This window comes from Camponotus floridanus, unplaced genomic scaffold (genome assembly GCF_003227725.1).
Source record: "Camponotus floridanus strain SB8 unplaced genomic scaffold, Cflo_v7.5 scaffold8, whole genome shotgun sequence".
NCBI classification, from domain to species: Eukaryota; Metazoa; Arthropoda; class Insecta; order Hymenoptera; family Formicidae; genus Camponotus; species Camponotus floridanus.
Genome location: NW_020229849.1, coordinates 3660203 through 3804381, shown reverse-complemented (window position 1 = coordinate 3804381; position 144179 = coordinate 3660203). Strand labels below are relative to the sequence as shown.

Genomic DNA, 144179 nt, shown 5'->3' with positions numbered 1-144179 from the left:
CATACTCATGTGCGCGATGTATATATGTGTTAAAATTATTTAAAATAACATATATTATTTCTTGTTAAATATATAAAATGTGGATAAAAAATTGCGAGGAATACGACGGTAAAAAATAACAACTTCAAAAATATTTTCTTTGGTTTAATCATATTTTTAAATAATCATTGGGACACGTCGAAATTCTTTTCTGTCATTTGAAGGTGGGAGAAGATGAAATTCGCTGTTACATTATTGGCGAGGATCTTGATACGATGTTTCTTATAGTTGGCGATGAGAATATATAGGATCTTAGAAGAACCGCGGGTGGAATGATATATCCACTCACCCTCGTCCGAGAGAGAACTGTCATGGCAACAACGATCCATCCGCCTGCCTATCCGCGCCTCTTCTCACTATCCCCGACTCTCGCACATTTCCCGTCCACTCTGTCTCGTTTCCATTCGTTTCTCCCTCTTTTTTCGTTCTCTTTCTCTCTCTCTCCCCCCCTTCCCTTCCCGCCTGTCCATCTACCTGCCAGGAAATTAAAGTGCTTCGTCCGATTTCTGAGAGTACTCCAGATTGGTATCGTTCGTTACGCAAAAGTGCGTGTTTCAGAAATAATACAAGTATGACGTGACGAGAGAAAGGACGCCGGATTACCTTTAATTCCGTAAACGTGAAACTCTGATATTTTTATTATAACAGGCGACTCTAAAAAATTGAATCTCTCACTCGTTTATTTTCAATATTAATTTTTCAATGTAATGTTATATTTAAAATTCGCCGGGATTAAAATATTATGTCGAATCGAATCGCAAGATTTCTGTATCCTTGACGAATTTTTGAAAGACCAATAAACAATTTAAATTTTTTTTAATAATTAAATTATATATATATGTGTGTGCGTGTGTTTGTAATTCTTGTATCTCTATTATTATATGCGTATAATAATGTTACATCAGCAATTTTTCTTATGATCTTGTTTATTAATAATTATATTATTTCAATTATCCAAGATTCAACATGACAAATATACTTCCGTAAATACTACCGCATCAACTTATCGCCTGACAATTAGGTTCTGCACAGCAGGACAGCCCCCTTGATTGAATTACTTAATGAAACGTCCAATTACCTCTTTTTTTTTTCGGACGGGAGTTAAAAAGACTTCCTTGCGTAATTTTCCACATCCATTAGCAGTGTACAATTTCAGATGTACTGTCATTGTTAACATCGTCGAAATGCGTTTTGAGAATGCAATCGCATCCTCTCTCCCGAGACGTAATGTAAATTTATGAGCCCGATATTGAGTTACACCGCGATTGCGAGAAATCACGTACGTTGTATTAATATTGCCGCGAAGAGCATTCTTACAAAAGAATTCGCGAACGATGCACCGACCTTTCGCTCTGGCTGTCTGTCTGAAATTCCTTTTTACTCGCAAAACTCACGTTTCTTCGTTCGGCGATGAGCGATGGCGCAAGAATGACTAAGGATGACACGGCCGATAAATCCGTTTGAAATGTGAATAAACGACTTGTTCGATTTATGTATTAAGGCCACGCCTCAACTCGTAATCGCACGACTTTGCCATGAACAAGTGAACCCAGTCATATACTTATAACGTTGCTTCAATCAAATGTTTTCAATGTGTAAAGTTACACATATTTTCCAAGTTATTTAATTTATATACCACACATGTTTATAATAATTTCACACTGTATACATCTTAATACAATTTTTCAATGCGTTCTAGGACGGTGTTTTAAGTTACTTTTGTAGTCACACATGAAACTTGAGTTTTAACTATAATTTAAATAATACTTGATCTTGATAAATGATCGTTTTCTCGGGTGGTGTAAAAAAATATTCGACAAAATTGAATAGGAAAATTAACTAATCTTTTCCAACTCCGATTAACAGCTCGATTTTGCGCACCAAAATTCCCAGCTTTATTTAGGTGCATCTCGCGTTCTACTCTGTGTGTTTCATAAGACTCGAGTACTCTTGAGCATTTATTAAACTGAAATATACACACTAGATCTGTCGATTCATTCGTTTCTGCTAGATTTATGTCGCGCAGATAGAGCACGCCGTGTTCGGGAAAAGTTTGCAGATAAATGTCGTTGCGCAGTACGCGATGTATCCGATTCTGCAGTCGGTCATCGCGGCATCGCGATAATCGAGTTGAAAACGATAATGTTCGTACACTTCGCCGGCATCGTTCATGAGAATTGTAAAACGAAACGAAAATGCAATCAGGCCGCTCGATAGTTTTGATGGTTTCGCCGTCGTAAAGCAACTTTTACGACAGTCTAATATTGATGTGTTTAAATTTGAGAACGGATTTTAATCTCCCGCAATTCTCCCCCTTCCTTTCTCTTCGATACATTTTACACACCTGCAATCGATCCTCATTACATGTTTAGGCTGCCCAAAGTCGACTGATATTAAATTATTGTAAGGTAAAAAATTCAATCGTTAAAATATCCCAAATGAAATTTTCGAGGAAAACACATTCTTATTTCATGCTATTGAAATGGATCTCTGCGTGAGAAGTAAAGCAAAGTTAAATTTTATAACTCCTTAACAAAGTTCAATTTTGCACTCGGAATATTCTTCAAGAGTAATTGTTTGCCATCTCGTTAAAGTAATCTGAAAAGATAGCTCTCTCTCTCTTTCCCTCTCCGTCTCGCTGCTCGGTAAAAATGTATCCTTTCTTGAACAAGTAGCCGGTATTTGTGAAATCTTAATCAGCCAGTCTAATTACCCGCTCGATGACACTCAGGCAATAGCTTTTCTAACGATATTTTTCAAATTTGACTGATACACAAACTTTCTTTAATCAGTCTAATCATCCTCTATCCTCGCGCGAAACGTAAAATTGCAGCCGATTCTATAAACGTCATGTCGTACGAATTCATCCGTCGAGACGAAAAAGGACTATCCACTTCTGAAGGCGCTTACTCTCAGCGGGTCACGAGGTTAAAGTTCAGAGGAATCCTTCCGAAGGCGCAGACGCTCGCAGACGCTAATTATGAGTAATAGATCGGTAGTAAAGATCGGGAGGGTCGGACACCGGGGATTGAATCGGATTCGGGAGAAATAAAGGATCGTCCTGACGTCGTCCCGTAACACGTAGATAGGCTCGCGACCGGATTCAGGAGGCTAGGGGGGTGGAACGGTGGCGGCGCGACGACGGCGCGAGGACTAAAACTGTCAGCCTTGACAAATCTACGAGCGACGCCCTGATAAATTCAATTAAACAATTATACCCCCACACCCCGCCCGTGCTCGAGCGAGGTCGGAGGGAGGAGAGCCATTTCTGAAGTTTATAGCCGGTCTCAGATCAAGCGTGGCGCGCGGCCCGGGGGATGTCTTGGAGGGCGGTTCGTCTTAATATAAAGCGAGTTGGTAAGTTTGGTACTACCAGAGAGCCAGCAAGAGGCTAACTTATAATGCGATTTGTTTAATCGGCGCCAACTACTTTGTTCCGCCCGGCGTTTTCCGTCGTCGTCCTTTAAGAAGGACGCGTAGGAAGAAGCCATCTCTCCTCTCTCCCTCCTGTCCCTCTCGGCGAGGCCCGACTCGCGCTGACTCTTCGTAACGACATGTAGTATCGAACCACCCCCTCTTTTTCGTGTAAGCCGGAATTTCGGAGATGGATGTTAACGACTTGATCATTGTAATCCCTAATCTTAGTTCTTAGTGTAGGGACCTATTGTTTTCTATTAAGACTGTTCGCGTACAAGTGAAATTTTTCATATTAATCAAGTTGAATATTTTTTGTGTTTACCGAATCTTGATTTCCAGCAAGTTTGAATAAATTGATTTTTATATTATTAATATAAATATGCCATACAAAAAATTTCATAATAAATATAGAGGCATATGTTTTATAATAATATTTTACATGACGAATATTTTTGTTCTCTTTCTTTTTGTACGAAATATAAGACATCATTACATATTTACTGTAAGAAGATTTTAGTGCACATGTAATAATAACACGAAGAAATAAATTTCTCTTTGTCATATTCGTTGATTTCTGGAAAACAGAATAATCAACGTCATTTTATGCCTCGGACACGAGATGGAAGTAAGATATCATACATTCAAATATAGATAATCTACTATTCTGCTTTCAAATTACGAAATGACGTTAATTAGGCAATTTACTCGAAAAGTGATGTGCATCAAATTTTAGAGATCTTACTAAAATATCATACTAAAATAACTATGTAGCATTAATTTGTACCTGCATCTCTTTGAATATATTGTGACTCGAAATAAATTAATTAAGTGACTTACTTTGAAAAAAAAAAAATATATATATATGTATACGTTAACACATTTTATGTTGTTTACTCTATTTAAATTACATCTTTCAATTGATGTCTTTCCTTTAAAGAATTTTTCAAAATTATTAGAATTTACTACAATTATTAAAATTATTTAATGGGATATTATTTTATTTATTCAACTTTTTTAGAAAATTCTAAGTGAAATCTCTAAAATAGATTTGAACATCAAGATGGAGAAGAGATTTGAATAATTTAATAATCGCGTATCAAAAAGAGTACTTGGCGTGTTATCAAGAGCGACATTTCTATAATTTTTGAGAAACGCAAATAAAAAAATCGTTAAGAACTTTTTATATATAGTAGATTCGTTGAATTGTTCACGTGTGTTCTACAGAGTCCTCAAATATAAATTTTGTCTATCCTAATATTCTTAGCACGTCACACCCCATCCCCTCCCGTACACGAGGATATAAATGCGCGAAGAAATTCATGTGAAAAGATGGATTCGCTTAGAAATCTCGTCGATCAGCTATAATAAAACGTATGTTTTCGCCGCGTCTAGCATCTCGCATCATTCACATTTCACGCTCATTATTCACATTTCATCGCGTGTCAGTCGCGTCACTCAATTCTCTCAAATTCACGTGAAACGCGTACATTCTCGGCTAAATATCCCGGGAACGCTCCTTCGCGATTCTTCGCGACGTTTTTCCCTCCCCCGCGATTCTCTTCCTCGTCGTCTCTCGCGTCGAACCGGAAAGGAGCTCCGATAGCTCTCTCCCCTCCCCCCTTCGGGGCAGCTTCGTCCTCGTTACGCGGATTAATAGACACTTTACGTCCCTTTGGGACAATCTGGGAAATTAGCGCCGGCCGAGCGTAACTCATTCATGGGTAGTTAACGGCGGATAGCCAGGGTTTCGGCGGACTTAATACGCGAGTCATAAGTCGTGGTGTTCTTGCGCGAGGACAGGCGCCCGGCTACCGAAAAGAAGACGTCAGAAATGGAGGAGGAGGAGGGGTGAGGGTGAGAGGAAAGGAGGATGGAAGGAGGTTAGACAGCGGAGGAAGAAGAGGTCGGGGACGGGAAAGAAGGAAACCGGGAAGAAAAAGAAGGTCGCGGGAGATGGTGGATGACAGGGACGGGGGAGGCAGGGGGAGGGGGGAGGGGTGGAAAGTGGCGGCGGCACCGGGATCGTGGTGCTCGGGAGGTGGAGGAAGAATATGCGGCTGCAAGAAAGAGCCGTCCAATATTTCAGCGCGGGACGATCGCGCGACTGAGCGACCACTTGAAATATCTTGTCGCCGGGCGAAAACTTTCGGGCACCGGCAGCCGCTGAAACATGCTGACGCAAACGTATATATATATATATATATATATATATATATATATATATATATACATATATATACGTAAGATCGTAGGGGAGGCGGGGAGGAGGGGAAAGGTGGGGGGGGTAGCGCGCGAGGGGAGAACTCGAAGCCGTCGAGTCGCGTTGAATCGAGTCGAGTCGAATCGAATCGAAGTGAGCGTCGTCTGACTTGCCTGACTCGCGACTGACTCGTTCTACTTCGCGAATGCAAGGATGCTATCGCGGTGCGATCGTCCTTGCGGTCGAAAGTTAGATAGCTGACCTGGGGTAGCTCGCAGAGCGCGGAAATTGACGTTAGTTAACCCTCTGTAAATGTCGCGAAGCGATCAGACGCGATGGTATACATTTACGAGTAGCGCTCATAAATACACATTTATATAAGTTGCACACTTTTCGTATTCTCTCCGACCAAGAGAGACCTTTTTTTTAATAGACGCTGCTTTGATTTGGTCACGAGTTGTTAAGCTCAGCAAAGTATTTATGCACAATGCAAAGTTCCAGGTAGCGATTGTGCGTTTTTGCGGTAATCAAATGGAGTATGAAAGATCATGTCGCGTGCTAACGACGTTATAACGAACCAATTTACTACAAAACCGATTTAGACCGTCTCGAATGAAATATTCATGGGTTAATTAAGAGTAACTGTTCCCGTATATGTCGACAATAATAGGCTAGCGAATCAGACGTTTAAATATATGGCGAGTGCTCCGCTTTGATGCCAAATTACATCGCGAATTATACAGTTACCGTTATAAGGATAATTAAATGCCAAGATATAATAAAATACGACGAAAAATAATTAAATTAAGAAATTGATTAAATAAACTCGAACGCACACTTTTACGTATCTCATAATGTGCAAAATGTTTCGTATCTTTATAACGCAAAATATTCCATGTGTTTGTTGAATTTTTTATTAATAGATTAAGCAAGTTACACATAAATATAATCACGGATTAACAGCAAGTACAGCTTATACGATAAGCATCTGATACGATTATATAGAAACGAGGCGAAATTACACTTCGTAGTATGCTATGTAGCGTGTGCAAAACATTCGTATCGCATAGCACGCAAATCTCAAGTTAAGAGTGCACGATTAAAACGCTAACGACGTGGAAAAATTGCATATTAATCGGGCAGCATTTTCAATTTCTACTGACGCGAAAAAATCTGAATTTTCTACGTTCTTTTTCCCCAATAAAACTCTAGAATCGATCTTTTCCACGAATAAGGAAGATGTAGTTGAAAATTATTAATCTCTGTGATATTTTATAACATATTACCTATATATCTCTTGTATAAAGTTTCATCTAATTTTTTATTTAACTCCTCTCTTATGAAATCGCTTGAAAAATATTCTATAAATATTCTAATATTTGTACTTTATATACAAATCTGGAAATTCAATTCCATATAATTTAAATTAAAATGATAAAATTTAGATAGAGATAATTAAGTAACGATAAAATTTTCTTGCACAATAGAAAAATTGATTATAAATTTGAAATTTTTTTAATATTAGCCATTTTTGTATTTATGCCATTTCTTTAGCGTGTTTCTTCTACAATATATATCTTCGAGACACATACTTGCAAGGGGCAAGCAACCGAAATTCCTCTCCGGCCATGCTAAGATCGATAATCGGCGTGAAACAGCGCCGTTCATCGTGAACAAGCGCGTTGAGGTCGCAACGATACTTTCAGAGAGTGTCTAATTTAATTTTACGATGCTACGCCAATGGACATATGAACCTTAACTATCTCCGAATTGTGAACATAGGTCGAAGGTCATACGAAACAGAGTTAAATGTCGCTTTTTCATCTGACAATGAGCAAGGTCGAGATACAATGTGTTTTGCTAATCGCGTATTTTTCCTCCCATTTCTCTTAAATAGCCGAGTATAAAATTAAAAAGAACATCATCATTTCACATTCAAGATATATACATATATCGAAATTATATTACGTGCCAGCGAAAATAAATATATTTATCGTGAATTAGATTTGAAGTTTCACTTTTCATTTTAGTAGATATTTTGCCTTTCATTTAACTTCAAGTGAAATTTTACTCATCAATTTTATTAGTCGAATGAATTTTTCATCTCCATAGAAGCTCCATTTGAATTCTGTTGAAAGAATAATTGGAATAAATGACATCCATTCTCGACCTAAGGAGCTTTATAAATCGACTCATTCAAAAATCGATACTAACTTTTTTATCATAATTTATCTTTCCTCGTTAAAAAAACGTCAACTTGGAGGAACTTGCTCGAAAGCTACCCTAAGATCGTTGGAAATTAACTCTTTCGTTTCTCGATCCATCGAGATCGAAAGATCGTACTTTCGGAGCACCCGACATGTAGCCTCGACTCGAGGCTGCACTCCGATAACGCGATCGAGTAGTCCCGTTCGTCTCGCAGGAGACGAAGAGAGTCAGCCAGTCAGCCAGTCAGCCAGCCAGCCAGCCAGCCAGCCAGCCAACCAACCGGTTCGGCCGTTGAGTAGAGCCGGGGGTTGAAGTGGAACTGAGCCGCACACACGGGGTGTGCGGGACGTCGGCGCCGGAACGGCGCGCCGCGGCGCCACGTGGCCAACCCCTCCCACCCGCTGCTATCTTGCCGCGTACCCTCCTTCGGCGCACCGACACGCGTCTTTCGCCCCCTTGCACCAACGAGCCCGTCGCCGCCGTTTCTCCTCCGCCGCTACTCGACAGGCTAACCCTCCTCGTTCTTCTTCCACCCTCTCCTTTCCCCCCTCTTCGTCCGCTTCATCCCCTTCGGTAGCCGACCGGCACCATCTCTATCTGGATTCGAATTGCCGTATCTCTAGGAGTAAGTACGATACCCTGAGCTGGGGCGGCTGAATATAACCCTTCGATAATGGTCGAATCTGCCTCGAGATAGTTGTACTTTACCGCGATATCTCGGGTTTTTTGCTAAATTTTTACGAAAATTTGTCCTCGACGTGGAAGCTTATCGGCGCAAGTTGGATAACGCTCGAGTTGTATTTATATTTCTCGAACGGCTCGTGATTGAATAAATGAGTGAGTCACAAACGCAGGGTATTTTATTCTTGTAAAATTTGAGTTGTACTACTACCTCGTAATAACATATCACGCTGATTCGTCATTACTCTACGAGATGATTCTTAACGATGGAGATTACGAGCGCCATTCAAATTTCCTTGATTAATTTTAAACAATAAATGGCACGATTGAAAAAAGCCGAGCATGTCAGATTCGCGCGACGAAAAGCACATCGTCTTTTATCTGATATCTCTGATATCTATAGTATTTAGCGGTGCTGCGCTTAATTCGTAATTTCAGGATGCATAACGATAAATGTCGCGCGAATATTATACGGCGTCATTTCCTCTGATCGTATATTTCTTCAGAAAAGCGGCGGCAGCGGATTCAAAGAGAAAGAGAGAGAGAGAGAGCAAGAGAAAGCGAGAGAGAGAGAGAGCACGCGCGAAAGAGAAAGAGAGAGAGAGAGAGGGAGGGAGGGAAAGAAGGAGGGAGAGAGAGAGCAAAGCGGAGAACACGTGAGACAAATAAATATGGTCGACGCGCACGTGCCAAAACGTACGCGCGTGGGTGGGCTCGTAATTTTTGGCGGTGACGATTTTTCAAAATCAAATGTAACCAAAAGGTCGTACTATAAATTCCATTCCTCCGCACCTCCGCCCCCGCCTCCCGCCGCGTCGCATTCTCCTCGCCCGCTTCCTAGATACATTGCGTAACGACACGTAACTCAATGTAATTCAATCGGCCCCGCATTTTTGCTCACGTTACTGCCATATATCAGCAGGCAGATCATACATCGGCATGGTACGCCACCACTATCCTCCCCTCCTCTCTCCCTCCCTCCCTCCCTCCATCCACGGGCTCTCTCTCGGTGTCAGTGACAGATAGAAATGGCGCTGTCCCGGGATGGAAATTAAAAATATAAAAAACTGTGCTCTATGCAAAGCTAACGCAACCTATTTTTTCAAATTGAATCCGCCCATCCGCTCTCTTCGTATATTGAAACGCGTTTCCGAGTCGTAGTAATGGATGGTCGAAATGGAAGGTTGATTCGATGTGTAACCGTGTAATTGATACAAGAGCTCTAAGTATTGCTAATGCTCACTCTTTTAAATACTGAGAAAGGTCGCGTCCGTGTTTTCCAAGTTTCTATTTAACAACGCATTCGAGATACGATGTAAATTTACAAAAAAAAAGGTTTTTTTTTTCCAGTAAATGCCGGGATCAAAATTATTGCACAGCATTGTAGTTAAATTTACATGTTCCGTAAACGGTATGTCATATCGGACAAATATATCGTTAAAACATGAAACGATATCTATTTCATGCTTCTTTTTAATCATTTTTGTATTTATATAGATACCACTATTTGAAGGAAAAAAATATCGTGGGTATGAAATTAAAATATACACACACACATCCCCCTATATTATATCTGCACAAATAGCTGATTATTCCGAAAGAATTTTGAATGTAACTTTGTATCTCAGAAGTTTTTAAATGTCTTTCTTTAAACGAAATATCGGATATTTATTATCGCTTGTTTAAACAAAGAAAAATTGACACAATTGTGAATTTCTTATTTGAAAAACTGAATATATAAAAGGGAATATTCTCGCGCGATGCTGTTTACTTTGAAATATCAGTACCATTATAATTAATGTCGCTATTAAGTGTAATTATACGCGTTCTATATGTGCTTAATTCGTAATTAATGACGTTTGACCTAGAATGAAACATGCTAGCGTACACATACGCGCGTTGCATTATTCGCGTAAATATTTACTTCGCTCGCAAGTTATAGACATATAATATTTTGTAAAACGCGCGAAAAATCCCTTCTCTCTCTTTACGAACCGTTAGGAAATTTCAGTTATTAATAATAAACTATTATTTAACGAACGTTTAATTACAGGACTAAAAATACATAAACATTATAATTAACAATCACGAAAATTCTTTACTGTCACGAAGTAATTTTCGTGTCAAGATACTTTTTGCGCTGAAAAATCCTTCCGCGCGAATCAACATTGGAATATTTGTTACGCGTTACAAGTGCTGTATGAAAAACGATTCGCGTCAGTAATGGTAATTCACCAAATCGCGCGGAATAAAATCTCACGATTCGCGAGATAAAATCCAGAAATTCACCATCGGATGTTTGCAGCGCGACGGTTAATTATCGCCTGGAAGAAAAATCTACTACCGGTTTCATCGGGACGGAAATACCGCTGTTTCCGCACCATCGACATAATTTCGGTTAATTGTACTCTTTAACCATCAATAACGTAATCGACAATATCCATTGAATTATCGCGATTATGCGATCAAACAGAGGGAAGGATAAATGCCCGATAGACTCTTGAGAATCGAAAAATAAAATCGCGAGCGGTAAGTCTTAAGCTTCTTTCGAAATTGTCAAACTTCATCGCGAATTGCGATAAAAACATAAATTCACGAGAGAGAAAAATCTCTCTGCTTCTTCAAGATCCATGGTTATCCGCACTCGAATCTTTCTTCTTCCATCTTAAGTATTTAAGCGCCGTCCATTAAATACTTGGATCTACTCGAACGTAGCGCTGATACTTCCGGTATCTTATCTAGTGCAATAATGAATGCGTAAAATGTTGTGGAACTTTCTTTCCGTTGGACGAGAGGAATCGATTCGCCCAATTATACGTTATGTTCTGCGAAAAACGCGAAACGCAAGCACCTGGAGCCGAGACGAGGCAGAAAGCGGAAAGTATATGGGTTCGAGCTGAGCTGGTGAAAAAAAAAGAAAGATGACATCGGAGAGTGCAGAATCCATTAGCAGGCTCCGGACGAGAAGGGAGGCGCGCTTTAGCATCGACGCCCGATCTTTCATCCCGCTACGAGAGCTTTTGTACGTGCGCGAATGAATGAGCGACCGGCTCCCATTCTTCCCTCCATCCTCCACGTCGCTGTCTAAATCCACCGGAACCGGATTTCCACGCGAGACACGTGTCAGGAAAATCGCGCGTCGAATCTTCGAGGAATTTTGCTAGATTTCCAAATTTTCAGTTTTAGCTTTGGTTCTCGGTCGCCAGTTCTTAAGAAAATGTATGCATTTCGAAAGAGAGAGGAGAGAGAAGAAATTATCTAATTATATATCTATTAATTTATGCCTGTTATATCTGTCATAAAAGATTTATTTATCATCTGTCATACAAGATTTGTTTATCATCTTTATACGAGTTAATTACGTATCATTTCTCAAGTACCGAGTATGCAATTTAGATGCAATCACTGGCAATTATACGCAACATGGTTCATCTCGTAATAACGTGCGTAATATTATTATATATCACGATAGTTAAGGTGCAATTCGCTTGTAGATTTACGTCCTTTAACGTAAAATGTGCAGAGCGCTCACTCCAAGATATATAATTCCTTCCCTCTTCACTTTCTCTCCTTCCGTTAACTCTTGCCCTTTCCTATTACTTAGGTTGAGTACTCATTGTCAGTGTACATTTCCTGTGTTCTCGCTCGAATCGACATCTTCGACAACGTTTTGCTTAAGATCGCACTGGGAATAGGAATAATTCTTTTCATGAATTCCGCTGAATATAGCAAGAATTCATGAAAAAGATATGACAGAGTAAGCTTAAATAAAATGAGTTTAGATGAAAAAATATGTGTAAGGAAATATTAGTGACGGATCCAATTTTGACATCGATCAATGTTATTTTCTAAATTTGAAAGTAAATTAAAAATTCATTTCTAAATTATTTCTAAATTAAAAAAATGATTTCTGAAAAAATCTATGAAAACAATTATTTCTGGAATAATAATTTCACTCTTTGAGCTTTATTTATTTAGCAGATTATTATTCCTTATTCCGTACAGAGTAAAGAATAATAATGCTAAATAAATAAAGCACAAAGGGAGTATACGAGAATCATTTTTTACATCACCAATGTTCTCATAACAATGCACTTTGAGCTTTATGTTTGCAATAAAAATATATTAAAAAATATATTAAAGCAAATTAATTTGCAAACTCTCATTTTTCTAGCCTTATTTAGAATGATGAGAAAAGACGTACAAACTTTTTTATATTTGTTGAATATTTTTACTCTTTAATAATCATATCGGACAAAAAAACCTCTCCCCCACTCCTGTACACTTTGAAGATGCCAAAAATAACAATGCAATATAAGGATTAAATAATGATTAGAATAACATATTAATTATTGCGTGTTATTTTAATTATTTAAATCAGAATTTTTCAGAATTTCTCAATATTTCTTTTTTTTCGGAGATAAAAGAATTTAGATAAAAAATTTCTCAATACTTCATCCCATTCCTTTTACCTAATTCCTCACGTATCTCGATTTTTCTCCTACATTCCGCTTTGAAACTACCTTTGCATTATCCTCTCTCGCGAATCTATCCTTTCTCTCTGATAGAAAGACAGGACGAAACGAAAGTGACAAAAGGGAAAAAATACACCAGCGAACGAAGTACATACATCGGCCGAACGAACAAGCGGAAATCGGTTTGGTATTGGTATGCTGCCAATACGCGGGCAACGGTGAGGGTGAGGTGAGCTGGGGAGGGGGAGGCGGCGATTGGTCGTCGCTCACAAAGTGGATCAGCCGCATGCATAAAGCTGGGGGAAAAAATCGGGATGAAACGCTACGCTCGCGCTACCATCCGTCCGGTAAATATTAGCCCGTCCGGATCTACCCGTACGGGACACTTTTTCTTCGCTGTCTCAGCGCGTTCCCGTTCTCATAAACAAAGTAATGACGCCGCCCCGCCGACGCGAAACCCAATTCCCGGATTTCGGCGTTAGCTAGCCGCCGACAGTGGTCGCAGCCTGTATGCACACGCGCATTCACACACACACACACACACACACACACACACACACGCATACATATGCAAATATTCGCACACGTATCCGCGATCAACGCGTCGTCGTACGTATTACGAACACATTCGCAGGCGGCGCGCGCGGTAAAAGCCACCTCGACATGTAAATCACGTCGACGACGTCGACGACGACGATGGCGACGACGAGGATTCTGCTCGTCCCCCTAAATCCCCGTCGAGCAGGTTCGCGTGCATCTCTGCATCACGACAGTATCGGCTATCAACTTCTAAACAACAATGCCTAGATCGCAAATGCAAACTCTCTCTCTCTCTCTCTCTCTCTCTCTCTCTCTCTCTCTCTCTCTCTCTCTTTCTCTCTCTCGCTCTCGCTCTGAACTTCGTCCCATGTAGTCGCTTCTTATTTATTTTTTGTCTTCGACTTCTAACTTGATATCCTGGTTACTACCTGGTTCATCCTTGCGTCCCTTCGATTCTTCTTCTTTTTTCCTCGCATCCTGATTGGAGAGTATTCTGGTATCTATTACCCCAGGTTGTTGTCCTTGTCCCTAACTTCGTTCTGGAGTTCTCCTTTTTCGAATCCCTATCTTGATCCTGCTTCGTCGACCTTGTTAGCTTCGCTCGTTTATGCATTATTCTTCGACTTCGGCTTCGATCTTGATCCTGCTATCCTCGGTCCTTTGCGTCCTTCGAACTGAGAGAAGTTCCTCACTTCGTGTTTTTCTGTCTCCCGATATTTATTATCACGCTACACCGTTCTTGCTCTCTTTACCGCAGTCCTTTTTTGTACAATCCTCGCTCCTTTTACCTTCCCCATCTTTCTCGATATTTATTCGATATCTCATCACAACGTTCTTACTACTTTGTTTCTTTCTCATCCACACACACGTACATACGCAAAGTAGTACATCCTTCCGCGTGTATCATCCTTCTTCATTCACTCTTTATCTTAATCCTACCCTGTCGTCCTTGTTCTTCTCCTCCTTTGAAGGAAACGACTACTCGACTTCTCGCCTTTGTTTCTCACTCCTGTCATTCTCGATATTTATTATCTATCTGCATCATCCTTACTATTTCAAGTTTTCTTTCCTTTCACCATGCTATCCTCGGCCTCTTCGTTTTTTCACTATCCTTTTACTTTTCTCTTTGACTTAAATTCAATAATATCTACTATAATTTTATCTAATTTTCTATGTTTCATATTCTTCTCGTACAAAATATCTTTTTTGCAACAGTTTTGATTATTATAAATATACACCATATTGTTTAAGTGATACGCATCATGGATAGTTATCAATTACTCGTTCCTATTCCACTACACGAATTCGCGCTTCATCGCTCGTCATCTGCAATTTCTTGTCGGGATCTTTCTGAAAACTGTGTTACCAAAGTTTCTCGCGCTTTTGTGAGAAGAGTTACTCTCGCAGAAATCGACGTGATTTTTGTAACAACCTAATATAACGATGCGACGTTACGTCATCTTCACCTAACTCCTTACTTTCTTTCCGAACGATCGCTCCTTATCTCGCTCGTGTCGCCCTCCTTCGTCCTTCCTATCGCCGATCCACGATCTTTTCTCTTCGCCCTTTAACCAATCTGCAAAACTGTCGCTTCCGGTCGCCCCCGTCGTCGACCATTCCAACAAACGTCGAAAGATCGCGTCGGGAGAGAAGGATTTTGATCTCGCTGGCTGCCGCGGCCGAAGGAAAACTTTTCAATATCAGGAATGAAAAAGTTGGCTGCCACGGTCGACTTCTTCGGGGTCGGATTGTTCGTCGCGAAGCTGGACCAATTTAGGGCAATGGATCAAGCGCGTGGAAAATAGCAGAAGCGACCCTTTAGCAGTCGAATAGTCTCGGAAGTTTTCGTCTTTCGGGAGATCGCGTTGAAACAGCCTCTGCTGACTGAGTTCAGTTGCGAGTGCATTAATCGAGCGCACGTTATCGAATATCTTTTTGCTAAACGCGTCAATTATATCTAAGATTCTACCTAATTAAAAAAAGATCCCTATACTTTAGAATGTTGCATTTAAGAACAGATTGACGAAAGAGTCAAATTGAGAAAATTAAAGTTGAAATATGTATATTTGTAGCATATTTTTAACATGAAAAGAGAAAATATTTTAAACATCAACTGTGTTTATTTTCCTGTCGAGATTCCTTCTCTCTATTATATTATTAATATTCAATTCACTTTGTTATTTGAGGTGTTCTGTTTAATTATGAAAAAATGCTGATCTGTAGATAGATATTAGTGCAAAATTAAATATCATTTTTCATAATTCCATTTGGTTGCATAATGATGCAGTGATAATGATCTATCTTTTTATTCGCTAATTATTAAACCAGTGTATATATATATATATATATATATATATATATATATATTTTATGATACGTCTGCACTCTGAAATATTATTGTCTGAAAGCTTTACTTTTTCCAAGACAATTGATTTGACAGTAATTTGAAAATTATATATTTATTCAAAAGTTGCGCTCTTCTTTCGGTCGAAGATATTTATATCTAATTTTAAATCGCAGCTCATCTTTCAAAAGAAAAAAATATTCTTTGAGTATGTATGGATAAATTTGCTGGCAAAAAATCTACATTTCGACATTCAATACTTTTTTTTAGATATCTTATACTTAATAAATAAATAATATAATCATAAATACTTTTAAATATTAATATTCTAAAGAATTTTTTATAACAAATGTTATAGTTTGAATTGAATCAAATATTTATATATAATTTTTACTTCCATTTAATCACTTATAACAAAATATAAATATAATAATAATATTTCAGACGGCAAACAATCACTTGTATAATTTATATTTCGCGGAAAAATTCCCCGACTTTTGCAAAAAATGTTTCGATAACGACATGGTTCGTTTTCTCTGTTGCAGATGTTCGGCATGCCGAGGACGAAAGGGTGAATCGACGATTTGTGATAAGATATAGACATAATGATACCAGATCACGACGAAATACGTACTTCAAAAATGCCAATTTACGCTAGTGCAATTGTGGTGCAAGAAACTAAAACGCTGCGTGCGCGATCAACGTCGGCGAGGGCTTCATCATCGCTTCGACTTCTTCCACAGCGAGCTGCTACTCAAAATAAATCGAAGACGATTTATTTTGCTGGCGACAACTTGCTCTCGCGAATTATGAGCTCTCGCGAATTTGCAAATATTTTCACAATAGATTATTCGACTAGATCTGATACCAAAAACTTACTTGTGCTTACTTTTGTTGCGAAAATTATCTCGCAACGATATAATTAATATAACTTTTAAATTTTCCGGAGACAGCAACTTTTTTTTCTTAAGAAACCCAACGTTAAAGATCAAAAGATTATGTTCATTTTTAATTGATAAGTTATGGGATGTGGATCCGAAGTTATTTTGTTTTTTCATAATTTATTTTAACATGAAATATTTGTAAATTTTTTTGCAATACACAACCCGGATTTTTGAAGGATTAATTCATATTTGAATATTATTCATCATTAATTGTTCTGTGAATGAGATTGTCATGCTTAACAACAAGACATCCAAATAACGTGTTGCTCAAAGAAATTCTGCCGATCCATTTCGATGATATTACAACTGCAATTTAGTTGTTAACGACAACTGTACAAATGCAAAAGCATTACGGACCATCGAAGAGGGATCTTCAGAGCCGTAACTTCGCGTGCATCTCGATTCACGAAGCGTCTCCAACCTTTAAAAAATAATCGAGGGCTCGAACCGCCAAGACATCAAACCGCCAAAAAAAAAAAAAAACGAATAATTTAAGCGCGCGCTTGGAGCTTCGGTAGATTAAAATTTGCTGGTAAAAGAAAAAAATGGGCGCCATCGGGTTTAAGTTCTTCTCCGCGTGATTTCTCTTTTCATGCGATTTCCTCAAGGACCTCCCCTCAAGGAGTCTTTTCGATCCCGCGATCGGGCGGCATCCAAGTCAATTTTTAAAGTGTAAGACGCGTCGGTCTCTGGGTTTAACTTAGATTTTAACGCGGCGTCTCGCGATCCCGGGGCACGCCGTGCAGTTGCTATAATCGAATAATTGCGTACGTATATATATATACATAAATATATATATGATATATATATATATATATATATATTATTTGTAAGGACACGGCGGTGTGAAGTGCGAGTGGAGGGCAAGGCGGAAAAGGGACGATGAAGAGCTTAAGGCTCGCCGACGTACAAGGCCGTGCGTACAACGATCTCTGTTGTCTGTAAAAGTAAAACCTCATAACGCTCTAAGGTGCACGCTATCGTTGCACACAATGCGCCCTTTTTCAATTCGGTACCACATGCGCTATTATTACTACATTTACTTGTCTCGTCGCTCTTAAACGTCGGTTGTTTGTTCCAAATAAAAGCGCGAATTTGGCGAAAGCCGTGCCTCTTTTTGTTTCTTTTCTTTTTCAATGCGAGATCTGTCTCGGTAGATCGTTTCTTTTGCTCCAAATTTACCTGTCTACCTCCGAGACTTTGTTTTACCTCGAATGTGCACTGATTTATTTACGATTAGAAGCAGTCAGGTTTATTAAGCGGGATGGCAAGAATTTTATATTTTTGTGTTTACGAGGGCGAGGGGAGTTTAAAGGAAGGATCGTGCGAGCTCGATGCTTTATTAGAGGGATTTGAAATTTTGAAGCTGCGCTTCGAAAAGGTAAACAAAAAGCTCTAATCGCGCGTGCACTCCTGAAAGGACGCATTGTGTGTGCAAAGAAATATAAATATATTACATATATATATATATAGATATATATATAAATAAATAAATATAAAAGAAAGATATACATTATATTATTGTACATGTAATTAAGGTAACACGAAGGTGAATATGAGAAAAAACAGTCGCTAGCAGCATTATATATATAAATATATATATAAATATATATATATATATATATATATGATATTAAATATAGAAAAAATATGGAATATACTCTATACAGTAAATATTGTACGTTTGCTAGTGTTACACGTTATACATATATATAGTACGTACACACACGATATATATGTATATACATATATATATATATTATATATTATATATAATATATTTAGCTTATATTTTTAGGTTACGTTTAAGATAAGCATTAGGTACAATTATAATATGTAAGTAAACCGCTATTACCAGTAGATAATGTAAAAGTAAGTGTAAGTTTAGTCATCGATCAATGGACGAATCCGCGACACGATTCGCGGTACTTGAAATCTTGTGTATCGACTTTAGAAAAAAACGGAAAGCAGAGAAATGGAGGGAGAGAAAGAAAGAGAGAGAGAGAGAGAGAGAAAAGTACATTCAGCTGAGAGCTGTACGTTCACGACTCATTGGTGCTTTTCCCTAGGTAAATATATATTACTTTGTATCTTTCTCGTCGGCGGAATAATAATCGTTAATCGATGTCGCTGCTAAGTAAATGGGCCGAGAGCGTCGGAATTCGTCGTCGTGATAAAAATCGCGAGTCGCCGCAAACGTTTTTCGAGATTTTCCTCTCTCGCCGGGGAGAAAATTCCCAGCTGACGCTTTCAGCGTTCAATTAAAAATAGCCATCGGAAAGATTTTTTTTCTCCTCAATCTCTATTCGAATTATTAATAAGGTTTAATTTTAATTCGAATAATATTGATAAAATTTAATATATATATAAATATATATATATATATATGAAGAGAAAAATAGTTAAGCTCTTTCGCGTATTCGCGAATATTGATCGAGAGAAAACATTAAGCGCGACCCGCGAAGTACATCCGAAAAGTTCTAGACCTGGATGTACAAATGCTTATTTTTGCTATCTTAGAGCGACCGAGGACTCTAGAGCTCGTGTTTACAAAATGTTTGTGATGAATCGAAAAGATTAGTATATATATTGCGTGATATTCGATCGCGATGTCGCATCGTCGATTATTTAACCTAGTGATGATCGCACGAACGGAAACTTTTTGGAGTCATCCCGCGAATTTGGATGACGAGTCAAAACCGCGGAATCATCTTTCTGCGATCGATAGAGCTCGATAGCGACGTTCTCGGGTCTCGGACCGGTGTTATAGGAGAAACTAGAGCGAGAATACACGTCGCGGGTCAAAGTCTGTCTCGCAAGATCGAAGCGGATCGAAGAGAGATTAGACGAATTTGTTAAATATATTAATATTCGTACTGCTATTGTCCCAACCTAACGAAGCGACAGTCCACGGGGAAATGATACTCTGTATAGCATCTGGTTATCTGGATATTATCTTAGATTCTTCCCGGGTGTCCTAGCGGATTTCTCCCGAAATCGAGTAATTTGCGAGGCGTATGCTCTAGGTGCTTAAGACGAACAAGTCGACCGAGAGTCGACTTTTAGCAACGGTAAATTCGAGCTTACAGGTGACTCTAGTTGATAGCGCGGGGAAGTTTTTACGATTTTTAGAGATAAATCGCGTTGTGCATTGACAAATTAGTTGGTGTCCTATAGCTACGAAAATAGTTTCTACGATAATTCGATTGAGATTTTAACTCTTAACCGCGTTTTTCCGCCGATTCCTTTCATTCGCAACACACTACGCAATGATGTAAATTACTTAGCACGATAGATTATTAAACAAAAATTATCCGGGAAAATAGATCGTTGTCATTTTCTGCAGAAGAACGCGTGCATTTAAGAGCAAAATCCATCTGTCTAGATCCACTGTGCTTCGTACTTTAGATAAATTCGTCTGCTCTAAAATTGTTGACACTTTAAAACCGATCAAGGTATTAATATAAAAATGTAATCCTCGAGAACTTATTGAAATATACTGACAGAATAGTGTCGTTAAAAGTATAATCAATGTGAAGCATAGTGGATTCGAAAAAAAAAAAAAACACGGATATCAAAGTAAACACTTAATAGATTGTCGATCTTTTGCAAGATGCCCGATATTTGACATCGTGAGAAATTTTTCGGCGCATCTATTACGTGCGAACAGGACAGAATCGAAGTATCATAATTAACCGCAACAAGCGAAATGAGAGGTCAATTCTATCGACATAAATATGATTAAGTTTAGAGTACCTATGTGCGTACGTCGATACCTATAACGGATCCCGTTCGACTGATACTTACCGCCTATGCGATAAGCATGCACGCCGATCACCTGAACGACTAACAGTGGCCAATGATATATGAAATATAAAAAAGAGAATTACAGGATTTCATTTACAATTGCAATCTTGATTTAATTCTTTCACAAGTATAACGTCGTGCGAAAATGTCGCAGATTTTTCTATTTATTTCGAATAATTCGATAATTCTTCAAGTAATAATAGAATAAAGGAACGTGATATAATTTTAGATAATCTTAATTTAAAAGAAAACTATTAAACTATTAAACTATTAATTATTAAATCATTTATGTAATTTATATTTATTAGAATTAATTAATGATACTTCAAAATATATATTATTTCGTATCAATGTTAGTCGAGTTCAGACGCTTCGGCTATCCTTAAGAGTTTACCAGCGTTTTATTAAGGCGAACAGAAACATGAAATACGAGCTTTCCGTTTTGGTGCAAGTGTACGAAGTTATATTCGTAAGTGTTCATAACGTAATTACCGTAATTAGCACTTAGGGACGGAGCTGATTTACATACTAAACACACGTGTAACACTGGAGACAGGTGGTTTTTTTTTCACGATGTGAAACATGAAGCAAAGTAAATGACGGACAGTTTCAGGAGGAACATTTTGAATGATGAAAATGCACAATTATTGCGAAAAATTGGCATTATTGTAGACGCATGGCTAATAAGTTTAAAAAGTTTTCTAAAGAGAATGTGTTTTGAATTTTTCTTTCTATTTCCTAATAATGTTTTCGGGGATCCTTTCGATTTTTGTATAAGAAAAATCCTATTTTTCGTTAAGTTAAGTGAAAAAGGTTCTGTGCATGCATATATAAATATATATATATATATATATTTATTTTATATATATATATATATATATTTATTTATTTATGTTTATATTTATATGCTTGCAAATCAATGAATTTCTGTAAAGAGCGCGAAATCTAATGAAGTTTAAAAAATATGTATGCGCGCTGAAATCAAATAAATGATTTTTTTCTTCCGAAATCGACTCAATTATTGAAAAGGGAAACGCGCTACATTGCGATCACTGAATCGACGTTGAAAAAAAAAAAAAAAAAAAAAAAACGTCACTCTGTCACACGAGCGTGCTTGATTTTCGATCGAAATGGATTTTAAAACGTCATTAAAATGCATTAGTTCTGTATGTACCGAGCATGATTTCGTCACTGAAGACGAAAATGCGGAGAAGTGGGACTTTTTTTTAGAAAAAAATTACACTCGCGTCTCGCACGTACTTCGAAAATCAACGCACGAGGAATGAACTTTTTAGGCAAAATTTATTATAGCTCGTGTATCCGTCCACTGAATATAGAGTGCGTAAAAAGAAGTTTGCGACATTGTTACACATATACAACGTGGCTTTAAGCGACAATTTAGCGTGTGATAGTGTCGATGATACAATCCTGAAAAGAGTCAATCTTTTCGACGTAATCCGCAACGTTTTAATCCTAGCTAGCAAGTCTAGCTTCACAATTGTTTGCCGATATTCGTTAAATAGCTACGGTAATGTGTACAAATTTAGTGACTTTTTAACATGTATCATTCTAATTTTCTTTCTTCCGATCTATCGAAAAGTGCACGATAATAGTCTGATTTAATTTTTTCTAAGCACGACGTTTAAAAAAGAAAAATTGAAAAAATGTCTTTCCCTTTAAGATTTGCATTTTTTTTTGCGATAATTCTTGCCGCGAGATAATTGTGAAACTGGTGCTTGTTATGTATATCTTCGATACCTGAGTTCCTTCATGATGTTCAAGATTGCGAAAGGAGTCGTTCGGTGATTTTTTTCGACGACGTAATCTCTCGCGATGTGTAAATTACATGCTGCTGTCAGCGACTTCCGCCTCAAACATTGGCGCGATTTTTTTTCATCGGACAAACGCGCGTCTGTGAGACCAAGACGAAGATCGCGACTTAGCACGATAATTATAAACGACGAGCTTCTTCTGCGAGATGATGTCGAAATGACGAATCATCTGATTTACATCGCGTTTCTTAACGAAATACTTTAGAGACAAATCGATCAATCATATAAAAGAACGGACAAGTGCGAAGAGATTTAATAAAATTTTCGCATTGGGTAGGTCAATTGTTGAAAAATAACTGTTTCCAAAATGAGGGAAAAACTGACTATCGAATTGGCTCCTCGATCGAAGATGAAAGTTCCAAACGAAATCTCTCTCGAACTTGTCCTCTCTTGCGTATGCGCGATGCAAGTATAATATTACTTAGCGATACATAAAGTAGTGTTTATGGAAACGCGAGAGCGCATCTCGGCTGATAATTATATAGTCAATATTAATAGCACAAGAAAGAGAGAAGGAGAGAGAAAGAGAGGACGAAAAATGGAGAAAGCGAGCATCGCTTTCGGATCGAAAAATGACGATTCGTATCGACCGGCGATCCTGAAGCAATCAATTGCAATCGCGTCGAGCGATCCAATTCCAGTCCAGAGAAATATGTATGAAGCGTGTCTTGCGGACGCCGGATATTCGTTTTCTCGCGCAAGGAATGTCTCTCGCTATGTTTTTCTTTCGTTTCCCATTATTTTCTTTTCAGTAAATTTTACACACCTTGCCGCGAAGCGGCAGAGAGCGATGATACATTGACGCGATTTAATCATTACTTCTTCTTGTAGCCCTATTATAGCATATTATTATTTTTCTTTCCAGATATACGCGCATATAAGCACATATGTTTGATGATATGTATAAGATGTGTAAAGGTATATTTAAAACTTGAGTTATATATTTATAACATAAATATTATTTAATATATAATTCAAGCTTATAATAAAAACGGGTTGTATAGAATTCTGTCTTATTGCTTCTCCAAAATTCCCCCAACTTTGCGATTTTCCCATTGAAAAAAAAAACTCGTAGACGCGTTTACATTTTTATAATATATTTAATAAATATGAAAAATTTTTTATATATTTCGTAAAAATTTAAGCGAAAAATATAAAAATTTTAATAAATATTAAAAACCCTTGTAATATATGAGAGAATTGATATGTACATTTATATTTGAAAATTATATATTTTTATTTTTATTTCATTACCTTAAACAAAAAAAAATATTCGTATATATTTTATTATCTTTATAAAATGTAACAAATATCGGGAAAAGTTTGAAATTTTAATTTGTTTAGGTATTTTGTGTTTAATATTTTCTCTCAACTTACGAAATGCAATAAAAAATTTTAACGCGATGCGAGAAATTTCATCGTTTTCGAAGATAATCATTTTAACGTAACGATACTTGTTATAATAATGTTTCAAAGCTTCGGGTGGGCTTTTTTTCTGAGAATTGGGTTCAAGAATCGAGTACGGAGGTATTATGCGAGGAAGGAAATAGATACCACTTTTTACGCATGGCTATATATATTTTACCAAAGAATCGTTAATCAACGTCAAGGAAAAGAATGGCGTATTGTAGTATCATCCGAGAGGAGAAAGGTAAGAGAGGCACGATAGTGACAGAAAGAAGGACAGAAAGGAGAGAACTTAAAATGGAACTCCTAAATGCCTCCAGTATATTCTCCCATCCCGTAATTTTCATCTAGTGTTTCTAAACAAGTTTGATAAAATACGAATATTAATCGTCCACGTATATTAAAATGCGAATATGAATAAAAAAAATGCGAGAAATTTACACAGTGCTTTTTAAGCATTAAAAGCATGAAATAAAGACATTAAATACAGCAAAGATGTTAATTAATATAATTAATTACATAATTTGTGTTGCAATTGTTAAATTATGTAATATAAATATTCCCCGATTTTTAATTCCGGGAAAAAAGAAAAACACGAACAGTATTTCATGCAAAAAAATAATTAAAATATAGAAAATGTGATACCGTGTGTTGTATCATATCGGAAATGATCGCGTATTACTCAGAGGCATGTCGCTGATTTTGTCACCGGTTAACAGTAATTGTTGTTTAGTTAACCACGATTCGAAACTCCAATACCTCTCCATTAAAATTTACTTACAGCACCCAATATAGCGGATTGAGCCATTATTGAATCTCGGCGGAATTTCAAATATTGCAATAAAGGCATTACGGATTCTCTTCTGGAATCTATTATTGAGCAGAGTCAAAGAATGTCACTTTATCACGAAAGTTATTCTTGATATTGCACAATCGACGCGAACATGAACGAAAATAATCACGCTAATCCTATTTTGCATGTATAATCATCGTAATATAATCGCATTTAACCTGGCATTACATTAAAACGTAAATATAACTTTTTGTTATGCAATAAGATTAATACAGACATCAACGACATGCAACGCTGCTGTTAATAATAATCGATAAGTGCACTTATTTTCGAGAAATCTTCATAGTTGAGATTCCAGCGACAAAATTAATAATATATAGAATAAAATCTCATAGTATATTAACTATGTTTTATTCTATACATCTATCAAACGTTTTCCAATCCAGTGGAACGCGAAACATATTTGAGATGTTTTTACCGAGATTTTTTTATCAGGAAGCAATTTTTTTTAAAAGTTTTTATTACATTCCTCAATTAATAAATATAATTAAATGTATAAATAAAAGCATAACGTAAATTTTACATATATATATATATATATATATATATATATATATTTATATGTTTATTATTGTTCAGTTAGTTTTTTTTACTAAATATTTGTCACTCAAAGAAAAAAGATTGGAAAACACTATGATATATATATCATAACCATTTTTTATAACCATTGGCCCCGAGGATATATAATAATAAGTAATTAAAAAATATCAACGAATTAACGAGAAATAATATATTCTTACGATAAAAACATAATAATTTATATCAATAATATAATGTCATAACAAGAGAAAATATTGTTTATGAATATTGCACATATAAATCATCTGTATCATTAGTCAAAATTTTTCGAAAAATTTTGAAAATCACATAAAAATTAACAGAATTAAAAAAAAAAGTAAGTGAAAAATTCAAAGATATAATTTTATGAAACTTTTCGAACATAATATACCCATGTATTAATAAAAAAATGCCTCACAAAAATGGTACAGTGAAATAAATCCTCGGAGCCACGAAGGTTAAAATGTAAATTCCCTTCTTCCTGCGAACCTTTCCGCAGGCGAAATCATCGAATTGGCACCGAAGCAATACCGGTATTGGAAGAGAGAGATCGAGAACCAGAACTAAAAGGGGATGAACTTGGAGAAATAGAGAGAAAAAGTACATCGAATGGGAAAAGAAGAGAATGGCAGAGAGTGTGAGATTTCTTTCGATTTAATTAGGGGTGGCTACAGAGGGAGAGGGAGAGAGCAAGAGAGAGAAAGTCGCGTGATTCGCGACCGGGTGACCCGTATGAATGTATGTGTATGTGCGTGCGTGTGTGTGTGTGTGTGTGTGTGTGTGTGTGTGTGTGTGTGTGTGTGTGTGTGTGTGTGTGTGTGTGTGTGTGTGTGTGTGTGTGTGTGTGTGTGTGTGTGTGTGTGTGTGTGTGTGTGTGTGTGTGTGTGTGTGTGTGTGTGTGTGTGTCACGGCAATATGGCGCCCTGGCCGTCCGCGGAAATTCTTAATTAAATTCTCGCTGCTTCCTCGGGGCAGATCTGACCGAGGAGGCCGCGTTGAAACTCCATCGGAGTTTTTTCATCCGTGTGGGTCCGGTGACTCAAGCGGAGACCGGCAAGCCAATTCTCCCTCCCCCTCCCAGCAGCACTTGGCAACTTCAGATTACGTTTGGTCCTCTCGAGGCGAAGTCTTCTCGCCGCAAAGTGAGCTTTATTCTAATCTGCCGCAACCGCCGCGCGAGCAACGCAAAATAATTAAGCTCGACCATAGGCGTTGGTCCTGGGGATATATATCTCGATCTCTCTATTCCTTTTTCCCTTCTTTGCTTTATTTAGAGCCGGCGCCGTCTCGTTTCCACGAAATGTAGTTCGTTCCGCCGGTTTTACGCCAGGAATTTGCTTAACCCTGTATTGCCTCGCGTTGTTTTGAGACGAACAGTCGCATAAATATAAACAAGTGCTTATTGGAAGATATGTAGCAAAGTATGTGTGTTCTTTTCGATAAATTTAAATTTTTTTCAAAATTTTCCTCAGCAGATACATAAGTTACAATTTGATATTAAAAAATAATAATTAATTATTGTTAATTTAAATTAGTGGAATAAAAAAAAATTCTAAAAAAAATTTATCTACACAAAAAATATAGATAAATAAAATTAATTTATATCATAAAATAAATTTATATCATATCTCTTTATGTCTATATATTTGCAAACAACATTAAAAAACCGCGCAATAAAGGATTAAATTTGCCTGTCAAAGCTCAGCAATTACGATTTGATATATAACCAAAGATAATTTTTCCTAACGATTAAATAATTACAATAATGTAAAATTTTCAGTAAAATAAATTAAGTAAATAATATTAAAAAATTGTAAAAAATATTTATAATTTTAGTGTACAAAATAAACGAAAGGTAATTAAAATAAATGAATGGTTTAATAAAAGTAAATGAATGTATTAACAAAAAATTAATATCATTGTGTTGTACAATTACTACGTGTTATAACGTATATGGAATACAAAAGCAAATGTCTTCGTTATATTTTCGAGTGACGTATTCATGTTTCCGCGTTGCGAGAATCAAATAAAACTTCGAAATATTCCGCTCGCGATATCATCTCGTATGCATATATCTATATATCATCGTAGTTGACTGCTGAGCTTTGGCAAGGCTCAGCCATCGGAAATAGTGGCTGCCTCCTGGCAAAACCAGCAATGTAAAACGCCCGGTTTGCGCGAAAAATTGCAACGTTTCTCAAAATATTTCACTATAAGATGTCGAATATACAGAGAACTTGCGCGACTAACTTTCTATCGATTTGCAATAATTTTATATTAATTCATAAAACAAGTATTGTTTAAATATCAACAAACATTGTACTTTATTTTTATTCAAACCTGAAATATTTCACGATGGATACCAAACATAAAATAGTATTTTTTATAGTTTTCACTAGATACTTCAAATAATTTTATAGTAAATTGCAAACTTGTGTTCTTATTAAAATATTAAATTACTTTTTTTATAAATATTTTTATAAATATTATCAATTTTTTTATAAATATTATTTTCTTAATTTATGATTTTCTCAAAAATTTAGGAGAATATATATTCCGAATATTTTTTAAATTTAATTATTAACATTTTTATTTAAATTATAACATTATATAAATATTTTTAATTTTATCTTTTCAAATCTGTATATAATTTTGTTGGTACAAAACTTCCCACATGAATATAGAATTTAATTTTTTATTGTCAGACAATTTAGCATGCGTATGTAATATATGTGTGTATCTATGTGATAATTCTTAAATAAATATTTAAAAAATAACCATCGTGAAATAATTGTTATTGCAAATAAATAGTTGCGCAAATATAATATGAAATAGTTTACTCACCAATTTATATTTGTCATGCGCATTCTCCTCTCTCCTATAATAAAAACAAATATATCAATATTTGTATACTCAATAATTTTCATAAATACAAATCAAAATCTAATTTCTCTGTAAACAAGAAATCATTAATATTATCAGTAATATTTTACACAATGTAATGTTTTCAAATAATATAAGTTTTAATATACATAATATCAATAAATGAATAAACTTAATCATTTACGTTTCTTGCTTATTGAGTAATATCTAGAAAATATTTTTAAATATTGGGAAATGTATAATATTACTAATTAGATAATATTTTAAAAATATTTATAAAATATTATATGAAGAAAAATATTAAATTCCATTTTAAATTATTATATAAATTTACAATATATTACAAAATAATTTTATTTAATAAATTAATTTTACGTTTTCTACTTACTGAGTTAGCTTTCATGCATAAATTAATATTAATATTAATATTAATATTAATATTAATATTAATATTAATATTAATTTTTACTAAGTTATCAAAATTTATTTTTTTCCATCTAATAATTTTAAACTCTGATATGAATTTAAAAAAATATTCAAATCATTATAAATAAATAAAATCGAAATGCACAATTATAATTTTATTTAATTGGATTCTATCTTGGATATGAAATTTATTTGTATATACGTAATATGAAATTATATGTAATAAAAAATAAGATCAAATGATACAAATATAGAAAAATAATAAACGTAATTAAAGAAACGGAAAATTAAATTGTATAAATATAGAAAAATAATCGGACAAATTAACTCACCGAGCAGCTGTAATCAAATCATTGTTTGCTTCTGCGAGACATCGCGACACGCACACGCACCATTATTTATACACAATAAATAAGTTTATTCCGGTACTCCCGACACTTACACGAAAGACAGAATCATTTTACAATCGCGCGATATATATGCCATTCCCACACGTATATTCGCACGCAATACACGATTTTGACGAGTGAAAAAGGCGCGAAAAACACGGAGCTCTTCGTTTCGACTCGCACCCTTGATCGCCGCCGCCAAAAATCCATCATGGCGTCCACTCGTCTATCGATTCGACGGTGCGAGAATCGCAATTTCACTGGCATCGATAACGAGATTCATGCCGTACCGTTCAGACCGAGTGAATAGTTAACCGTCACGATCGCTCGATATACATAATTCGGCGCATCCGATATACACGCCCCATGCGCGCTATTTTCACTTTTAACAGGTGTAAAACTCGAAAGCGAGACTCTCCCACCGACACTTCCGACGATGAACGCGACACTCGGGCGACTGGGCGACCTTTGTCTGACGCGCTATTAAGATGCCCCCGGGCGTTTGTTTACATCCGCGAGGTGTTTTTGCGAGACGCGCGAAAGGTGAGGTGTACCGTGCGTATTTGCTTCTCTGTCACCGAAAGCAACACACCATCAGTTACGAATGAGCGACGATGACTGACGCAAATTTGGCGGTAATCACAACTTCGAATACTCCTGTAGGTCTGTATTAGGATTACGCTGATTGAGATTGAAGATCGAATTAATTGATCGGAAGAAAGAAATTTTACCTTTTTTGTTCCAATTAATTAAATCCTAATTTTTAATAATCAATCTATATTCGTTGATGTGTAATTTAATACGGACTTTATAATCGCGCGATTCGTGTAATATCATCGATACCATAGATTTGAAATTGTTATAGATGGCGTACTGTCAAGATTAAAGAATTATAAGTCGCGTTCAAAAATTTAACGTCTGTAAAAAAAATCTATATGTAATGTATCCCAGGTAGAACATGAAACTCATAATGACATTATTATGACGTCATCATGATTTTATTTATCACTTAAAAATTATCTAAACAAAAATGAGTTAAAGATGACAAAAAGAATAATAAATTTTTAAGTTCAATAATCGCATTATATAATTTTAAAAAGTGTATGTTGCTTAAATATAATTAAAATATACATGAATAATTAAATAAACAAGTAATTGCGTAATATATATAAAAAATGATATTATTATGATTGATTTTTAAGATTTCACGCGAAGTATATATATTTCTCCAACAGAGTTTGCTAGAATTGTTTAATATCAAAAATAAGTCACCAAAACATTGCCAAAAGTATATCAAATGAAATCATTATGATTTTTCTAAAATGACTTTTAGGTGACGTCATAATGATGTCATTATGAGTTTCATGTTCTACCTGGGATATTATAGATTTTTAATACTGAATTTTACGCAGTCACAGTAAGAAGACAAAAGAATCTATTCTCTAATCAGAGAGCTTGCCATTTTCTTCAAAATTCTGCAAAAGACAAAGAAACAACAACTCTGTTACTTTTTTTCTATGTCATAAATCGGAGTAAAAATGCTTTACGCGCTTTTTCGTTAGAGATGCTTTAATTAGAATCATATCATAAGACGGCGACTTGTGATTGGTCTGTCTTTTTTTTATTAATCCGCTCTGATTTTTTTAATTGAAATTGTCTCTTTTTTTATTGATCAATCGGCGCAAAGATTTCTTTGTTCTGATTGGTTAATCAAGCACTTCAGTAAATCACATGAAATTACTAGCCTAGGACCATATGGACCAATGAGCATCGAATATTATGTAAGTCAATATGGCGACTTAATACTCGATGCTCATTGGTCTATGCAGTTATGCAATTTCATGTGCGATGGCCCTCTAAATCAGAACATTTTTATCTGTTTGAAATCATCTGTGCGTTTGTGCAGGTTCAAATTTCAATCTTAAATCCAATTTCCGATGCACAGTCTAAACGAGCATTGCATAAATTACAAGTAAATCACCTTTTAGTATCAATTATTGGTTTTCATTTACGTGTGTCATGTAAATTGCAAGTAAATCGTCTTATAGCATCAGTTATTGGTTATGTGATCGTGTACTCGGACAAGCGCGCGTTTAAATGTCCCATCTGTGTCCGATGTTTTGTAAATCTCATTGTTAAGTGTCGAATTACGCGAATATATCGGATTATGATGATTGTCCGCTCGCCCGAGCGTATCGCGTGGCTCGTAAGAAACGTCAAAGTATCGAAGCGTGTTCGTGTTCGCGTTGCTCGGTGATCATCATCCGAGTTTGCGTCGCTCATCACTGGATCGCGGTTACATTCACATATCGTGTACTTTTTACCGCGTTATTACTTTGTGTTTCTTGTGGAATAAACATTGTGCGAAAATAAGTATCTCGCGTATGTAAACAAGGGCCGAGAATGTCGCAAGAATCGTCCGATGTTTGTCGTGTAAGTATCAGTTGCGCGTTCGAATTTCACGTCGGCATCTCTCTCTTATTACATGAAGTAAAATATGTTGTTTCATTATATTACTGAATTAGAATCTCAATTTCATTGTATATAAAAAGGACAAGTAAAAATGGGCTTTATTTAATTGGAATTTCTTTTATTTTCACTTATTTATTCATTAAAATTATTAACAATAATTAATCCCTAATTTTGGTTGTTATTAATGGAATTAATTAATAAAGAGATGCCAGAGAGAGAGAGGGGGGAGGGAGGGAGGGAGAGAGAGAGAGAGATTTGTAAAAGCTTATAATAAAACATGATGGAAAGGATTATTATATATTGGATCTTTTTGATTATATAAATAATAAATTTTCAAGTCAAAATTAAATGTAGTTATTTCATTTCAAAAGAAAAATTAATTTTATGGCCGAGAATTTTAGTACGTATATAGATGTCGTTATATTATTTATATCAGTATGTTCGTAATAATTAATTATTCATTTATTTAAATACTTGGCTCATTAGAATCTTTAAATAAGTCAGAGAAAAAACTTCATATTCTTGCCTTCTATTTTACAAAGGTGAATGTGATATACAAATGTGTATCAGAATTATTAGGGGGAGGGGAGAGGGTTTCAACAAGCGATACAAAGGACATAGTGTAACAAGGATGTAATGATTCACTGTGTACTCTGTGTCGTTTGCTGAAAAACGCTCATTGTATTGTATATCGCGTGATTGTTAATAGTAATAAACATATAATATAATAACATTATATTATGCTTTGAACGATCGTGTCTGTTATTGATTTTTAAATCTCATTTTATAATTCGTGTATTTGTCGACAGTGCAACGAGGATGATCGACAAAAAGCTAAAGTGCCCATCCGGAATAAAATCGGCTCGGCGAGTTTCGCATTTTATGGCAAGTCAGTCTCTGCTAAATCATCGTCGAGGAAAGAGGAAGAAGGTAAGATAACACAAAACAAAGTAAAATATTTATTGGTGAGGTTAACATTTCAAAGGAGGGAGTTTGAAGGGATACCATCGCGAGTTGCGCAAACATTTCCCGGGGGCACGCGAATGAACATCCGGATATTTAAATACGCGTTGAGTAGAATTATGAATAGAATTATGTGCAAACATGTCTCGATAGCATTGATGTCTAAATATTTGAGAAAAAGGGGTTAGCGCTCTCTCTTTCTCTCTCTTGCTCTTTCCCTCTCTCTCTCGCTCTCTTTCTCTACACCAAAGTATCAATATGTATAGTGGCCTGGAGCTGTGTCGAGTCACCCTGTAGATAGACGTAACGGATCATGAATTATGAATTGCGTTCGCTAGAGGACAGTGTGTATTCTTATTTTCCGATCCTGCCGGCGAAAGGACGAAAGTAAGCTCGATATCGAGAATTAATGAATATTTTGTCGCGATTACTTTTTGCAAATATTTCTCTATGAACAATGATTAAAGATTTCTTTGATTCAAGTTCTTTCTCGAGTTTGAACTTTGAAGATTTAATTGCCAACTATTTTATGCATATATCTCTCTTTCACTGTGATTTTCTCAGATATGATACAATAATAAAAACAGATAGAATCACAATTTTAGTGCGTTGTAAAAAATATGCGAGTAAAAAATTGATGAATATTTTTTTCAATCCTCCAGGTTTAAACACTTATTTAGACATCTGTGACGTTATAATGTGATGTTATATATATTCATGTACTGTAACGAAGTCATCATCAGATTTTAATATTTTAATTGTAAATTTTAGAGACGGATGCGATGTAACATTTTTATTGGATTTTTATTTATTTTTATTTGATTTTATTCGATCAGTATATAAATAATTCCCTCCCTTGAAAATTCCATTAACATATTTTCTCTTCTTAATAAATATTAAAATAAGAAATAAGAAAAATTAAAACTTGAAAATAAATATAACTGTTAAGTTAAATATGAATTAAAATTATTAAATTAAATTAATATAAAATAAGATTATTAAATTAAATATAGAGATTAAGAAATAATAATTATATTAAATTAGTTTTATATTATAATTATGTGTGTTACTCTTTGTAAAATTATAAAATGTTAACAATATTGTGATCATCTTTTCTCAAATTCTTTATAAATTATAATACTTTTTAAAATTATTTTTTAATAAACTGATATATATATATATATATATATATATATATATATATATATATTATAATAATATTACTAAATGTTACAAAATTATTATTTCTATTTATTATTAATAATTATTATTACTAAATTAATTATATTAATATTACTAAATGTGTTAAAATTATTTTTCGTATAAACTGCTATATATACATTATAATAATGTTACTAAATGCTACAATAATATCACAATAATCTAAATGTATTTTTAAAAGTTACGTTAATTTTATCGTTATTTGTTGTCGATAAATTAGTAATGTAACAAAATTTATTTCTGCAGCTATTTGCTACAGATATTTGCTGTTGATATATGATTTTTCTCAAACATTAACTCTTATCAATATTTTTCAATCTTTCTATCATTTAATCTAATTTAATTTATCCAATTTATCAACTGATGTCATTTATTAACTTGCGAGTGCACTCCTCTCTGTTTTAACATTTACTTTATCGATAAGCTTTGAAGATTGTATCAATAGCTAGTAAAATAGAAATTTATTGAGAAAACAATTTTAGTAAATATAAAATTCTGGAATTTCTGATAAATCCAATTTATATTATTGTGATATGTATATGCAATTTATTTATCTTTTAAATGATTTAATTTAAAAATGTAACAAAATTCTCAGTTTTATTTCAAAGGTAATAGATAATTCAATCAATTTTAATTAATTGCAATTAATTAAGAATTAATTAAATTAAGTTTATAATTATTAATGCTGCATTTATTAAATTTTTCATATATTATATGGTGTTATGAATGTTACCAATAATTTCATATGTTGTTTTTTGATCTATTCTAATACATATTATTTTTTTATTTATCAATAAATAAATAAATAAATAAATAAAAAAATTATATATATATATATATTTGTTTATTTATTTATTTATTGATAAATAGAAAGTAATATATATCGGAATAGATCAAAAAGCAACATATAAAATTATTGATAAAATTAAAAATAACACCATATAATATTTGGCAAAAATTTAGTAAATGCAGTATTAATAATTATAAACTTAATTTAATTAATTGTTGGTTAATTGCAATTAATTAAAATTGATTGAATTATCTATTAAAATTATACATCTCAAGCAAAATTACAATGTAAAATAAAAGGCAATTTTATTAAATATAAGAGTTATTTGACGTTGGTAGAATTATATCGACAGAATTCTATGTTATCTGTCGCTTCTGCGATCCATTTTAAAGTATCGATCGCGAGAGGGCACTCAATGTCGCGTCCCTCGTCCACGATAGCGGGCGCAGGAGCACGATGGTCGTCTTCCGGGTTGCCGTTTGGCAGGAGTTCAGTCGGTGCCGGTCGGTCCCGAGAACCGTTCACGTCTGGACATCCTGCGGGGCGCAAAATCTAAGATGGCAACAGATATGTACATTTGATAGGACGGTCCATTCGATCAGGAAGAAAGCCGATTCAGTCTTAACGTAACGCGCGATAATGAGCGAGTGAAAATAGAAAGAAAAAAAAGAGAGAAAGAAAGAAAGAGAAAGAGAGAGAGAGAGAGAGGATCGCGATGAACGAATAAGTACAGGTGCAACATCATCAATCGCGCATTATCCGAGTGGGAGGGAGGGGGGGAGGTGCGATATTACCCTCTTTTTGGCACGCATAATCGTCGAGAAGAGACCGGATCGAGAGTGGACTGCTAGTCGTGCTGCTACGGAAGTTAGGAGCTCTAGACGACATGCCCGTGACGAATCGCAACGGAAGATAAAAGGTGAGCGGTGTTAATTTCGGTTGCTGCTTATCAGAGGACAATTTTATTAAGAATTTTTGGAAAATCTTAATTAATTTCGTGAGAATTATTTTAGTTGCGAGCGTTGCCAAAGAAAATTTGTCGATTACGCTTGTGATGCTAATATAAGATTATTTAGGCTACAAAAAAAGGGATACGAGAATAAGAAAACGGAGAGATAAATTAAGAGATAAGAAGCTTATTGATATTAAATCTTAATGATATTATTCGCGGAATGATTATTTCTTGTTTGAGTGACAATATTAATTTTAAAGTGTTCGTTTTAATTGTCTTGAAATCAATGTAAAGCATTTCACATTGACGTTTGGAAATATTGAGACAAATGTGAAATCTGTAGAAACTTTTATAATTAACAGCTCGAATCTAGTAATCAATCGGTAATGGGAAAAATTTGATTTAATAAAAAAATGTAATTATAATAATTATAATTAATAAAATAATTTGTAAACTGAAAATTAGATTAATCAAATAATAAAAATATAATAAGGAATGAAAGAAATCATAGAAATATTAAAGACAATTGCCAGGATAGAAAAAAAAGTTTGTATCGAATAAAGAAACAATGAAGGAGAGAAAAGGACAAAAGTTTCAAGAATTGCTTTTAGTTAATTTTAACTTTTGGTATGAATAGAGAAACGAAAGGAATATTTTCCTTGGTAAGCTTGAGGCAGAATAAGTTCTTGGAATTGAAAATAGTTGTTTCCCGCGATTCGCGTTAATAGAAGACAAGATTTTTATTCGGGTTGAAATTAATATTTCTTGGAAATATAATACATGTGCGAACAGTTACATATTCGCACAATTATATATTTTAGAATTTATTATATAATAATTTATATTATTATATAATGTATCCTAAATACAATACCATTTCACTTAAAAAAACTTATTATTTAATATTAATATTAATATAAAATTATATAATAATAGGCGAGAATGAAAATTATTATTACATATTAATGAAAAAAAGAGATTATAACGATAATTAATATATATCTTTGTTTCGTGCGATTTTAATCAATGCTTATTTATGAAAGTTGAAAATAGTCGAGAATTTATACATAGTGGTTTTAAAACTTTCGTGAAAAGAAAGTTACACGCACATATATGTTAGAAAAATAATTAAAATAATATAACATATGACATGTTTCATAATTATATTTGTATATATAATATATGCAAATATGTATTTATATATAATGCATACAATGTTTGCGAAATAATAAAAAAAAGTTTAGTTCAGTTTAATTACAATTTTTTTACGACGCGTTTTTTTTCGTCATAAATACGTGACGACGCATCGCAAAAATGCATGGAATTTATAGTGAAAGATATAGAAATTGCATAGTTGTATACATATATATCTCATATATATATATTTATAACATCATATTTGACAATAAGCAATTTGCTTTGAGATGGAATGATTCTGCTACATTTTGTAATTTATGTGAAGGAGCATAACGCGATGCTGTAGCAGGACAATGGTAGGTATTTTGCATAAGAATAGCCCATATCGCGAAAGATCGTTTATTACGAGCTTGCCGAAATGGCGGCACGGAATTCTGGCGAGTTCTGTTTACAACCCCTAACGTTTAAGTCGAGCCTTCCATAGTTCTACATATCAGGCCGAGAGTTTCCGCGCTGAAGAGGAAAGGGTTGAAGGGGATCAGCATAAATTTCACGATTTATTGATCCTCGCAAGGTGCCTAGTATTATCAAGTTTGGCTCAGCGACGCGCTCGGGGCTCAGTCTTGCCTGATTTATCAGCATGGTCGTTAAGTAAAATCGAATCCGCGTTATCCCACGAATGTGCAAGATTCTCAATAATGCCGCAAAAATTATTTTAAAAAATCCAATTAATTTTCCAATGATAAAATATCGGCATTCGTCCTCCGCTCGGACAATATTAATCTCTCCTTTCCACGATAACTATCTCGCTCGTAGCAATTACGCATAAATGAATTTAACTCGCGGAGCAAATATTAATAAGAAGGCAAAAAAATATCTCGTTCTTATGAAATTCGAGTTTGGTCTATGTAGAGATTTAATTAATAATTATTTTATCTATTGTGTATTGCACAATTCGTTCGTCGAACAATATTAATCCCTCACTTCCACGATAACTATCTCGCTCGTAGCATTTACGTATAAATAAATTTAATTCGTGATGCAAATATTAATAATAAGAAAACAAAAACTTCTCGTTTTTATAAAAATTAAATTTGATCGAGTAGAGATTTAATTAATAATTATTCTTTTTTTGCGGAGACTTAATAATTGTTTTGCCTATGTATTGTAATTAATAATTATTTTATTTCTTACAATATATTTTAAAATATTATTATATATACATATCGGATGTTTCACACTGATTACTATACGTATTAATTAATTCATATATTTTTCCTATAGAAATTTAGAAAAAAAAACGATTAAGACAAAAAATAAATCGAGAAAAGTGCGATGATTATCGACAAATCGGTAATCTTACAATCAATAACTCCAAAGTATGAATATTATACTTCATCGATCCTTGGGTGCTTCTCCTTAGTTCGTTTCGTCTTCGGGATTTGGCTGTTCAATTCTAGTTCGCGATCGTAACATAAATTAGACTGTTCGATCGATCGTGCGAAAACTTTCACGCTGCGTGCGACGAGAGGAAATTGTCGGATTCAGCCGGAAATTGCGAAATTCCCGATAGCAACGATCTCCATCTTCTCGATCGCGGTTCTCGTGCGCTGTTCCTAGCCCTACCTTTTCTAGGATGTACGCATCGTAGGATCTCTGTAGCGAGGATTTCATCTCGCGATTACGTCGTCTCGTTTCTCGATCGGTCGACCAGTTTAATGAAGGCCCCCGTTGATACCTTTCACCGAGGTATCGAACCTTCACAGAGCAGTCTCCGTCTCCGATTCCTTATCGGTGCGCCACGAACACGGCAGTAAGATCGTGGCAAGTAGGATTGGAAAATCCTCTTCGCGAAGATAAGTCGAGAAGGAAGAAGAACTTGGGTCGCGTTATAGCCATATAGCCATATAGCTGCTTTTTGATAAGCTTGCTGAGGTCGGGATATTTTTACGACACATTCGAGTGCGAAGGATTCAGTTTCTTTCACGCTTTTCTCACTCTTTGTTAATATATTAAAGATTTACAGCAGCCGTAAGTGAATTAATAAATGAAATATTTCTTTTCACCTCATTTTCTTGTCAATAAAATGAATGATTTTTTACGAACATTCAGAAAATTGCAAATAGACAATTAATTAAATACATTTTTCTACGTTTGCAACATGTATCTACAATCGATTTGTACTATTGTACTCGATGCAAATATATTGGTTTTAATTTCGGTTTAGTGTTTACTGATCTCATCGTGATAGCTAGTATAGCGATCGATCTCTTCACATAAAAAAGTTTTTAAAAAAAATAGTTACTGCAGCAAACAGAAAAAATATGCGCTTCTATACATCACTGAAACCACTGATCATAAAAATAAGTTGTTTGCATGCCTTCTTTTTATTATACCTATGTTCAGCGATCGTTAAATCCCTCTCATATATGACATCAGACTGAGTGTGCTTACTCGTGACTGTTGAAAAGGTCAATATTTCGAATAAGAGCTCCCAGATACCCATATTCCTTTTTTTCTGCGAATAATACAGGCGTACGTAAAAAGAAATATATCTTACTCTTTGAAAGATATATAAGAAAATTAAAATTTAATAAGAAATATATTCTTCAGCTTCTTATAGAAATTGAATTTGATAAAAAATTAATAGCATTATATGTGTGTGAGCACAAATATAACTTAAAGATAAATGGATTTTTTCTTTATTTTCGTAAAATATGAAGAAAAACTGCCTTTTAGCTTTATGGAGGACATCGAAATATAAAAACGTACCATAATTTTCTTTCATATTTAAATTAGTCAAGGGCTTTCAAGCAGAAAAGATGATCAAGATATAAAATACAAATTTAAAAAATTTGTAGAGTCTTTCAGAGTGCATTATAAAGGCATTTTGAATTTAATTATATTGATAAGTAAGTGAAGTGTGCTTCTGCTTTTTCTTTAATAATAAAAAAAAAATAATAAAAATATATAAAAAAATTTTTTAGAAAATAATTTATTAGAAAAAGTTTTTCCTTTTCGCGCGCTCTCTTTTTCCTTTCAAATATTATTTCATGCATTCTGTTATCATGATTATTCATCGCATGTAATACGCAGTCAACTTTTGGTTCAATGCAGTTCGTTACGAGCGAGGGCGGAGATGGTATACCAATAAGTTTTCGACACGAAATTGAAATCCCGCGACCTGCGAGCGTAAACTCGTTACTTATTCGTTCCGAAGCCGTAATAGCGTTGCGAAACTTTCAATCCGAATGGCATGCTATATCCTCGATCGTTTAGCGTGCAAGCGCGCTGGGCCCTATCAGTGTTCGTTTCCCCAGTGGCCTGAAACTTAGGATCGTCGCATCGCTATATCGCAATAGAATTTCTATCCTTTAATTTGCATTCTAATTATATTATTATGGAAATCACATAAAGAAAAATAAACAAGCCTGCACAATTAACTGTAATTTTACGCATATTTTTCTTTAATCTCTAAAATTTCCTATCTCTTTCTCTTTCTTGTATCTTTTACAATATTTTTATATTATGAAATATATATATTTCTGGACAAAATTAACGCATAATTTTTTTCACTTTTTCTTTAAAAACTGATATTTAAATTTTAACGAAAAATTTTAAAGAAAAAGTGAAAAAAATTATACTTATTTATAAATAAGTTATTTATAAATAAGATAATAATTATAGTTATTTTTGTGTATATAGATATATTAAATATTTTATTAGAATGAAAATTTAACACTAAATTATAATATATATTCACGCACAAAAGAATATATAACTATGTTTATATAAATATGTTTATATAAATATAATAATTATATTTATATAAATATAATTTTTACAATTAAGAGATTAATAAGACTTTATGAAAACAAAAATTTGAATTTCGCAGCTGTTAAAAGCCAAATGCAAGATATGTGTCAGTTTCATAAAAAATTAATTTTTCCCTGAAACTAATTAATGTGCGTAGAGCAGAAATTTTTCTCGGTCCACATATTAGATATAAATAAGAAATTTTTAATAAACCCCTTTTTTCTATTTTTCTCGCTTACGCTTCAGGGGAGTTTATTAAAGAGGAATTTAATAAAAATTTCGAATTTTTTTTTTGAGAGAGATTTATTTATAATTAAATTAAATTTTCTGGGATTCTATTAAATTCTATAAATTGTTGTTTTCATTTGTAGATAAAGAATTATATTCTGTCTATATATATATACGTAACATATGAATATAATCAATGATAAAGGAAGCACAATCACGGAATGTTTAACCATCATTTAATGATTTATGATATATTATTATTTAGACATGATTTATCGTCTTTACAAAACGGGAAAAATGTAGAGACCAAGTAGAATTCGCGGTTCATCGCTAATCTTTTCCATCTTGCTTTCTTTTACATTCGCGAAATTATGGATCGCGCTACAAGAAAAATGGAATCACGCGTCTCCGTTTTGTTAACAGAGTCGTTCTCTTCGTCGATAGCACGTGACCGGCATAATACATAGATGTTGCATGTGTTAGCTAGCAATAATGCGAGCATTTCCTTCCAGATGCTCCCGAGATATCCCTTGTACCTCTGTACGTCAATATTTTTAATTATTAAAAAATATCATTATAATTGTATTAATTATATCAGATTGATACACGACTCCGTACTTTGGATGATTGAAAATTACAGTATCCCTTAATTTATCGTGTAATAATTATTATACGCGATATATTCAATAGAATTGTTACAACACAGTATCGCTTCGGCGGCTTGATTCCGTCGCCGGTGCATGTCGATGCATCACTGATGCATCGCCTCACAGTGATACGTGCGTAAATTCGATCCGGCCTGGAAGAGGAGACGACGACACAAAGGCTCGCGAAATTTAAAAATGCGAACGGCGTTCTCTCTGTTCCTATCCTCTTATTCCTTTCCTCACCGACGTGTAATATCTCGCTCGCGAGTGGATATCACGTTTGCTTTAAACGTCGGCTTTACCGTAGTTAGAGGCGGTCGGAGGAGAGTTGCTCGTATCATATTTTTACGAGAGCCTGAACCTTCAAAGGCTCCCGAGCTTTCTTCTTTCGCGGAGATGATGACTGTTGTGTTCGTGCGTGAGGGATAAATCGTGGGGGGCCAACAGTGGCGGTGAAGGATAACAATAACCGTATCTCGTATCCAGACTTTTGAGCCGTGTTCGCGGCATAAAATCCTTCCCGGGAGAAATTTGTAAGGAAATTGGACGCATTTAATGACGCGCGATAAATTCTCATTCCGTGAAATGCGACATTATTGGCTTTTCCCTATGGCAGACAGCAAAATGGCTCCCTTCGGGCCTTCGGCGTATCACTACATGTTGCGAGATTATATCAAGTGATAAATAAACACGTAAATTTGGAATCGAAAATGAGAATAATTTGGAGAAATACATTTATCCAGATGCAATTTGTGTTAATTACTTCTAATGTGACGAGAATAAGACAGCAAATGCTTCTTACACAGTGAAAAATGTATACTGTATTCAAGTAAATATTATTTATTTTAAGTATACCATAAGTTTATATATTCGCAAATATATTACAAGTTTACCACAAGCATTAAATTTAATGGAATATATTCTGAATTTTAGTAAGTGCAATATTTTAATCAAGAATATTAAATTAACAAAATTTGTTTACTAGAGTTGACGTAAAGTAAGTTTGATTTTTCTTTGACTACTTTACAATATTCTTGAAGAGAAAATAAATTCTTCTTTTGAATACATGATAATGAGATTTTCTAACACCTGTGATGAGTATATTTTAAGACTATTATCAAGAATATATTCTTTGTTGAAGAAGACTATTATTTAAAAAAAGAAAAATAAACTGAGTAATTGCTTTTCTTAGCAATAGAATGATATTTTTCTCTGTGTATAATTAATATATTTATTTATATATAGAATTGATTGAAACATCTTTCCTACAGAGGTCTTCTTTAGAAAATTGACCTTGATATAAAAATAATACAATATTAATGTTTGATACATTAAATATATATTAAAAATATTAATAATCTCTATACTTTTATTAAAACATTTTTGTATAATAATAGTTTGAATATTTAAATGTTATTTTGTTATATTATTTACAAATAATATTTCATACATATAAATTTATGATATATGATGATGGATTATTCGAATATTATTACGTTAATATAAATCAGTACTTATCAGAAAGTATCAATTTGGAAAATTATTAATCTAATAAATAAAGACCCGTAAAATCTCTCTGCCCTAATTGAATTGAATTATAATATTATATGATATTTCATTACAAGAGATGTATAGTGTTTAACAATTGTAACTATTAAATACAAGTATAAATTTATGAATATTGCTCTGCTCACGTTCTATAATATCAGATACATCGAATATGTTATTTTATCCGTCTACAAACTGTATTTGTAAACTCAATGCAACGTTCGATACATACATTGAACACGTGTACTCACAGTGTTTTTTTGCAATCGCAAAACGATCGCAATTTCATATCGCGCAGTCGGTATCTCATTTGCCTTTTGCGACAGGCTTTATATATGTATATCAGTGCGGAAAACAGGGACCGTATTTACAGGAGGGAATAAAAAGAACCGTCACTACCACAAGTAGCTAGATGCACTCGTACAGATATACTCATTTTACGTTCACAGAGAACGAATGTAGTCAAATAACGAAATATTTTGCAATTGAGTTTCAGGTGGGACCTAAGGAACGAGCATCTCATCCTAAAGGGAGCAGCGGGAGAAGAAAATATGGGAAAAGGGGACAAGAGAGGCATCGCGCAGCGCAGTGATGGTGGTGAGTCTGTTTTATTATTGAACAATCTTAAAACGCGTGAATGAATAATAAGAGAAGAAACAGGATGTATGATACATCTGTAAGAAATTACATATTTTTCGTGATATTCGTAATGTGTAAAATTATATTAAATTGTATTAAACTTATGAGAGAAATTCTATTAAAATTATAAAATTCTATTAAAATTATAAAATTATAAATATTAAAATTATAAAATTATATTATATAATAATAATTTTGAATAATTATTTATCGATTAAAAGATGATAAAGACTCAAAAGAAGTCTAGTGATTTAGAAATTAATTAAAAGATGAATGACTTTTTTAAATATTTTCTGAAATTTTTCATTTTTTAAGAGAAATGAAAACAAAGATATTTAGAAAATGTTTACATTAGTAAGCTTTGATTAAAAAGATATAAGGATAAAATCTATGAATGTTAGAACGTTACTCATATTTGATTGTTAATTTCTACTTCCGAGCTTTACATATTTTACATTATTGCACGAATTTTGCAAAACTTACAACTTTTTTATAACCGAACGATTTTGAAATAGAATTTTAAAACAAGACGACATTATTTCGCGTACCTTTATAAATGTTATAATTGCTCATGTATTATACAGACGAGAATATTACTAGAATATATATTTGCCTTCTTTGCGGCTAAGGTATTCTTTCCGTGAATCAATATCTCTTTTTTCTTCTCTTTCTCGCTCTCGCAAGAACGAGATTTACGCGGTGCGCTTAAAACGACCATTTTCTCTGCCCTTTCGCCTGAAAATCGTTTGCTTCGCCCATTTCCGGCGGCGACTCGTGACGTACACGCTTTACGCTCAAGATTGCGATCAAAGGAGGGAACCGCGGACCGGAAACCCGCTGCCACGCACGCAAAACGACCGGGGAACGTTTGCCTGTCGATCGAGGTAGTTGGAAGGTGACGTTGAACGATCGGAATTTCGATACGCGAATATCTCGAGGCCCGCACGTTATCGACGTTATTTCTCGAGGGAAAGGAATAGCACATGTCTCTGTGCGTGTGTAAGAGAAATTGAATCGCAGGAGGAACAGGGCGAGGAGACCGCACACTGTGTATATTTGCGCTTCCACCCTTATTTTCCTCTTCCTTCTCGGTACGAAGACGACGAAGACGAAGACGACGACGACTGCCGTCTCTCCTTGCACTGTTTCCTATCGTTATTTGCTCGTTGCGTATTTGCGATTAGGGGATACCTCGATATCGCGTGAGAGTGCTTGCCCTCTCGATTGTGCACACACTCGCGACATTGATGCATCCCTCGGATTGCAGTTCAGTCGCGTTTTCACTTCAGCGCTCGATATTGCGGATAAGTTGTTTGCGTTGAAAAATGTTCGAAAAGTATAGTCAAAATAAATTATTAGATAATTTGAAGGATTAATAAAAAAGTAAGACTTATAAATATATACATATTTTGAAGTGAAAATTAATGTGTCTTGTTGTAGACAAGAATATAAACCAGAGAAACAATAAAATATATATCGAAATCCTCGATTCGAATCGAGGAAATCTGCTCGAATAGTCGCAGATGTGCGTTCGCGAACAATAATGTATGGTAGATTCCAGCGCAGTTTTACATACGAGAGAATCTCGAACGCTTTCTGGCGATATTCAATTTTGTTCATATTCTACGAATGAAAAGGTTGAGGATGACGTGCATCTCTCTCTCTCTTTCTCTGTCTGCATCTTATGAGTTCAATAATAGTGTCAAAGTAAACTGACATGTGATGTATTAATCGAAATCAGATTAATACCTTATTAACAAATATATACTGGGTAAATAAATTAATAAAATAAATTAACTAATAAATAATAATTAAAATATTTTGACTTTTGTATTTGATATAAAGAAGAATATATTTATAAACGATGATGTACTTGTTTCTTATCTTTTAAATTATTAATATATATTTATGCAGACATGGAAGAAAATTTAATATTTTTCGCGATACAGAAGAAACGACTTAATTCGAATTAATTTTGAAGACAGTGTGCATACAATTCTTGAAATTCCAATCGCGAATCAAGAAAACCGTTCACAAAACTCGACGCGTTAGATAGTTCTTTTAGGGGAACAATACGAGCGCGGTTTAACAAAAGCAACCTACCGACACAAAGCTGGCACGTGTTGGTGAACCGTTTGTCACTTCAGGTGCATACCTCCCTGTTGCAGGGCATCGCGCGAGTTATCTATTTGCTCGTGGATGCATCAGACCGACGACGAACGCGCTTGTGTTTGCAAAGTTGAAACAAGAAGATGAGAAATGTGATTACAGGAGAAAAGGAAATAGAGAGCTTTTTCACACCTTCAATGAAAAGATACTGTTGCGTTCGCTCGATTATTTCTTTTTACAAAATTAATAACCAGAATAACATCTCTTAATCATAGTAATTATTTTACGTAATATAATATTATGTCATATAATAAGTTTTTTCTATTAATTTAATCTAACAACTTAATATTTTAAATTTAATATTATTGCTCATGAAAAATCAGAGAAAGAAGAAAATTAATTTATTTAATAAAATGATTTTCTATTTTTCACTATTTTTTTTTAAATTGATTTTTCGTAGACTATCATATTAAATCTAAAATATTAAGCTGTTAGATTAAATTAATAGAAGAAGCTTACTTAATAAAATTGATGAAAATTTAGTACCGTCTGTCTCATAAAGAATTCCAACGAACCTTGAAAGATTAAACGAGAATTTCATTGCTCATCTGTTTTCCATAGTTTCCGAGAAGGCAGCTTGTAACTTTGGAAAAGTGTAATTATTCTATATAAATATCTAGGAAATTAAAATTTTTCCAGAAAATTGAAATATATATGACAATATTTTACAAAAATTTCTGCGATAAGATATCTCTATTAAACCGCGTAATTATATCTCTTACAGTAATGTAACATCAAAGGGGATTATATTAATATGAAAAGAGATCTTTTGTGAATTAAAGACATCGTAAATCCTTCTGACGAAAGCCCGGTGTGTCTTTAATGGAAACGTCGCGAATCGTATTATAGTCGAGTTTTATGAATTGTATTATCTTGCTGCGTTCTACAAAGCAGACTGAACAGGAAGAAGGCAGGCGAAAAAATATAAGAATAGGGCAGCTTGAGGAAAGCGCATCTTGAATACGTATCGAGATAGAGAGATGTCGCGAGGAGACAATAGCCTTGGGGATGATCTTTGAGGGTGCTGGATGTGCACCTGTCGTCGACACGCTGTCGACAGTCTGTTATTGGGGTTTATGTGTACGTGCAAGGAAACTTCAGACATAAGATATTCTCTCTCCCCCCCCCTCTCTCTCTCTCTCTGCTTCTCTCTCTCTCTCTCTCTCTCTCTCTCTCTGTTTCTATTTCACACAAGTGATCTGTGTTATATATCATGGAACAAGTTTGTATCATTATACGTCATGAAGAGAAATACTTTATTTTCAAATTGATGTCTGACGTATTTTTATTACATATTTATTTTATTACATAAATAATAAAATAAAATATGTATTTTATCATATTTATTTTATTGTATGAATATAATATATAACTCTATATTTATGTCTTTTTTATACAAATATTTATATCAGCGATTTATTATAATTCGCGATGAGACAACTCGTATTTGCTTTCTTTTGTTTTCATTTTTATCAAATATTATTTATTTAAAATTTTTAATTTATAAATCGCTTTACGATTGATGGTGTTAAAAATATTCACATACTCCGCGTATAAAGGATATGAGAAGATAATAATAATAATATGGCGATAAAAATTACTTTTTGTTAAATAGTTAATTTGTTAAATAGTTTTGTTAAATAGTTTTTTTCAACCTTTTGTTAAATAGTTATAAAATTACTTTTTGTTAAAAATAATGGTTATTTTAAATTTAAAAATTACAGTATGACATGATATGCAATAAACACACAACACATATTATTATATTACAAGAAAGAGAGAGAGAGGCTTTACATTATTACTTACTATTGTACTTACGTTTGCGAATTATATATATATGTCATACGATGTTACATAAACTGTCGTTATAATGATTGCTCGAATGTTGACGAAGGAAGTATAATACTATAGAAGAAAAATGAAACACGGGAACAATACCAGTTTACCTTGACCGCGTTGTTAAATGATTAGATGCGCCACCGTGATTAGCATAATTCGCGTACGAGTGTTAAAAGAAGTGCGCGTGTCGAGCGATGAAAGAGTTTTCAAATACAAACTATTACGATATTTTTCTTTGAATAGAAATAAAACAGTCAATTAATACAAGTATGAATTTATTTAAAAAATATAAATCTGCAAGAGAAAGCAATGCTATGACTAATTAACGAAAATTATTGGGGCGTATTAATTGATTAACGGATTTTGATCGTTAATAGGCAATATTGATAAATAATATAGGCAATATTGGTAAAAATGATTACTAAAATTGTTTGATAAACATCCGGATGCAAAGCGACGTTTTCAATTTTCGTCGAAGTAATTCTGCGCCGATGCATCGAGCGACACGTAATGCATTATCCAAAGTGGTTGCTCGCGTCAATAGTCGACTACGTATGTACGTATTTGCTTTTGCCTTACCACGTGTCGAGATGCGATGCGAGGTGGCACCTTCAAATTCACAATGCGATTGATTGAACGCGGGAAACGTTGGCTCTTAAACGTTGAATAGCTTCGTTATCGGACGCAATAGGCAAAACGCCGAGAACAAAAGAAATGGAAAGAAATACGATATAATGGATAGATAAATATAACATGGCTGGAAGAGCTCATCGCGACTTATCAATGATTATCGTAAATGGGAATTATTAGCTAAAAACCTCTTTGTCTTTCTCTCTTTCTTTCTTTCTCTTTCCTTTCCTCTCTCTTTGTCTCTTTTTTTCGGGGGCATCTCAAATGTGTCATGCATTCTTCTCTTTCAAAGTTTTCAATTATACACACGAAGTATCTTATTATTAGCAGAAATATTTTAATTACGCTTTGAAGAATTTGTGCAGAGTTTTCTCTCGGCAAAAATTTGCCGCGAGTTTTTATAACATTCTAATTTTCAATATTACAATAGATTTCATCGCAGCTATAGTTGAAATTTTATCAAAATAACGATTAAAATATCTTTTAATTAAATAGAGACTTGAAATATTTTATTTCTTCTGAAATTAGAGTTTTTCGAAATTCGATTCAAGCTAAAAGATAAGTTGTCAATATATTATATAATAGATATCAAGTTTAATTTTTTAATTTATTATCAATATTACGCAATATTTTACGTAATCCTTGCCACAACATTAAATGTCGAAAGAGAACAGTAAGAATTTTTAAGGGATTAAAAATATTACTCGCACGTGTAATTTTTCTATATGTCATGTTTTTACGAAAGGGCGTGAAAACATGTCATTCGCTGCGAACTGATCAAATTTTGCATCCGTAATGAAATTTCGTCGCGCGATGCGAAAATATAAATAGATAGCTAAATAGATAAATAAATAGATAGAAATATTTTGGGTTATATAGATTCAGATAACTTTATTGCTTTCTCTCTGCATACGTTACATAAATATTCATCCGATTACAGCATACTTAGAGCCTATTTCTTATATCACATTTGGAAAAGCTGCAAAGGTATAATGCTCTTGCCTCTCGGCTACATACAAAAAATTTACAATAATTAAGCGCGCATTCGCTTTCGCACGCTATGTCCGCGCATGCAAATGCGGTGACAAACGAGATGTCATGTTTTCTTTCCTTGTTCATTATTTATGGTTATACGTAATTTTACATGCTAGGCTATCGGTCATTATTAAAGACTAATTGATTAACATTATTATTAATTTATAAGACACGTTATCGATTTCTAATGTTATATAAGATAAATACTGTGCTTGTTACATTTTAAAAGTTGAAGTTTTTCTCTTAGGCTACGTAAACACATGTATAACTAGTATGTATAAATGTCTATCTATGTATAAATGTGCACTATCAATCGAATAAGCGGGTAGAAAAATACCATATTTAGTTCGCGATTATTCTAACAAAATAATTGTTTTCTTTAGATAATATATATATTAAAAAATATACGTTATTGTATAAAATCTTCATTATATTAATGTTACATAATAACTCATGTCAAAGATAGTGTAATGAGTTTTATTTAACTTATTAATTACAACCTCTTTATCTTTAGCTTAACTTTTTTCAAAATATGTTTTATGAATATTCATTTTTTTAGAAATGAGAATTTTTGTAGATATTCGATAATTATAAATAATTGTGTCGCTGGATATATAATAGAAGATCGATATAAATAAATGTATGGATTGATATAGTTTAAAATTAAAATTTTCATATTTATATTCATGTGAAATTCCACGTTTTAATATTTATGAATATTTTTCAGCATTTATATTTACGTTAAATATAGAAAAAGAAAATATATCTCAAAAATTATATTTAACTTTATTATGAGTATGTTTTGACATATTTTATTTAATTCAATAGTATCTTGTTTCCATTACAATTTATATTGTTAAGAAACACTGTATTATTTATTCCAAATCATAAGAATTTATTATTTCTATGTAATTTCTGGCTTATATATTGCTTAATCTAAAAATTATCACTGATATCGCGATGTGAGTATCAAGATTTTTCGTTCCATAAATCTAAGTCTGCTTACTGAGCTCTTTCATCCAGCAACACAAATATTTGTACAGAGCAGATAGAAGTCACACAAATTGATTTGCAGTAACTCGAAACTTGCTATTCTGTCTTCTGTTAATTTTGAAGAGAGAATTTCTCCCTTTCGTTCTCTTTTTTTTCCTACCTAATTGGTATTTTTCTCTCGGAGAACAAAGAACGAATCTTATTACGAATGTTATTGATTTGACGCGTTATAGAACTTCACGACTTCTGCTCGGGCAGCATTCACAATGCTACCTCTGCAAGGGTTAGGATCCCAATTAACTCCAGGACAACCCATCGATTCGAAACACTTTACGAGACGATTGTTATTGGGCGAACAACATTGAACAATTGCCCAGATACATGGTCCGGGTGTCCGTGGGGGTGGCCGCGAAGTCGGGGGGGCGGGGAAGTTTGACGCTTGTATGCCCTCGCGGTGTGGATTAATCCCCTGAAAACAATTTATCAAATTTATCAAATTTAAATTTTTTATCAAATTTTCCTCATCTCATTTCAACGGACATAATTACGGTGATAAATAAAAGTCTCTAAACATATTTATAAAAATTTTCTAAAGAGAGAGATGCATAAAGTAAAACGGGACAATATTATTTGTATGCGATACAATTTTGCGACAAGCTTTTTCATCTTTAGTTAACATTATATGTACATACATCGTATGACTAATTTATTCTTCAATCGTATCGTCGTTTACGGTGAAAATATTATAAGAAGGAAGAAACGACGATTGCGTTGCTCGACATTCGGTCAATTAAGCGGGACAAAGCGGCGCGTTGGGGGATTCATCGAGGGGGTCCACGGAATCTACCGCAACTTGCCGGTATGGTTTAATGAAGCATGCTTCGGTTCGGTAACGAGACAATCGGCGGCGACCACGAAATCGGATTCGCAGCAGCCGCGTTGGATCGGGTTCGCGCGATCCAAGTAAAGTGCTTTGGCAGGAACAAATGGGAAGGACTCACCGTGAAATCGATCTCGTTGTTGAAGCCGGCCCTCGATATCACTCCCGGGGAGACCAAGGGACTGGGGGGACGGGTTACAATTATCCTTGCGCTCACCGGCAGGGAGTTGAGTCTGACTAGTTCCCGCCGTCTCCACTGGCTGGTCTCCTTCGGCTTGTACTCCCTCATTCTGTGGCAGGTGGAAATACGGTCGCATTCATCGCGCGAGCGTTCCAAATTAGTAAATTCTCTCGTCCCGATCATACGCTCGGGGCGTTAATCAAAGCCGCGCGCAATTTGACGTATTATGCGGTCATTGCCATTTTGGATTTTACGCGATTGAAGAGGTATCTCGAATTGCGCGAGCGAAATTTATTCGATTCAATCAACGGAAACGCGATTTTAATCGCTTTTCATTTCGGAGATATATATTAATAACAACAAAAACATAGTTATATAAAGTAAAATGTTAATATAATAAAATAATACAATAAAATAATATAACGGAATAAAAAAGGACGAAACATACATATGAAAAATCTAATCTATCGTACTAATTAATTTATATTTTTTCGATGTTATTTATATGTACGAATTTTATCATTTATATATTTTTATATATTAATTTTATCATTTGTATATTTTTATATATTTTATATATTTTTATACAAAAGCATATTTTACACGATTTATAATCCGCGAAAAATTACATTTATATATGGTATATATATTTTAATTAGAAAAGAACATCTTTAGAATAAGATGTCCTTTCGTCTAGATATCCTTTTGTATTTTTGATATGAAAAATTACAAATAGAGTTTTTTGTCTTAGTTTCCGTTTCGCTTTGTTCGTTTAATTTCATAAATTCAAATGGATTTAAGTACCAAAGCTTTATACTCACCAACTCCATCACGATAATACAACTCCAGTAACAAGAAAACAAAAGTGGAGTAAAAACAAACGGGCGAACAGACGGACAGACAATCATAGTGAACACTAATAAGCGTAGGGCAAATAAAGTTCACTGGTAATGCGCCAGGAAACTGGGTTTTTGCAAAACATCGTATTCCCAAGAGGATTCTTACGTACCTGCTCTCATCCTGTCGTCGTCTTTCGGCCTCCAGCCTTCGCCTTTCGCGTTCCGCAGCCACCCTCCTGGCCCCTTCATCTCGTACGAAATTGCTCGGAATCGGTAGACTATCCTGCCGTTTTCTGTGTTCCACCAAAAGACGACCCTGGTAGTAGCTCGGCCTCGTGGCTTCCGGCTGTCTGGTTCTCCCAGCTTCGCTTACAGACCGTTCTTTCAGCATCTCCTGTCTCCTCCTCTCGGCCTGCAACTTGGTCGCCTCCAGCCGCTTCCTATCCTCCTCGTATCGTCTGGATTGCACTTTTCTCGCCTCCTCCTCTCGTCTAACCGCCTCCTGTCGCCGCATCCGTTCCTCTCGCAGTCGCCTCTCCTCCTCTTCTCGCTGTCGCTTGGCAAGTTCCTTCCGCCGCTCTTCCGCCTCGTACCTCTGCCGTCTCGCCTCCTTCAACCTTCTCTCCGTCTCCTGCTGCCTCCGCCTGAGTTCCTCCGGCGAGGTTCGCCGATCGATATTGTACGTAGGTGCCGACGGGCCGTGCTGTCTTCTCGCTTTTGAATCGGGGTAGCTGATGGGATCGCGACGCCTAGCTTCCTCGATCAGCCTTCGTTCTTCGAACCAGTTACGATCTGTTACGGCCGATTGATTGCTTCTTGAAGGCACGGTCACCGGCTGGTTCCTCCTGATGTAGTCCTGCAGCTTCCGCTCTTCCTCCTGCCTTCTACGTTGCTCCCTTGTACGAGATTCGTCGTCGTCTCTGCTCGCGTTCATCCGCGGATGTCTGCCTTCTGCGGGTCGATAGCGTCGGTTTTGTTCCTCCGATCTGCGATCGGCACGAGTGGCGTTGATAGGTTGATTTCGCGCGATATATTCCCGTAGCTTCTGCTCCCGTTGTCTCTCCTCTTGTTCCCGCGTGCGTCTTTCTTCATCTCGATCACGCTGTCTGACGTCGTTCGGATGATTGATTCGATGTCCCGTGCGCATTAAATTTGATGGTGGCTGCTGCCGCCTTGTCTCATCCTCTTCCTGCTGTCTCTTCTTCTCCGACCATTCTCTGCGACGTTCCTCTAGTCGTCTTCTATCATCCTCGGCAAGATTTCTCGCGCGGTCTTCTTGACGTCGCCTTTCCTCCTCTTCCTTTCTTTTTAGCGCTTCTTGCTGCGATCTGTACTGTTCTCGCTTCCTGGCTTCTTCTTTCTGCAACTGTCTTTGTCGCTCTTCCTCTCTCCTCCTTGTCTCCTCATCGTGAAATCTTTGTTTTTTCCTTTCATTGCTCACAGGTGTTTCAGATTCCGATCTTCTCGCGTTTTCCTCCCTCCACTTGGTGTTATATGGTCTCTTTTTGGTCTTTTCTTCCTCTTGCAATCGTCGTCTTTGTTCTTCTTTCTCTCTGAATCTCCTCCGTTCTTCCTCATCTTTTTGTCTGGCCATTTCCTGCGTTCGATTGCGCTCCATTTCCTGTCTCTCCTCCATTTGTCGTCGCCTCATCTCCTCGTCGTCCATGCGAGGTGTCGAGGTATGATCCATCCTGTTACGATACTTATCATGTTGCGCCTTTCGCATTTCATCCCTTCTTCTCTCTTCCTCCTCCCATCTATTCAGCGTCTTTCGACCACCCTGTTGCATTCGTCGTTCTTCCTCCTCTCTTCGCTTCTGTTCGAGTAGGTTCTCATACTCCCGTTTGATATTATCGATGTCGGGATTTATTCCACGATGCTGGTCACGTCGTCTGGATACATCTTGATGGTATCGCATCTCGTGCTGCCTGCGACGCTCATTCACGGTCTGTAATTCGTCGCTGGATACGACACCTTCGTTCTCGCCGAAACCCCAATTGGTCGACCGTCTCGCAAGTTTTCGCCCGCTCTTCTCCCCCGCAAATCCCTCGGTATTTGCCTCGGCGAGCCACAGTAACCGTCGATTCCTGGTAACGTCGTTCGATAAAATGAGCGCTCGCTTCGCTTTAGTTCCCTTTTTCATTTCAGGATCTGTCGATTTTTCTGACTTTTCTCGATCGATTTCGAGTCCGCCGGATTTTCGTGGAATGGATTCCCCCAAATCCCCTCGAATCGGTAACTTTTCCGACCGCCTAGACTCGTCCAGATGATCGGAATTTAGATGGCTAGCATCCATGTCGCCCCTGTTCGGCTTATTCTTCTTTGTAACGGTCTCTAATTTCTTTAACTTGAATAACTCGTCCATCTCTTCGTAGTTTTCCTCATCGTACGACGGATTGTAGTCGAGATCGAGAGATATTGGCATTACGTCCAGCAGCACGGACGCCGGTGCCACCCCCTCCTGCTTGTCGGGCGTATCTATCGATCTTTTCGCCTTGTGGGACGATGGCGACGCTTCTAGACCTTCGCATCCAACCTGTAGCTCCGGCACACCACCGACGCCGAAAGCGTCTCTGTTGACCGAAGGTGTCTCGGTTCGTTGCTCCTCGAAAAAGTTGGATTGCTTGTGATGAACCTTCGGGTCTATTGTCGTCGACTTGATTTCCGTTATTTTCGTCTTTAAATTCAAGTGACTAGTTTTCTTGGGAGCTTTGCTCTTGTTTTTTGACGGGAAATTCGTGGGGGGCGTGGTTGCGGTAAGCAGAGTCTTCTCTTTGGACAGGTCCAGCTTGTATATTTCCATCGAACCCGGGCCTTGATCCTGGAACGTGTCGTCGGCCACAAAGGGGTCGTCCAAGAGGTCTGAACGAGGTACCATCGTTTCACGCGAAAGCGTCTCCGGCATGTCGTAGCCGTAATCGACTTTGTCGGCTGCGAATTCCGTGGTGGCGATATTTGACAACCGCTTCTGCCAGCTTGAAAGGGAGTAGACTCGCTTTGAGACAATGTCCTTCAGAGGCTTCTCAAGCGAAAAATTTTGTTCGGCAAACTTGGCATTGTGACGTAGAGCTTTTAATTCTAAAAAACACAATTGTAGCAGTTTTAAATGAAATAGACTGAAAAAGATAATTGCTTACTTTGGAATAAATGGGCATAATAAATTTTCAACTTTAATGAACCGTTCGTGAATATATATTTAAATGATTAATGATATTGTACTTTTAATCGTTCATTGTTAAAATATTAAACACACACACACACACACACACACACACACAAGATTTTTCATATAAATATAATTAATTATTAACATATAATTCAATAACATTCATAAATTATTATGTTTCTCGATTGCGATATAAGATTACTATATTGAAAAGTGTCGTTTTTCAAACTTTGATTAAACATTTTTTTTTCATATAAGAAAAAACTTCGAAAGATATCCCCGATCCTTTAGGGAAAAGTTTAACTTTTCCGAGTCCGAACCTTTTTGATCTGCAAATAGCTATACATAGTACATGAGGAATGTAATATTTTATGGCGCAAAACTTTACGAGATATGCGCAAAGCGAATAATTGCATAGGAAGTTACGTAATTTTCGTATCTGATTTAAGAAGTTCAAAATGACATCGATGCAAGTTCCTACTTGAAATTGGATGCTCTTGAGTAAAATTTATGTAAACGCAAATTATTGTATATATCCGGAAAAACAAATTATTTTTATGAACAAACATTTTAATAAAGATTTAATTTCGAGATTTAATGTATGGACGAGAGAGAGATTCTTCAAAAGATATTTAATAACGATTTTATGCTTGGTTAGAACTAATGTAGTTGCATACTATAGTGACGTGAGTAATGCGACGCCAATTTACTCTGAAATTCTTGCGTGCCGTTATAACGTTAAATTTATATATGTGTGTGTGTGTGTGTGTGTATGTTGTTTGAAAGATATAAATTTTTCTCTTAAATAATAATAATTATTATATTTTTTTCCATATTTGCAACGTGTACAAAAAATTTAACTATTATTACTTATTTTTAAACTTATATTATATGTATATTTTATAATTTTAATCAAAAATATTCTATTTACCCTTCTTTCTAATTAATTTTTTAATCTCGAAAGTCATATTTCTCTCTAGAATTACCGCTATATTAATAATGTAATGCATTAAAAAAAAACTGTTCTCACATGTTTCCGATTTATAAAAATATACCAGCAGAAAAATGCATACCGAGTCGTATCTTACGTGAAATAAAAATGGAATAATAAAATTATGAAATAATAGAATGGAATAATAAAATTTGGAATTAAATGTAAATGTTGAAAAATTCGAGCGTCTGACAAATGCAGTATTTATTCGATATCGAAATTACACGAAGATGATGATTAAGGAGATCTTAATTAATCAGAAAAGTCTGGGAAAAGAGGTAGTCGGGATGAACGGATTTCCATCGGTTAGGTCGAACGCGTTTCGACGCGACGCGTATATTTCGTCTCTATTAGACGACGGTTCGACAAAATTAAATCTCTGATCGTAGTTGAACCTAGATAAACTAGAGCATTATATATCTGCCTAGTAGTAGGTAGAAAATGCCAAGTGCAACACTAAATATAAATAATAAAATATTGGAAGCATATTTCTCTATTTGGCATTGCTTATATGTCAGATACTTTATTGAAAACAATATATTTAATAATTAAATTAAAATATTTAATTATATAGAAAATATTGCTATATAGATAAATATTATTTCCAGGGAAAATATTTCAGGCTACAGAGAAGCAGTAAATATTAATAAAATAATATTATTATATGAAAATGTGTAAACCTTCGATATTTCCTTAAAATAACGAAGTACGAAGTACAAGCAAATGGAATATTTTGATAAAATAAAATTAACATTTAAAAATAACTTTATTATAATATATATACTTTTCCTACATATTAAATTATATAGAAGAGAAAGAAAAGAAATAAGCAAGGTTTATACTAAGCCTCTCCTGAAATATCCTCAAAATGGTAATCTTGTATTCGGTATAGCTCCTTGAATTAATAGTGGGACCCGATATAGTGCTTTATTCGGCTCAGTGGAACGTAATACTATAAAGTCTGACATACCCTCCGCGGAAATCGACCTTCGCGAGTCGATCCAAAGGTCGAGCGGCTGATCCTCGGCCGGTCCGTGAGCCCTCCAGTCCCTAGTCTGGTCTCGTTGAAGCTCAGCGTAGCGATGCGGGGACGCGGGGGAGTATTGATCGTTGGAGAGGCGGAGGGTGACTGTTCCTCCTACCAGACCCGCCACCGTGAACCAAACCGTGGCCAGAGCCACTGTCACCCGTGGCTGCATCGTCCTGCAATCAAACGAAGGCTTTCCTTCGTTATTCCACCTCAATCGAGCAATCTGACTTACTTGGATGGCGTTAATAGAATCCCTAATTTCTTAAGCCGAATCGAGATTTAGCTCTTATTTACAATCTTTCCAATATTTACGAGTTCTAAAGGATTTCGTAGTTTAATTTATCTGGAAAATTGAGTTCGCGCCCTTCAAATAGACAATAAACACCGAATCAAAATGTAGCTCTTATTTACAATCCTTCCAATATTTATAAATTTTAAAGAATTTCATAGTTTAATTTATGTGAGAGATTAAATTCGTTCTTCAAATAAACGGTTTTTTACTTAGAGATTTCTATTGAAACGAGGCTTTTCGATAGAACTATACGAAATTCTGTATGTTCAGAGATCTAATTAATATGTACTGTTTTTAAAATTTTTAATTATGTGTATTCCGTATTATTGCGTAAAATTTCACAATGATTTCTTATTTATATATAATGTCAAAATTTAAATTAATCCGTATAAAATTATTTTTGATCCACAATGAACCTGTTATTTAAAAGTTAAATTTTTTATTATTCAAGAAAAAAAGATATTAACAATCTTTACATTTATTAATCTTTTATATAATTGTTTATCTGATTTCAATAAATTAATTTAATATTGTAAATTTTTGATGAAAATTGTAGAAAATTTAAATTAATAAAAACAAATATATCATACTTTTAATATTAGCCATGTTTTACAGGCTTTATATTTAACTCGTAACGGAATCATATGTATCACATAGTAACTAAACGAAAGAATTAAAAAACATCAAGAACTAAAAAAACACACGTATAGAGAAAGAAAAAGAGAGAGGAAAGAAGAAAAAAAAACATTATATTAATATTTTTAATTACTGTTAAAATTACTTATTAAAGTATTACAATTTTTTAAATCGAATAATTTGTTTTTTTTTTTCTAAAAATTTGTTTATCAATAATACATATTTTAATACTTTAAAGTTTTCATATTAATTATTTGATGAAAAATTACAAGTAATGATCAAAAAGCAGATGTTAAGTTCTCTCTCTTTTTTTTATAAAGAAGGTTTATACATACATAAATATATATGTAGGAACAAAATTCTACTTTAGTAGAATTTTTGTTTTAAATAGAAGCTGCATATTAAATAATATTGAAAAATATTTCTCTAATATATTAAAAGAGATATTAAATTGAAAATTGAGATAAAAGGAGTAAGAAGCAAATTTCTGTGATTCCGAAAACCTTCAATATATATATCGTGTTTTTTATATGAGAAAAAAAGCTCTTTGATGTAACATAATATAATAAGAGAAAAACCAAGAGAACCCCAAAATTATATCACCGAAAAAAAAAGACGTTAATATTTTAACGTAATAAATTAATATTTTACAAACAATTTTTTTTCTCTCTCTCTCTTTCAATTTATATGTTTATAAATTATCTTTTAAAAGACTTTTCGTAAAATAGATCGAAAAATAGATTATAAAACAAATTTCTTATATCATTCAAGGATCTTATATATCATTCAAAATTAAGCAAACATGCACACGTGAAGCGGCACCACTTTCATAATCGAAATATAACGTATATTCCTTTTTATTCACTATAACAAGCACTTACTCCGCGAATCTTATTCTCAAAAAAGACAATCACAGAGAGTCCGGCTCTTTGACTCTTTGAAAACCTCAAAGTAACTATCTACTCCGCGGATTCCTTCAAAGGATCGCACCATCGCCTTGAAAGATGAAAGCAGGTACGAGACAGCCTATATCAGCCTACCGTGCAACTCTCGAATGACACTCCAAGTAACCCTCTCTCTTCACTTCGATTTTCGGATTCAGCTGTTCCTACACGTGAATCTGCCAGCACTTTGCGAACGACACTTGGAGCGCGCCTCTCTCTCTCTCTCTCTCTCTCTCTCTCTCTTTCATTCAGCGAAACGAGAGAATAAACGAGAGGGACAGGAAGATAGAGAGAGGTTGATACCAACAACGGATCGAGTGATCTTGACACACTGCCCGCGTCAGGCCGAAGTAGCTAAACTTAATATCGTGGTGAAGGAGAAGGCGAAGAAGGCCGCTCGCGTAAATCAACTCTTATATCTGCACGATTCGCCAATTGACTTCCGCCAACTGACGTCACGTTTCTCTTTCTTTCTCTTTCTTTCTCTCCGTCTATCTTTCTTTTCATTCGCCAGCCCAGTTGACGGAAAGATCACTAGTAATTTCGACCAATTGCGATCAAATACCGATGGTGGGTTTCTCCGTTGTTCGCGTGTCAGGCGACAAAGTGACGTCAAAAATCGTCACGAAAGTCTGGGATGTGGCAGATTAATATTTATCATAATTTATAACTTTTGTGACGATGCCAAGGTTTCAATGAAAGATATCACGTGCGGGAAACACAAGAATGAAGTAAGCCCCAGAACGTTTATTTAAACTTCCTACTTTCTGCTGATAATGATATATGAATCACTGAAAATGTAATACGGACTTAAATCATGTCTAAATAAAAATACCAAGAAAAAGAATTTTAAAGGCTTGAATTTTTATTATTACTCAATTTCGTTTATAAAAATTGTTAATGAAAATTGACAACTAAAGAAATTCTTTTAAATATAAAATTTTAAAAATATATATAACTATCATATTTTAAGCGAGATTTTTATTCTTGTGAAACATTGAAATGTTTTCACTTTTATTTGATTATTAAAATCGATAATTTTTTTTGAAGAGAGTGCTTTGTTTAGAAATATAACGAGGGTTTATATTGAACTATTTAGATTTTATCACTGCAGCTAGCTAGTTAGTGCAAGTTATTCTTAGCCACTCATTTAATGTCTATCATCCAAAGGAAGCGCGGTTGATTAGACGCTTTATAGACTCGATATATTCGCATCGTTAGGAAGTCAATTAGAATAATCAAATTTTTTCCTTCTATTCGAAGGTCAACGCTCTCACGCTGCAGTTGTTATTGGAATAACATATATTATTTTTTTTTCTCCTGTCACGCGAATATTTCAAATCGCTTGTGTACCGCAAACATTTTTTTCGGAGATCTTTTTTCCCGATTACATATCGTATCTTGGCGATATAGCTATTAAAGCTAACTTAAGCGAGAGGAATGTGATTTCAAGCAAGTACGCGCGATACATTCTCGAGCACACAAACGAGAAAATATCTGGAGTGGGAGGAGAGGGAGAGCGATGAATAAGAATTTATTTGTCGCCGCAGGCGAATACTTTCGATTTAACGACAGAATGAATTATTCCTGTTGCAAGATATATAATTGTGATATATTATCGTGTGATATATCATAATTTTTCCGATAGGAATAATAATCCGCTGACACGGAGTCGGCAAATATATAATTACAATGTAATGGATATTCGAAGATATCATTGTACATAGGCTTTAATGGAGCCGAGAATTATGCCTTATGTATCAAAGCGTCTCCTAATTGCTAGATATTACAACATAATGGTCGATTGCGCAATTACAGAGAAGTGATTAATTAGTAATAGACCGTGCCTGTAATTAAATGGTCGCAAACTTGCGTTTACCGAGTAAAGCCCGACGTCGTAAACTACAATTACGTTTAGCACGAAAACGGGATACATGACGTAGTCTTATCCAAGTATTTCATTCGCTTACATGTATACATATTCATGCTTGCCGATGGTGATCCACTTGCCTGATTGCATTTAAGCAGGTATTTTTTTAAATTTGCAAGGAAAGTCATGTATGATATATTTCATGTATGATATATTTTTTGTCAGAAATATTTTATTTGATGATTCTTAGGTGAGTGAAAACAATATGAGAGCAATGTCAGATTTTTAAGACTATTTCCAAACATTAACTATCTCGCTAACTCGTTTCAGTAAATACTAAATAATCCTGATTTTAATATAAAAAATAATACATTTAAAATACAGATCTATAGGTCACATTTGACGATAAAAATACGGGATGTAAGTGCGAATTTAAGCGATAAACGATTTATTTCTCCGAGAAAATGGATTTACCATGTTCTTGCCCGGATCCTCAATTATAGAAGATGCTCGCAGGCATAGCGCGAACTTAATTGCATGAATTGTTCTTCAGACAAGCCAGATTTAAGTTCCGCCAATAATCCGCAGACACGCAAGTTTCATTTCTTCTTTCTCGTATCTGATCTTCTATCTATTTCGCCATCTTTCTTCCATTCATCTCGCATGCCTGAGGCAATGGCAGTAATTGGGATAAAGTTTCCTTTCACATATAGTTGTATGAGAAAATGGCTACAGTTGTTTTCCCTCCCTCTCGCAGTCAATGTCAAAAGATTTAAAAAACGAAAAATATATATCAGTACAAAAGTTACAATTTTCCATCGATGTTACGTTGATCTTTTTCACAAATATAGCTATAATTGAATTATCTTATTTTTCGATACATGTAGAAATGCAACATATGAATATCAAAAACTTGTTTTCTATATTTCTTTGCGCTTTTCCGTAGCTTCCTGTTTTCTTATTGCTTACGGAAATGATTTTTATATTTCCTGTCAGTCTTATTATTTCTATTTTTTATTTCACTAAAAAGTATTTATAATTTCAATATGTAAAATATGTACTTTAAAAAGAAAAGAGAGAGAAAGAGAAAGAAAATCTAAGGAGCTATTTTTTTATCTCTTCTTTCTTTTACTTTTTCTTAATAAATTGTGAAAAATTCTGTTTGAATTTCAAGCGTTTGAAAACAGAATCTTTCGATAATAAACGAAGAGGATTTTTTATTTATTTAATCGTTTATAATTTAAAAATTTCTTTCTTAAAAACATCAATGTCAAACTGCCTAATAAACATATCAAAAATCTAAAAATGCATAACATATATTAAATGATTTTTAAAAGGATCTCCATTGAATTTTCGCTGAAAAATTCTCAAGTAAAAAAAGGATCTATTATATACATATATACAGATTTAGGTTATTTTGCGTACTTATTGTGAAGCATGTATCGGAAATCTCGGAGCTCTTGTCGAGCTCGAACGTCTCGATTTTCGACTGATTTTCACTGTATCGCGTAGTTGAGTAGTATGCGGGTCTGAATATATCGTCGAAAAAATGGCCGTCCGGGGATTCCCACGAGCGACGCTGCGGTTTATTATGCGGCACGGGAAATCGGATTAGGATCGCGAATGCACGCGTATCTCGATCGCCGATAATAACGCGTCGCGACGCGATAGACATGGCGCTCTAGAACAGTCGCTAAAAACGTTTGCGATCACCGTATATACAATATATACGCGACTCTCGAGAGCGGACCGCACTATCGATCGGCGTCGGTTTCGGCCTGACTTTTCGCTGATAACGTATTGAAATATTGGAGCAAGTCCCCGATGTTGGGCAAGCGCGACGTGTGTTCACACGAGGTGAATGAGATTTTTTTTTCCCCTTATTTAACGCTGCCCTTATCGCGCGCGCGATGATAAATTGTCTTAAGTCGCGAACGATCGACCGCCGAAACTTTAACGGCACTCGTTATATGCTTACTCCGCGAGCAACGAGAAAGCATGCATAATGTATTGAAAGCGAGCATTGCATTATGGAATGTCGATCTATCGATATATCGAAAATAGAGGAAGGGATGAATCGAAATATTTTGCTGGCTGAATACATAAACTTGGAATACGTCTTTCTTCGGAGTAAAATTTGTATACATTGTATTTGTATAAAATATATACAACTCGTATAAAAACTCAATTTCAGCGATTTTTATAATTCTATTCTATTCTAGCTTTTTTCACCTCGAATAAAATTTTTATTACTACAATTTTGTGTTGCTTACAAATTATGAAAATATTCGGTTTATTTTTCTCCATTATTTTTTTTGTAAAATTCTCTTTATCTAAGAAAAATATTTACGAAAAATATCACTTCGCGCGTTACAAGGTTTACGTTCGCGAAACGGCAGCTGGAGATCGGTAAACTCAATCGACAGATTTTTACTCGCCGAAGTCAAGGAAAGCAACACATTAGCATGTTAAAGTGTGCCGGCAGCATTGCTAGTCAGAAGGTTAATTGCGACTTAATAGGCGGCCTCTTTTCCGCCTCTTATTCTGCTGCCGCGCGAATTCCTTGACGCAGGAATGCGAGATGCCGCGAGCGATGATTTATTTCTGCAGGCAACCCACGTATGCGTGCATAAATAAGGTCGATGTGCGCATCGTAAAAGTGGCGCATCGGCAAGAAGGCTTACCGTTTTGCGGGCTGACTTTCCGCTCGTAAACTTGCGCAATGTCCTTAAAATTGAGATATAAAGTTAATAAATATCGCGTGAGAAAGATGAAAGAAGAAAAGAAGGAGAAAAAACGTTACATCTTGGAAAATGACAGTGTGAAGAAGCGACGTCGTCCAGAATTACTCGAAATTTGCCGAGGACGGAGTCGTCCAGTTTCCATCTATGGCGTGTATTTTCGTGGATACATACAATACAAATAGAGCAAGCGATGGTGAAAGATGTACATTTGCGGCAGCGAATATTCCGAGAGCAATTTGCATTTTTCCCTCCCTTAGGAAAATTTAATCCACGGTTTATTGTGGATCGCTAAAAGCTCTCTCCTTCTTTTCTTTTTTTTTTTTTTTGTATTTTTGGGCGTTTAAATATTGCGATAGTATTCTTTTCCTCTCTCTTAGAATCATATATCTTGTAAATACTTAATTCCAACGATTTTTAGATATCTACATAATAGTCTTTTTAGATATCTACATAATAGTCTCTTCTTCTCTTCGAATAAAAAATTCATTATTATTTATTAAAAAAATTATTATTAAAGAATTATTATTATTATAATTATTATTATTATAATTTTGAAGAATTATTATTATTATAATTATTATTATTATAATTTTGCACAAGCAATTTCGCGTTGCGATATAACAATTAGGAGATGATTTTCGTCATGTAAGTTTTGCCACGTAACGAGACGTTTATCCACGAAAGCAGCCAATAACTGTGCGCTCTCTTAACGTGCAGCTTTAATTGTTATTGCATTGCAACATAGTAATTAGACGACGTTGCCAACTCGCAAGTAACTCGATTGAAATAACGGATATACTTTCGTAATTACTACCGTCCCATCATTCCAGCGCTAATCCATTTCCTCCACATCTAAGATGCCCGGAAATGTCGATAGCACATTACTTCCTGATCTAAAGGCTTCCCTTAATTTACGAATTGCTATTACGTCGATTTTCCATACTAAAATTTATTTGAGATATTTTTACGAGAAAATACGAAATAATAATAATAATGTATATCCATAATTATTCCGTGTTTTATTTAGAATTACTTAATATTTAACTGTTTAATATTGAAATTTTTTTGATGAAAAAGATAACACGATTAAACTTTTAATGACTCTTATCGAACAATTAAACTCGTGCAAATTGCATTTTGTATCGCCACCGATCGATTAATCGCTAATTGAGGACAAGCTACAATCGAGCAAAAAGCGTTACCTAATTAACGCGAGCGCCCGCATCGTCGCTGATCAGCGGGCTCTTGGCACCGCTAAATGCGATTACTTATTAATGCCGAGTGATTTGTATCGGTTGTAATCTTCAGAAGAGCAAAGTAACGATCTGATAATGTAATTGTAAAAACCCTCATGGGGAAAACAAAGAATCGCGTTCCTTTTCGTCGGTCACATTTTCTTCTTGAAACATTCCCCAGATCGTCGTATCGATCTTAATTTAACTCTTGTTTTTCGTTATCGAAAAGCAGGTAATATATTTAAAAAAAGTGCCACATGCACGCGAGTTATTCCATTACATTATAATAACGGTATTTTAAACATCAAAATTAAAATTGCATAATATTATATATTAAAGAATATCGAAATTATGCAGGTATATGAGATATAAAATATATTTAAAAAATTATAAAATACCAAATAAACATTAAAAAATAATTACGTATCTTGTTAAAATTGAAACGAAAACATGTAATATTTTTGAACTTTATTTACTACATTTGTAAAAGGCCATTCGATCTTGCTTGGAAATCGATAATTGAAAAACGGATTATGCGAAGGTCTTTTGCGCGAGTCTGCTTCATCGCTTCTCTTGATTTCCGTCAGAGATTTTAATATCCGTTGCTTTTCTTTTTTTTTACAAAAATCGCGCGAAAAAAGAAGGCATCTTCTGAAGATTGTCCTCGCGGTGGGCGATAATGCGATGACCGGTTAGAATCAAGATAGCCGCATTTGCTACTTGAATGTTGATGATAAACCAGCACAAAACCTGATTTCCTCTCTGTCGAAGCTTCACAATTCTTGAACTCAAATGGCCATTTCATCCTGCAGAGAGACGCTTTAATTCTAGATAAACTATCAGCAAATTGCATGGAAAATAGAAGAGATGCGCTGAGGAGAGAGAGGAAGAGTTATATTGTACTTTAGGATACCAGAGATGGAGATAGGAACAATCTGGATACGCCTGATGAGATTCTATTCTTATCCCGCAGAAAGTTATATTAAACGCCAATGGTACTTCTGTTATTAGAGTTATTATCCTCTAAAATATATATTGAGACAGATTTGCACATTGTGATCCCTTTGGGCAGCCAATCGATTCATAACACTAGTTAAAATCCCTCGTATTCTTTTGTAATAATAATTACTTTTCTTTCGTGTAATTATTTCTTATTATCGTTATCTTTCATTCTTCTCTCTTTTTCCTTCTCATTTCTTGAATATTAAAATATTTTTTCTGTTAATAGAGAGTGGATAATAAAATTTTCATGTACAAACTGGATTTTTATGTATAATTAAATAGCATGCAAATGGGTACTCCTTCTTAGTCGAATAATTAAATCGGTACATACTTTGTAATAAATATTTTCATATTTTCATCAGTCGCGCGCAACTCGTGTTTCAAATCGATTTGAAAATATAATAAAATCGAAAAAAAAGAAAAATTGGATTCAACTTAAAGAGGTCCTGAAAAGCATATTTAAAAAATTAAAATTATTTCACATCATTATCATTCTAGCAACAAAGGACGGCAAGGCGAGTTGGGGGCAAAAGTCACGTGTCGTTGATGGGCAGAAATTTACAGCACGATTATAAATTAACACGACACTGGCAGGCAGTTAAGAGCAGGGCGTGTCACCTTCGAGCCGAGTCTAGTGTCAAACGACGTTATCGCGTTAGTCGCGAGCGAGCAAGCAAAATAATTAGAACGGCCCCAATATATAAGCGGTACGCTCGAGTCTATTTCGAACTAACCGGATAACCCCCCGCGGACATTAATCGTCGCCGCGCCCCCGGTGCATGTCAGACCCCACGGCAAAAATCAGCAGTGACTTGCAACTTGAAATATCGCGTCGGCCTTAATCGGCCTTTTCCTCGCGCCTCTTTCCGAGATCGAGATATAGTCGGTAATAAATGCCGATTTTCTACACATGTCAACATACATCTCCTTCTCCTCACATTTACTCTAAACTTGATCACATATGATAATTATGTACGCTCTTTCGTTTGTAAAGAGAATTGTATTTTCTGACCGTGATGTTCTTAGATTTTTAAGATTTATATAAAGTATAGAAATATGAAAAAAAAAATATTTATTTCATATTTATATGAATATTATAATGTTATATTTCTTAACTTTATGATTCTATGAAATGTAAATTTTTATTATACAAAAAGATATTCAAAAAATATATAATAACATGTATTATAGAGCAAATAAAGATTTTGATACATTAGAGATTTCAAACTCTACTGATAAAAAATTTAAAAATATACAGTTTTCGTATCTATACTACAATATATAAAAAAATTTTCATTTTTTTAATATTTATTTTTATATATACGGATATATTATTAATTTTGAATTTATTATTATTAATTTATTTTAAGAGAGATTGTGTATTTTACATTAATTTCTTATAAATTATGCAGAAATTATTTCTATAAATTACATATGCAAAAACGTGGAGAATCTTGTGTGGGAAAGAAATGAATAATAATAAATATAATTGCACGATAACGGCAAGCGCAAACGGCAATTACATTTTTGCATAACGTAATTCCTATCGTGCTCTTAAAAACTGCCCATTGAACAGAAAGTACACACACACCGTCTATTTGTCGAACACTTCACTTTTACGTTTCCCATGACGAAGCAAGGTGCGCCGCCTCCGCTATTAATGGCTAATTGCATTAATCTCTAATTACTTTAATGCGCGATAAGGTTGGATGCTCTTCGCAATCGTAAACCGATGGCATCGAATTAGAACGGTACATTTAAGTGCTCGATCAATCGTACGTACGCATTATATATACATCGTTGCACTCGAAATAAAATATTCGAGTTATCAAAGCCAAGGAGAAATATTGTCGTCTCATTAATGACATCGCTCTGCTTGCCAAATACATATATCAGAGTGGCAAAATAAATACTTATCATTCACACATTTGTCTGGGATTTTAATTGGAAAAATAAATAAATAAAATAATAAAAATAAGTAATAAAATAAATTGTTACATATTAGTTTATAAATTTGTTAAGATTGTAGTAATAATTGAGATTATAATGATAAATCAAATAAAGTATGAAACTAATAATTGAAAAAAATAGGAACATGGAAAAAATAGGATATTGAAAAACATAGGAATATAATAATTGAAAAAATAATTGAATATTTTCAAAATGAAATTTACTTTCTCGCTTGTGCGATAACTATTGAATATAAATTTTATTTATTAAATGAATCTGCCAATAGAGCATCCTGCTGTGAATATATTGATTTAAACCAGTCAGAGGAATGCAAATTTACGCACAATTACGCTGACGTTTCGATGTCGTGAAAACGATTGTTGTTTATACATCGCACAAACAGCTGATCCAACGTCGATAACTAATTTTGTTACGTAACAACCGCGAAACTTGCCATTTTACTCGATTTCTCGTCGCGAGCAAGAATGTGTGATTACAGTTCCGTTTAATTACTATTTTTTATCGATATTTCCAATATTTTGGGAGATTGACTTTGTAACTGGTACCAATAAGAGAAAAAAACGCAGTATATGCTTTGTATTAATTGATCAAACATATCAGCCAAATTTTTCGAAGCATTATAATCTCATTGTTCATTCAATTATTAATTGAAATTAATTGTTAATTATTAATTGAATATCAATTGTTAATTGAAAATATATAAAACAATTTTAATTTTTAACGAGCGTCGTACAACATAAGATATTTAATATTAATTACATGTTAATTAATTTTTTTAAATGTATTATAAATTAATATACTTTTTTTATTGATGACATTAACTGGCATTTAAAAAACCGATTCGTGTTTTCTTTTTGTCAAGAATTTAATCGATTTCCTGTCAATATTCATAAATTAAACACAACATCAAATACATTCGCCGATGTATATCGTGTGGTAGTGATTGATGATCATTATATAAAAATAATATAAAACACGTTTCGAAATGTCAATGCATTCGTGCTTTACGACATTCAAACTTTCGTTTTACTTCATTAAAATTTATCATAATGTGAATTTCCCATTTTTCCTCGGGATATGCTGCCACTTCGCGAGAAACTCAACGGAGCTTTTGCAAAAGCGATGTAAGACAGCATTGAAATCGGATTCACGAATCAGCTTGCTGGCTCGCCGGAAGAATTCATTCGCCCGTATAACGCATAATGCGGCTACATTCCCATCGGGATTACGCGGATTCCACCGTTTCGGAACGTTCGAGCTACCAACACCCGTCACGATTCTCTCGATGATTTCAAATTCAGTCGGAGAGAGAAAGGCGAGAACCTAAAACCACAGAACAGAAATATACGCGCGATCAGATACAACCGTGATACAAATAGCCATTTCTACAGCTGATCCTCTGATTTAGACATTTTTATTTTTCTAGTGTAGCCAATAATAAGAATCGTCAAAATAGAGAGAATGAATTTAAAAATACTAAGATGTAAGTATATTTAAATAATAATTTTTTTATTATCGAAACATATACTTGCAATTTATTAGGAACAATTAAATCACAAAAAATTTAACTCACAAAGATATTCCCATATAATTTATTTGGAATTTAAAAAAATTAAAAATAACATTCATTTTATTTGATTAATAGAGATGAATAAATTAATATTTTATAAATTAACATTTATAAATTAATAAAGATGAATATAAATTAATATTTCAAATTAAATTAATTATTTTAAAAGTTGAAATATAAAAATAATAAAATTGTAAAGTACAAAATTAATGATTATATTTTAATAACTGAAAGTTATTTTAGTATTTGACATAAAAAGAAATAATTTCTTAAATTGTAAAAAAAATAGAATATTTTAAGATATAATAGATGAATAGAAACCAGAGATATTCATAAAAAAGTAAAAAGTATGAATTCCTAATTTGAATATTAAAATAATATAAAGATTGAGAAAAAATTTTAATTGTTTAAAAAATAATTATTAATTATTAATAAAAAAATTAAAATTAATAAAGCTATAGCTTGAATAATTCAATGGAAAAAATTGTTTTATTATTTAAATTTATATATATATATACATATATATATATATGTATAAAATTAAATAAGTAAATTAAATAATAAAACAAATATAAGATAAAGAAGAAATTGTTAATTTTAATTATTAATTTTCTACAAAAAATCGTATTACAATTAAATTACAAAAATTGAGAAAATGTTTTTATTTTATTTTCTATAAAAATTATTGAAAGATATAAACACTTAATTTTTTTCTTAATATTTTAAAATTAAAATATAGAGATACGTCTGATAAAATCGTTCATTGATTTTGCTGTAGATGCTTGACTGGGATTTTCCTAATCGTAAATTTATTGTTCACGAATAATAAGAAGGTATTGCGCGATCAACATAACGATGTCTGAGAAAGTTCACGATCGTGTCGAATGTTAATACCACCGTAATCAAGATTGTTTAAATGCTTATCATCGTTCTGATTGATTTTATTACGTTATGATTATGATATATGGGCATTATAGCCTATTAAATATTCGTGTTTAAATCATTGGGATATATTGCTATCACCGCTAAATTATTCTCGGTCTGTCGATTGAATTAATGACCGCACATTATTGTCTTGGATCGTCCCAGTCGAATCGCTGGAAATGTCAAGAACCCAAATTTTACAGGCTAAGAATCAAGAATATTACGCAAGAACGTTATAATATATTCGACTTGAAAAAGTAGCAATTTTCGGTATCAAAAAATTTGTATTTAGAAAATATAATTTTTAATCTTATACATAGGGGTCTATAAGTCGACAGTAATTTACGAGTATAATCTCGAGCAAGCAATACTTGCTTTCTCTCTATACTTCGGCGACTTTCGCATTAATAACGGAGTTAGAATCCGGTTAAATGTGTTAATTAAGAACGGGGAGAACTTAGATAAGCCTGTGAGGGATGTCGCGCGGAACTTGAAATTACCTCGTTACCCGTCTAGTGAGTTTTAAACGAAAAACATCTTAATCCATGGTCACCGTAAAGTGTGAGCCTTCGCCGGAAAATAACATTTTGCTTTCCTCGTTCTTTGAAAAGAGAATCAAGAAAATATTGTATGTTTTTTTTATTATCAACACGTATTATTTTCATTTGGTATATTTCGACTGGTCGTTTCTGCTCGTTTCGCTTAATAAGGGCAACTCGAACGTCATGCGATCACTTCGATCTCCGACACGTGATACCAGATAATGTCCAAGCAACATCCAAGGTAAAAGCCAATGCGTTAGAATCCTCTTGGGAAGTATACATAACTGAAACTGTACACCAACAGTTGATATTAGGCGAGCTACATCGCCTAATATCAACCGTTCCTACTGATCGGCATCGCGAACATAGAATATCACCAGAATAACGGGTCACCCAGTATAAGCGATCGCGCCAACAATGTCGCGGGCGATCCGCGAGTTATCGTTATAGCCTGCCATTTTGCCGGGTCACGCGCATTTTACATTTAACGCCGTTTTGCACGCAAATCGCGCGCGTTTTTACGATAATGAGACTTTCTTTAATAGCGCTTAAGAGGAAAACGTCCTACCGTTTATTTCTACGGAAATCGCTTGGTCGTTCCGGTCTTGTAATTACATTTAACGGCGTGTGTTCATGCAACGTCAACGTTCACTCTACGAGTGCATGTTAACAGATAAGACAGGAGTGTTTCAGAAGTTTCTTCGATAATAAATTATTCTCAGCAAAATTAAAATTGATTTTTCCATAATGACAGTTTTATGTGTATGATATAATCACTTCTTAATTTTATCTAAGATTTTTTTTACTTGAAGGATATTGCTATTTTTTTTAGAGTATATCTTTCTTTATAATTCTAAAAGATGTCACACACACACACACACACACACACACACACACACACACACACAAACACAAACACAAACACACACACACATATTCTTCCGATGAGATTGCGTAGACAAAAATTGATAACGAGCTGGAATTTCCGTCGACGCCATTCTTGGGTATTTCCAGCCGGCAAGCTATTTGATGTACGTTTTCAATAAATTATGCAAACTCGATATTCATTTTATTCACGCGACAAAATAATGGATGTATCCGTTCGATGCATTATTTGTTCAACTATTGTTTATTTTTTACAATCGCAAGTCGCAAATTATATTTATTACAACGTTGTACAGCTGCTATGAGAATTTTATAGCGGCATGTTATTTTATGTTTAAAGTTTACGAACAATCGTCAGTGTAAATTTATAACGAAGCCGAGTGATGCGATGTTTCTTTTTGTCCGTACTCTTTGTTGTACTCTGGTAATGAAAGGATAAAAGATAATATTGTCAATACTACTGGACTTGAGAACGAAAAGGGAAACAGGAATAGAATCGTCGTGCAGTTAAATTCAACTTATATTCTGTGAAAAAGAAAAATGTAATATTCAATGACATTGTGCAACGCATTTCATATAAGCTGCAACAAGAACAAATTTGTGAATAATCTCGAAAGTTATTTGTTTCTAAATTTATTTTTACATTTATTTTTAGATTTTTAAATTTATTATTTTTAGATTTAAATTTATTTTAACTGTTTTCTCGAATCCAAATACGGTCCAACACCGTCAATACAATCCAACATTTTTGAAGTAATTTTATGTCCTTTATTATCTTTATTATCCTTTTATTTATCTCATATCTGCATTTAATACTATATTGTTATATATTACTTATAAAATCACTAGTAACCAGATGTGTGCTAGTATTATTTTTTTAAATTAGATGTTAAATTAGAAGTTATAGAGTTTTTGACTGCGCTTACTGTTATTAATTCTGTAAAACATAGTTTACGAAAGAGAAAAAGAGAGAGAGAAGGAGAAGAGCATATACTTAATTGTATTTTCACCATAACTAATTATGAACAAAATGCAACGCAATGGTCGTTAATCTTGCTATTGTCTGACATTTCTGTTGCATTTACGACGTGATGCAATTACATGATTGAGAACAATGCAAAAGGATAAAGCAGTACGTTACAAGCAACATGCTGCACCACAAACACTAGGATTGTAACGAAATTTCCTTTCGCGTTAAAAGATCATTTAGAATTTCCAAGAGTATAATTGATATTTGAAATGTTTATGAATGCTTGTTTAATCCTTAAAAGTGATGTCTGCTCGCTTTTTTTTAATAAGGAAAATCTTGGGGAAGAATTTTGCAATGTTTATTCGTTTAAAAATAATATTTGTTTGCCTTTCTACTGTTAATAGTAAGGAAAATTTCGGGAAAAATTTTGCAATGATGTCTCTAGAGATAGCACAGAATTATCATTTAAAAATCTTAATCTGTTTCATTTATTTTAGTTATGATATTTTGAACTAATTTATATTTGTTAGACTAAAATTAATTCTTAATTGAAGATATCATCAAGATTAAACTCGGAAATTTATTCTAAAATATTGCAAGTTCAAGTATGCAAAAAATATGATAGATCATAAGATTCGAGATCAAATAAGAAAATTAAAATTTAATATTTGATATATTATACGTATTAAATTTTAATAATCACAATTTTAATTAAAAATTGAAAAATAATAATATTAAAAAACGGTATATTTATTGTATTAGTGGATCAATTCTTATATTTACAATGTAACCACGATTCATATTTCTTAACTAAGATTTATATTATGATCTTACTCGTGGCAATTTTTAGTTTATAACTGTGAATACTTTGCTAATAAAGTTTCCTGTTTGTATAACGTCTACTTCGAACTACTCAAGAAGTAGAGTTTACGCGTCCTGCGCTAAAACTCTGCACAATCTTCAATACCGAATATCCCTCTAATAAATATGCCAATAAAGTTCTTGTTAAAAGAGAACCTATTTTTCTTCAAAAAGGATTTCTAAGAAGATTATCTTGTAATTTTTGAATACATCGCGTTAATTACATTTCAAATTAGAATTTCTAATTAGAAAATAAATATTGTAGCTACATAAATAACCAGTAAATAAATATTGTAGATATTGCGCTTGCAATAATAGTGAATAAAAATGATGTAGTTTTTGAATCAAAAAAACAATATCCATTAACACGAGAGATTATTGTTGTGGATTTATTTTTAATTAACAGACACTTTATATAATGAGGTCTAAATTACCGGATACCTCGGTAGTAACGCGTGTCCCTAGGGTCGTCGGATATATTGTCCTCGGAGTAATCGGCTTTGTGTTGTCCTTCCTGTGTCAGATGGACTGATTTATGGCGCCTACGCCATATCGAACGTGCTCTGTACCGTCCAATTTGTAGTCAAGCTGCGACAATTTTGCGTGTTACATCTTTTCTACCGTAAGGCAAATGGCGGTGTACAATTGCTAATATTAAACTATAATAAAATATAATAAGCAATAATAAATACAAATAAATAATATAATATAATAAATAATAAATATATACTAATAGTAATAATAAATAATAAATATATAATAATAAATATATAAATAAATACAAAAGGAAAAAAAACTTATTTATTTGAATAAGATGCATTTAAAAAGTTTTTACTTTTATACTATGGGGAACATATTTGAAATTACATTATATAATTTAATTTCTTTTTGTCTTTACAAATGGCATACAAAATGCATTTTTTATTATATATTTTATGCATACATTCTTATAATCTAAAACAGCTATTTGAGAGCTTTATCATGATAATTTGCGTTTTGAAAGCGGGTAGAAAGAGAGAGAAAGAAGGGGAGAGAAGAGAGAAAGAGTTGAATAGTCAGCAATTCGAATTTGCTTTATAAAGGAAGGACGAAATTGCGTTCATTATATCTGCGTTCGCTAATATAAGGTAGTGTTAACGTATCTTTTTAATGTACAATGATTTACGACGTCGACAAATTATATTGTCGATTTGCGAGAATGCAACCAATTATATCCATAATTCAAATGCGACGTATCGACATAATGTCGTGCGCATTTGTTACGTTTTCACGCGGATGCGCGAGAAGATACCAAACGGAGTGAAATTGCGGAAAAAAATTGCGCGAGTTTTTGTTTAAATTTCACATTCGCCGATATATTTCGACTGCGAATATCCGTCGATTCGAATACATCGAATGAATAGATTCGTCACAAATCCGAAAATAGCTTTATCAGATATATATTAATGCCAAATTGGCGTTGAAAATCGCCCATTCGTGAAAATTATAACATAGATATGTGTGCATGTATATGTGTGTAACAGGTAATAAAATAAAAATAATTTATAAACTATTAAATAAAATAGCGAGAGAAAATATAAAATAAAATACGAAAATATATACATATATTTTAAAATGAGATAAAGGACTGAAAAAATTTTTTTTCCACGTCTCTTTGTTTAAAAAAGCCATTTCTCTAAATTTCCTCTTTTGGGATATTTAGAATCCTGTACAATATATACGATAAATAATTTTGAAAGCCTCGCAAATTCTTGTCGATTCGTTGTAACACGCGATAAATAAAAGGACATAACTTTGCGAAATAAAGAAAATAATGCTCCATTTCTTTCATTTTATTCCATTTACACGCACGTGCGTGCGTACATTTTTCCTCGTTTATAAAATAAATTTATGAGGGACGATTTTTATTCAGAGTTGGAATGTTCACTCGTCGATGATCGCTTGTTCGTTCATTTGTCCGTACCAGACGAATGCAATTTAATGTCGTAACGCAAATGTGTGCACTATGGGCGTGCGGAAGTCCAGTTAATTAATTAAAAAAGTCGCCGAATTAACCTCATAAAATATACAGCTAACGTGTCGTAAACAACAGTTGTTTACATTACAGTAAAATCTGTTCGTGGCAAGAGAAACTATTGCAATTGTTGTAACGGCTTTATTGGACATATGAAAGAGGATAAATAATTGCAATGTCGCTACTATTGTCGCTGGCAGTTACAACCCCAATTTTCGCGCTTGGAAAAATTAATATTTCACGTTATGGATTTTTTTTACGATTTACATTATTGAGAAATAATCGATGCGCGAAATAAATGAAATTGCATCTGGAACAAAGGGACAAAGAAGCACAAAGAAGCGAGGAAACAGGACAATCGGGTAATTACTTTTTTATCAGAATCACAAGTAATGTCGGAAAGATCGACAGATTATAATCTCGTTCGAGTGTTTTGATCCGATGAAAAGGCAGCCACATTATCGGTGGTGGCTAAAGGAAAAATAACAAGAATCGCAAATTGTAATGAGGGTGGTGTCAAGAGGAAGCATCAGAAAAAATCAGTAGAGGGAGAGAGATAAAAAAGTTGAGAAAAATTACGAGAGAGAAAGGGGAGAAAATGGAAGAGAGGTGACCGCAAGAAGAGATAAAGAGGACGAAAAAGAGAAAAAGGAGGCGAGAAGAATGGAACTCTATTACGGTAAAAATATGTATGAGAAAAAAATAAAAGAATTAGAATAAAGTTAGTAGAATGGTTAGGTACAAGATAACTGAATAATGGAAGAGAAAAAGATGGTCGCAAGAAAGGGAAACAAAAGGGGTGAATTGAACGAGGACTCAAGAAAAATGGTACTATTAATGCTGAAATATGTATGTATGAGGTTGGAGAAAGTTACAATGGGAAAAAAAAAACAGAATGATTAGAATCGGAATACTTGAATAATGAAAAGGGACAAAGAGATATAGGGCGAGAAAGGAGACAAAGATAAATTCATTAAAGAGGAAAAAATCCTGTAAAAGTTATATATTCTTTTATTTTATATCTCTCCATAAAATATCAATAATTAGAAAAAAATTACATCGTTTCATATATATATATATATAATTATATATATGTATAATTATATATATAATTATACACATGACATTCTTACATATGATATTATTATTATTAAATTTTATTAAATTATTATTAAACTAATTATTTTATTGTAATTGAAATTTTTTTTTATTATATGAGCTTGGGAATATATTAATTTTCAATTAATATCGAATATATTACGAAGGAAGAGATTGCAGGAGGATAACGTGGTGCGAAAGAAAATGACACGTTGGCAGAAAGGAAAAGCAATGGAAAAAAAGTTGAATGAAGGCCGTCACGCCAAGCTTTTAATTTCAAATGCCGCGAGGAACGCCAATTGATTTTATGCAAATAACGCGGTCGGTCGATCCTACGTGTCCGATTCAAATAATACTTTCATGGGTAATCGGTCGGAACTGAACCCATGAACGTTTGCCATTGAAATAAAAAAGAGGGCAGAGCTGATGTAATCGTTATTTGCGGAAGATCGTGTGTCGGTCAGTTTAGTAAGTAATTGAATCGAAGTTTGGCTAGAAATAATGTTTTCTTGGCTGTGAAAGCATTCGAAGAGAAAAGAAGAATCTTCTCGTTTAGACAATTTTTAATGAAATTTCTGTTGAATATAAAATTCAAAGATAAAATACATTAATAAAATATATGATGACGTTAAAGAGAGATTTTTAGGGCTTTTTAGGATATTTTTTAGGATTTTTTTTGTATTAAATATCGCTATTATTAAAATTGAAAAATTGAAAATATTCAAGACAAAATGATAAGACCTAGAATTATAGCGAATATCAATGTAAAAATTATAAATTAATTTTGAGCGAAATAATTTTTTATTTAAATAGTCAAATTATAATCCAGTTATTGAATATTATTACTGATAAATATATTGATAAATATTTCTCTGCGATATTTTTTACTTCGAATACTGAATAATCTATATTCTCAACGTCGAGAGAAGCGGCGTTAATATAATTTTAGACTTTCGACACTGTTTCTTCTCTCTCTCTCTCTCTCTCTCCTCTCTTTTCCTCTTGTATTTTATTAACAATTTCACATACGACTTCGTTAAAGTCCGAGCTCTCCCGAGGAGAACAAGGTAAACGTTTGTCACATAGTATATCGTTACAGATGTACAAAGTGACTGAACGAAATTAACGGAAAGCACAGGAATACCGTACGTGAAATAGTACATTAACGTATAGTGTAATATCAGATATACCTTGCTTGTACCCTTTGCTTCCCTCTTTCTCCCTTTTACCATTTAACCATTTCTCTTCTCGTACATTGACAATACATTTGACTTTCCTTCTCTCGCTCTGCCTCGTGTTCCATTCCGATATCACCGTGTGATTCTGTTCTCCGTCCATTATTAATGGTACTATTCTGGGGGAGGATAACCATCCCCGCATTTCACTCCTCTCTCACACACGAATATACGTAACATTACAATGCATTGTCGACCGGTAAAAGGATATGCGAAAAAGGAGAGGAGCAAATAACATTTTTCACAGTTTAGAAAACGCATTTTTAAAACGTCACGACGCTTTTCACGCATTTTCCAACCCGGAAGTACTCGCGCGATTTGTTTTCTTTTTTCTTTTACATATAACATTGTGCAGAATGAAGCGAACAATCAGTATCGTGTATCCGGTAGCTTGCGAGAATAAAACAAATACCATATTTTCAAAAAGTTGAAACTGGAATTTGCGCGCACGCACGTATATTTTGATGGGAGTTGAAAGAATTTACACATAATTGTACGCCTTAATATGTTATAAAATTTTATGAAATTTTACACACATGTAGAGGAGGGAGTGTAAATAGATGAATTTAAAAATGTTCAGTTGCGGTTCAAAAGCGATTTTAAGGAGTGAAACCATCTCTTTTGTAATATCTCTTCTAAGTTATTTAAAATATCAAAAAATGTTTTATACAAAAGTTTCATGGTAAAAATACTTCTATTTAATTATATTAATAAAATTTTTAAAAGATAAATAAAAAAATACTTTGAAAAAGATTATTTTTTCAAAATTTTATTAAATAATGATGTTTTTAGCTCTCGATTTGTAATAACTTTTGTATAAAACATTTTTGATCGCTCGAATAATTTTGGAAATATATTGAGAAAAGCAAAAAGCCGCTTTATAAAAGATGATTTTCCTTAGAATCGTTGTTCAGCCGCAACTGAAGATTTAAAAAAAATTCATATATTTACACGTGCGTAAAGCTTCATCAAAATCAGAATTTTTAATTTGTGAGATTCTCTTGTTAGTCGTTGAATGACTTTGGTATAAAATATATTTTCAATCTTTTCTTTCATATTTTTAAATTAGATTGCAATCTTGTTGCGGTTAGAATAAATATTCATTCAAGCACATATGAGTATATACCTGTATATGCAGAAATATATACTTATTTCCACAAAGCTCTTGATGTTTCGTGGAAATAAATACTTCTTTTTATTACGCACATGTTTTGCAACATGCAACTGTAATTAAAAACATTTTGCAAACATTTCGCTCCAAATTGCACACACCTCAGGGCGACAGATAATTATTAACGTTAATTTTGTGTAACCATGAGATAGTCGTTGAAACGTTTCGTTCGTTCGTAATACAAAAGTTCAAAACGAGATTTCAGAACGCGATTGCGTTTTATAGTTTTAGCGAGACAATACAAATAACCCGCGACGATATGACATTTGCATGCTTCGTTAATTCATAGTCGGTTCGTGCAACAAAGTTTGACGAAATTATATCAGCGTGAAGGATCTGTATCGTGCCTACGTACAATTTTTTCCGGATTGGTTGCATTTTTTAAACTTTGAAATTGATATTAATTCTTTTTGTCTCTCTCCTTCCCTTCTCTCTCATTTTCTTGTACACGTGCAATTAATTCTTCATTTAATACATCTTTCTAAAATTGTGCGATACGAATCTATAAATTAGTAGCGGATCTCGGAACATGATTTACCAATCAGAGCAGTAGCGCGAATAAAACGGAATAAAAAAATCGCATTAATAATGAAAATTTATGCGCGCGATCGAGTGTGCAAAAGTTAACAGCGACAAATTAATTCATCGCAATGGCATATATCTTTGTTAAAGAATTATTAAACTCTTCGAATTTTTCGATCGCGAGGAAATACGTGCGATGAATCTCGAGAAAAATCGGATCTTAACGTGATAAGAATTTTCTATCGAGGTATCAGCCCAAAGCTTTCGTAAAATCTATCATTCTCGTTAAGAAAGCCGTCTTCAGGGATTATATCAATTTAAATGTGTTACAACGAAAATAAATTATTAATCGATCATTTAAATTATACAATATCACAAATTAATAGTTCATTAAAACTTTGTTTTTCCTTTACTTCTAATTTAAAGTTTTATTTTTAACGTTATTAAAAATTATTAAACAACATTTAATCAATAATTATTAATAATAATTAATAATATTATTAATATATTATTATTATTATTAACATTATTAACATTATTAATAATTAATTAAGAATAAATAGTAAGACTTAAAAATGTCGTCAAATATTGAAAAAAAATTATTTTTCACATGCGCAAAAGCCGTAGCATATAAATTGTTCATCTTCCAATATCGCTGACAAGACGAGATTATTTTCATTCTGAAGAATCGACATCATGCGAAATATGTCTTATTCTGCGTAAAAATTTGCTACTCGATAACATCGATTACTTTCGCAGGTCGTTGTCACATATTTGATCGTCGACGCTACATTGCGTGGTCACGAGCCACGTTTCACGCATTCCGGCTATTTCGGGAAGCCGTTTAATCCATTCATACTAGACCGCTTGTTTACTGCAGTCATTTGTATCGTGCTGGGACTATGTCAATCTAACGACGGTATGTGAGCGCGGTTTTCAGTCAACCTCGTTGGCTTTTCTGAGAAACCGAACAGCGCTTCTCTTGTAATCCGCCACGTGCGTCATTCTGTCACGCGCAAAACAAAATGGTCTATAGGTCGTTCGTGTATGCGCGAATTGCATCCAATCAATTATAGTCGAGACGAATAGAATTAACAGACAGTGATTAACAGTGATTTTTCCTTTTATAATAAACACATTACAAGCAAAATAAGCATAAAAATTACTATATTCGCTATATTCTGTTAGACATAAATGAAATGTTTGTAATGTAAATTATTATTTTCAAAAGTTTATAAATAATTATTATTTCAAAAGTTTAAAAATTATTATTTCAAATAAGGAAAAAGTTAATCATAATTAATTATAATTTAATATTTATTGGCATATTATGTTAAAAATATAAAATATTGTAATATAATATAAAATATTGTATAACAATATAATTATGTTAAACATATTATGTTAAAAGTATAAAATATTTTTAACATAATTATTATTATTATTTATAACTATTTATAATGTATTTTATTTATAATTATTTATATAATATTTATCTGTAATTATTTATATCGTATTATTTTTAATTTATACATATATTTTTTTATGCGTGTAATATATATTAATAGGTATAGATTACAACTTGTATAATTAATTACAGATTTTGTAATATTTGTCGGAAACCCGCACAAGTGTCATTTAGCACTCAAAGGATTAATATCGAAAACGATATTAATTATTCAAGCGCAATTATACAGGCGAGGCTTTAATTCGCTAATCCGTGTTTCAGACAGTAGTTGTAATAGCAATGCGCAGACAGTAGTTGCAGCATTAGCACTCAGACAATAGCAATTACAGTTGTGGTGTACAGGTAATGTACAAGTAACAACGTCCGGGCATTATTTATAGACTGATGTAGTCGGTCAAACTGTAATCGTTTCTTTTAATGTCTTTTTTCCGATGAATTAACACAAAATGAGGACATTGTGGCGAAACATTAATAATATTTTTCGAGAAAAAGCGACCTCAGTGTTATATTTTATGCCTTATTTCTTTCGCGAGAGAGCCCAGCTTGAAAGTCCAGTTTATTCCAACTTGAGGCAAGTGTCGATTCCGTAACACGATCCGAGTGTTATCAGAGGGATTTGTTCGATCTAATCTACATCCGCGTAATCTGTTAAGGCGCTCCGAGACAAGGAGCTACCTGCTTTTCATGACTAAATCAACGCGAAGGGATCTCGTCCAGAGCTCTCTGCCTAATCCTAAACGAGACTGCGAAATATTCCGCGACTTTGTCGTCGTCATCCCGAGGGACGCGTGTTTGATAAGTAGCGCTATTAATATTCCTGAATATCGATTTACGTGCACGCTACTATGGGCGAGCAGCAGCTCAAAGTTATCCTGTCAGGATTGGCAGTCAGATATCTGAACAGTGATATCGATCCGCGCGAAGGCGCGAATGCGAGAGCCGATATCTCGGCTCGGTCGTTCGGATCGATAACACGGCGGAACTGCAATTAGCATACACGTGATTCCCGCGATTGTGCAGCGGCACGGCTGCTACTAAAGCTGTCATTTCCTGGGCACGTACCAAACAGTGTCTGGCGTTAACGGCCAGACGCGATATCTTCCCGGAAATAATAGCGCGCCTTATTAAACTTGCGCCCTACTTGCGCTCGACCGTGAAATAATAGTTGGCCTGAATTATTATTATTATTATTATTATTATCATGGATAAGCTTTTAAACGCTAAATCTTATTAAAACAATTAGTTTTTCAAGTAAGTGATAGTAATAAGAATATTAATCTTCAATAGTAATAGTAATATCATCTTAAGAAATCAATTATTTATGTGTATGATGAAATATTATTAATAATATTAATACTAATATTAGTAATTTTATTTAAAATTTATTAATAATAATATTAATTTTACTATAATATAAGTAATTTATTAATAATAATATTAATTTTATATAATTTAATCTTAAGTAATCAATTTCATTTGATAAAGTGTTGCTAATAATAATACTAATATTAATATTAATATTACTAATAATATTTCTAATTTCATAAAATATTACTAATAATAATATTACAATTTTATAAAGCATCATAAAAAAAGAATAATATTATTAATATTAATTTAATCTGAGCAAATCAATTATTGGATAAAATATTATTAATAAAACAATGATGATTGAGTGTGAATTTTTTCTCAATAAAAGCATCAATAAAAATAAAAAAGTGATTTCTATTTATAATTTACATTCAGTTTAATAAAAATGTTATGCTATAAAAATAATAATCGAGCATCAAGTAATTGATTAATTATGAGATAAATGATAATTCTTTATCTATGCGATAAGATGGATTTATAAGTGATCGAGCGCTTCGAGATCGCGATTATTCAACGATTCGCTGCTTCCGAAATCTATTTTCGCGTAGTGCCCGTGACAATACGCCGAAGAGACACGCTCGGGTCTTATCTACTGCGACAGCAGTTATTACGGCCCCGCCGGGGTAGGCAGGCAGCGTCGTCGCCGTCGGCAGGAAGCCGCTATGATATTCATTGAGCCAAATGAAAAATTACTTCTCGTATTATGCGCGAGCGAACGAGCGCGCCGAGCTTATTCGACTAATTGCGCGCGCGATTGAAACGCGCGCGTATCAATCAAAGTCAACGGCGTGTGTTGATTCCGAGTGTCGAACCGCGAATGAGAACCGCGCTAAATGAATATTACGGTCGGGGATCGCTTAATCAATTTTCTTTCCGGATGCCTGCTCCACTTTCTGGCTTCTTTCATACAAATCGGAGCGCTCCGAAATTAATCTCGTAATATCGACGAAACGTCCAAATTTAATGTTAACATCGAAAGAGTTTACATTGTGAAATGAATCTCTTTTTTGTATTTAATTATTACTCATTTATTAATTTCACCCAGGCACGATTTAATCAGTAATAATTGTTTGAGGAATTATTTGCTGTATTCTCGAGACAGATTTTTATCTATGTGTGCATATTCAAGATCAAGATTTTTTTCTTTCTCGATTTTGCAGAATTTTCTATTATATAGTATATTTTTATTTTATTGTGTATCAATGTTACAGTTTAAAGATTCTTATATATTTTAAGATATGTGAATTTTATTATTATTATTATTATTGTTGTTGTTGTTACTATTATTATTACTATTACTATTACTATTACTATTATTATTTTATTATTATTAAGCGAAAATGCAGACGTTGAGTTCTTCGCAGGACATTGCGGTCTTATTTTCTAACGAACTGATTATCTCTTCCGCGCAATGTAATTATTTTGCTCGCGCTGTTGCAACAGAGCGTCATTTCGGCAAACGACCCCCGAAATTCGTCGCGGTATCCAGGGGAATTTCCTGCGCGTTGCGTAATCGCGGATAATTAACCAACACACTACCACATGTACCCCGCATCGAAGCGCCATGGCCCGATCTCGTACGATTCATCCCGTCGAAATTTGTACACGATAGGTCATCATTCGTGGCCGATGTTCTCGGGGGGGTTGAATGCAAATTCAACCGCCCGAATTCGATAATCAACTTTCCAATGTAAAACTGCAAATCAATCTGATAGTCTGTTTTTCTTCTTTTTTTTAAGAATTTTGTCTCTTTTTTTGTATGTTAGTGATACTTGAATTATTTCCTTGCAAATGGAATAATAATACATTAAATAATAAATTAGAATAATAATAAATACATTATAATAATAAATTAAACATTGAAAAAGCTTAAATATGTTTTCATTCGAAATCATATAAATTTCAAAGAATGAAATGATTTAATGTAATTATGTTCATAATATAATTTTCCTCTCCCACGTGATATTTCTGTCAACGTGTTCATTTAATTACACAAAGCGACTATATTTTTAACAGGCTGTTTAATATTGATGGCTCATCAATCGGATACTGATTGACGATAATTCGATAGAAATCGACGAAAATTTACTTGAAACGCACCAACCAAGGAAATTATACATTTTATTACAATTTAAATTTTTACATTATATACAAATTATACATATCGTGTTTATAGAGTTCGGAATAACGTATCTCCGCTACATAAATCTATGAAGAAGAGATAACTGACATGGTCTACATGGACCTCTCTCTATTGTCGCTTGTGCGAATAACAATATAATATAGCACTGGCGATGTTTTTCACGTTCGTTCTGCGAAGGATACGCCAATAATAAGATACGCACTCGTAATGCACGAGCTATTCTCGGACTCGACTCTTCATTGAACACTAGACAGTACGCGTTTTACAAACAGAGCGAGACAGATTAGATTATGGTGAATCATTATGGGCTTTGGCACCTCCCTTATCAAGGCTAGCGGCCGCTCTTATCATCGCGCGCGCTAGTGTAAGGAAGGTCTCGCGTTATTCTATGACATATACACGCAAATACACACTTACAAATACATTTTACATGATGCATCCGCCGGATAAAGCGTGAAATATGCCTTCTCCGGGGGCAAGTTCCTTCGGGGAATTGTTTTTGTCTCGGCAATAAAGACCGGCAAAACTCGCAGCAATACGTAATAAAGCCTACGATGTAATCGTAATGTAATGTATCAAACACCACCTTCGGGTCGTTGATTTAATTTAATTTAATTAATTGGGAGACAGAAGTATGCACATTTCTAGGCAGCCGGTTGCAGCAAAAAACAGAGATTATACTTTTTTTGTCATAATTTGACTTTAATTTTTCGCCGCATTTTGCTCGTGAAGGAAACTTTCGTGCAAAAAGAGCAAGATGCGCGTTTTAAGGAAAAGTGGATTTCGAGTATGTAACGCGCCTCAGGAATTGTCGCCTGGTCGAACAACCGCGTCGAATGTCGTGCTTGTAGAGTAATGATTTCCGCAGATGCCGACCATTTCCGGCACTCTCGACCATGCTAACGAGCCGTTAAACTTTCGCAAGTTCCGCAGTGGTCACATTCAAAAACTGTGGGTATGAAAACGAAGACTTCTATGGCGTGATTTATGTCAAAAGACGCACGCTCTCTTAGCATTTCTTAGAGATTTCCTCGGATTTCGCGAAAATTTATGAGTCAAAGATACGATAAGATAACGCGCGTGCGCTAAAGTTGATTATGCATTATGTTATTATGATACGACAATTAAAAGATGGCTCTTACGTTCTTGTAAAATATTTAATTATATATTTATCTATTAAATATTATTTTAAGAAAAATGTTTTTTTCAATAAAATTATATATTTATATATTAAATATTATTTTTGCAAAAAATATAATTTTTTAGTAAAAATAAATATTAATATATATATAATTTAGTAAAAATATATAATTTAGTAAAAATAAATTATATATTTTATGTATAATTTTTCTATTGAATATTATTTAATATTAGTTAAATATTTCTTAAAAATAAATGAATATTAAGAAATATTTTTACTTTAATTTTTCATAATTTCTTCCATTATCTCATCTTCGTTTTTATTTTCCTTGCCATTATTTCATTACACTTGCTATAGTTTCGTAATAATTGACGCACACTTGCTATAATTTTGTAATAATTGACGCATTTGTAATTTAAATTCCTGTCTCTATACAAAATGGAAATTGCAGCTGTAATGTAAAACATCATGAGATATAAAGCGCAAGTTATCGTAAAACGATGCGTTGTTACTAATATGCCACCTGGGGGACATGTGTAGTGTATGCACATTACCGTGACGTTGGAAGATTGACGAGCGTTGTGTGACTTGCAAATGCATTTGGTCAGATATATTTCGCCCACGAGCCGCCGAATCGGTGACATGCAAAGCATACATATAAAATATCGCGTATATAAATATAGTAGCGACAAAATAATATCCCCGCCTGAATTGCGAATCTTTTGGCGAGATGCAGCAAATTTCAGTGAGTTGTGGAAAATACATTTATATTTGGGAAATTTATGCCAATTATCGTGTAAAATTTCTCGTAACTTGATTATACGGTAACAATGAGAAAGAAATTACCTGTCGATCGACATTATTATCGCTTGATATTTCGCAAAATCCAAAAACCATACATTCGCGCGAAAACTCGAATATAAATTTACACAAGGCGTAATTTATGGTAGTTATAGAGGGTGCAGCATCGATTAAACGTGCGACGGAAAATTCAGTTACGTTTAAAACGCATTTATTTCGTAAACGATAAAATGTGTTTAGATATATGCGTCCAACGCTGTGTAACAACCGCTATCGATCGCGTCTCGAATAATATGTTACACATTACAGAGGATATATTAGTTGCGAAAATACGACATTTAGAAAATAATTTAATTAAATACCATGAAAAAACGTCTTGCATTATCTTAAAATTTAATAAATTATTTATATTAATTATTTATCATACAATATTTTTTATTTATTATATAAATTATTAAATTTATAAATTATAAGAATTATATATTAAATCGCAAAAAATCTATGTGAAGGTTTTAAATGATCTTTTTTGAATGATCACACATATTTCAAACAAAACAAAATAATATAAGCTTGTTTATTAAAGCATAATACTCACTCTACATTATTTAAATTTATATTATATTAGTTTGAATCGAATTTTTCACACATATATGTCAACATAATTCAATTTCATTTAATTTAATTTGAATCGAATTTTTCACACATATATGTCAGCATAATCGGATAAGATCTACCCGTTATGTAATCGAAGAAATTGAAAATTTCGAATATCGTTGCTCAGCAATATGCACACGTGTGGATACACGAATGTTCGCGTTTTGCTTCATTCGCACTTTAGCTTCAAATTGCACTTAGCACGCATATGAATTCTATTACGCGAATATCGTTACGTTTATCTCTCTCTTTAAACCTCTTTATCATTATTGATTTATTTATGTATAACATTAGTAGCGTAAATGAAGAAAGGAATTTAATGCACTCCGTCTTTTCTACGCGAAAAATGTTGGAGCGAAATATTTTATTTCGGCAAAAATTTTTCTCTTTTTTCCTCGCGTACGTTTGCGCTTATCGTTGTTCTTTTGATGTAACATGTGCCGGACATTCTTTTGCAGTACCGCGTTGACGAAATGCTTTATCCTACAACATCGCAACTTTTTGTCCGACAGATGCACATTTGTATACATTAAATAGCGTAGATACAATCCGCGAGTGTATCTAAAAGAGACGGAAGAGGACACTTCATGCATTTATTCCAAACTTAATACAAACGCTGTTGTAAATGTATGCGCGTTCGAATATCCGAAATTTGAATTCTCAATTTTAAGCAAGGCAATTTGCTAGATGGAATATTTTTTCGCTCAATCTTTACATGAATATAATAATGTAAATAAAACTTTCTTACTGCTCGACAATTTTTTCTCGTCCCTTTTTTTCCGTCTGGTTCTATGTCAATTTTATTTATTTATGAAAAATTCTGTTGTTTTTGTCATCTAATCTAATTAATACTACTATCTATTTTTAGATTTGAATATAATTAAATTAAAAATAATTTTAGATTTATTTGAATATAAGTAAATCTCCTCCGCAAGTTCCTGCGAAAACTGGTGGTGAATGATGAATTTTTCAATCTTGTTTGGGCGAAAACTGGTGGTGAATGATGAATTTTTCAATCTTGTTTGGGCATTTTATTGGAGTGCTTTTAACTCAATTTTTTTTAACAATTTTGAAAATTTAATTTAGATACACATATTTTTACTAAAAAGAATCCAAATGTCTAACTTTCGAATTTTATTTAAAATCACTCGAATCTTGTAATTATTTGTAATTAGATTCATGATCTTTTGAATATGTAATTTTTTTATAAGACAAATATATGCATGCACATCGAGTAACTAGGTCCTTAGGATCTTAGTTATTAATTTTTGTTTTTATTAATGGACTTCTACCCCTTATTTTTCAAACTTGCTTCCTCATCATCTCTTAATCGTCTCTTGCAAAGATGAAACTAGTCGGTTGAAGAAGACGATATTTCACGGACGGAGGTTGGGTGTTTAGCATTTATATACGCGATGTAAACCGCGTTGCTCGCCTATACGATGCAGTTCCTGATCGATAAGCGTGCATGCTCGAGGTGGAGGAGGACGAGCAGGATGGATCCAAGGTGCGCACGAGAGGAGATTTTTTGTCACGAGCTGCGACAGCTTGATAGTGAATTGATGTAACGCGCGGGGGAGGGGAACGGCAGTGTCCGTCTGCGGGGATTTATCGTCGATTTCGCAGGATGCTTCTCATGCGATTCGCTCATCCAGAAAATTTCGACCTATCGGACGTGCATGCCGGGTTGTCGATAAGCGATACGCGATGCACACCGTTAATCTGCATGCGCGCTCATGCACTCGAGATGCGCTTGAGGGCAACATTAGAGAAACGACAGAAGGTTGTGTAATGTTTATCGTCGTGATTTTCAGAATAAGGGGGACTTGCTTTCTTTGACGCTTTTGAAACGTCAAATGCGGCCTCCAGCTGAGCGAAGCGAGAGGCACATAAAGTGCAGAAATTTATTTACGCGAAAAGTCGTCCAGAAAATAATAAAAATATTATACAAAATATGTGACATTTTAAAAAGAAGAGAAATATATATTTTATATATAGGAGATATAAATAAATGAATATAGATAAGCTTTCAAATAAGATTTATTTAAAAATGAAATAAAAATATGTGATTACACGCATCTAAATAAAAATATGTGATTACATATTTTGACAAAGAGAGAAATATATATTATATTATATAACCGATATGAGCTGTGAAATAAATAAATAAAACTGCAATAATAAATTTGCTTAAATATTATTTACTTGAGCAATATTTTTTTATTATAAAGAATATAAATGTATCGTTACTGTTTTCATAAAAATAATCAATAGCATATTTATTTATTAATAAATTGTTTTTTAAATAGTCATATTTGGGAACTTTAATTAAATGTTTATTAGTAAAATAATATGCAAAAGGAAAACTATTTCAAACACGAGAAATTCAATAATTTGTTCTAATTAATATGATAATAGAACTTGATTTCGTAATTTTATTTGATTTAATTACCATCTCAATTACATCCAATTATCTGCTTCTAATTGCATTCATTCATTATTTCAATGAAATACTGTTTTACTATTTGTAAACTTCATCTGATAAATCGTAACTTGACAACGAATCCTTTCATCGTCATAAACGCGCATATGATTGACAGCCATGATCTGTAACATTATTTTACATGATGACGATGCTTCGACATGGCTCTATTGACTCAATCTCAACGGAATCGTTTCACAAGTCTACGATTAAATCGCGTGACCTTGTCAGCAGGGCCCCACGTTGTTAACATAACGGCATATGCTCTCAATGACAGTCAGGAACATCGTTGTGACTGCTTGCTGGCATGGAACGAGCGTGTCAAGTATCTATGAGATCACTGCTGTACTCATCGTTGTATATTTTTTCATGCGAGAAACATAAATGTCCAATTCTGGATGATCAACCTTGGACCGAGTTTCAATAAAATAAAATCGCACTAATTTATGATAGACATAAAACGATGAGAACATATTTCTATATTTATCATCTTTTTCTTACAATTAGATGCAAATATGGAATGTAAATGTTAATACAATATATTAAATAAAAGATTAAGAGTTTGCTTTGGAATAAAACAAAAAAATAAAAATGGAATAAAATTTTGTATTGCATATTTTTATATTTTATATAAATGTTTTTCTAATTAAGCTTGAAATAAATTAAATTTTAAGTATATCATATATCATTTCTCTCGTTTCAATTTTATAAAACGAAAACAAGTAAAAACAGGTAAAACAGGTAAAACATAGAAATAGAGGAGAAAAATATTTGTGTTATATTTATCTCTCGCTATTTTTTATTTATAAATAGCTATTTTGAAATAAAATAATTTTTATGTATTAATTAAAATGTGTTCTATTTGAATATTTATTTGATTTTATGAATCATAAATAAATATTTCAAATCTATATTCCTGGTTAGGAATTTTAAATCATTAATTAAATTAATTATTGTTATAGTAATATAGTAAAATGTTTAAATGCTATTTTCATAAAATTGTGTTTGTAATAATGTATTTCATGAAACATGTTTATAGTACTTATTTATCACTAACGCGATTTATATATTTCTTAAATTTGTTCTAATTCTTAAATTTTTTTATTATTTTATTTATTTAATTATTTTCTTTATTACATAATATTGAAATAATATTGAAATAATAATTTATTTATGTAATGTTTTATTTAAATAACACTATTCTTTAAAATGATTATTTTCAATAGTATTTAAAATGTGCTCACTATTGAAATTAGTATAATTCTCACTTTCATATTTTGATATTTGAAATACAATTGATCGCACTTGCGGATAATTAAATTTCGGTTAATTAAATTTCGGTTAATTAAATTTAGTTAATTTCCGAATTTTAACAATTCTGCTATACAATTTAATTTCTATAAAAGAAGCAGGAGATACATTTTATTTTATTTTAATATATTTATATTTTAATTTTGTGAAACGATTTATCTTAAAATAACTGATACGAAGGACAGAGAGGAAAAGGTAGAACGAATTAATCTCGAGTAAGCCGAAATTGCTATGCTTCTTGACGATGTTTCTTGTCGCGGCAGTTTTCGACACGAACGACATCGCAACGCGTGATTGTCGCCTTGGGCAAAGCGCCACTCTGTTGTAATTATACATTCGTAATTATAGATCTCATTAATGCGAGAATGCAAGGAGAGCGGTCGAGAATGCGATAACGCCAGCGTCATGTCAATGATATTTCAATAAACAGACTCTTTCTCTTCGCGGATCGAAACAGCGATAAGGAACAACAGCCTCGTGCAGATTTTTTTTCAGCAGATATCTTATCAGCGCTGATTAACGATAATTCGCGATAATTCCACACGATAATAATGTAGACAGGATCAATCGAAGCGGAAGTCAATTTATATCCAGAGAGTTATAAGATAGCGTGAATAATTGCCGGCTATTATACAGGTGATTATGTACAGGTGATTATATGTGTCAATTGAAAAAACTTTTTTTCTAGAAAAAAAAAAATAAATCTCTTCAATGACATGTGCTTCCGTCGGATATTTGTTATTAAAATTAAAACAATTTGTGAGGTTTTATTGAAAATATTAAATTAAAATTTAGTTTTTGCATAATTAACTGTACCACATGTTATAATTTAATTTAATATTTCGATGCTTTGTATACTTTTTAATAATCTTTTTTAAATATTTTAATCATTTATCGCACGAATATATAATCATACAATGGGTATAAAATGGGTATAAGTCTATCGTTTTTGATACAAAAAGCACATTGAAAATTAATGAAATTTATATTAATTGAAAAAATGTGGCCAACGAAAAATATATAAACGAAATCTATTCAGATAAATTTATACTATAGATATAATTCTATTATAAAAAATTTTATTTATTATAAAAATCTATTATAAAAAATTTTAATTTTTAATTTTATTTAGCAGGATATAATTTTATATATTAAAGAAGAATTATCGTGTTTTGAAATATTATGATAACGGATTAGATGAGCATTCCCTGCTTATAAAATATTTTCGAGTAATAAAATTTGCAAAACGGTCAGTTAATAATTCTTTCCAGAATGTTTTGTTTATCACGTATTATCGTGTGCGTCGGATAACCCTGAAGAAACTGAATATCGCTTCACTTTTAATTCACGTCGATATGCCTCTAACATTATACACGATGAAAAACGTGCAAGTATTCCGTTTAAATCCGCATCTTTTTCGATAAAAGCTAGTCATTTCAAAATGCCATAATTACGTCAGCACGTTATATTACGTATCAAAATTTTGTAGTGCCTGTTAATTAACAGTTATTAAATTTGCATAATGCTTTAATAGGATTTTCAATTGATCTTCATTTATGATAATGTAATCAAAGTACCCTCTCTAAATTTCTACGCGGCTATCGAGATGCGGCCGCGTTTAATTATATGCAATCATATGCGGGATCACATATAGAGAGGATATTAAATTTTTCCAGTAAAGTCAATCTTTGCGGTTACCTGCACATATTATTATCTGGTAGCCAAGCTTGTTACGTCTCATTAATTAAAAAAAAAATATATGATGGAAGGTGTAAGTGAAAGGTGTACCTGAAAATTATTTCCGTCACTTGACAGCGGAAAGAAAATTCAAATGCTTATTTTATACACGTGCGTGATTATTTTAAATCTTTTCGCATTTTTTTTTCCACTCATTGTCAGCAGGTACATAAGCTCGTTTTACGAAATTCGGATTATTTTAGCACGCAATTATTTCGACAGCTTCGTATTAAAAAAAAAATATATCGTACTTACCTGCTTGTTAGAGTCACCGTTAATTAGCCTCTTACTACTGTAGCCCACCGCTAACGAGTCTCATCCGTGATGCACACTCTTGTAGCACGTGTGCACGTCCTTGTCAATCACGCTTTCCCGATCACGCTCATTTACGGCGCACCAGGTGCGAAGCGGCGTTCCTCCTCGTGACGAATTAATTGCAACGCACTTTAAAATTCACTCTCTTTCTCTCTCTGGTCGAGGCAACTTTGCGCCGATGTCGACCGCTCGGCTCCAAGGCGATCCTCGCCTCGCCAGGTTTTAACGGCAATCCAATTTGCGATGGATCGATGCGATTGCAGCCCCGGAGCGCGTCGAAGAATCTCGTAATCTTGCTCGGGGGTGGCGGGATTCCGGTCGATCTGTTTCCGGGGAAGTTAACCGATTGAGCGGACCCGACGCGAACGAACCTGGCTGTTATACCGGGCAATATGGCAGGCAGGATATTGATTCGACTTGTGTATCGATAAAAGCGTTCTCGACGCCCCGGGAAATTCGGTTATTTCGATTCGCCGAAATGCGCCGAAGATGGAGATTGATAAAGAGTACGGCTGGTAAATCAATCGCGATCGGAACAATCCCTCTTCACCAAGTGTCGCTCCGAAGGATGAGAGGGACGGCAAGTTTTTCGCCACCTCTTCACGAGGAAAGTACAACGCGATCGAGTTGTCGCGTCGATCATCGACGTGGGGAACTTTTCGATGTCGCTCGCAAGGAAAGTTTTAATCGCGCCGGAGAAGTTTTAATCCGCGTTCCGCGGAGGTACACGTATATATGTATCCGTGACGCTTATACGCGGTGTTAGGTGTAAAAGAGATGCGCTCGCGAACGCGCGTTTTTCACCGCCGTTGGCCGAGGTGTCACTGCTTCGACGTGCATCCTCGCGATTTATAAAGCCTCTCTACGCGTCTCTGACGACTCTTTGGACGCCGCCGTGTGTGTCAGTCCGACTCTCGTTATTATTCCCCTGCCAAGAGGCCGTTTCTCCCGCCACGGTTGCAAGCCGGTTGCCACCCACCATCACGCATACGTATCCTAAAGTCTAAAGCCCGATTTGCTCCGCATTGCTATTTTAATTCTTCCGGATTTATCCGTGATCTGAGAGGCAAAATGGTTTATTCACGACAATTGACTTCTTAGGAACAAATATTTTCACGATGAATTAACACGAATGAATTATAAGTAACGTCATATCGTAAAATGAGATAAATCTCTTCAGCAAGTGTGTCATGGAAGACTCATTCTTTATTAATTAAATTTTTATTATAATAAACACAGGGATCTATCTTAAATATTTAAGTGAAAATGTATGCAACGCGTTAATCGAGAAATTACATATTGTTGAAATACGGGGAGATATTCTCTCTGTGTAATTTAGACTTAACGCGTGAGTTCGCGCAATCAGAGTAATTGACGTGTTACTAGATCGATGAGCGTTCATTTTAAGAATCGATGTCTCTGACTCTGGTTAACCTTAATTGAAGTTAACTGAATTCATTCTCTCTCCAGATGCGATCATGACACAGATAGAACACCAAGATTAGAGTTAATCAACATCGCGGGAATCGACGATGAAGAAAATGTCATACATAATTCGAGAAATACTGATGAGGAAATTATTTAAACTATTTTTAGAAGAATATTGCAACTTTTCTATTTGTAGTAAAAAACGTCACTCGAATTATATATTATTAATATTATTTTCATACGACGTAAAAAAGTAGCAACAAGTTTTCGCATCCACTTACTTGTATTTGGGCGAAAAAAATGCGAAATCCTCTTATAAAATGAAGTTAATATATATTGTTTGGATTATCTTTGCACGTCGGAGACTAGCAAGAGATTTTTCTCATGGACTTGAAAGCTTTTTACCTCGGTCGCGAGAAAAAGTGATGATAAAAGTTTCAAACAAGATGGTTTGTTTTAACTTCTTCTTACGATCTCGTTAATTTATAGAGTATCGCGCCTCGGTGTGACCTAATTTTGCGACAAATTTATATCAAAGTAAAACGGCAAACGTTCGAGTGACATTTGAACAATTTATTTACTTGCGCTGTTGCAAAAAAAAGCTACTCCGTAAAGTTATCTTTTGCTTACTTTTGGTACAAAGGATTTAAAGTGTCTCTTATAATTCAGACAGATATTCCTATTTCGTCTAGTTACACACACATATGCTCGCTTATTACATACAATTATAAATTTTACTTGTATACAATTATACAAACATGATATTTTTAGAGCTTTAATTATTGTGTTGAATTTAATATAAACGTATCTTTATTTCACCATTTCGCGCGACATTCCATTCTGTCTGGCTAATGAACTCGATTCAGTCCGACTATTCAACGTTTACATTAAACTTTTCGGGCAAATAGAATCTCCAGAATTGAATGGCCACACAATTTACCCTAAACGTGTGTACCTCGTAGTGTTCAACTTTACGAGAGATGACAATGTTATCTTTATCGCTCGCTGCCAAAATTAAATATGCCAATGCTCGAGAATACTAATCTCTTTTTGGGAACCGAAGGAGCTCATCGCTAGCTTCCTCTCGTGCGTCACTTTGCGTGGGAAAGCCTCGCGATAACCGATAATGGGGCCAAAAGTCTATCGTAAACCGCATAATATATCGTGTTCCATTTATTTTAAGACTCTACCTGTCTAGTCCATCTAACTGCGTCATTCATTGCGAAAGTGGTTCGAGTCTAGTTTTGAATTTATTGTCGCGCTGGTAGTTGATATCTAGTTGATGCGTCAACCTTTGTTCCAGCCTCGTTCGCTCGCGGACTTTATATCTCGCGTCCCGTGTTTGAAACGCGCGGATCTTTTGGTCTCTTTTATTCAGCGCATTTTCCACTCTCGACGCGTTGTGTCAGTAATTATATCGTCATTTGATTCTTTTTTCCCTTCCGCTTTTTGCCTCTCTATTTTCTCTGCTCGCCTTCGTTATCGCTCTTCCGACTTCTCGGCCGGGATTCTCCTGTTTCGCGACGACGGGACACAGTTTCCGTGCACGAAAAGATAATGTTTCGGTATACCCGGCCCATTTTAACGCGAACAATGACGCGATAATGGGTCCAGATACCGTTGTCCCAGATGCAGGGACGAGCTAGCGTAACGCGAGCACGTCGTCGCGTTAAATTTGCACGTGCGAGTACATCTGTCGCCGTGTGCCCTTGTCCACGTTGCATTAACGATTGCGTCGAGTTCGTTAATGAAAACGAATGTATGCGCGAGTGTGGGTTTGCGCGGCGCGAAACCGCACGTTAAATTAATTTATTAAGCCGTTTGCTAAAGGAATAATTAATTGGTCTGATGGCGACATCGACAAGCAACATGATACTCGATAAAGATACAAGGTCGTTCGTTTTCTTCCAGCGGTCGAGGTCTGCGAAATTCGTATATTTTTCTAAGAATTGACTTTTGCGAAAATAACGATGTTGCAAACTTGCTTTACCGAATATTCTGCATATTGTCAATATTTCGATGGAAGCCGATCTTAGAAAATTTCATATCTTATCTCATCTCATAATTTCAAATCTTATCTTTTCGCGAAGTTTTTTGATTGCATTGCACGAGATAATTATAAGATTAGTCTTGATATTGTTTCGTCTTGTTTCGAAATTATTTAATTATTTATTAAATATTTATTAAATAAAAATTAGATATTAGATAATTATTAGATATTTATTAAATAACATTTTTTAAAATTCCTGTATAATATAGTGATATATTATGTTTTGGAAGTAAACGAATGACATAAATAACTATCTTAAATTACATTATAAAGATAAATTTTATTACATTAATTACATTAAATATATTATCTTAAACGATTGTTCAAGATGTGAGATAAAAATTATTGATAAAATCGAGATCAATGCCAATACAATAACTTTAAATATTGTCTTATCTCGTTCTTAATTAGTCTGTTAGTTCGTTGTGAAAATTGTCTATTATAAATATCGACGCGATCGAAGTTCAACAATAATCTTCTGTTGCATGCGTGATTCATTATATCTCCAATGAATTCATCACACTCATGGGAAAAAACAGTCAAACGCATTGGCGATATTTCTCTGCCGCCCACTCTAAATAATCTCGTTAACTCGCCGGACTTGGAATTAATTCGGCAATTTGTGGGTGCGGCGAATTAATCTTCGCCAACGAAGGAAAATAACCGGGTTCGGTATTGTTGCGGTCGCCGTTACATCTGGCCTGTCGATGCGCGACAGAGAGCTGCAACGGACGATAGCGTGTGCCATCCTATTTTAAATCGAAAACGCGGGGATATTGCAACCGCACCAGATTTTCACTGATTCTCTTCTTGCGTGTATTAATGCGACAAGCACCGATTGCAAATCAATGTCGCTTGTAAATTTGGACCATCAGTTTACGCTTCAATTTTTTTTATATAGAACATATTTCGAAGTTTAATCAACCTTAATACAAATATGTGAAATTATAAAGATATTAAATTTTTAATTTCTCTCTCTCTCTCTCTCTCTCTCTCTCTTCCTCTCTTTTATGCAGGCGTGATTGAAATGCTGGTCGATTTCGCATGCGTTATAAATTAAAATTGTATCGAAAATACACAATTTGTATTAAATTTTCCGAAAGCCTAGATTAATTGATTTTCGAATATATTTAATGTCTAATTTCTCTGAATACTTTATAATATTTGCAGACGAGATGCATAACGAATGAGGATATTGCGGATATCAAAACTGAAACAGTGGATCGATAAAGTATTAAAAGCATTAGAATATTAAAATTAAATTCAACTGTGATCAATCATTTTATCTTTTTACATCTTTCTTGATTAATTTGTAACCGCTCGTTCTTTATAATCGTTTTTATAAAATGATAAAATTTCTTACAGTTTATAATTTTAAACTTTTGTCTTTAAATTAAATTTATATGTTCAAGAAATATTTATCGATTAAAAAAAATATAGAAAAAAATATATATATTTATTATTATTATTATTATTATTAATTTGAAAAGTATTTAAATAATATTTATTTTAATTGAGAAAAGGAAGTCACACGAAATTTATTTTGCCGCTTACAGATGAATGACGTTTCTTGTGAAGTACTCTATATATGCATATAGTTAATCTGCGTTTCGAATGAACTAGCTAAACTCAAGAGCCATTGATTATTCATAAATTTACATCGTGTAATCCCGACCTCGACTTGCAATCGTGAAGATTAGATTCAAGGGTATGTCATGTAAATATGGGCGGCGAAAGAGCTCATTCCGAGCGATAGATACGAGCTCTGATCAAAAACCGACGCGGACGTGAAGCGCGTGTGCATCGTAAACGATATCCTCATAACAAAGTCCACAAAATGCAAGCTTATCAACGATAATTTCTGCAATCGATTGTCCAAATTCGCATCGTCGAATCAAGCGTTGATTATCATCCCTGCATTACGACGGATTAGGGTCACATCGATACCTTCATAGAGCACTTTAGAAGGCCGCTTAATCAAGATACCGCGTCATCCGATTAAGAACTTCGTCAGAGTTTCACTCGCAATCTCGATGTGCGCGAAAAGACTTAAGAAGAATTAATTTAAAGATATGTGGATAAAGGTCCCATGAGGAAAAATAATAAAAGGAATCGATAATAATAATAAAAATAATATAACAATAATAATAATAAAATAATAAAAATAATAAAGGAAAAATAATAAAGAAAAAATAGAAAAATAAGGGATATTTTAGAGAATTATACACGCAGTTTTGCAACAATTGTAAACGGTTTTTCTTCTTTCATTGCATTTACAATCGCAACTACAATCGTATTTATCAACAAATTGGCAAGTACGATAGAATCGATTCTCTCTTTGCCGTCTACTATTGTAGCATGCGATTCTGAAGCAGGTGCTTGTACTTGCTGCGAGGATTCTCGTTGCAGTCACAAAATGCATCGACCCGAAACGCTACGGCACGAAAGCAATCCACGGAATTTAATTAAAGCCCCCCGGTGTGTTTTTTTTTCGACCACCGACGCGTTTCCGTCTGCATGCCGACTAAAGTGGATGTATACCGCCAAGATCTCCTCGGCCTCAAAGGCGTGATGAACTCAGCTTCAGGAAATGCGAACCTTGAACGTAATAATGGACCTTACTTAATTAAAGCGTTCTTCTTAATTACGCATTCTTAATGCCGAAAAATGAAAAGTATTGCTGCGCGTTGAGAAATGGCCGCGAATAAATTCGCATTCTCGGTTCAACATTACAATAAATTCCATTTGAACGATGAGGTAATAATGTGCCAAGTTTTCATTATTTTGTGCCGATTAATTAACTAAACTTATGCATAAAAATGATGATGTATAACGAAATTACTTTATATTAATTATTATAACTATTTATTTTCTGCTGCCCCGTGTGTTATTTATTATGAATAAATGTCGACTATTATATTGTCAATTTATCATATAACTGTCCATTAAATAAATGATCGATGAAAACGCGAGCGAGATTGAAATTAATTATTTATTCAATTCGAGAACGTACAACTTATTAAGTTTTGTGCATTGCTTAGATTTTACAAATTTATTCTTCGAGAAAGTTGCAGTAGCACTTGTTAAAAATGTATGCATTATGAATCGCGTGCGCGCGTTGTATTCTTGTCATCTACGTAACGCTGCTGGAATAAACTTCCATGGAAATTGTCGCGATGGTAATTTACAAGGTTCCGCTATTGTATCATGGAAATAAGCAGATTGATCGGATTACTTTCATAAGGGTTTTTTCCATGATGTCATTCTTCGTGGTACGTAAAATCACCAAATCATTCTTCTGCGATTTAAAAGGAAGACGGATACGATCCTCGATATCCATCAATTTTACATTACCTGCATATCTTTAAACAATATTAGTTTAAGTCGAAAAACATTAATCGCATCAGTTCTGTTAATTCTATCCTTATCTCTGATGCAGAAATAAAAGCAATCATTAATCATAAAAAATGAAAAAATATATTTTCAAATAAATTGATAAATAATTAATGTTCGAAAAAATAAATTGATAAATAATTAATGTTTGAAAAAATTTACGCATTACCATCCGCGTTTTTTAGGCTCTTATTGCTCGTTCTTAATTATTATGTTGATATTTTCAAATAGTTAAAAATATATTTTCAATAAGTGCAGTGTTAAATTATATCTTGATTACAATTATTTTGATTTTTTTATACGTATTATTATTTTAATTACATTATATGCGTCATTTGATTTTTTCACTTTTCTGGAAAATTAAGAAATGATTTTAACGTATCTCGAGAGTGAAGAAGAAAATCCATTCAGACTTTTGCTAGTCATGCTATTTCCTCGAAATGAGACGAAACGCAAATCATGGGAGAGTCAGTTAATCCTTATCTTTCTTCCTTCCTTTCAGGCTCTTTCGTTGAATTAAGATTAAACTGCCTAGTAGATGACTAACGGCGATCAATATTAGTTGTAGCTTTTACGTTACATTTATCAAGAACTATATTTGGTTTTACCGCTCAATGTAATAAAGCTCATTATATAATATTTTTCTTCTCTTCAAAATTTATTAATGATGATAAATAATATACATATATGTAAATAATATCGTATATACTATGAATAATGCAAATTTTTATTACAAAATAAAATGTGAAATTAATATATCAAAATTAATATGAAAATATATATTATTAATAATTTATTAATAATAATTATTTATTAATTTATTTATTAATTATTTATTAATTATTTATTAATAATAATTTATTAATAATATTATTAATAATTTATAATTTATATAAATAATATATATTATAATACAAATACATAAAGTAAAAGTTATATTACAAATATATATGATTGTATAATATATTACTAATATAAAATAATATTTAATAATATTTAATTATTAAATATTATCCTCCTCATCTATCGTATAACTTAATATGCGTTTGCCTTTATGGTACACAAGTAGTGAATTAAATTAGACAAATTTGTGAAATATTTATACATATTTTTCCGTACATATATATTTACACAGACCATAATTACGCTTTCAAAATTTATGATACAAGCAAGTTATATCTGTGGTGAATCGCCAGTGTTAACCAGAATTGCCGTGATATACCTTTGCTGGGCGAACTCGCGCGACTCTGAATAGGTCTGGTGAAATATTTCGCGGTATAATTAGACGGTAAATTCTGTCGTATTGTGTGCGGCTCTTACAGATTCCATTGAACGCGTTTACCACAATCGTTGATGTAAACTACGTCTTTTTCACAAAATACTTCATTGTTCTAACATTCTCGTTCATTTTCACTTTAAAGTATAACTTTTGTCTTAAAAGCGAAATCATAGAGCAGCTCGTATATTCGAATTTTTTTATACTTCATCGGCGGAGCTTTTAGACTATATTTTGTTTCTTTTACGTCAAATCAAAATCTAATTAGCGCAGCAATCTCCATAAAACTGTATTATAATTATCACGTCCGGTTATTAGCCAAGAAGTACTTTCTTTACTTTTTGCCCAACGCAAATACTGTTATGTGCGTTAAATTATCATAATTATTATAGTCGTCACAGAGACGCGTGCTGTTCTCGTAAAACGGTGCAAAGCAATGAAAATAAATTCTGGAAAAAAAAATAAAACTTCAATTATGCGCGGTTACCTGATGGCAAATATAAATAAAACGGAACAGGAGCACTACGTGAATTGTTCCTTCGCAAAGATATCTCTAAGTAGCTTTTAAAAACTTGGAGAATCGCTCAGAATGTCAGCTGTGAAACGGGAAAATGGCAAATGTACGAAACAGGTTCCCGATTAATGATTCTCGATGCAGGCAAGATTAGAAACCGCTCGCATGTATCCTTACATGCAACAATTCACGTGATGATTATAATTATGTAACAAAATGATTGTGAGCGAGCTGCAGCGAACAATAATGTGAACAATTAGTCGCAGAACCGAGATAGTGGATAAAAGCATTTTGCGATCAAGATAATTATATGCATTTAACGGTATTTAGAGATAAATTATACACGTTAAAGGACGCTAGAACGTAAGAACAAAATTGCCTTTGCATCTAACGTATAAAAAATAAAAGAAATAAAATTTCTTATATAATATTGTAGAAGGATTTATATAATATTGTACAAGTCATATTCTTGGAAACATAAAACAGCTCTTGGCCGGTGAATAAAGTTCATATAATCGAGCGTCTCTCGTTCTCTTCGTTCCCCACCCTCGAGGGAAGGATATCGCGCCGATGATAGGGTGCAATGAGAGTCGGGGGGAGGGGATGGATGAGAGAGAGGAAATCCGTTCCAATTCTAATTACAATAAAGCCGACTTTAATTGCGCGACAGAATTCGCGGGACGCAATCAAGGTACGCCCCCCTCTGTTGCTTCTAATGGAGCAAAAAGGTGCTCCTCCACATCCGTTTCCCAGGGAATTATATCCCTCTTCCGTCGGGATATAACACGACGGCACGCCGTGATTCATCGTCGGTGGCGATGCAAATGTTTGACCAACCCGTTATCTCGGGGGACCACCGGTTCGCGGCTCTTTTTCGCGCGCGACCTCCCACCTTTTTATCTCTCGGCCTCTTCGTTTTTTTTTCTTTTTTTCTTCTGCTCTCTTTCCAGCCTCCTCCTCCCGCGCTTTTATTCGCCGCGATTTCATGACCGACGAGAACTCGCGGGAATCGTAAATCATGGATATTGGACGGTGTCGATTCTCCTGCCTCTTGCCTGGTGGGATCGCCATTAGAGGGATATAGCATACTTGATATAGCATACATACATATACAGGGTGTCAGGGCAATCTTTCCCTCCCTAAAAAAAGCTCTTGTAGCTTACCTCGAGAGTTTTTCCAAGGCACTATAATAAAGTATTTTTTCGTCGAGTACTTTTCGAGTTATGAGGCTTGAAATAATTTCTTAATTTCTTTTTTTACATAAATCATAAAATATATTTAGTAAAATATTCATTTTTCGATTATCTTAAAAATATGTAATTGTTAATTGCAAATTACATATTGTTTCTTCGAAACAATTATGTGTTTTTTTTTAGATTGATTCCTTTCATTATTTTGTACATAAAAGTATTGAGATAAGATAATCAAAAAATGAATATTTTACTAGATATATTTTATAGTTTATGAAAAATTAAGAGAGATTATTTCAAGCCTCATAACTCGAAAAGTACTCAATGAAAAAATACTTTATCATAGTGTTTTGAAAAGCTCTCGAGATAAGCTATAAGAGCTTTTTTTTGGAAGAGATTGCTCTGACACCCCTGTATTTATATATATACAATATCCCGCGAGAAATACCGAGAAGGAGGGAGGCTAGATCGTTTTCACATCTCGTCGATTTTGTGCTTCGCGTTGTGATAATCGACGAGCATTAAACGACAACTTTGTAACTGGCTGTTTTAATAAGCGGATAAGGTTTTCACGACCGGCACGAGATAAAATTTCATTGCTATCGAAATTTTGTGATAAAGAGCGAAAAACAGGATACAAAATCTTTGCGATTATGATAAGACGGAACCGTAATCACAATACATTTTTTTTCAAATAAACAACTATCTTATTCTCCTCAAGTTTAATCTGTTATTTTGCATACATTATTTGAAATAAATGCACAACACCAGAATTGAGAGTATTTATACTATAATATATTATATTTATTTTCGTAATAAAAGGTAATAAAATATTTTTTGAAACACATACATTTGGCAGTAAAGAAGATTTTGTCGAAACGACATCAAGAAGGAAATAAGAAACAAATGCAAATAAAATGCACGATGACAATGGAAGCAAAATTATCCCGAAGAATTTTTATTGTTCGATTGGTCGAGGTAATCACTATTAATAATTGGCAAGGAGCAGATTTTCTATGCGCAAGTATATTTGTATAATAGTATATATGTACGTGTGTGCATGTGTGTGTCTGAGTGTGATCAGACCCCAATAGAATGTTGTATTGTTTGCACACATAACTGCGTGATGTCGCGTAATATTTTCACAAGTCGGAGTAATCTCGCAATTGCGCATAATCCGTCCATTCGCGTCAGCCATCGATGCAGTCATCTCAAGCTGCGCAATCGCTATTCTTCTTGATGATCGGAGCGTCCTAGAATGAGCGAAATATTATTACACATGGAATTAATTTTTTGAAATTTCAAGTCAATCTTTTTGTCAATGAAAGTGTTATTCAAGATAATAATAGAAGATAGCACAAACTTCGTATCGTTGTAAATTGTTGAAAGTCGAGAACCTTACGCAAATTAAGCTCCAAAGGTAAAAATAAAGCATAGAATATTATCCTTCGTTGAGGAAGGATAATATCGTAATACCTTCGTGAACTCATCAAGTGTATCTTTGTCTTATCAGAATTTTAATTCGACACCTAATTGTTAAGAAAATTGTATTCAATGAAAGTTTAAAAATTTATTTAAAAATGTTGCTCTTTAGAAATTGCACTAATATTGATATACAGGATGTTTGAAGAGAAATGATCAGTATTCTAGTGCATAATCGTATATATCATTTTAAATAAAAAAATTTTTATAAACATGTGTCCTATTCTAGACGGTTGCAAAGATACAGCATCAATCTTAGGAACGAGAACTTTTATTATTTTAGTACAACCAAATTCTATGAAACAGTTACTTTAAATTTCAAGCTTGTAATAAATTTGAAAAATTGAAGATAGAAAACATAACATAAAAAAATTGTTAGAAATTAAAATAAGATTTAAAAGTTTAAAATTTATTTATTTTTAATATTAAAATTTAATATAATTGTTTCATAGAATTTGATTCTACTAAGATAATAAACAGTTTCGTTTTTAAGATTACGTATCTTTATAATCATCAGAACAGGATACATGTGTAAAATTTTATTTTTTATTTAAAGCAATGTGACAATTATGTCTCAGAATAATAAACTTCTTGTCCTGGAACAATCCATTTCTCTTGAAATACCCTGCATATGCATTAATAAAATTCCTTTCGTAATATCGATTATTGCACGAGTTGGTGACATAAGAGAGACACTATCTTGTTGGAGTAATTTATATCCCGTATATTTATGTCAAGTAACAGATCCGTGCGTTCGAGGCTCATCGAGCGTTTCGCGAGAAGATGACGTGAAGTGTTTCTATGCATCGAGAGTGCATTCGATTCGCTTAGAGTCGGTGTATCGGGTAGTTATTCGCACGATAGCTGCGTGCAGGAATTCTCGCACGGTTTATCGTACGTGAGCACGATCGGAGCTTCACTTAGCGTCGCGTCTCTCTTGGCAATAAATTCGACTGCTTTATCACACAAAGCCGGCGATTTAATGTTCCGAATAGGATGCCGGTACCGTAATCGCACGGATACCTGCAACCGCGTTTACGGTAGCGTGCATTCATTCAATTCCGCTAAAGACGCTTGCTTTCTGTGTTTATGTGTGCATGCATTCGCTCCGATTTTCCGCGATATTCAATCTCCGATAATTTGAATTAGTTAATTAATTTTGCTCGAGTTTAACCCGAATTTACGAATCGCTCTTCCTTCCCATGAAAGCTACGAAGTAATTTCACATTTTCGAAGTAATCGATTAATACTGATTTAATAAAGCAAAGATTTAGAGTATTTTGGAGGCACCCTTCTCGATTGTATGATTGATTTAATAATATCATCTTTAGACACTACTTTAAATATTTTCCCTTTTGTAGTTAGATTTAAAAATATTCTGAAACTTGGAAAATATTTTAAAAAATAATCAAACACTTGTTGCGAAAGATTAAAAAAATTTATCTCTGAGAAAAATTGAATTGAATTTTATTGCTATATATATATATATATATATATATATGTGTGTGTGTGTGTGTGTGTGTGTGTGTGTGTGTGTGTGTGTGTGTGTTAAACTTGATAATTTGTTATTCGTAAAAAAATATTATCGTATTATTGTTCAAAATTATTTTCTGAAAAGGGACTCTTTCATGTCGCGCTTTTCCGATATTGCTGGAAAAAAATTCCGGCAAATTGGCGGCGTCGCATGTTAGCAGGATTGAAATTCAATATCTCCAGCGAGGAGAAATTATAAATTCACTTTTGCGTTGAGAGGATAGAAATTTTTCTTCGAGAAATACACGACATCGTTATAGCGTCGCGTGTCTTATACATTAGAGAAGTAATTTTCGGTACTATTATTACAAAATCGTGTTCGCAGACATTGAATATCGATAGTAGTTACAAATTTCTCGTTTTAATATTGTTAAGAAAATTGTTATTTCTCAATAAATTCAAAATTGTTATTTTTCATAAATTTCCTCGGATGAGAAAATATTGTCCAGGAAATCTTCACAAGTTTAACTTTTTTATTAAGTAATTTTTTTAATAATTTTTAATAAACATAAAAAACTATACAGTATAAATATATAAATTTGTTAAAATTTTTCATTTGAAAAAAAAGGAAAAAAAAAAGAAATACATATCTTAAGAAAATAACAAAATTATTCATCCTATGAATAATTCTATTTCTCCTCGTTTCTGCGTTTCTCTTCGTCTGTCCATGTCTGTCTGCAACTACTATCTGGATCGTGCTCTATTACGTAAAGAAAATTGAGGCGTGTTCAGATAATCTGGTTTTCCATCGTGATATCATTCGAAGGGGAAAGAATCGGAGCAGATATTTCATCAAGTGTAGGCGCGGTGCATGATATTATTCAATAGATGATCTTCGATATTCATTTCGTATAGGACGTATAAGAAGACGCAATGCCGTCTTCTAGCTAGCACGAGCAAACGAAACTCCAGATTGATAATGTCATTCTGTCATTCGTTTCTTGTCATTTGTTACAGCGTTATGTAGCGTGATTGATATCGCGATTCGCAAATATCAGCTGATGTGTGTGACAGTGGTAATGTTTTATTTCTCAATTTGAGGGGATACAATATTATTTTAAAAGTGTCTTTTAATGGTGTCTTAAAGTTAAATATAAAATATAAATATAAATGTATGTGATTCTGACACATACATACACACATATATTTAAAATCGGGATCACGCGATGTTATATATAAAATTTATCTTACATTAATTTTATTTACGTTATATTTCCATTGTCGCGAAATAATGCAGAGATTACTTCCCCAGGATTAAAGAGATACTAAAATTAATCTTGATATTATTTTATCTTGTCTTGAAATTCGAGAAAATTAAGGAGAGATTTTTAATTAGTTATGAAGATTAAGATTGTCAAGATTATTGATTTAGAAAAAAAATATATATATTTTTAAATTAAATGAGAAAAAAATCACTATTATATACGAATTTAAACAATTTTATTTAATAAATAAAAAAATCTAAAAATAATTAATATAATAAACAAAATAAATAATATAAAATTTTATAATTCTTTAGTTATAAAGACTATATATAGTACCTGTATGCGGTTCTGATTATGTGAGTCATGTCTGCATTCTAATATTATTGTATGCAATTGCTTTTTTATAAAAATAATGAACATATACATATATTTTAGAAATTGTTTTGGGAAGTAAATACGAATGACATAAATAATAATAATTATATCATAAGGAGATTACATTAAATATTATTTTAAATAAAAATTGTTTAATATTAGATAAAAATTGAAACAGGGCAATACAAAACGAGAGACTTTTTACTATTAAAATATTCACTTAAGTTTTAAGTTTTCGAAAATTTTCAACATTTTCACGAATAATTTTTTATCTTTCTCATACTCTCTCATACTTTCCCGTATATTCGTAGTTGCAAAATTCGTATTCATCCAAGTTATACTGTAAATTCCTGGAGCCTCAGGCTGTGCGAAGTGTTTTGAACATTAGGGATCTCGAATAAATTCGTCGCTCGGGGGCACTCGAGGTCATCAAGACGCGGCTGCGTGGACCGACCGGGAAGAAATATCGGGCGAGGCGATGTATCAGACGTCTCTCGTTTATCTACTTCTACCCCACGTCCCGACACGTAGACCACCCGGTGGAATCTGTCCGATAAATCCGTGACTCCCGCGGAACTTTCTTAACGACCAAGCCGGACTCCTCGGGCGATCGTTTTGCGTCGGAATTTCAATCAAGACGAGACGAGACGAGATCAAACGTACAGTTTCCGAGTTCTCGTTAAATGAAGCGAGTCTTGGCTCGAGTTATTCTCTCTGTATTGAGCCACTCGATTTCCGCGTATCGAAATTTTTTCAGCGAATTTTGCAGACGATGTCCTTGAACTCGTAGAAGAAAGATCATCCGGAATGAGTCACAAGTTTTATAACGAGCTAGGAAATGTTTCTCTGAATTTTTATCACGCCCATCCCCAGTTTCGAACGCGTTAATCTCTTTTTGATGCGAATTTTTTGTGCGTTTTTTTTTAATACTTTATGGAATCCTTTCGAAATATACAAAAATTGCTGGAAGGCGAAATGATTACTAGAGATACAAAAATATTTTAAAAATATGGATCATTATAGATTTAATTATTTATTTTCCAAAAGAGAGTGCATGAAAATATTAGAAAATTCGAGATGTGCAAAATTCCTCGATTTTAAAATTCTAAATACATAAAATCTTCGTCAAAGACTTCTTTATAAAAAAAAAATAAGATATATAAATTTTAGAAAGGTATATAAAGTGCTGATAATAAACAAGGCAAGCGCTTGATTAATTAAAATGATTGGAGCTGTAGTACAAATTACAATTTCTCGAATAATCGTCAATTGCACGACATCGACATGAAAAGGATTGACAAATGGGTGGCGTGTGCATTCGCGATTGACGCACCCTAACGTGACTTTCAATTAGCGGCGCCGAAGCAGGAATGAAATTGAATTTTCCAGCCGAGCTCTTAGCGTAAACGAAAATTTAACTCGACGCAATACGGACGCGATGTTACTTAGCCCACGGAGTCGCGTGTGTGCACGCATGCATGTATCGGATGTGCGTGCGTGTACAGTACGGTTTTTCGCCCTGTAACGAGAAATAGCGGGATTCCCGAGCGCATCAGCGCACCTCTCCCCGACAGGAACTTTCTACGTGAAAACGCTGAAAGGTTTCCATCGACCGGATAGCGGATAGCGCTTTTCGCTCGTTCCCGCTACCTTTTTCCGCGTCCGTTTTCTCGACAATCCCTCTGGACTCCCTTTCCCCCCAGGGGAACACAACGCGTCCACGAGCATTTTGCCTACTACAACTTTCCCTAAGTTTTAGAGGGAAATTTATTATTTATTTTACGAAAGCAGTTGTTTAAAATGTATAATAAAATATATTAACTATATATATAATATATTTTTTATAATATAATAATTTATATTATTTTATAAGAATATATACATATATATATCCAACCAATTTTACAGGATATTTGCTTTGAGCGTATATATTCAGTTATTTTTTACAATAATAGAGATATAAAAGTATATTTCTTTTTGAATAAAAGTTATTTTAACAAATCAAACGAAAATTTTAAATTATCCTTTTTTAAATATTGCCCATAAGACAGTTTCATTTTTAAAATGGAATAAAATATCTATTTTATCATAGTTTTATAAAGTATTTTATGACAAATTCGATAATGTGTAATAAAGTAAGATTTTCAATAATTGTCCCTAAGATATTGTCTTTTTTTTAGAATTTTTTTATGAAAAGAGAAGCTAAGTATCTCCAATAAAAACTGACATAGATGACATTAAAGAAAATAATAATAAATAAAAATGTTTGTCCTACACATTATATATATAGATTTTTTTAAACAAATAACTTTTATTAGAATTTTTTTACAGCTCTATTAAAATATTATCTAAACGTTAAAATATTATTTTAAAAAGATAATTAAGTGTATACGCTTGTATAGACTAAACGCATTGTCTATCTAGAAAAAATGACAGAAGGATTTAGACAGAAGGAAATAGTAATTTTGTAGTTTCGTATTTCAATGCATCATCTTCAAAAGTATCGGGGGCTTCCTTTTATTCTAAAAATGACATTTATATTATGCAATCGAACAGGAGAATAAACAACGTTGTTTTGTGTTGTTATAATTGTATAATAACGTAATCATAATTTCATTCAATTCAGATAATAATTTCGATCTTTTGTTGTTCCCCGTGCGGACATTCAATCAAGCGATGCTTTCCATTAGCAATAGTTTGTTGTCGGCGAAAAAGCACAGTATAATCCAGCTTGCACGTACATACACAGAGACACACACACGTGCACATTCGCGCATTGAGAAAACCGCAGAGATGCGGTCAATACGTTTGATCTGTGTAGCGAAATCCGCCTGTGCATCCATCCATATCCTAGTCGCTCCAACAACACCGACGCCAGTCTTATCGGCGAAAAATCCGGTTTACCGATTCTCAATAGCACGTGGACACAATGAAAATGTATCTACGCTCGAGAGTGGTGTCTGTAAAGTCGGAAATGAATCTTCCTTAGCAATGATTTCTTCTCCATAATGGATGACATACCCTACGATGTTGTACTTTAATTGTGTATAATCGAATAGTATTTTAATTCCGCAGAAGCTTAAGATATATAGAGCTCGTCGTATGAAATAGTCCAATAATCATTAAATACTATCGTAAATTAGTAACGACGGTTTTAGATCCTTCATGAGACTCTTGATTACATTCTGATACTTGGGGAATTTAATATAGCCATTTTTCCATTCAATTAAATACTTCGTAGATTTATTTTACAAATAAAATTTGAAGATACTGCGAAAATTGCTTCCAATATACTGATGATATTCTTTTAATTATTTTTTTTTTCAAAACTTATCAATTTAATTGTACGTATGGGTATAAAAGTATTTTTATATATAATCGTGTTGAACAATATTTATATTAAATTATATTACAATTTTTATTACAATTTATATTAAATTATATTAACAATTATTATACTATATATTAATTACTTTATATTAAATTATTATACTATAATGATTGATTGACGTATGATTAATATTTCGCAAATTTATTTTTCAAATGAAACTCGAAGATACTAGAAACATTCTTTCCAATTAATGACATTCTTTCATGACTTTTTCAAATCTTTTCAATTTAATTGTGCATATATATGTAAAAAAATTTTTATTTACACATAATTATATTAAACGATGACATTTAATTATAAATTATATAATTATAAATTAAAATATTACACATACACAATTTAATTATTTTTTTGTTTCTTTTATATACATGCAAATTTAATACGCCTGAAAAATAAAAATACATATCATAATTTTTGTAGTATCATACACATATATATATATATATTTGTTTAATACGTAATAGTGCCATATATAATATCAAAGCTATAATAACTATTTACGATATGATCTGCGATTACGTGTACGTGGCTTTACCAAGATAAACTATCCAGTTAGATCTATCCTCCGTTAATGACCTGCGCGAATTCGCGTGCAGCAGTTGCAACAAGAAATCCGACCTCGAATAGCCACGATTTTCCGCAAAAGTTGGGCAATTCCAGAGGTAGAATAGCGACGAAACGCTTGCGGTCATAAGCTTAACTATCTCTTGAGACTGACGCGAAGCTCCGGCTTTCAGAATAAAGATCCTGAAAGTCTGAAGAGTTATCCTCCTCTTACGGGCATTCTTAACGATCGCATTCTCTTTCGTCAGAAGGTTACGACTATTAGAGACCTCGAGAAATAACGTTCATCGCGCGGCAAGTCAAGTCGTTCCCACGCCTTTTGTCTCCTCGTGGATTATTGCGCGAAAATTCATCGCGCAGACAGGAAGAATAAATTCTCACATCGTATATCGCGGGAATATTTTGGCGATCGTTAAAATAAACGATAAATTGCGAATTGCATTATGGCGGTTATATATGGAGCGAAATTAGTTTTCAACTATGTTGACGAGCTTTACCCCTTTATTGCCTTTTCGCCTCCTCGTCATTTTATTATTAATTTATTCCTGAAATTTAATTACGATAAATTTAATTACAACAGCATTTTTTCCCCTTTTTCCCTCCTTACTTGTTTCATATTTATCTCTTCGTTTATTTATAACAAAATATTTATTCTCGAACGTATGTATATTCTCATACTGAATTCGACGAGAGAGCAAGAGTTGGAGAAGTCATTTTTCGAATTTATGAAAATCCTGGTGAAGCAAGACACGAAAATATCTCTCTCTATTTTTATTCGATCGCGATACAGATCGGTGGATTTGCTGGCGTAAATTTAGAGGCTAACGAGAGCTCGTTCGAAGAGAGCAATGACTATGTTGGAACCATCGGGGAATGGGAGAACGACAATTCACTTAGCGAACGAGTTACCTCGTGCAATCCGAGCGACAATGCGCTTGTTGCATTTTGGCATCCGGCCCGGCATCGAACGGAAAAAGCCTTCTCTCGGCCACTTCCATGAGATATATCGCGGCGGCGCCTCGTGATCGAAGAAGCGACGGGCTTGCATAACGTGCAGGAGCCACGTAGGAGACACCCGCGCGCTCTGAATTCCAATGAGACTATCCAACCGCTGGAAAAGGCACGACAGGATACAAATGCCGGACGACATGGACGGAAACCCCTCGCGCCTCGGCTTGACGCATGAAATACCGAATGAGTATAGGACTTGGAGCTTTTCGGGGGACTCCCTGCGGATGACTTGACGCAAGTCCTCTCGAAAGAGAGTCGACGACGGCGTTATGACGATTTGGAAAATTGTAAATGTGATGAAAGGGCTGTCGCAGTAAACCGGAATTGGGTTATGTAAGCAACTCGGGAGATTCCTTCATCGCCGGTATCATGTGTGTTTCGCGATTTTACGACTTACGTCTATTCCTTGGAAAAACATGAAAAATCTCTGGAATTCTCAAGGATTTTTTTTATCTGGGAAAATCAGGAATTCTCATTTTATTGGAATTCGGGAATTTTTTTAAAATTTTGTCTTTGATAATTTTATCCTATTGTCGCTAATTATAAATTATGTGTTTAAAATATGTTATATAATAAATATTATATATGTATTTAATATCGTAACAAAATATGGAATATGCAGTTAATATTTTTTATTGTAATTTTTAATGATAAAAAATTAAAAATGTCATGAAAAAAATTTATTTTACGAAAGTTATATTCAGTTTTTCTTTCCGTACACTTTCAAATCTAGCACTTGAAACTTAAATGGCTCTTTATTTTTTCTTTCGTATGAGTGGAAAAATCATACAATAGAAAACCATACAGTCGAAAAATCATACAATAAAAGAAATTATTTTAGAAAGTTGCATCCAAAAATTTCTTGAAAAGTTTTTTTTACCTGAAACTTTGAAGAAAAAAATCTGAAAAATCGGGACATTTTCAGAGTATTTTTTTTTTTTTACGAAATTTGAATAAATATCCTGAACATATCTTTATTATTGAAATTATAATGGAAGATTTTATAGGATACTTTAATATAAATTGAATAAGATTCATTTCTCTTTTATATTTATTCGAAATTATGCAGTTCGCATTAACGTGATGGCGGATCATAAACGCATCTTTACTACTGCAGACTAATGCTCACGAATAAATATATAGGGGTGCACTTAGTTTTAATCAAAGAAATTAAAAGAGAGCTATTAAAACATAAAAATAAAAAAACATGAAAAATAAAAAAATAATAGATTACAAAAATCAAGAAATCGATTTTAAATTATTTGTATAAAAAGAAAATTATTTACATCTCCAATGTTTTTTCCAGTATTTCTCTGTAGTTATTTTTAATTTTATAAAGAGTTTGACTTGTACTAACGTTATGATTAAATGATTTTAATTTAAATTTTATATATAATATAATTTTATACAATATCAAATTCTTCTCTGAACCATCAATCTGAGAATCGCGAATTATGATTTCGAGTTTTGTAATGAATTTTTCTTTTCTTCTTATCGCTTTTTCGTTTGCTGTGCAACTTTTTAACGTGAAATTTTAAAACCGAACTTATTGTCTGTATTATCGCTTTCTTTCGCTTTCACCTTGATTCTTTATTCCATTTGCTATTCTATCTTTTTCTCAATTCTTTTCCTGCCTGGAAAAAAAGAAACAATTGCTCAATATGTATCTCGAGATTTTATTTGGAAACTCCATTCGAATCTACTAAAGTCTCTCGCGAGTCGACAAAATGTAATTACCAAGTAATTCGAAGGATTATGAGGGCAAGATGGCGCGAGTCTACGGTGCGTTTTACAAGTTGGCTGCCAGCCAGCTTCTTCTCGGCGACGTGCAAATCATATTATCTTAACGAGACCAGATAACACCTTTTTGTCGGCGAATGATGATGCTGTGAATGCATTCGCAACTAAAAACTGTCGTACTTAAATGCAAACGAAAATGAGAACGTTATTCGTTTACTCGTGTAATTGACCGCCGAGGCAAATTGCGTTCCTTGCTATTGTCGAGATTATTATTATTGAGATTACAAGCGAACTTAGAAGCTTTTAAAAAAGAATTTTTCTCTTAATATACCAGAGGTATTACGAATGAAAAATTATATATTATTTACTTATTCTGACATTTTTAATGTTTACTCTGTATAAAAAAATCTGTATAATGTTGAATTTATCCCGAAAATTATTCACTTATATATTTTTAAATTTACTTAGAAATATATAAATAAATTTTTAGAATAAATTAATTTAATATTTCTTTTTAAATTATATAATTATGTAAAATAAATTTTATATAATAAATACACATTTATAAAATTATTTATAAGTATATCTATTATAAATGAAATTTTATTTTATGAAATTATAATTTCAAAAGAAAATTCTTACATTAATAATTTGGATAAAAATGAGGCACTTTTATATATAATAAATACAGAGTGTTTCTGGCGTAAATGAAATTATTACGGCATAATAATTATATGGCGAACGGTTAAGTGGGACGGGAATATGGAGGATAATTTATTTCCCCTCTGCTATAACGAGAATAATAATCGTTTTGTCGTAAAAAAAGCCATGTCGAAGTATCGCTATTAAAGCGGGTCTATTTATCGTTCTCCTAGACCTCTCGTCGTAAAGGGCGGATTATAATACAGCTGTATAAGATGTCTTACACACAATCTGGCACTCGGCCAAGCTCGAACGGGCAATTCTGTACTAACGAACACAACGGATGTTACGAAGCTCAGTATTTCGGCGAGAAATCGTGTCGCAATCTTTACACGAGAGCTTCACTCTTCAGCTGCGGCAAATGTGATGGATTAGTGTAAATATATTTGAAAAGAAAAAATTTTTTTCATTTTACGTGAAAATATTCTCCATGAAAAATTTTCGCCAAGCAAATTATTTTCAGAAAAAATTCGTGCTCAGATTAATTGGACTAACTGCATAGGCGAGATTCTTTTTTTAACCGAGATTGTCGGAGCGTAATTCACTACTTCACCGCGATGAACTTTCGCACGATACACGTTATACGCGTTGGAGTGAGGGATGCAGGAAATGCGGAGCTTTGACTTTGTAACGACTTAGCAAACCGTAAAAGAGGATTGCGGGGAGCTTCGTGCGTTTTATACCGCGAGGAAATCTCTCTCGGGCGAGAGAGTCACACAGCATTATCATGTTTACGTTCGTCGGTTGGCAACTTATGAAACGGCTCTTCGCGAATAGACGAAATATAATAAACGGAACTCTCCGCGAGGCAAATGTTGCGGAAGACAGTGAGAACTTTGTGTAGAATACACTCTCACGTTACTTGTAACAACGTTACAATGCGTATTATCTCACAGATATACAATAACCAAGTTGTCCACAAGTAATGACGGAACTAACGAAAAGCTTCTCCAATAGAACTTGAGATTTTTGAGATTAATTCGTACCTACCTATTAAAAAAGTAATATAATACAAAAGCTAGAAAGAAATATGATGTGAAAGAATAATTTATTTACTATACTATTAAAAATACATATATTTATTAAAATATATATTATTATTAAAAAAAAATATATAATTAAAAATGTATATTATACATATTTTTAACAATATTGTGTATAAACAAATTATTCTTATGTATTATATATATTATTAATATATTATAAAAAATGTACAATATGTAGAAAAATAATAATTTGCATTTAATTAACCCAGCTAATTTTTCTCTATTTTTCCTGAATTTAATCGGGATAATAAACTACTTGTAATGCATCCGACGTAAATATGGACGGTACAAGTCTGGCGTTTAATCAGTCAAGCTTTATTTGGAAATTAGAGTATTGTAGTTGGTATGACGTCCCTTCGCTCGCGAGAGATTAAGCCGACCGCTTGAAAGGATTAAGCTTGATAAGGCGATCCATTACGTCAGAAACGAGAAAGACCCGCATTCTCTCGCGATATATCGCAGAAAGACGGTGAAAACCGCCGGCTCCTCTTTTTTTTTACACACGCGCGACGGAAGAGTTGCAGAGAGCCATTGTTACAGATAACAACGGCTTGTGCATCCGCTTGAACTCGACTCGGGCGGGGTCGATCGCTTTAAAGGCCCGCTTCGACGGCTGCTTTAAGAACAATCCCGTGTTTTACGAGTAAGGAGCTTTAGCCCGCTCTTCCGCACCGTCGCACTTTATGTCGCCCGACACGGACGGGCGACGCGATGTTGGTATTCCTCGTCAAGTCATCCACTTTCCGGATGCAACGAGTGACGTTTGCGAGTCCTCGGCTCGCGAGGAAAGAAGACTTCCTTCTCTTGTAACTGGAAGAAGAAACAAAATGTTTTTTTTCCTCATACAATATGAATTTTATCTAAAAAAAACAAGCTCCGTCTTTTTAAAATTTTATTTTTTGTACAAAATTTTGTTTTTTTTTTGTTTTTGATATTTATTTTTTGATTGTTGCAAGTTGATTTTTCGTTATTTTTTATTTTTAGATGTTTTGAATTAATCTGTTATTTAAATTGTTTTAAAGGTAAATTTCAATTGGCTTTAAAATTATATAAGGACTATTTTTAATTAGATAAATCTAAAAATAAATAAAGATTTAATTCGAATAAATTGCCTTTATTATAGATATAAAAATACAGTTTAATTTTTTTCAATAATATACTTTCGTTCGAGTCGCTAATTTAATATAATGAGAAAATATTAAAATTCTTTTATTTTTAATTAATTTTTTTTTTAAAGTAATCTTAAAAGATTAATGAGATTTTACGATTAAAATGATACCGAACACGACATAATTCCAATAAGTTTTAATAAAAATTTTTCTTATGCATCTAATTGAAAATTGGAATCATGTTGATGCTTGATGTAATTTTCCGCAAAAATCTTATTAGTTCATTAAATTACATTCCTTATTAGTTCATTAAATTACATTACTTTCGAAAAATGATAAATTAAAAATACAAAAGAACTTTAGCTTTTTTAATTATATTTGTAAAAAATATAAAGAAAAAGTAATATTATATTTTAAAAAATAATGAGAAAGATATGTTTTTCTATCAGAAAAAAAACAGTTTTTTTACATCTTTATTTTTACATCTCTTGTACCCACGGTGTATGAATCTCATCCATTATTCCCGCGTCTTTATCCAACGCGATCGAAAGAAGGGCTTGCGAATTTGACTTTATAATGCTATTCATCATTTACCATTGAACGATTCTGTTTAATTCAAAATTGCAAGATGTTACATCTATCGTATGTATACTAGGACAGCGTTTCAAATCGAGCACTGTATGTTTCAGCCAGCACCAATCTCGTCGGCAAATTTACGCAGAGCGTTCGAAGGATCGTCCAGGACGTGAAGGATGAAGGCACTTCCAGTAAGTTTGAAAATGATATTTTATCATATTCATTTCGCGTAGAAGTTTCATTAAATTTTAGCCACTAACTTGGCTGATCATTGTCGAGCGTTTGGATAATTTTATACGCTAAGAAATATTGCAGAATAACAGTGTTCGCGGTTTTTTTATTTGAGATTTAATCTTTTTATGCATAAAAATTTTTAATAAAATCTTTAATTAGTAAAATCTTATCTTAATTAGTAAAATCTATATCTTTATTTGCATATCGTTTATAAGACGTTTATGATCTTCCTCAATAATTTCGCCTAAAAAAAAGAATTTATTAATAAAATAATTTACAAAAAAATTACAGAAAGCTAAATTTGTGGAGAAAGTTTATAAGACTCTTTTAAAAATATTTTTATGATTCTCTCTTTCTCTCTCTAAATACATATAATTAAAAGTATAGTTTATAATTATGAGAAATTTTGAGAGAGAAAGAGTCGAGATTTGCTCGAGAAGGAAACTTAAATTTCTAAGATCTTTTTCGAAAAAGTTGCTTTTTTCAATTCTTGATCCTTCAAAAATTAAGCGATTCTTCGTCTCGAGCACAGCAACTTTGATGAATCGACGATAAAGATATTCATATGTATCATTTAAAAAAATTATAGAAAGCTAAACTTGTGAAAGAAGTTTGTAAGACTCTTTCAAAAATATTTTTATGATTCTCTCTCTTTCTCTCTCTAAATTGGTCATTATAATTAAAAATATAGTTTATAATATAGTTCATAATTATGAGGAATTTCGAGAGAAAGAGAGAAAAAGAATCGAGATTTACTCGAGGGAGAGACTTAAATTTCTAGATTCTAAAGATCTTTTTCGAAAGAGTTGCTTTCTTCAATTCTTCATCCCCAAGAATTGGATTAAGCGGCTCTTCGTCTCGAGCACAGCAACTTTGACGAATCGACGATAAAGATATTCATATGTATCATTTAAAAAAATTATAGAAAGCTAAACTTGTGAAAGAAGTTTGTAAGACTCTTTCAAAAATATGTTTATGATTCTCTCTCTTTCTCTCTCTAAATTGGTCATTATAATTAAAAATATAGTTTATAATATAGTTTATAATTATGAGGAATTTCGAGAGAAAGAGAGAAAAAGAATCGAGATTTACTCGAGGGAGAGACTTAAATTTCTAGATTCTAAAGATCTTTTTCGAAAGAGTTGCTTTCTTCAATTCTTCATCCCCAAGAATTGGATTAAGCGGCTCTTCGTCTCGAGCACAGCAACTTTGATGAATCGACGATAAAGATATTCATATGTATCATTTAAAAAATTTATAGAAAGCTAAACTTGTGAAAGAAGTTTGTAAGACTCTTTCAAAAATATTTTTATGATTCTCTCTCTTTCTTTCTCTAAATTGGTCATTATAATTAAAAATATAGTTTATAATATAGTTTATAATTATGAGGAATTTCGAGAGAAAGAGAGAAAAAGAATCGAGATTTACTCGAGGGAGAGACTTAAATTTCTAGATTCTAAAGATCTTTTTCGAAAGAGTTGCTTTCTTCAATTCTTCATCCCCAAGAATTGGATTAAGCGGCTCTTCGTCTCGAGCACAGCAACTTTGATGAATCGACGATAAAGATATTCATATGTATCATTTAAAAAAATTATAGAAAGCTAAACTTGTGAAAGAAGTTTGTAAGACTCTTTCAAAAATATGTTTATGATTCTCTCTCTTTCTCTCTCTAAATTGGTCATTATAATTAAAAATATAGTTTATAATATAGTTTATAATTATGAGGAATTTCGAGAGAAAGATAGAAAAAGAATCGAGATTTACTCGAGGGAGAGACTTAAATTTCTAGATTCTAAAGATCTTTTTCGAAAGAGTTGCTTTCTTCAATTCTTCATCCCCAAGAATTGGATTAAGCGGCTCTTCGTCTCGAGCACAGCAACTTTGATGAATCGACGATAAAGATATTCATATGTATCATTTAAAAAATTTATAGAAAGCTAAACTTGTGAAAGAAGTTTGTAAGACTCTTTCAAAAATATTTTTATGATTCTCTCTCTTTCTCTCTCTAAATTGGTCATTATAATTAAAAATATAGTTTATAATATAGTTTATAATTATGAGGAATTTCGAGAGAAAGAGAGAAAAAGAATCGAGATTTACTCGAGGGAGAGACTTAAATTTCTAGATTCTAAAGATCTTTTTCGAAAGAGTTGCTTTCTTCAATTCTTCATCCCCAAGAATTGGATTAAGCGGCTCTTCGTCTCGAGCACAGCAACTTTGGTGAATCGACGATAAAGATGTTCATACGTATATCGTTTGGAAATAAACGCCTGGCAGTCTGCCAGCGGCATACGGTCGTTAGTTGTCCCGTGAATGGAATCGAAGCGGAAACTCTTGTATTCAGTTGGGCCGAGAGTAACGGCGTGTCGGCTCTGCCGCTATATTAGCTAAAAGGGACGGAAGCTCCGCCGTCGACGGAGAATTCCGTCACGTTCGGATTAACGCTTTCCCATCAACGAACGCGGAACTATGATTAATTCCGACGTCAGCATGTTCGCGTCGCCGTCGCTGGTGAAATGCGACGATCAGATAAATTCCTAACGTATACGATAATGACACGTGTATAGGAATGTTGCGCGACACGCGACCTCAATTTTCTTGACAGATTCTCGCCAGCGAATTGGAAATCAATTATCTCTTGTTAGCGAAACGATCGGGAATAGTCGCACTTTTATACGGCCCTTCAAGTCTCACAAGGGGATTGGAAAATTCTGATTTTAATGAAACTCTACACATGTAAAAAGAGTAGATAGACGAATTTATAAAGCTGTAACCCAAAAACAATTCTAAAGGGTGAAGCTATCCGGCTTTTTACTTTCCTCGATACACGTCTAAAATTATGGGAAATATTAAAAAATATTTTTAAAAAAATTTCATGGAGACTAGCTTTATTTAACCACATTAATAAATTAATTTTTTCAAAAGATATTTGAAAGAATTTTTTTCAAAAATTATTTTTCCAAAATTTTATTATAGAAGTTAAGTAGATGTGTTTTCAAAATTTTTATACAGAATATTTTTTGACATCTCGAATGATTTTGGATATATCAAAAAATTAAAAGTCGCTATGTATGAGGGATGATTTCGCTTAGAGTCCTCGTAGAATCGTTTTCGAGCTGCAAATGAATCCCTTCTTGTCAGTATGTATGAAAATTCTATGAAAAATAAAATTTACTTTATATTAACCGAATGGAACGAAACTTTTTTACGGTTTCATGTTGCTTACAGTATTTTGGGATTTTGCTTACTTCTGGAGCTCGAACTTTTCGAACTAGAAATTCGGACGCGCTCGATGAGACTGCAACGGAAACTGAGTTGCTTATCGCGTCGCCCGTCGCGCTCGATTTATTTATGTTGGAACTTTCGTCCCTATCGTAGTGTCGAGTTAATTGGAAATTAATTAAAGGCGACATTCGCGCCCGGTTCTCGTCGCGCTCAATTTAACAATCCTGTTAAATCGATGATCGACACGCGCGATACGAATCGAAAATCGAATCAAAGTTCAATCGTTACATCATATCAAGGGGTATCAAAGTGTCCGTACATAATGGAGAGAAATTTCACCCGTCATATTTCCAATATCTTGTCGGGGCTTTTTATATCCTCCCTTTTATATCCTTTTCCTCGCTGACAAACAGGTGGACAAACGAAGGAGGAGGTGATCGAGACGAACGAGAGGCTGAGGGTCGTCAGGATACGCCTGGACGGCAGCTACGACACCGCCAAGAGAGCTCTTGTGGAACTGATGTGCAAGTACACCGACAGCAAGCAAGTCCGCAACATCTTTCAGCGTTACAATCTCCTCAAAGTTATGATCAAGGTAAGATGGGGAGGTACACCGTGGTTGTATCGTTTGTAATTGGATGTTCACACGCGTTGTTTTCGTTCCACCGACGCTTTGTGCTCCACACGTGTCAGTTCCAGGCTGTCGTCTTTCCGTTGACGTAATTACGTAATTACGTCGCCTCCCCGGCTTATATACATAAGCTAAAACAGAGGAAGAATGACAGAGGCTTGCGCACTTTCGCTTTGAAACTTGTTCCGACGTTCCTTATTAAGAAATTTATAAGGAATCAGTAATTAACTCGTATAATCTCTTAACGTAAATTTACATAATAAACTTTCTAAGAAGTTAATAATTGCCTTTATCCTGGATACACATAAAAATTAATACATCATTCTGAGATGATTTCATCGACAATGTTATAATTTTTCATATCAATTTATTATACTTTTATAGATATTTATTAATTTTTTAAATTATTATTGCATTTGATTTCTGCAAATTTCGATTAATATCAACGTATAAATTGATGTGCCACGTAAACATATTTGCCAGTTTTTCAAGATAGGATATAAAATAACCAAAAAGGCAATCAATAGTCGAGTAATAATTAAAAAAAAATTAATAAATCGCATTTTATTCACTTTATTTTCACAATTATATTTATTTTACTTAATATTTTTTAAAATTTTGTTTTTTTTTCACAAATGCGCGTAAGTTCATAAACTGATAGCGCGATTTATCGAAAAACGTTCAAAGAGAAATGAAATGAAGAAATAGCAAACGAGAGCAAAGTGATGGATGTATGCAGTGCATATTTTGTCAGTAAACAGTCAACACGGAGCGGAAAATATCCAGGCTCGATCCGTATGTAAATCGGCACGAACTTCAGCTACAACGCAGCATAAATCGTGCTGAAACAAGGGAGGAATTCGACAAACGGCACGGCCGTTTCATTTTTCTCCTTGTTTCTTCCCTTTTTGTCTTTATTTATTTTTCGAAATACGTATTTATACCTATCCGTATCGCGAAATCCAACGTGGCGCGTTTATTATTACGGGAGATAGATCGCGAGACGAGTACAATAAATAAAGATGCATAAGACACCTGGACATGTCAGCGCGAAAGACGAGCGCGCGTTTCTATTTTTTTTCCCTTTTTTTCACTTTGCTTTTTTTTCTCAGAGATGCATAAATAGTATCGTATTTACGCGGACATTGACGTTTGTTTCTGGTGTAAACTTTCGTTGCGAGAAACATTCATTCGTATCGAGAGTGCGGAGTATTTTCCTTTTTTCTTTTGCTGAAAAATCACCGGAAGTAATCCCCGGGCGATATGAATAAAATTTCTCTCTATAAATCGCGCCGTGTGTCTCATCGATAGCCAATGTATAATTTCGAGGTGTATTTCAAGTGCTTTGTAGGAAGAGAATAAATATTCCGCGGGGGCGGAACGATATAATGCAAATACGATTGCCATAAGAGCGGTAAACAGCCTGTCGGCGTTATTGAAATTAGTTTGTGTTTTCGCAATCATGGAATGAAATAGCTCGAGATTGCTCTTAGCGAGACGATTTTCGCCCCAGTATTAAGAGATTAAAATCGAGTTAAATTGAAATCGAATTAAAATCAAATCGAGATCATTTCCATCGAAGATTAAAGGAGGCGCGTCTGAATTCTTTTTTTAGGAAGCAGACCGTAAAGGAACTTGATTTTGTTCGACAAAAATATCTGTTTACAGTTTGTAAGTAATAATAATCTCGAGCATAAACGCAGATTAATGACGCTACGTTTCGTAGAGGCGCGAGGGAAGGATCGATCGCGTCCTAAACCGGGTCTGATAAATGGACCCGGCAATTTGTTTTCCGGAACAAACGCGGATAAAGGGATCCGCGTACAATGGCCAATCGCCTTGCACAAACTTTGCGCTGCTTCTTTCGCTCTTCGATTTTTCTCGTCCTCGCGACGGTAGCCTGAGCTACCGACGGTTTTACCTTTCCAGGACGTAATTAAGCTGGAGACGCAATATTGGACGCTGGTGGATATACCGAGACAGGAGAAGCAGGAGACCGTGCCCGCCTTCGTATTGCGTGCCTGCTCCATCATGGAGAAGACCCACAAGAGCGGTGAAGGCGTGAAAACTTCGGCGCGTCTCGCCGAGGAAGCCGAGACCAAAAGGGAGCGTATCGAGAGACTCGAGAGTGAGTACACGAAATACGAGTAATTAATTGAGAATAGTAATAGTGGTAGTCTGAGGTAGCTTTGCCAGAGGAAGAAAACAATTTTCCCTTGTCCTTCATCGATTGCTTTCCTAACTGTGACTTTGAGTATTATCTAACTTCTCTCGATTGATGATACTCGATAAAAGTTAATTGATGCGCGCTGTGTACGTTTTATCATCTCTTTGTGTAATTGATTAATTCTCATTTTATAATGGGAAAAATATATATAGAAGATTAATTCTCATTTTATAATGGGAAAAAATATATATAGAAAAGTGCAATATGACATTTGTTATAAAAATTAAATTAAATTAAATAATTTAGAAAAATGCAATATGACGTTTGTTATAAAAATTAAATAAAATTAAATAATTTAAATTATTACATATAATTTGTAAGTTATTTAATTTTATTTCATTTTTGTGTGTAATGAATATCATATTGTTATGTTGTATTTTTTTCTTGTCCCATTTTTGTATTATAATTACAAAGCTATGTAGTTACATTATTGTTTGTTTTATTCGCCAGACGAAAAGTTTATTGCTCTTCTCATCGACCAAATTGAGCAGAAAAGACACGATTCAATGGATGTTCCCTTAGAAAGTTTCCAAGCATGCATAATACATTATTTTCCGTCATAAGTCGATCGGAGACACCGAAGATCTATCGTGTCATTAAGTCGAAACAAGGCCATACTTCACTCTCAATCTTTCATTATGATTTAACAAATAACGGTATGAAAAAATGACGCTGCTGTCGATTATCAATAACTTGTAAAAAAATTGATTGATGAAAATATATTAAGATTTTGAAGATTTAAAGATTTGAAAGACTTTGGGGCGCGTTGTTTCTTTCGAGATTTAAAAAAATATATTTTTTTAATTGTTTTATTTCCTTGGCGGATAAAAAAAGATTTATCGGATATTAATTTATCGGGAAAAGATTTAAAATTCGTAAAATTAAATATGTTTCAGTTATCAAACGAGGGAGAAAGAGTGGGAGTGTAATTAATCCCTTTTTCTGGTCTCGTTTACGCTAGTTTTTACTCTCTCATAAATATTCAACAAATGCTTCGTACAACAATTCATAATTTCAGAGCGTGGAAGATTTATGGTATTTTTCATTATCGCGATACGACGAAAATTATTTGAAAATTATTCTTTACCGTGTTCCGCGATGCATTCTAAATACAATCGCTGCTGCTTTTTGCAATTCGCATGCGTGATTATCGCTCTATTTGTAAAACATTCCGGCGAGAAGGTCTTATGAAAGCAAATTGCCAATTCAAAGCACGAGTGCACATCTTAAATAAATATGCCATAATTAAAAATATTTCAGACAGTACTTCGATCTCTCATTTACTTAATCAAAGAACTCTTTCACTCGTTTCGTACTCAGGCTCCACTTGAAATTATTCGATACAAATAGTTAGATTTAATTGATTAACACGGCGCCTAATTAATCACGAACATTTTTCGAGAGTTCGCGTATTCTTCACATTTTGTTTTATTTTTATTTCTATTTTATTTTATATACTCTATATTTTTATTTGATTTTATTTTACTTCGCTTTATTCTCTCTATTATTATTTTATTTTATTTATGCTTTATTTTATTTCGTTCCTTATATTTTGATAGTAAAACCTATATTTTATTTTTTAAATATCTACAAAAAGGGACAGAAATTGTTATAAAAATATTCCAGGTGACAAAATAAATATGTAAATAAATAGAAACTTTCAGAATAACACTTTTTTTGAAAATGTTAAAATTAATAATTCGTAAATTTGAAAGTATTTTATTGTCTAATATTATATATCCTCTGTATCAATGTTTTAGTTTGATAACGTGCACTGCACATATTAATGGTCAACATATTCATTGCTTGATTTTCATTTCGTTAACAGGAACAATATTTCCCCGAACGTTAATTAATGCTCCGTCGGCGGTATTCCAGAAAAACTACGTTGATGCAACCACACGCAACATCGACGTATCTTTTTTTGTGCTTGCCCTGCGTTATATTAATAGTAAAAAGTTGCTTCGAAAGTTTTATTACGTCGCGTTGGAATGAATGGAAATTTCATATCATATATTATTATATTTAAACGAAAAATATTTTCCCAAACAAAAGATTAATTATCATTTTTTCAATATATAAATAAGACATTTTTATTTAAATAATTAAGTTGACTTTATATTAACATTTCATTTTGGAAGCTACGCACTGTTAAGATCTAAAATATTTTATTATTATATTTTTTTGCACATAATAAACAATCAAATAAAGTAACAAGACGCTTTGCATAGGTATGACGACTGCGCAAATCGAGGCGGAGAACACCCAGATGACCAATGATCTTTACAGATTATTGAAGAAATACACGGGTCTCAGGAATCTCATCAAAGAGTTAAAAGTACGTGCAAGAGACTTAACTTTGTAAGAGACTTAACTTGCGGTTTCTCCAGAAAATGATGTAAACAAAAATATTTGCCTAAAAGAAATTACAGAAAATACTGGTTCGCGTAAGATTTCAAGACGTGTCTTAATTTTAATTCAAAATTATTCAATGCTTTGTTTATATTTTTACAAGTGATGTAATTTCCAATTTAAACTATTTTGTTTAAATTAAATCTTTCTGAAATATTAATGATTGACATCGAGAGAAATTTGTAAATTATTCTGCCATTTAATAAGCATGTAAAATTTCATTTTGAAATTAGAGTTTATTTTAAAATTATGTGTAATATATTGCTTGAACGACTTTATTTTAGATTAAAACGGATTTTTTTAAAAGCCTCGAATGTATTATATCGTTTATCGACTTCGCGATTATGATCGTAAAAGGGTGACATTACATTTCGATTGGCCATCATTCTAGTACATTGTTACGATCGTCCCATTTTTTCTCTTTACATTCTAATAACTTATATAACACTGTTGATATAAGACTTTTCCGGCGCTTATCCTCCATTCGTTTTATTCTCTTCTTTCATACAGTGTCAAATAAATTGAAGATTAAAGGCTACCAAGAATATCGTAATATCAAGGCAAATTGCGTTTCGTCGCCCTCTGGAATTGTCGCGGATAATCCGAAATTTTCATGAAGTCGTAGAACGCGATTTAACAAATTTTACATAACATTTTTCAACGAAATCCCGTGAAATTTAAAACGATCCTTTTCAATTTTTTTTACAAGTTTAGAATTGAATTTTCTTTTATCGCGATAAAAATTTTATCAAATGCTGCTTAAAAAGAATACAGTCGCGATTGTAGGATAAAACATATTTTGAAGAAAGAAGAATTGGATATTTTTTGCCTTATGCGATGTAAAAGATAGACATGTGTACACAACTGTTTATTAATTGCCAAAATAAAATGATTGAAGAGGGTCGCTTTTTATCTCCGCAGGAGGAGTACAACAGCTCGAAGGTGTATCCAATGTTCCCGCGTTATACGATACTGAAGGATATGATAAAGGATATAATGCACAACCCGGACTACATGGAGGTCTGTCACGAGGTGGACCAAGCATAGCGGCCGGACCCCCTCCACCGTTCGCCACGTATGACCCTGTAAATTCCTCGGGGTCTCCGCGTGGTAGTCGGTGAAGGGGGTGAACCACAAAGCGCTTCAACTGACGATTTCAGTTTGGAACAGTAAATCCCTGCAATTTTTTTTTTCACATCCTGTTCTATATTTTCGTTTCCCTATCCATGTCTTATGCAAGTCGTCGTACGAATCTTGGAGCAACTCTGGAGCATCAAGTTGCGTTTGCGTTTATACTTTTGTGAATCGTATACAATTTCTCGCAGGTAAGTTAGACTCAATCCGAGCGAGAAATGGGAGATAATGAAGGATTGGGTTTCGTGCGATAGTGCATTATCGAATGTCGAGGAGTAGCGATGAGCCCTCTCGTCTGTAACAGCGCCGCAACATCACGAAGATGGAATAGTCGGGAAAGCAAGGTATGTCATGAGATCACTTTAATTTTCGCGATAATTAGGCTGCAATTTCGCGAAAATTCCGCAAAATTTCAGCCTAATTATCGCGAAAAAATTGAAAGCAAGAAATGTTATTTAATGCTTGGAAAAAGATATGAATATATTACTTTGCGAAGAAGAAAAGATTAAAACTGTTTAATACAAATAAATTTTAATATATAATTATATATTTTAATATATAATTATATATTTTAATATATAATTATATATTTTAATGTATATAATAAATATTATAATAAATATTTTTATTGGATTTGAGAAAAATATTAAACATCAAAGAGGACATCTCCCGTTGAGTTTTCGTTACGATGTTGAATAGCGTTACAATGTTTCAAGTTGCTCAAAGAATCCACGGGTGAAATAATGGTGGTGTGACTCTAGGACTCGCTTTATTAAGTCTAATATTTTTCGAACCTGCACTTCGTGGAAGAAAAGAACTAGAAGTCCTTTCGAGATAAATCCAAATAGCAGGATTTGCGAGATTCCAGCCGTAGAAAGCCGAGAGATGATCTTATAGTTTCTGATTTCGCGTCGGAATAGTCGCTCGTACATCACACACAAAAGAGGATAGCCGCATTATTATTGATAGTGGATGTCGTGTGCACGTGGTATATCATTAATCAATTAATAATAGTTCGCGCAAGATCAAGCAAATTCGTGTGAGCCTGGGAGCGTGAGTTTGTACATAAGTGTAACTCGTGTGTGCATAAGATTAGCGTGAAATTGTGAGAGTGGCATCAATGTGGAGCACACTATTACCTGCTTCCTGCTGTGTAGGATCGTGATAAGGAACATTGTCGTAATCGTCGCTCTAACTCGATTGAATTTATTCGCTTTATCTATGAATAGGACAAAGATCGGACGATTCGATAAGTTGCAGCTAAAAGGAAAGATGTATTTATAGTGAGAAACGTTAGTTGATGATTTGACGCTCTCTTGAAGAACTTCGGGATTTTATGATTAATCTTAAACGGAGATTTTATTAGAGAGATTTGGATACGTATATATTATGGACAAAATGAATCATATATTTAGTGCGTAAAGTATTGAAGTATTTAAATTTCTAGCTTCTCTTTTTTACCTACAAACAGGACAAAGACCAGGCGGTTAGAGGTGTTTCAATGTTAAAGAATATTGATGAATAATTTATCGCTTGAAGCAAAAATTTACACGGTTAACTTTAAATGTGAAAATTTTATTGGAATATTTAAATCGAACAATCGGTGTACAGTGGAATATTTGGAAAAAAATGCATACAGATTCATAAAAGCATCATACAAAATGCGAATCCATGTTTTAAAACGAGCAAAATCAAGTTTGCAAAATATGCGAATTAAAAACATAAATTTAAAGTGAAACTTACAGATTTGATTCATTTTAATGTTAAATTTTTTCAAGAATAAATTATAAATTCGTAAATATTATTATAAATCTTTTTCAATTGTAAATTATTAAATAAAACGATCGAAATACTTTTCCGTACAAAATTTCAATCAAAAATCAATCTTTATGATATAAATTTCATTTGTATTTTGCTTACAAATTATTCATATTTTTTATCGATTACTCATTTGTAATCAGAAATATGCATACTGTGAGATAAATGTTAATCGACAGTTCTCTCTGTGTATGCAAACACCATAAATATTAATGATTCCTCGTTTAAAGTACACGCAATGCCTCCATTACGAATCGCGAGATAAGCTAAGATTGCACTCGTGTAGTATGAATCAATGCGTTTCTTTCGTGCGGGAAGAAGCAGAACGGCAAGAATGTCACGTACACGTATACACTTTTATTTTTAATGTAACGCGCGTTCGCGCGTATACACGTTAGAATAGAATATTCATATCCGTATATTTAGCGCTGAATGCGGTTCTCTCGAATATTTATATCGGGCGTGATTTTCGCGCTAAATAGATTCGCAGAAAGGAAATTACTCATTAATCAAATATCATTGATTAGCGTGATTCACACATAAAACTCATTATCGAACAATGACATTTATCTAGATATGCAGTGACAATTTGTATGCTTAACAATAATGGCCGTGAATATAACATTCCCCATAAATATTTTATTACGAAGAATGCTTTGGGTCAAGAGCGTTGATTTAGTATTAATTCTACATCATGAACATATCATCAAAGTCACATTTATATATGTACACTTAATGCGAGAAATTTGCGCGAAAGAATATTGAAGATGAGATAAAAATTTTTTTTCGAGATTACATTAAAAAAAAAGGAAAACTTTGAAAACATTGTACAATTAAGCAAAAATAAATAATTCGTGAATTTAAAGGATTATGACGGAGAAATAACCGACAGAGGTTTTCGAAGGTAATCGTCCGAGTAAAATTAATTAATAACTTTGAATAACTGTCAAAGGGGAGCATCTGTCAGTTAATTAGCGCGGAAGGACACGAAAAGGTCCATCAACAATATGGAAATAAAATTTCTCGCAAAAATCATCCCTCTGAGGGACTTCCACTCACGAGTGTCTACATCCGCGTATACATGCGTATGCATATGCATATCGTGCTGTTCGATATTGACAAACACACAGGGGATGTTATCGGATCGGCTATCCGACGTTACATGTGCCATGTTCTCCAAGTGCTATATATCTCGTGTAAGTAAACTTATGTAAAAAGAAGCCGCATAAAAAGGACGCACGTAACGCTGATTATTCGTAATAGCAGTCGTCGCATGGTGAGAATTAACGACAGTGATTAATTCGAGGCGCGTAACAGGAGAGTCTTTTAGGATTTTGTTGTTCTCTCATATTGTTAAGAGATCTATAAGTATAACGATGTATACTATACTAAACTACATATATAAAAAGAGAAATGGCTGACAGCCCGAAATCAAAATACGAAATATAATGCGCGCCAGACATTGGGACGACGAATGGAGGCCCCGCTTCTCGTGCTGTGGGCCCTTTCCAATGTTTGGCGATGATTAGTGCCCCCCCCCCCCTCTCTCCTTCTTCCCTTAACATTATCTCCCTTTGCCACGTGTAGCACTGTGTAATCAAAAGGATTGTAATTTTATCAAAATGTCTAATCAAATTCAAATAATATCCTCGATCATCATTTACGAAGCTGGATACAGGCGGAAAAATATACCTTGTGATTCGAGATCAAAAAGATAATATTCTCTCATTTCTCAAATTGAACATAAAAATCAAAACTTTTATCAAAGAAAGGTATTTTTAAGAAGTGTCTCTTTCCTCTGCAAAAAAATATTGCACGACAATATATCGATACTTTGATGTTTTAGTTTTATTTTGATAAAAAGTCTTGATAATAGAAGTGTAAATAATAATAACTGTTTTGTCATCGCGTCGATAACAATGACGTCACATTATCGAATTGGATGAAAGCGACAGTAATCAGTGACATTATGCAGTATATTATGCAGTACATTGTTACAATGTTATTAGTTTCGAACGTCAATACTTGTTAGCATACGTGGGTCGCGACGTGTGGTTATCGTGGAAAAAGATCAAAGAACTCATCAAAATACTCATCAAAATGTAATTAATTTAACGAAGGATCGCCGGCAGTATAAATAGTCTGTGTCTCTCTGCATCCAGCGCGTTTATAAAATCTTTTCTTCGCATTGACCGTTTAGAGTAGAGCTTTTGACGTATGTGTACGTATTTATCTTCCACTAATATATTGTATATATAAGGAGACACACAGTTGAGGCACACAGTTTTTATCCCGCAGAAAATATATCCATATATAATATATATCCCGTGTTATATCATAATTTAACGAAATTTTGAAACATTTCAAAAGATGCAGCATATTATTTATCAATCTTGCTATCATTTTTTCATACGCCGTAAATTATTTTATCGTGTATATTCTCTTGAGATAGCACAAATTTATATCCTGAAAAATTAATTTCCTTGAAAAATTTATACACATATAAAAATTTGCAGGGTATTTCGATTAAATAAAGTGTAACAAAGTGTCTCTTTTTTCAACAAAAGTAAAAATTCTCCGTACATTTTGCAAGCAAAGGGAGAAGCTATAACATCATTTTAAGAAGAAAGCTTTGATATTCTGTATAATCGGAATATATTTTTCAGCACTTTAAAAAATTTCGAAATATCACGTCATATGGAAAAAAACCTTTGTATCTATTTATCCGTTTTATGACGCAACTTGTGTAAAGATATTTGTAGTCTTGTATATTTGAATCGTGAATATGAATATATACGACCAAGATAATTAATCTATAAATTTGTGGATTAATGTATTGATGACACTGTAAAGATGATTATCAATTGAAGAATCAGATTTGGAATCCACGAGGGTCAAAATGCGAATAAATTATCTGCATTATTCATATCGACATAATTAATTTTACTGACAAGTACAAATTTATGCAGTAATCAATATTATGATATTTTTTCTTGTAGGAAAAAATAATTTTTATTACACAATTATATATTATGCTGTAACTAAGTCTTATGTAATAATTGAATTTTATTATAAGTGAAATTTACTACAATTATGAGTTATTTTATTGAAAATTGAATTTTACTATAGTAATACATTTTTTTTTACCTGTACTACGCGTGAAAATGATTGATGAGAGATGATTTTATCTTGGTTTCTTTGTGGGCGAGATGTGTAATTGATGCAATAGACCCTTACGTGATCTTACAATCTTCAATTTTCTCTTTGTCTATATCAATAATTGGACTGGTCGTTATACTAAAGCTTGTTCTTATTGTACGATTTTCGTCGATGTTAGTCGCAAATCAAGATTATCGAATAATGGAAAATTATAGACGATCTCATATTTTTCGATCGTGATCTAGGAGAATTAATTTTTATTATAAAAAATATCCCTTGTCTTATCTAAATTAGAAAAATTGCGTGCATGCGAGACATTAATGCATTCGATTATACATGCGAAATCGTGCGAAAATCGCGCAGTAGAAACAGTGCTCTTATAATATCACTATAACAAGAATTATATTGTAACTCGCGATTATCACCGGACGATTGACTCGTTTCGGTCGGCGCAGCTGATATTTTTTATGCAACCGAAAACTTTCTTAGACCAATTACCGTAATATAACGTATAAGATGTGAACTTAAGATATACATATATATAAAATATAACGCTAAAAAATCGTATATGTAGCGACGGAGTAAGAAGCTACTACTCGATATGCAATGTCTCTGAATTGAAGAATAATAGCAAGCGTGCTCGCCTTTTCGACGAAACTAGGAGAGTGCCAAATAGATTTTGAAAGTTTATACGTGAGTGTGTACGCGCGTGCGTGTGTGCGTGTGTATGTGTTTCTCTCACATTTTTATAGAGTGCTGGCTGTAAAGTACGAGAGCGGTGCTCCCGTTCGCTGAACTGATCGTTATTAAACCTGATCCACTACTTTTCTCTATCAACTTATAATGTTCAACATTATTTATTATTGTTTCGTCATTTGTGACGACAAATAATCTAATTTGTAATATTTTCTACAATAATTCTTTTTTTTTTTTTAATCAAATTGTGTTTGTCAAATTCTTTAATACTATAGAATTATACATATTGCATAAATGTCTTTGTAATAATAATAATGATAAAGATGCATGTAACGCCAGAAAAAACTTGATATGAGCTTGAAGGTATATATTAAGACTTTGAAAAATGTTACACGCGAATATAGCTATGAATATACGATAAAAATATACGATTTACAGTGCTACATAAAGATCACTTCAGCGAAAAATAGCCATTTATCGTCTAAGTATAGAAATAACGAATGTATACAAGTGTCAGATACGAGAGATCTACCGAATGTGTTTTAAAAGAGCGTGGTAGATTCACATAATTGTACTAGTATTATATGACGAGCTATCTCATTCTTAATGTTCTTCGATCTTTCTCGCAATATACATCTAATTGTAAGCCTATAAATGCAATACACTTGATTGTTTACTTGCATTTTGTAAAAATTTTGTTTTGCATAAAATTGTTTTACATCAATTTTTGTGTAATCTGTTTACCAACTTTAATTTGCAATATAAATGTATTTCTCGATATTGCACAATGAATGATATAATAGTTAAATACATTATAATTATCTTTTAATAAAATTTTACATTTTTTAAAATATCGAGTTTTTAAAATATTATTTTTTAAAATATCAAATTTAAAAAGGATTAAAAAGCTGTATATTTATAATACGTGAGATATTGATTTGATAAAATAATTATAGAGAGAGATCGAAGGACTATTAACAGTTAAATATGAATAAGTGTACAATAACGTTAATCGCGAGGAATCCGATGGATTTCCGATGCGAGGAAACTCGTCTTTCTCTCGATCTCGTTGTCGCTCTTAATTAAATGTGTTTGCGACTTCACAGATGATATTCTCGACCAATATCTATTTGTCTATAATCATCGCATTACCATTATCTCTCTTTCTCTTTCTCTCTTTGTGTAATCATGTACGCTCCCTCGTGCGAAACGCATGTTCATACAAGAGAAAAGACCTAACGTTTTAATCCGCTCCCTTCTATTGCGGACATACATATTATATCCGCTTTATATCGATGGTAAGCGCTTGAGTTGCATATCGATGAATCATATATATATATATATATAAAAATATATAGATGTAACATTTTTACGAAGAAATATATTTTGGCAAATTCTTCGTGGTCGAGTTTACATGGAAAAGACCCCGAGGAGACCGTTCAGTTTTTTGCGACAAGACATTTATACAGGATGTCTCGCTAGGAATGGGAACCGCATGAAAAATGAAGCATTCGACAAGAATTCATTTTATGAGAAATTTAAAATTATAGTCTTAAATTTGTACATGCTATGCATATAAAATTCTTTCTACTTAAAGAAGCACAATCAAAGTCTTTATTTATTTTTCTTAATTAGAGATTTTTTTAGAATCTTTTTTAGAATCTTTTTTATTGTGAAAATTATGATACTTCCAATTTTTTTCTATCAGATTTTCAATAAAAGTTTGCGGCTATTTTTCACTATATAGAATTACAAAAAAGAATTTAAAAAATTAGCCTACTCGGGAAATTTTTCTCATTCGCGGCGGGACATCTTGCGTAAGATTTATCAGTCATTCTATGTATGCACTCATCGTTAGTTTCAGCGAAGTGAAATGACCCCTTTTACTTAGAGACTCGATGTATAGCATCAAATGTATAGAGGTATCGTTAGTTCAGCTAGCTTTTGCGTACTTTGTAAAATATGCGCTATAATAAACATCGTCGGCATCGCGAAACGGTGAAATTCAACGAGCCGTAGCCGCTAAGTAACGCAAGAGCTCGAAGTTTCTTAATCTCGAATAAAACAAGAAAAATATTTTCACAGATTAAAATTTAAAAAAATATTTTTTTCGATACGAAAAATTTTTTAAAAATTTATTTCACAATTGCATATATATTTTCATTGAAAAATTAATGATAATATTATGTGAAGATATTTTTTTTCACATATCGAAAATTTAAAACAAATTTATTTCACGATTGCATCTATATTTTTATTGAGAAATTAATGATAATATTACATACAATGTATGAAAAACTTAATATATTATAATATACTATATATATTATAATAATTAATAATAATTTAATATAATTGATAAATTATTATAAATGATAATAATTTTTCTTTTAATTCTTAATAATTACGTAATAAATATATAATTATAGTACATTTTTATTATTGTCACTACACAAGTAATGTTCTCAAAATAATATTGAGGATGTTGAATAACTGAGGCGCGATTCCGAGCGATTTATTATACGTGCGCGTTTTCGAATCGACTGGATTTTCAATGAATTAGAGAGTAATCGTTGTAACACGCACCCGCTTTCCCTATTTCAATTGTTGATACCATTAATCGCTAGTAGTATATAACCACGTGCAAGAAAATTAACACTGTTGTGAATATGTTGTATGTTTCGTTACGGGATAGAGAATCGCGAGGGCCGCGATTTGATTCATCACTTCTGAAAAATTACGTCTAATCGCGGATAAAAAAAAGAAGAAGAAGAAAAATGTGATACGCTAAGAGATTACTTGTTCCAAGTATATATTTGAGAAAATTTAGAAATAGCAATTCCCGTCTTCTACCGATTCTTCTACGAAGTTTCATAGTACGTTCAGTCATGAGTTTCCATCTCCTTAGCAAATCCTCCGGATAACTAATCCAGGAAGTTGAATCCTCGGAAGGATATAGCCCCGAGATCTCTATTTATTAACGTGGTTCTCGCGATTCGACGGGAGTAACGTCTTCATGTCTGAACACCCCGAAGTGGTTTGATAGTAAACGATTAGATTTAGAGGCCACGCTAGATTAGATGACGCGAGATGTAACAAGTGCTAGATGTCATAGAACGTTACACTATGCGTAATTCCACCGATTTCCTACCCCCTCTTATTAATCGCATCTGTCAGTTTCCCCGACGAAGGGATATATAGTGAGTAGCGAGATATATTGTATGTTATATAGGCTACATAGTTATAGTACCGACTATATTAGATCCTAGTCAACCAATCAGTTTGACGAAAGTGTATGCCGCAATAATAATCTGATTTCGTTCGATGTGTCTTTGTTATCGCGAAAGAGGCATTACTCGTTTATTGGCTGTTAAGCTTTGTTAATAAAATATTACGAAATTTTACATCGAACGCCGACGTGTCGTTAATTGCGCTTTCCTTGAAGACATTCTTTTTTTATAACAAGCGATATTTTCGAAAGACATTCTTGGCTCTTAAAGGGGCAGGGGGGATTGTTACATCTAAAATTCCTGTGGTAATCTACCTTCAGGACATTTGGGGAAGGATTTTGGGATCTCTTGCGAATAAAATTTATTCTTTCTTATTTTTTATTTTTCTCTGTGTCCCACTTTTAATTGAAATTATTTAACTGAAATTGTTATTTTATCCTAAAGTTTATTAAATTATATAATTTATTAAATTATATAATAAGTTTATTAAATATTTATTAAATTTAAGCAAAATGTGTAAAACATTTATTGCAATAATTTTCGGAGACAAAAAAGTTCACATTTTATTTCTTTTATTTATACTCCGTTATTCGTCTCTTTAAATATTTTAATTACTTAAATTTTACTACATTAAAAATTAGTTTGAAGTCTATAAATAGAATAAGTCTATAAATAGAATAATATTTATCAATTGACGATTTTCCGACGAATATCTTGAGTGTTGATAAAACGGGTATTTGTATAAAATATGAGTCAGCTGTGCCGCCGATAAAGTCGCGATCTGTCACTAGACGGCAGCACCGTCGATCTCAGGCATCGAACAAGTAAGATGGCCGCCACCGAGTCGAGTTTATCTAGTGAAAATCCCGCCAAGAAGGAGGATGAATTCAACGAATTTTACACGGAGGTACGCGACTTTCCATTGATCCTGATGTCCCTTTATACGCAGCGTTACCGGCAAAATAAATCCCGATTCCTCGAATCCGTGACTACTACTCGTAAATATATTCGGAGCAGTGACTCCGACAAATGTCACTTAAGAGTACCGATGAAATGACAATGAGTTCTCTCGTAGTTAATTCGCGCATGTTTTAACTATCATTTAAATTAGTATACACACAATTGTATTGGATATCGCGGATGACATTGTTGTTGTAAACCGATATGTTTGATGTTCCTAACCTATACAAACAACAGTGTTTGTGTTGAAATTTTTCAATTTTTTTCACTTTTTTGAATGCACAGAGTTTTATTATCACATATCGCATTTCAAAATTTATTATTGAATATTATTTTAATTAAATATACACTTTAATAGTCTCCTTTAATATAATAGCTACTTAGCTTGCAATTGCATGTTTTTTTACTATAAATGAATGATTTGTTCTTAGCTGAATAAAAGTGGAGAAGAACAAGATAGATATATACTTAGAAGTACGAAAGAGAGAAAGGAAAAATGAGAAATGCAAAAAGTTTAGCTGAAAAGAACAAATTTGAAAATGACAGCGCTGATAATATATTTAGTAATATCCATTTGCAAAAATTGCTTGCAAACAGTTTTAATCATATTTTCCTTGCTTTCTTTTAATATGAAAATTGTATGTCCTTAATATATAATACGTAATAATTTTAAATATTGTCAGAACAAATTTTTAATACTCTGATTTATTAAAAAAAAGCATTAACAAATATACAAAAGAAATTAGATCTACTGTAATGAAAACTCATTATATTGCATTTTCCTAAAATTTTTTATAATATTTGATAACAGTATTATTATTGTCATAATTTTTCTTGTTTTTTATTCATTATATAATTTAATTGAAATTCCATATTTATTATAATTATAAAGAAATTTTTTTCGTTTTTCTATAGGTTAAGGAAATTGAGAAAAGAGATTCTGTGCTGACACCTAAACAACAAATTGATAGATTATTGAGACCTGGATCATCCTATTTTAATTTGAATCCATTTGAAGTATTACAGATTGATCCAAGCACAGCAATAGATGAAATCAAAAAGAAATACCGTCGTGTAAGTATCTATCTCTTTTTTTTCTCTAAAAAAAATAGATAATATAATTTAATGGCATGATTTTTATTGTAGATGTCAATTTTGGTACATCCTGACAAAAATCAGGATGACGCAGAAAGAGCACAGCAAGCATTTGAAAGTAAGTTTAATAATAAAGTATTTTGTAATGATATAAATATATATATTGCAATGTGGTAAATATATAATAAAAGATCTCATAATAAATATGTAACAAAATATTTCATTAATTGCAGTTGTTAATAAGGCGTGGAAAACTTTGGAAAATGAAGAAACCAGATCAAAATGTATGGATGTCATTGAAGAAGCAAAGGCTCGGACTGATCACATGGCAAGTTTCTAATTATTCATTAAAATTTTAACTTCTATGGGACTGATATCATAGCACATGCTTTGTTACATTTTAACTGTTATATAATACCGAATTTTAAAGATTGCAGAAAAAAAGAAAAAGCTGAAAAAAGAAGGAAAATCGGAAAATTCGACTCCGACGCTTTTGGAAGAAGAAACTGAGGAAGGTTACAGACACGCAGTCTGGGTTATGACAATGAAGTTGTTTGCTGATATGGAACGAAGAAGGTTAATTTATAATCTTTTTTTTTAAATATAAAAAAATATTAAAATATTAAGCTTGTTTGGTTAAAATATTAAGCTCTGTATTTAATCGCGGTCAAATTAATTGCGATTTTTTTAATAAGCTATAATAGATGCTATGCCACTAAATACTTTACACAAAAATACATTGATTTAAAATAGTCATTTTATCTTTTTTTACAGACGAGAATTGGCCACGAGAGACGCAGAACAGCGTAAGAGAAAACGCGAAGAGGAATTATCAGCAGAAGCTCAAGCGGCATTAGAACGCGAATGGCAACGAAACTTTGAAGAATCTAGACAATCACGTGTTGATAGCTGGAAAGCGTTTCAATCCGGCTCCAGTGCCACAAAACAGAAAAAGGCAAAGAAGCTAAAGGCCTTTAGGCCACCAAAAACGAAGGCAGAATCGCGATAATCGCAGCCATAATCTTTCCTTCACCTTCGACGTGCGGATTCTGGTTTTAGTCGACGCGATATCTTATCTTAGAGATTTTCTCGCAGCGCATTAATGTAGATAGGTTGAGCGATTCAGCACAACGCGATATTATTCTAGTAATCGGTCAACGCGCTGGATCACCTCAACTTGGAACTGAAAGAAAGATATTGGACTTTTTGGCCCTTCTTGACTTTAAATTCAATGCAAGACAAAAATTTCTCAATTTTGACGTCCATTATTATTATTATTAACTTAAGTGCCGAAATTCAAACATTGAGGTCCTAAGAGATTCTCATACTAATGATCAATTTCACTAATCCAGAAGAACAACTTAAGTTTTTGATGAAATTACATTTCTTTATTTAATTGATATAAAGATTATTGCTGAAACTTTCAATCATTTCTATTTTTACGAATTTCAACTTATTGATATAAAACGAATTAATTTTGAATAAATTTAGTGAAATTGATTACAAATCCACTTTCTTGCTTAAATAATCGTAATTTAATGCCAGAAAGAAGGTTTTAAATGTGGTACGTTATTAATAAAACCAATATTAAGAGCAGATACATATTTTTGCGAGAAAGAAAAGATATATAGAGAGGGAATACAACCTATTGAATGAATAGGAAACGCGTTTCTTTATAATCGTATGCGAGTCGAAAACAAACTTTGTATGTACGTCGCAGTCTTATAATGCAAAATCGCCCCGTTCGTTTTGAAAACAATAAATTACACATGAAATAATTTTGTTAACAAATAAAATTTTGATAATTTATTTTTAAATTTATTTTAATATTTAAATTATTTCAATATTTAATATAATTATATTAAATTTATACTAAATTATATAATATAAATTATATTAAATTATATTAAATTTTTTGGGTTACATTGGCTTTCAAAATGTACGGTTCGATTTATCTTGCGTCATCTCGCAAAATTAACAATTAAAGAGTTTTTATCGCGAATTCTGTGATTTCCCGGTATTGACATATGTAAAAATAAGAATGAAAAGAAAGAAAAGAAAAAGTTCTTCTAAGCATTGTACATTTACAATATCCCGATGTCATTGCGTAACAAATGTCAATTTTATAATCTACGTGTGTCTCGTGCTTTTACTATTAAACGTACGATCGTCCATCATAAAGAAAGTAGGGTGAATAATCGCGATAAATGAAAAATCAGAGAATTTTGATGATACTAGATATCCAATTTTGAATGTGATAAATGACAAAAATAGCGAATTAATATTTAAGATGAGAATTATCACGAAAGATCGCATACAGATTTCAATATTCATTGTAGCAAAAATTGATTGAATCTAAGATTCATCGTTTCAAATTTTGGAATTTTTCAAAATACTATAAATTCGTGCGCGCATAACTTTTCATACCATTATTTTCTTTATACTACTAGAGAAACGATTCTTTTTGCATTTTATTGCAAGGGATTCGATTCTGCACTGAATAAAATATCAAATTATCGCGATGCCATATAATAAGATCCGTTATCAAAAAAGATACGATATAACTCGTTTATCACTTCGTGAATGCCTCGATATTATACAAAATAACATACGATTACGTAGCTTCATCGAGAATGACAACAGTTTGTTCGAGCTTTGAAATCAACTGTAAAATGTGAATATATACGTATAAATTGTTTCTAAAAGACTGTTTCTTGCACTTCGATACGTAATGTGTAGTATATCCTACTCAAATGCATTAAAGAATCTTCCATTGAATTGTGACTACAGCAGCGACATAAGATATCCATTTAAATTATGCACTCTGTAATAAAAAGACGCATACGATCGTGGTTTCTCGTTCTTCACATCGACATCTCTACAAGGAATATACAGGTATCCTAAAATTTCCCCCATATTATATATATATATATATATATATATATATATATATATATATATCTTTCACTTATAAAATATTTGATTTATTAATTTGAAGTTGATATTAAAAAAATAATAAAATTATTTTCTAAAAAAAAAATTCAAATTGATTAAGAATTTATAGAAATAAATTTATATACATAAACCAATACATATTGTGAAATTTTTCTTTTCGAATTATATATATTAGAACTGATGATTTACGTCAATATTCGAATTTCAAAGTATTAAAATCTTCGAAGATCGAAGCTTCGAAAGTTATATTATCGCGATAAATACACTTTTATAAAATTATATGATAAAATCTGAATAAAATGTTGCAATTGTTAAATTGAGAAATATGTTAAAAATTTTGATTTTCAATAATTTTTAATAATTTTTAAGTAATTTTGTATATATATATATATATTAATTAATTTACAACAATTAGAGTATATTAGTAATAATATATATTATTTAATTCTCTTTTATTTACAACATTTCTTATATGAATTTGCAACAATATATTTTTCGAGGCTTCGAAGATTCAAAGTTAACTTCGAAATTCATTTTGATAACTTCTTCGAAGTTGTCAAAACAACGGCCTTAATATATATCTATAATAATGTTTATAATCTATTTATAATGTTTAAATACTTTTTTCTCATAATATACGTGGAAAAAGATGTCTTACTAACAATAAGTTATTAATATTATTATATTATTTGTAGTGACTGAATAGGACATAGGATTTAAATGGAATGTGTTGCGCGCGCATCCCCACTTATTCGGCTTGAAGCGCGCCGATAACAATATCAACATTCCGTTAGTAGAACGCCGTACGTGACGTTCGACGGCACGTACAATCTGTGAATATTGTTAATTTTCGTCGAAGAAGTGATTTCATCGCGTTAAAATCGCCCCCAACAATGCAGCATGATCTCGATGGAACGACGAAAAGCAGAAGCGTACGTAGAAGGATTAGTTCGAGATCTCCAGAAAGTGAAGGACATTCGAAGATTGGACTGGTTGAGAATCACGTGAGTACTTTGCAAATATATATTCAAATGGATGATAAAAATATCAAGAGGAGAGAAAAATGAATTAATAGACTTTTCTTCATTTCCTGATTTGCGTTTGCGATCTCGTATTTTTCTTTTTTCGTAATATCTCGTGAACGCTAATATTTAGTAATCAGAATATTTATAAGATTTAAATGAAAACAAGAACTATATAATTTGTAATAGTCATTTTATAACATTTTATATAATTTCCTACAATCGTGATGATATATATTTAATCACATATATCCCATATATCTCTTTATATTGACTGAAAGCAACTATGTTTACTATTCATTTCGCATGGGAATATTTTGAAAATAGAACTAGAGAATATATTCGAATGGATGTGATAAAAATATCAGGAGAAAAATGAATTTATACAGACTTTCCTTCATTTGATCGCGATTTGCATTTATGATCTCATGTTTTTCTCTCTTCGTGATATCTCAAGAATGCTAATATTTAAAAGTCAGAATATATAAGATTTAAATGAAAACAAACAAGAATTGCCATATATAATGTCATTTTATAACAGTTTCTATAATTTTCTATAATTATATAATTTCTATAATTTCTATAATTTTTAGTTTATATAATTTCCTATATATTACGAGGATATATATTTAATTACATACATCTTTTTACATTGACTAAAAGAGAAAATCAGTCATGTTTACTATTATTCATTTCGCATGGAAATACAACTAGAGAATATATTCAAATGGATGTGATAAAAACATCAAGAGAAGAGAAAAATGAATTTATATAGACTTTCCTTCACTTGATTCTGATCTGCTATCTCATATTTTTTTCTTAGTATTATCTCGAGAATTCTAAATATTTAAAAATCAGCATATGAAATTTATATCAGAAAATAAAATTTAAATAAGAACAAACGAGAGCTTCTGTATAATTTATAATTAGTCACTTATAATATTTTATATAATTTCTGACAAATCGCAATAACATATAACATATATTCAATAACATCTATACATCTCTTTACATTGACTGGAATAGAACAAAACCGACTGTGTTTATTATTACGAGAACCAACCTTATTCACCTTCGCGGTTGTGTGTCGACTTACAGTTTGTAAATATGTAGTATTTTTGTGAGACGAACTATGCTTTACAATGTAGTGAAAAACACAATCGTACGTTTTGTAGCCGTGACTATTTATATCTTGCCATTGAAGAAAATTGTCGATGCTCTCATTGATATTATCGTCACAATTCATAATTATTGTCAATCCTCTTTCTTTCCTACAATTCTGATATTTTTAAATATCAGAATTTTCTTCAGAAATTTAAGAAATAACAATTTTACGTATAGCATAAGAGAATACAATGCACATAAAAAAATAAAATTTTAAAAAAATATATATATATTTTTTAAATTTACTATTTTTCTGAATATTAGTGAATGACACATAGCGAGATATCATCGAAATGTCAATTTATTTTTCGGAATACTAGTATCGTTAAAAAAAAGATCGGGGTCTCTGCACTCGCTTACGATTGAATGCACTTCACGTGACTGCTTTACAATTCACAGACGATATGTGAATAGAATTTAGAAAGCAATCCTGCGAACTCATATTTGCGCACATATAATCAGATATATCTAAAGTTGTAGAAAAAAGAAAATTAATATACACTGATTGAAACTTTTTTAGACAACGCGCGAAAAGTACATTTATATCCCTCTTT

General features: G+C 33.2%; 5 protein-coding genes across 10 annotated transcripts in view; 4 read left to right on the top strand and 1 right to left on the bottom strand.

Moving 5' to 3' along the window:
* The window catches only part of LOC105254925 (forkhead box protein O), a 157420-nt gene extending 140089 nt beyond the window's left edge, over positions 1–17331 (top strand). For all 4 annotated transcript variants that reach the window (XM_011263897.3, XM_025414362.1, XM_011263898.3 and 1 more), the window contains exon 8: positions 16450–17331. The gene's annotated coding sequence lies outside the window, so the exon portion shown is untranslated. The remainder of the gene's footprint in view (positions 1–16449) is intronic.
* Positions 17332–34865: 17534 nt separating this feature from the next.
* Positions 34866–127979, top strand: LOC105254928. 2 transcript variants are annotated; one of them, XM_011263901.3, is made up of 7 exons: positions 34866–35368; positions 43274–43374; positions 117777–117854; positions 121536–121717; positions 123683–123881; positions 126212–126318; positions 127314–127978. In XM_011263901.3, exons 2-7 carry the CDS (start codon positions 43329–43331, stop codon positions 127437–127439), a joined length of 738 nt encoding a protein of 245 aa, XP_011262203.1. In that variant the 5' UTR covers positions 34866–35368; positions 43274–43328; the 3' UTR covers positions 127440–127978. The 2 variants fall into 2 exon arrangements, with proteins under 2 accessions (XP_011262203.1, XP_019884210.1); XM_020028651.2 differs by lacking the exon at positions 34866–35368 and having other exon boundaries at positions 43277–43374; positions 127314–127979.
* Positions 49978–93968, bottom strand: LOC105254927 (trichohyalin). Of its 2 annotated transcripts, none has more exons than XM_011263899.3 (5): positions 93019–93968; positions 57110–57342; positions 52153–55060; positions 51084–51252; positions 49978–50551 (listed from the first exon to the last, which is right to left on the bottom strand). In XM_011263899.3, the coding sequence occupies exons 2-5, from the start codon at positions 57336–57338 to the stop codon at positions 50294–50296; spliced, it is 3564 nt and encodes a 1187-aa protein (XP_011262201.1). In that variant the 5' UTR covers positions 57339–57342; positions 93019–93968; the 3' UTR covers positions 49978–50293. The 2 variants fall into 2 exon arrangements, with proteins under 2 accessions (XP_011262201.1, XP_011262202.1); XM_011263900.3 differs by lacking the exon at positions 93019–93968 and adding an exon at positions 59138–59378.
* A 9251-nt stretch (positions 127980–137230) lies between the features above and the next one.
* LOC105254929 (dnaJ homolog subfamily C member 8) lies at positions 137231–140257 on the top strand. Its single transcript, XM_011263903.3, has 6 exons — positions 137231–137336; positions 138305–138463; positions 138536–138602; positions 138718–138812; positions 138915–139060; positions 139259–140257. Exons 1-6 carry the CDS (start codon positions 137259–137261, stop codon positions 139491–139493), a joined length of 780 nt encoding a protein of 259 aa, XP_011262205.1. The 5' UTR covers positions 137231–137258; the 3' UTR covers positions 139494–140257.
* Positions 140258–142242: 1985 nt separating this feature from the next.
* LOC105254930 overlaps positions 142243–144179 on the top strand; it is a 53919-nt gene continuing 51982 nt past the window's right edge. The window contains 1 exon segment of the mRNA XM_011263904.2: positions 142243–142443. Coding sequence (XP_011262206.2) covers positions 142340–142443 — 104 coding nt within the window. The 5' untranslated portion in view covers positions 142243–142339.

Excerpts from the sequence above, each read along its gene's own strand:
- LOC105254929 (XM_011263903.3), top strand. The coding sequence starts at position 137,259 with ATGGCCGCCACCGAGTCGAGTTTATCTAGTGAAAATCCCGCCAAGAAG. Across the intron at positions 137,337-138,304 it reads TCAACGAATTTTACACGGAG|GTTAAGGAAATTGAGAAAAG; the intron begins GTACGCGACTTT and ends GTTTTTCTATAG. Across the intron at positions 138,603-138,717 it reads AGCACAGCAAGCATTTGAAA|TTGTTAATAAGGCGTGGAAA; the intron begins GTAAGTTTAATA and ends CATTAATTGCAG.
- LOC105254927 (XM_011263899.3), bottom strand. The coding sequence starts at position 57,338 with ATGCAGCCACGGGTGACAGTGGCTCTGGCCACGGTTTGGTTCACGGTG. Across the intron at positions 51,253-52,152 it reads CGACGACAGGATGAGAGCAG|AATGAGGGAGTACAAGCCGA; the intron begins GTACGTAAGAAT and ends CACCTGCCACAG. Across the intron at positions 50,552-51,083 it reads ACAACGAGATCGATTTCACG|GGGATTAATCCACACCGCGA; the intron begins GTGAGTCCTTCC and ends AATTGTTTTCAG.
- LOC105254928 (XM_020028651.2), top strand. The coding sequence starts at position 43,329 with ATGGGAAAAGGGGACAAGAGAGGCATCGCGCAGCGCAGTGATGGTG. Across the intron at positions 117,855-121,535 it reads GAAGGATGAAGGCACTTCCA|GTGGACAAACGAAGGAGGAG; the intron begins GTAAGTTTGAAA and ends GCTGACAAACAG. Across the intron at positions 121,718-123,682 it reads TCCTCAAAGTTATGATCAAG|GACGTAATTAAGCTGGAGAC; the intron begins GTAAGATGGGGA and ends TTACCTTTCCAG.